Genomic DNA, 122,457 nt, shown 5'->3' on the forward strand with positions numbered 1-122,457 from the left:
TCGCATCCGCTGATCAACGATAACAAAACCACAAGAGATTGTATCGCATCCTTTGGGAAACAAAGTCTTGAGTTTTAGGGAGAGTTCCATTGCCTCCGCTAAACAAATTGAAACAAAACCGCAGGAGATTGCATCGCATCCTTCGGCAAACAAAGACTTGATGGAAACCATTCGGGCATAAACTCCCACAAACTGGCCACCTTCCTGTTTTCAACAATTGATATACACAATATACAAAGATGTATGCTATATGAATGCACAAACTGAAAATGCAAACCCTAGCTAAGGGCGGCTCCTAGGAGGACAACGATGTTTAAGGACTATCACTGAGCCCTAGTACTTTACTGCCTTTGCTTCTGAGATGCGCACCCAAACAAAGAGACATTGAGTGGGCTGGCGTGCCTAGTTGATTGAGTAGCGGCATTAGGCCTGAGTGCCCATTCTTTGGTGCTTGGGCAAACAAGCCCTATAAATATGCTTTGCTTGGCCTTGGGCTGACGTGCCCTTACCATCCACGAGATTCCACTGCTTGCGGATTACAGATACTAGAGTATTAATGTAAAAATTGCATTTTCCAATTTATTAACATGTAAACCATGCGCTAATATCTAATTTGCATTGACAAGCGAACTGAGTCAACACAGACACACATATGTACAGACTCGCCTAGCTCGAACAAAAAGGGAGAAAGAGCCCCAGGATTTAACATGGACCCTTAGACACATGGAAAATAATGAAATTTTGGGCATTAATGTGCCAAAACTCACAATATCCCTTTAGACATGTGAAACTGATACTTGCATAAGGTCAAATAATTGTACAATGACCTGTACGAACCAACAAAACTGGGAAAAGCATCCCGAAACGACAATGGATTGAAAAATTGAAAAAAATGCCACAAAGACGAATATAAGACACAAATGAAGACACATATAGGCCCGGATTGAAATCGATACCCCCGTGCAGTCACATTAGGTCTGCATGGTATGACAAAACTTGGCAAAAGCCCCTTAAATGACATTCAAAGGCAGTAGCTGACTGCTATTGATTGTTGCTCGAATTGAAGCAGCGCGCAGGTTTGAGACCAACGCGCATCATATTGAATGAGCACGCATGAGTATTGAACCAGCGCGTGTGACTGCAACGCTGTTGCAGCTACTCAAACTAGACTTCGCTAAACTTAGAATAAACTGTGAGCCATTAGACCTCGCTAACATTTCGTTCTGTTTTTTATGCTTAAAATCTTTTAAGGCTTTTGCTCAGCTTTGAAATTGAAGTAGTAGTTTGAAACAAAATTGAAAGATGAAAGGTTTTCCCCTATTTCTACATAGATGAAGCTCATCTTCTTCTCAACCACAGTGATGCACCAAAGCCTTGGATCAAATTGATAGATTGTGACCGAGTCTCGAAGAGAGACTGCCTACGTATCCCTTTTTGGGAATCAGGTCAAGACGTAGTTCAGGCTAAGGTTCACTCGTGTGTTTTACCTCTCCTTTTACGCTTTAACTTTTGCCTAGAACCGCCCATTCGGGTCTTTGGTCTAGTGAGCTTTCAAATATTGCCTATGTACTTTTGCCTAGACCGCCTTCATAGGTTCTCGGTCTAGCAGGCTTGCTCTAACTTTTGCTTGGAACTGCCCACCCTTGGGGTTTTCAGCCCAACGAGCTTCTCTCAAGGAAAAAGCTTTTGAATTGATCCATGCTGGCTAATGTATTGAATTTGTTGCTATCAAGGTCGATGATCTTTGGCCACAGCCCTAGATAAGATGGCTTTGATAGCACAAGGTCCAAAGTGCTTCAGTTGACATGTCCCGCTCAAGGCCACTTTTGAACTTTCTAACTTGTGCTTGGCGGAACGTTGTTCCTACAAACTTGAACATGGTGTGTGGCGCTGGACCTTCTGAGCTTTACTTTCTGGCTTGGCTTCCGGTTAGTAGGAGATTTGATGCTTTTTTATCTCAGGAACAACACCAAGTGTGTCTTTTGAGAGACCATGCCAAGATGTCGATGAACTCTTCGAGCCTGTCTGACCGGGTGCAATGCTCCTCTGGGGACAACATTGAACCAATTTTAACCATTCGGAGGTGTACCTCATCTCTCAAGTTTATTGAAAACTACAATTTCAATTAATAGGCTGAGCATGCCTTTCGTCTTCCCTTTCGGCGAGGGAACACATTTCCTTGGGGATGATCCCATCGAAATCTATTCATTCGTCATCAGGGTCGACACAATTTATTCAAAAGCCAGCGAAGTACTTAAAAGCAAGATAATGCGCATATCATAAGAAAGCCCATTGGGGTTGCCAAGTACAACAAAAGACTTGAATAGAAGTTATGACATGGAGGGCCAAGAGGCACAACCTCCTACTCAGAGCTAGATTTAGGCGACTTGACAGACACTGTGTCAGACTCAAACTCAAAAGTGTCAATGCAAAATAGACGCGATTTGAAAATGCAACTTTTATAGAGTTACCCTTGGCCTCCTCACAAAGAGGTGGGATCTAGAGGACATTAGGCCCAAGCAACAACACTTCGGCTTTCTCAGCTTTTTCAACCAAACATACTCGGTTCTCCTTTGAACAATGGACCTCAGCCCATCAGTCTTATCCTTTGTAAGCCCCTCATCACTGTCAATCCAGGTGTTGGCAGAGAAAGCCCCCATTGCACAAACAGCAGTCAGCAGGTTGTCCTCGGGCTGGACTAGGATGGGCACAGTTGGCTTGGATTTCGGGTTGATTTGAGTAGAGGTGGGGTTGATTTGAGTGGAGATTGTGGATGTCTGACCAAGTCGTGAGCCAGAGTTGGGTTGAGGAAAGGTTTTGGAGACAGTATCGGCTTTTGATGGAGATGGGGTTGGGATGATGCCACGATCGATTAGATCTTGAATGGCATTTCGAAGCCAGAAGCAGGCATTGGTAGAATGGCCAGGCGTTTGATGGTAGGTGCAGTAGAGGTTGTGTTTGCAATCGGGAGAGGGATTTTTGGGTAATGGAGTTGGATTGAGGGGCTTGATGGAACCAGCATTGAGGAGTTTCTCATAAACCGAGGCCAAAGGTGCAGTGAAGCATGCGAAAGTCCTTGGTGGGTTCTGGCGAGTGAATTAAGAATTTAAAATGGAACCCTTGTTTGCTTTGCAATTGCACCACATCGCCTCATCAACAGGATGCATTCTTTTGCCTTTGGGGTTGAATTCATCACTAAGCATGTCCTTCCCTTCGGCAATGGTTGTGAATAAGGACCCAGCATCCTCCTTTGGGTAGGTCCTAGCCTTATGGAATTCAGCCAGGTCTTTGAACATGTCTCTCGAGCACAACTTGATTCCGACCATTGGAGAGTGGTAGGCATGAGAAGGTTCTTTGGCTAACCCCATATCCGGTTGCGCGGCTATGGAGGTAAAGAGGCTAACCAATCCCTGGACCATAACCATTTGTTTGTCCATTTTGTGACCCAAATCCTCTACAGCTTTCTTGAGCTCAGCCAGCTTCATTTGTGCTGACATTTCGGATTGAAGAACAAGGAAGGCGATATGACTTTGGAAGCGAAGATGTAACAACCCCGGCAGACGTTCTCAAGCAGGTTTGGCTCTTCCTTTCGGTACCCTCTTGCTTGGTGCAATGGCTTTGAACTAGATTGTAAAGTAAGTGAAAGCTCAGTGGCGTTCCTGCCTGCAACAGCAGTTAATTTGCAAAAAGAGATGCAATGCACATGTCATCGTCGCCGGTGTCCTCCTAAACTTTACAACTACAGACGAGTCTGTCTCATGATGTTCGGACGCTGCAAGAATCCTCAGAAATCTTTTTGAGGGTGTATCCTTATTTGAATCGACTAACACTAAAAGATGTCAAAACAGTTTAAGCCTTTGATTACTCCGTTCTCGAAGTTTCAACTTTGGAGTAGGAACAACTCGGTGTAGATGACGTGATACCTTAATCGAAGCGGTGTAGGCGACACAGCGCCATAGCCTAAATGGTGTACGTGCTGTGCACAATAACCAAGGTGGTATAAACATCACGATATTCTCTCCGTTGTTCCTTGTTTTCTGTTTGAAACCTCGATCGGGTATTTAGACAAAGACTTAGAAAGTCTTGATTTTCCAAAGTTTTGTTGATCCAAGGACTTTGAAAATTGATAACATGCATCATCGAGATGCATGGCTCTTCATCGGACCATGGCAGCGTCCTAATAAGCATAAGACAGACTCGAAAGAGAGACAACCTAGAAGCCGCCCTAAACATGCTCCTACGCAAAACGGTATGTATGTACAGTGCATACGATAGGGAAAACAGTAACACATAGACAGTATATGGGGGTTAGATGCAAGTAGATCTTACCCTGTAGGTATCTGTCCTAGTTTGGAGAGTTCTAATGCTTTGTATATGCAAAGGCTGGTTTTGGCTTGTAACAGGTTCCTCGACTAAAGCCAAGATATACCTCCCGTTACCCGCGTAATCGCAGAGCAACAGTCAAACGGTAGAATGACTCATCATCGTCGAAGATTGTTGGTCATTCGGGGTCCCCGGGCTCCGGTAAACCATGTCGGATTGCCAAAACGATCCAACGAGGCTTATCTCACATCGATGCATATGAAGATGCTAAAGAATTTGATTAATGGAACAGAATTGCAATTCCGCAAATGCCTTTTCAAATTTGGCTCTCTTTATTAACCAATACCTAGAAAAAATTACGCGAGAGAACAATCGGAAAAGCTCCAGTCAGGATGGCCGGACACGAGGTCCTGTTAAATCACCAATCCCTTCTTTAGCAGCGCGAAACTCACTATTTTGACAGACTTTTGTGGGATTATTTTCAAGCATATTAAAATCTAAGTATAGATCAATATTGATTCGATATCCCTAGCAAAGTCGCCACTGTGAGCAGTGTGCCCGGAAAAAATAGGGCGGATCGATGAACGCGCTGTTTTGGATGACGAGCGCTCAATTCAGAGTCGCCACTTGGGTTTGAAGGTCCGACACCCAAGGAACCGAACTTGAAACGCTTGCCGCGCTTGTTTGATTTGAAAAAGGTGAAGACACCAGTCCGTCATAACCATATCTGGGTTCGGGAGCCAGGTTACAAGAGGGGAAGGGTTTTAAGGCACCCCTCTCGCCCAATCCGAAGATCGGTCTCTACTTAGGCATTTGTGAAACGTTTGCGATTTTGTTTGATTAATCAATTCTTTAGCCAATTAGAGGTGGGGGAATAGTTTAATGGGGATTAAAGCCGTAACACGTTTGCAGGATGTGATAGATAGCATGTATGAGCAGTTAGTATAGGATGAGAACAGACTGCTGTGGGAGTTTAAGCAAACTGGAAGCCCCTGTTTTAGAATGACGTGCGCAGGAAGAAATCAGCATGCACTGAACAAGTCACTGCATGATGTTCACTCCTGCGCGCGCAACTCTAAGACACGCGCGCGCTAGTGAGCTCAAACCCACAGCTTTTATTCTCAAACCCTCTAGGCTCTGGAAGGACCAGTGCACACCCAGGACAAACCAAGCAGTTTACAAGCAGCATAATATACAGTTCTAAGCAGTTTAAAGGCTGAAAAGCCCTACAAATTAACAAAACACCTTATAAATAGTGTGGGGACAAAATAATGGCCTAAGACCGAGCTACCCGTGCAAGGTCACTCACTGGTCAGAGGCAGATTGTCGCGCGATGGTTTCAGTCCGTCGCGCGATGGTGCTCTCTGGCACGCGAGGATGTGCTTCGGCGCGAGCTGGTCTGAGCCTTTTAACCAGTGTTTGGTTTACGTGTTTCTGGGTTTTGATACATGTCCAGAATGATCTCAAGGGTACTCCAAAATAACAAAAACACAATTTAACTACAAACAAACTAGCAGTTTCTAACAAAGGAAAGCAGTTTCTAACAAAGGAAAGCAGTAAATTAGTTTTTAACATGCTTAACGGTGATCTATATATAAATATGTAAATAAACACAAAAATAGCAAAACACCGATCCCCACGAGGACCGTCGCGAGCTGATTATGACAATCACGCGCGTGAGTGGCTCCATCGCGCGCTGGTTCTTGCCTCGACGGTTTTTGAAACCTTGCCAGCTTTAGGACCAAGACTGGTAGTGATTACCAGCCTTGGCCCTGCCAGCCCCCCTCACGGATCAGAACAGAGAGCAGAACAAATGTAAGCTATACCTTTGGTTTTTGAGTTTTGAAAGGTGTTTGAGCTTTGAGGTTGAAAATATGATTTGAAGTGTTTATTTAAGTGGTTGATGCAAAGAACAAGGTAGCTTGTTGCTTGGTTGAGGTGTGAGAATGGTGGTGGGATGTTGTAACCCTTTTAATATTTTTTGAACCCTTTAAATGGATGAACAAAGAGGGTATATATAGGGAAGGATGAAGGTAAATCTGGTTGGTGCAAGGAGAGGAGCTCAGCTAGTCCACGAGGCTGGTTGAAGTTTGCCTGGTGGCTAAGCTTCCCAGCTGATAAAGGTGATGGGGACATCTTGGACCATCGCGCGATGGAGTCAGTCTGGCGCGTGATGGTGCGCCTTAGCATGCGATGGTCAACGGTCAAGTTTTGACTGTTGACCACCACCTGGCAGTTTGACCATCGCGCGATGGTTTCAGTCCGTTGGGCGATGGTACGCCCTGGCGCACGATGGTTACGCCCTGGCGCACGATGGTTGTGCCCTGGCGTGCGTGTACCACCTACTCACGCGTTGGTCAACGATCAAACTTTGGCCATTGATCAACACTTGTCAAGTTGATCTACGTGTGCAGGCTCTCAACCAACGCGTGCCAATAGGGTTTTTGACTTTTTTAAAGTGGTTTAGGCTAGGTTAGGTTCAAGGGCTTTGTAAACACTCAAAGCTCAAACATGTTATCATTTCCGAGGTGTTCTTGATCCAATTCATCATTGGGGAATCAAATACCGTAAGTAAACTAATCTGGAAGCTCAGATTGGGGTGTCTACACTTTCCTGTGAGTTTGGGAGCTGTTACTTTCTATCATCGTGCAACCTCTCTTTTTTCTATCATCGCAAGGTGTGGATTACGAACTTTTAAAATATTGGGTGGAATAAGTCTCGCTCTGATATTATGTACAAACTTTATATCCATATCAAAATCAAATGTTATTAATTGATCACTCATTTTACTCTCAAGTAATGTGAGACTACATTTCCTTAACATTCCCTTCATGTGAAGCTACATTTAAGGTCTGTAATGTGTAGTTTCTTTTGGGTTTATTATCGTGTAGTCTTTTTTGTGGTCTATCATAGTGGGGTGTAGATTGTAAATTTTATAAAGTATAGGGTGGAACGGGGTCTACTCTGATACTATATGAAAACTTTGTGTTCATCTCAAAATTAATTGGCGATGAGTGAAGAAATCTCAAATGTTATTAAGTGATTACTCATTTACTCCCAAACAATATTGAATTTCATTTTCTTAACAAACATAAAGGCCTAGAAAATTCTATAGGCTTGGAAAATTGGATAATTAGAGGTCTTTGTTTGTAACATGAATAGTAGGAGAAATCATTACATCATGTATGAAGTACAAAGTACAAACCACAGGACACTACATCCATTGTATGAGAGTACACGAGATAACCAAACCCAACAGCTAAACCAACAGAATAAATAAGCCTATTAAAGAGATAACAATCACTATAAGCCCAACTAATACAAATCTCATTAAGAGAATAAATAATCCCAACAAATATAAATGAAAAAATACTCACACACAGATAAAAAGACTCGAATTCCTAACCTGCTAGTGAGAATTAACAATCCCGTTTTTTTAGTGATGAAGCAACTAATACTATTATACTATTCCCTAAGAATCTTTAAGGCAAATGATTAAGAATTAACAACCCCGTTTTTTAAATTGTACGAATCTAAGATCCGAGTCAGCCATACGTGACTTTAATCCCAAACAGAAAGTCTATTGGTACAGACCAAAAATCTGTACCAGTGGGTACAAATCCCTTTTTGGCCCATTTTGGATCTTAAAAAAAATGATCGAAGTCGCTCATTTTGTTTATAATACTTTGTTTATGGTCCCTACAAAAAATAAGTTTAATCCGGTATCGGTAAGAGTATTTACGAAACATCCAAACTTTGCTCTATAAAATAGAGCAAAGTTTGGATGTTTATAGAGCAAAGTTTGGATGTTTCGTAAATATTCTTACCGATTCTGGATTAAACTTATTTTTTGTAGGGACTATAAACAAAGTATTTTAAACAAAATGAGCGACTCCGATCATTTTTTTAGACCCAAAATGGGCCCAAAAAAGAGTTTGTACCCACTGGTACAGATTTTTAGTCTGTACCAGTAGCACCATTCAATCCCAAATCGATGAAAACAATCAAACTAGTTCCGATCAAATCTATTCCCATACCGTGGGCCCCGCCCATCAAATACAGACGACGCATACGTACATTTCTCATAGGAGAGTTGCCACTGGTACAGCAACTGTTTTACAAACAACACGTACAATCTGTTTTCAGGCTCGTCTCGGGTCAAAAAAGATAATCGGAGTCAGTCGTTCATTTTGTTCAAAATACTTTTTTTAGGTTCTTCGTTAAAAATCAGCTTCATCTGATATCATTAAGGGCGTTTACAAAATGTTCAATTTTGCTTCAGAATTCAAACTAGCAAATATGGACGTTTCGTAAATGCCCTTAACGATATTGAATGAAGCTAATTTTTTTCAGGGACCAAAATAAAATATTTTGAACAAAATGGGCGGTTCTGATTATTTTTTTTGAACACAAGGTAGGCCCAAAAGCATGTTGTACGTGTTGTTGTACAATAGTAGTTGTGCCGATAACATTTTTTTTCTCATAGTGATGAGAAACTGGGAAAATGAAATACTCCCCCACCCAAAGCTAGGGACACAACATAAACACGATACGAAGATAGAGGATTCGGATCGATCATTTTTTTGCACAAACATAAATATGACACAATCCGTCAACACGATAATTAAGGCTCCGTTCCAGAAACCTTCTTAAAAAATAAGTACTTATTTTGGAACTTCTCAAAGAAAAATAAGAAGGGTTGTTTCAGAAAACTCAAATAAACAGCTTCTTTCACATTTTCAAACTAAAAAATAACGTAAATGAAAAATAATTTTTCAATTTTTTTTGCACCGTATTAAAAATCTCAATGAGATCTATCAAATAAGATCCATATTGATAGAAAAATAATTTACGTAAACACATGATTTTTGAGCTTAAAATTGCCTTAACCAAAAAATAAGTACTTACTCCTTATTTTGTGGAACAAGCCTTATTATTGAACAAAAAATAAGAACTTATTCAAGTCTGGAACGGGGCCTAAATGGGTCGAACACAAATTTGACTCGCATAACTCTATAATACTAATATGGATAACTGTTTAATTTTTCGTATCGACACGTTAACTCGAAATGACATGACTCGAATTGGACACGACACAATCAGTTTTGATTCTTTTGAATTTTTCCTAATAATTAGTAGTAGGAGATTTGATTTTTCCGAAATCATGCGTGGTTTGTTAACGTGTATAGAAAAGGAAATGACATTGGTATTCCAAAAATTGATGTAGACACTTCAAATAACAAAAGAAAGTGGCTTTAGAATTACACTGAATTTTGAGTACCTGTATCAATTTTTAAAGTGTCAATATTATTTTCCTATAGAAAAACATCAATATAATTATTGAAAGACAAGACATGCATATTATTATAGGACTCATTATCCTTTTTCTTTTTTCTTTTTCAAAATCAAAACCAATTGAATATGTAATTTTCTAATCATTTGAGTTTCCATGCTAAAAAAATAAAAAATAATTAAATTCATTTTATGCTTATTGGAATTGTTTTTTCATTATTTAGGCCTACTCTTTTAGTTGAAAATTTATATTCAGACTTATTCTATTGTTGTTGGTGCCTTTCTATTAATTTAGTTGAAAATTATACAAAATTATTTAATTTTGAGATCTGTGTCTAATTGTATCTTTTAATGTCATGATTTGGTTGTTTTTACCATTTTTGTAGTTATGATGGTATTGAAAATAAGTAGTTCTTGCTTATAAAAGAGTCTTGTCTTAATAGTGTCATTTCGAACACAATATGATTTTAAGAATGTCAAGTTAGTATCAAAAGATATTTAAAATGCTTATGTATGTTGACAAGGGTTTTGACACGAATTTGAAAAGACACAAAATTCAAAATGACACGATTCGAGCACGACACAATACCCCCTACCCAAAGCTTATAGTTAGGTCTGCAAATCAACTGACCCTTCGAGCAATTCAATATTCATCTCCTGTATAGAGACTTATTTAGTAAATGAACCAAACTTGAAATGTTAAATGAGCCAAGTTAGGGGTACGAAACAACCCGTGCTTGAACTCAAATTTTAACCTTGTTTAGTATATGAGCCGAGCTCAAATATATATAACTCTGCTCAGCACAGTCTGACTCCTTTGCACCTGTAGCTCGATCGATTTTGGGTGGGCACGCTAGTGTCAAGTTCGAGTACTTGTACTCTATTGCTCGGGAGAAATTTTTTTATTTTATTTTATTTTTTTTAAAAGGGGGAAAAAAGTTTAGTACTATAATAATAGACGCAGCAGTATTTCTCATTTAAAAGGAAAGAAAAGGAAATACTCTACAGTGTCTACAAAGATTCTCTCTCTCCCTCTCTCTACCCATCTATGTCCACCGAAGCTCCTGAGACCCCAGTTAGGGTTCTGGTAAATCACATTGCATCGATATCTCACTTGGATCAGTGCATCTTAGCTACATTCTGAGGTAACTTTTCTGTTTCTGATCTCACTTTACTTTAATGTTGATTATTGTGCCATGTTTGAACTCGTTTCAAATCCTTTTGATTGGTGAACTCTTTCTTGTGCAAAACTTAGAATTCTGTTCTTTTCTTTCGTTTGTTATCGAATTCAGATTTTTTTTTTGGGGTGAAATACGATGCATTAAACAACTAAATAGAGTTTACAAGCCGGGGTAAACAACTCATATCAAATCCGCATAAAAAAGATTTGCAATTCAGTTAGGAAAACAAGGGTGGATATATAAATTTCCCACCGAGAGCGGTGTGTCCTTTGCCAATGCATCTGCACAATGATTTGCTTCACAGTAAACATGCGTGCTAGAAACAGCCTCAAACTCCGCCATTAGTGACCTGCAATCAAGAATAATGTTACCCATAGGATGATTTCAGTTTGCTCGTTCAGTAGTTGACTACCCCCAAAGCGTCCACCTCTATTTCCAGTTTTTTCATGTTCTCGGCCTTAGCAAGACTAAGCCCATCATGCAAGGCCCAAAGCTCCGCCATCAGACTAGAGCTGGCTGTCATGTTTCTATGAAAACCTCCTAACCAACGGCCAAGGTGATCATGTGGGAGCCCTCCCGTACAAGCTGTACCCAATTCCGGGTCCGGAGAGCCATCTGTATTGAGTTTTACGAAGTCCTTTGGAGGAAGCCAGCCCACAAGGAAATTTTATTCTTCCTTTATAGGATTAGATAAAAACATACCAATTGAAATTTTATTTTTGCTTGCAAATAAAGGGGGTATTGTGATTTATTCAATGCTTATTGTAAACCAAACCAAACCAAACCGAACCGAACCAAGCCTTGTGTCCCAATCAATTGGGGTCGGCTACATGAATCCTATTTTCCATTGAGCTCTGTCCAGGGCTACAAAAATCCTATTATACAATATCAAATATTGAAAGCTTGCTTTACGAGTTCCTACGATACACATGACTTACATGGAGTTTTGCAAGCTTTATATTCTCGCAGTTGGAGCGGCTAGTAGAATCCTCAACAATCTTCCCATATTCCAAATCCGTAGGGGCTATGATGGTGTCCTATAGATAACTGAGAGTTTAAAAAAAAGAACGGAGAAAATATGCAATACTTGATCTGAGAAGAAAACTACAAAGTAGTATTTTTCTAGGCTTGGCTCTACGCATATATAAAGTAGAGATGAGATAAGACTTCCTTATCACTTAGGTCGTTAAATCCACCTAGGGCATATGACACTATCAGGACACGAGTCATGGTTCCATATAACAAATTCCTTTGTGAGTTTTATGACAAATGCGCGACCCGAGCCCCCGTGTCCTGGGGTTGGGTGGGTGTAGGAGTAAACCTTGTCAAAATTTGACATCCACAGTTATGCTTAAGTGTGAATAAAATTAAGTAAAACTATGCTGAATTAACATGCTCATGTCCTTGACAAGTCACTCAAATCCGTGTTGCAATTTTTTCCTTAAAAATATGCTTCGTTTGGTTTGCAATAATTTTTCTTCCAATTTCTTGGGTGTTGGATTTGGAAGGGGGTGGTTCGCTCACTATATTTGTACTCATTGATATTTCAGGATTTAGATGGTGCATGTCCAGTGATTGAAGGTCTTAAAGGAGTTAAATCTATCATATAAGAAGGGGCTTCTGTCAGATCAAAGAAAATGCATTTGCTGTCATTGATGTCCTGTGCCCAGTACATCAAAAGTCATCCTTCGAAAAGAAAGTATTTAATCATTTTGTACACGCTATAAAGACCTCCATGATAACTAAATAATCTATAGTTCCTATTCTTGTAGTGATGGGTCCATTTTCTGGTATTTCTGAAATTATTGAATCAAGGGACAAGCTGAGCTCAACTCAAAAATCCAAAGGAACTCATAGGACAGCAGCACATGACAAGGGTCAAAAGTCTCTTTTGCTGAAACTGGGATCTGATAATTCTCAAAAGGAGGATATAAATAAACTTTTTGAGGCAATTAACATCAAAACTCCGGCCAAGGTTTCAAGTCCTTCTGTCCAAGTTGGCACAAGCCCATCAGGGAAAGATGCGGTAAAGAAACCAATCGGGGTTGATGTGCCAGTGTCGTTGAAACAGGCACTAAGGGGTTTATCTATTTCCCAGGCATCAGAAATGGCTTCCATGAAACGGTTATCAAAGTCATCTACTTCTCCTAGGGTCTCAGAGGCAGGTAAGATCGCAAGTTTGTACAGGTCAGTTGTGGTTGAAGCTGGTGAATCTAGTCATTCCCGAAACGAAATGTACAGGGGAGAGGTTGAAATATCTTTTGTGCCAGAAGAGTGTACAAATTCCTCTAGGAATTTACCTCCGCATCTTGGAATGCCCAAATTAAAGTCGTCCAACGAATGTTCCAATTCTACTCCTCGATATGCTTTGGCAACAACAGAAGAGAAAACAGAAGCAGCAGCTCACTATGAAAAGCATGAAGCATTTCCTTCTCCACCTTCTCAAGAGAATAGTGATGGCTTTGACATTCTAGAGCCCAAGATGAAAACATCAAACCAGAGTGGCCATTCTTCTCCTCGGTATGCTTTGGCTAGACTAGAGAGGGGTACAAGGTCTACTTTTATGAATGATTTGATAACTGGATCGACAGAAGTTCAGCGTCGAACATCATCAAAGCCGTTGCAGGAGAAAAAGCATGTGGGGCCTTCTTCTCTTTCTTGTCACAATACTGGTGGTACTTTGTCAATTAGGTTAAAAAACAAAGCATCAGCACCAAAGTTAAGGCGGAAAGGCAGGTTGCTGACGGTACCTTCTTCATCTAATGCAATCAAGAGCAATAAGGGAAGCAAAACGACAAGAAAGGCTCTACATTTGACCAAGCCAATTCTCAGGAACAAGCCGATTATTAAGAAGAAAGTAAGGCTGGATTCAACTTCTGTGGGCTCCACTTCCAATGTTAATTATGAAATTACTAGTGCCTTGAATTTTAGTGGCGGCCAATTACTTTGCCAGAGATGCCAGTGTACTTTGACAAATGTGAGGAACAACATGACTGAAGCTTCTCCAGCATCCTACTATGCAAGTGTCAGTAAACAGGGCTTTGCTTCAAATAGCTCTTCAAATAGTGGAGCTGTGGTTGAAAATGCTAATACAAACACAAAAACAAGAGAAAATGGGGATTCCTCACAAAGTTCGAAAAGTAGCCTTGGTGAATACAGTTGCACCAGTAGCATTAGTGAAGAGAGTAAACTGTGTGGGTCTAGTCATGGCAACAGGCCTCACATGTCAAAGGACTTGAGGTGGGACGCCATCCATCATGTTAGGAAACAACATGGATTCCTAGGTTTGAGACATTTCAATCTGTTAAAGAAGCTTGGTTCCGGAGATATTGGCACAGTATATCTTGCCAAATTAATTGGAACTAACTGCCTATTTGCTATAAAGGTCATGGACAATGAGTTTTTGGCTAGGAGAAAGAAATTGCCGAGGGCCCAAACTGAAAGAGAAATATTGAGTATTCTAGATCATCCTTTCCTCCCAACTCTATTTGCGCAGTTTACAGCGGATAATCTTTCATGCTTGGTGATGGAGTATTGTCCAGGTGGAGATCTGCACGTCCTCCGGCAAAAGCAGCCTGGAAGATATTTTTCTGAACAAGCAGCAAGGTATAAATAAATCAAAAGTGATTTCTCTTATTTTTTTGGGCATATTTAATGTTAAAATCCTTAAAAACATTCTGGTTAAGCCAGAAAATAGAATAACCAAATTGACTAGTAATTCATCATGAATGTAGCATTAGTTGACTTTCTCTCGGTACTGCGAACAAAGCTACTCAAGCCAAACTCGTCAAAAGGTACTTTGAGATTGGCAGCTAATGGCCAAATCCTTAGTGTTGAGCTTGTAATACTCTAGCCTCTTGAATAGTTCAAACAATGAAGCTATTCTAGCATGGCTCTGATTGGCTCAATTAAAGCTCATTTCAGATAGACGAAAACGATGAACATAGCAACCTTGAAGAGATCTTGAAGCTCATTATGTTTTTCAAGCCAACTTCGAAAATCTGCTACTTGGCTCGTTTACAACCCTAATATCTTCTTATAGCTCTTGAACTTTTGATGTACAGTACTAAAAATTGATGCACTGAAATGTTATCCACTATAATTAGTTTGTCAAATATTCTCTTAATACGGGTCAAGAGGTTGAAATTAGTATGTTGAACATGCTACTAATGGGGTTTCAAATTAAGGATTATAATTATTTCATTGTAGAAATTAGTAACTTAATCATGATTTTACTTGGGAACTGGTGGCACTAACAGATGAGGCTGCCGAAAAGCAATGTGTGCAGCATTATGCATAATTTTTGTGGGGCTCAGAAAATTTATCTGCAACATCTCTGTCACTCTCTGTGCGCTTGCATGTGTGATTGAAGTTCCTATGTTTCAGTTAATTTTGGTTGATTTCTGTTATTGGGTTTTTGATAAGTCCCAAGAAGTAATTTGAAGTGTATGCTTTTGTTGATTCAAGATATGCATTCCATTCTTAATTTATTTATTATATACATTAGGCAAGCGTTGTGTCCATGCTTTTGTTGTCTGATACGATGGCGTATGGGACGCCGAACTTGGTGACAATATTCCTCCATATGAACCTCTGAACGTCTGCTTCGGTATTGTCACAAGGGGTTCAGCTTCTACCCATTTTGAGAAGTAGTCCGTTGCCGTCATCAGAAACTTGAAGCCTCCTGGAGATGTTGGGAGCTTGCCCACGATGTCAAGCCCCCATTGTGCAAAGGGCCAGGGACTTATGATGGGGGAAAGATTCTGGGCCGGTTGCTTTGGTATAGGGGAAAAAAGTTGGCACGGTCGGCATTTGCGGAAGACTTCTTCGCAGTCTTTCTTCATGTTCTTCCGGAAGTATCCCTGACTCATTGCGTGTTGGCAGAGCGAACGGCCGCCAGAGTGGCAACCATAACTACCTGAGTGAAGCTCGGCGAGAATGTCGGGCACTTGGGTTGGGTGGACAACGAAGAGATAAGGGCCGGAGATAGATTTCCTGTAGAGTTGGCCACTTTCGGAGAGCCAATAGTAAGCGGCTTTGTTCCTGATGCGGTAAGCTTTCTTTTTGTCTGCTGGTAGAGTATCATGCTTGAGGAACGCAATGATTTCGTCCATCCAGCTTGGACCGAGTTCAACGCTGAGTACCTCTAGAGTGTTGTCAAAGCTTGGGTGGTCAATGCTGCCAAAATTGATGGTTCTGAAATCGGAGGCTTTGGAAGCTGAGGCAAGGCCAGCGAGTGCGTCTACATGCGCGTTGTGTTCGTGGTTGATCTGTTCAATTTTGAAATTCTTGAAGTGTGTGATGAGCTCGACTGATGTTGTTTGGTATTTCAACATTCGTGGGTCCCGAGCCTCATAGTCCCGGAGTACTTGATTAACTATGAGTTGGGAATCATAGTAAACAACTAGATCTACGACTTTCATCGCAACTGCGGAGCGTAAGCCAGCAAGGAGGGCTTCGTATTCAGCTTCATTATTGGTGGCGGGGAAGTCGATGCTTAGAGAACTTTCATGAAATGTGCCACAAGGGGAAACTAAGACAACCCCTACCCCGGCTCCGTTGCTGTTGGAAGCCCCGTCGACATGTAGTCGCCAGATGTCGCCTTGAAAGAGTTACGAAGGCATTGGTGCTTTTGTTGATTCTGTGATAGGTTGAGGAGTGGGAGTGTTGAGAATATCCGTATCTTCCGGTGTTAATTCTGCGATGAAGTAGGCGAGAATTTGACCCTTGATCGCCGTCCGTGGCTCGAAACGGATGTTGCTAATTCGACCGCCCATTTGGAGACCCCGTTGGATAGATCAGCTTTTCGGAACAGGCTTTTTAGTGGGTGCTCTGTTAAGACGGTGATGGTGTGGGATTGGAAGTAAGACAGGAGCTTCTTGGCTGCCGAGACGAGGGCGAGTGCCAATTTCTCAAGTGGTAGATAGCGTGTTTGCGCTGGGAGGATTGTTTTGCTTGTGAAGTAGATGGGCATGTTGTCTGTGCCAACTCGTTGCACTAGTGCTGAACTGACTGCGTGGGCGGAGACGGCAAGATACAGATACAAGGCCTCAAACTCTTTTGGTTTCACCAATAGTGGGGCCGAGCTTAAGTATTCTTTAAGTTCGGCCAAGGCGGAGTCACAATCCGGAGTCCACCCAAAACCGCGTCGACTCTCTCCCTTCAAGGCATGGAAGAATGCGTGGCACTTGTCTGAGGATTTGTTGATGAATCGGTTTCGAGCCGCTGCCATTCCAGTGAGCCTTTGTACTTCCTTGATTGTTCTCGGTGGGCGCAAGTCTTTAACGGCCTTGATCTGGTTGGGGTCGGCTTCAATACCACGTCGAGTGACCAAGTGTCCAAGGAATTTCCCTGCGCTCACGCTGAATGCACACTTTTCAGGATTTAGGCGGAGTTTGTGTAGTTTACGGATTTCGAAGATTTCGGCCAAGTCTTGGAGGTGGTTGGATTCCTTCTGACTTTTAACAACGAGGTTGTCGATGTAGGCTTCCATGGTGTGGCTAATTTGGGCTTGCAGCATCTTGAATATGGCCCGGTTGAATGTGACGCCTGAATTTTTGAGCCTAAATGGCATGACTTGGTAGCAGAAGATGCCGTATGGTGTGATGAAAGCAGTTTTTTCCATGTCGTCCGGGTCCATGGCTATTTGGTGGAAGCCATGGTAGGCGTCTGGGAAGCTTAACTGAGCTTGGCCTGCCGTTGCGTCCACAAGTTGATCAATCTTGGGGAGTGGGAACCAATCCTTTGGACAAGCATCGTTGAGATTGGTATAATCAACGCAAACTCACCATTTGCCGTTTTTCTTCTTAACGACCACTGTGTTGGACAGCCAGGTTGGTTATTGTACCTCTTGGATGGCGTTGGCTTTCAGCAAACGGTTGACTTTTTCACGACGGCGTCGGCGTGTTCAGCTGCGGAACGCCGCAACTTTTGGACGACAGGCTTGGCGTCTTTCTTGATGTTGAGAGAGTGACCGATAAAATTGGGGTCGACCCTGGCATCTCGTTGGGGGTCCAAGCAAAAACTTCTATGTTTTTCTTGAGGTATTGGGACATTTCTTCGCGTTCGGCGTCATTGATGGAGGAGCTGAGTAAGAAGAAACGGGAGCTGTCCTCGTTGATGGGCATTTGGACGAGGTCCTCTTGTGCTTTGTCCTCAGCATTTTCGCCGATGTTGTCAATAATTGCTATGTCCGGGGCCTCAACCCATTGAACTTGCTTGGCTTTGGTGGAATTGTGGACAGCTGAAACGTAACACTTTTTGGAGGCGACTTGATCGCCGCGTAGGTCTTCTTGTCTTCCATTTGTGCCAATGAATCGGACGACTTGATGGTAAGTGGAAGCAATGGCCTGCATGCCGTGGAGCCAGGTTCAGCCGAGAATTGTGTTGTATGGGCTCGGCACATTGACGACAATGAATTCGATGCACAATTGTTTCGAGCCGACAACGACCGGTAGGAAGATTCGTCCGAGTGGCCAAACGGGTGCTCCGTTGAATCTGATGAGAGGTACTTCGGCGGGTTGCAACGCCAATTCTGATCAAGTTTTTTGAACAGGTCATAGTACATGACCTCTGTCGAGCTTCCCTGCTCAACGAGGATGCGCTTGACGTCGTGGACTCTAATTTGGACAGTCACAACGAGGGCGTCAAAAGTGTGGGGTTTGCACACGCTCGAGGCACTTAGGCAGTTCTTCTGGACGTAGACGTTTGGATCCAGTTCCTACAACGAGTACCTGCTTGGAAGTGGATGCACGATCGAGATCGAGATCGACACGAAGGCTTGTTTCAGATTCCTTTGTCATTGGGCCGTGGATAACGTGTATCGTCGGCCGCGGCTCATTTGGGTTGGGATTTCCGGCAGGTTGACGGGTGGGTGTTTTGGTTCGATCAATGTACTGGTCGAGATGGCCTTGGGCCGCCAAACGCTTCAACAGTGCCTTGTACGGGGCACATGCCGTTGTGTAATGACCGAGCTTGTTATGATACGAGCACTTTTTCCTTGGGTTCTGATCTTCTTGGCCAGTGTCTGTGCCGAGCTTTCCTGTTGGCCATTCAAACAATGGTTGCCTCATAATCTCTTTTAGGAAAGACCAGATGGGCTCTTTGAAGTACGTGGTCTCAGCTACATAGTCGTGCACCTTCGGTGGGCGTTTCTTTCCTTCATTGATGTTGTTGACGTGTTTCTTTTGCTGGGACTGATGGGTTATGATTGGCGTTGGTAGCTGGGACGTGGCCGTTGGAAGTAGGCTAGTTTGGTTTGGTATTCCCTGAGCCGCTTGGTCCGCGTAAAATTCTTTAAGAGCGCAGAATCGTTCTACGATGCGCATCAACTCGCCCATGCCGTGGGGTGGGCGGAAAGCGAGTTCGTCCAGGATCTTGCTGCCAGTTTCCAAGCCGTTTTTAAAGGTTTGTGCAGCCCAGTACTCGTCGATTCCAGGGATTTCGTTGAACAATTGCCAGTATCGTTTGGCATACTGCCTAAGTGTTTCAGATGGGAGCTTCCTCATTTGAGATAATGACTCGGGCTCCTTGGCCTGTTGCTTGTGATGAAGCGAGTGTTGAAGGCACGTTCAAGGTCGGCCAGGTTCCGTATGGATCTAGCGGGCAGTTTGTTGAACCACTGAAGTCCAAGGGAGCCGAGGCTGGACGGGAATGCCTTGCATTTGATCTCGTCTTTCGTGGTGCATAGTTCAATTGTTTGACAGAAATGAATAAGGTGGGTTGGATCGAAATTCGTGAACTTCGGCAAGTGTAAGTTGGATTCGGCGGTTGTGTTGATTATGTGGGATGTGAAAGGTGATACGCCGAGATCTTTTAGCTACCGTTCAAAGCCTGGGCGCGGTGGTTTGCCGAGCCCATTGGACCGAGACCGTTTTGAGTCCCTTTCTTTGGACTCCTTTTCTGAGGATTTCTCTCAGTCTCGTTGTTGAAGTTTGTTTCTCAAATCCGTAATCGTTCGGTGGGGACCTTCGACAGACTTTTCTCGTTCACAACGATTTTTGGGGTCGTTGTTCGGCCCTTCAATGCGTATGCCTTTCCCATTTCTCCGAGACCGATTTTCATTTTTCAGGTTTTCAGGTGGGATTTCCCCGAGACGTTCGGAAACATGGCGCCTGCTCTCCATAGAATCTCGGCTATAGTGGAAAACCGTTGTGCGAGAAAACTCCGTGCGACCAGTCGAGTATGTGCTTGTGAATGACTCGGTATCTCTTGTGTTGGTTCGATCATGGTGGCTCTTTGAGTGATGTGTTCCAGATGTTGTAGGCTGCCTGTAAAGGATTATCTCCCTTGCATCGCCCGTGTCTGGAGTGAAACCAAGGCAATCTTTGACGGAGCCACGATGGCCTGTTTTGTGGGGACGTTCTGGTGGTGGGGGTGGTCGAGGTGGTGTTTGTCTTCCTTGCCTCCCGCCTTCAGCAGATCTGGATGTGGTAGGAGCGGTGTCTTGCTGCATTTGGTGTTTCATTTGGGCCACTTCCGCCCTTACAGCCGCCAGTTCGTTGTCTCTCTCATCGTCGCGACGCTGTAGCAAGCGGATGTAGGCCATCGTTACGTTGTCCACTGGCGGCTTTTGCCCTTGAGATAGCGACGTCAGTCAGATCTCCGCCCATGGTGGATGGAACTGTGGTTGTTGGGAGGAGGGGGGTGGATTGAAGGAGATTGGAGCCGTTTGAATCAGAAGTTTGGTTCACGTCAGGTTCACCAATTGTGTGGCCCGTGATCCTTAGTTCAAGTTCCTCCTCCGTTGGTTCATTGACCTCCTGACCTTCTCGCTCTAATCCTGCACAGTGAACACACGACTAAGAGCTGACCGAGGGTTGTTCGGCAAGGCCCTCCGGCGAGAGGATGAGAATGTGCAGAGAGTAAAGGAGAAGATTAGGGTTTTAGTATTTTGTGGCGTGTACCTCTTAGGGTTGTCATCCTTCAGTATTTATAGAGTTTCCTTGACTTGATCTCCAAGCACGGACATGTGCCTTGCACGAGCCGAGTGGTGTCATCGTGATGTCACCGAATAGATTTGGTAAACATTTTGTGTGAGTTGGCACACTCCATGTGCGCTTGTGATTATCCTTTGGAATAACCGCTTCTGCACGTGGAGAAGCACACATCACCGCAGTTGGCCGAGCCCGTTAAGCGACTTGTGAGGAGGATATGCCGACGGGACTTCCTTCTTGAAAGTGACCGAGCCTGAGGTACTCTGTCGCTGAACTTGGGGTGAAAATAATGTTGACGAATGAGCCTCGGCTAATAGCCGAGCCCCATCTCAGGTGCAGCCACAACAACCAGACGCGGACAATTATGTTCGGCCTGCTATAGGTAGTATTATGTAGCCTTTGGTGGGTATTAATACACCAAGTGAGACTCCAGCTCCCAACCAATGTAATACCAAAGATTTAGGGGAAGTGAGTGCTTAGTCTCACATTGGTTGAGAGCTAGAGCCTCACTTGATGTATTAATACCCACTAAAGCTACATGGTGCCTTCTTAGGTATACCTTTTAAGGCCAAGTGTTTGAACCAATGGAAGCCCTAGACAGAGCTCAATGGAAAAGTAGGATTTATGTAGCCGGCCCCAATTGATTGGGACACAAGGCTTGGTGTATTTTGATTTGGTTTGTTCGAACCAAAAGAAGGCCATGGTTAGTCGGGTCGGGTTGTTACAAATGGTATCAAAGCCCCGCCCTGGTCTAAGTGGTGGGTTGGATGCGCTTTGCCACTAGGGAGGTTGTTGGGACTATGCAACGAGGATGTTGAATCTGGAAGGAGAAAGATTGTAATACCCAAGATTTGGGGGAAGTGAGTGCTTAGTCTCACATTGGTTGGGAGCTAGATTCTCACTTGGTATATTGATTCCCACCAAAGGCTACATGGTTCCTTCTTAGGTATATCTTTTAAGGCCAAGTGTTTGGGCTGAAAGAGGGTCCATGGTTAGCCAGGTCGGGTCATTACATTTGATAGCACGGGGTTAATGGCCAGTATGGTTTCTCAAAGCATGTGATTTCAACAGGTTCTGAAAGAAATCTTCATCCATGAATATATGTTTTGGCTTCTGAAATAAGAGGTTTTGTCTCGAACCCAAGATCTTAGCTCCACTGTCAACTATAAAACTGCAATTGTTTTAAGTCCTAAGATAGCATGGGTTTACCAGAAATTTGATGTGATGCAGTTATGCCTTATTGCACCGTTGGTAGGTATTTGACGATTTGGCTTCCTGACAATTCTTCTATTTGATTGAACTACTAGTCATAGAAATTTCATAGTTTAAACTTAAAAGTGAGGGTTTGTATTTTTTAGATTTCCACATTCAATTTAGCATGACCTAAGGTTAAGTATTATACGAGAAGTTGGCTGGGCTCACGGTTTAAAATTTTGTTAACACTTACACCACAAACAGAGTTTTTTATTTATCAAATTTTAACTTACAATATTAATTCGAATCCGAATCATAAAACGTAGTGAAAAGACAATACTTTGTCTTCATAATGTTATGGGTGAAAAAATCAAAATAGAACTTAATTCTTCCTTAGAATACAAAGATTTTCTAGTACACCTTATGGTATTCAGAATTTAGCCACAAGAATATGCTATTGAAAATGAAATGTGATGGTTTGGATGAGTTGGTTATTTTTCCACATGTTGAGCTGTGTTAGGAAAATGGATATACCTCAATCATGACCATTACCGCAGTTTAAGCCCATGCTCTGTTATGAACAAGCCTTATAATACATAGCAGTTCTCAAATCTTCAATGTGTTTGCTGTAGATATTAGGATCAGGAGTTGCACTCTTCATTAGAGTTGTGTACGAGGAATTCCTATGTTTAGTAGCTGAAGGACCGGAAAATTTTAACTCTTGATTTTGGTCTTAGTTGATAAAGACCTCATCATGTGGTGTCAATCCTCTTTGCCTGCTCTTGTTGCTTGCTCTGTTAAAAATCTACCAATCCTAGCAATGGAAGTTCTGCATTTAGATGTTAAAATATGTGCTGAAATACAAAATCATAGAAAGATAAGCATTCGTGGGACTCAATCGGATATCAGGCTTTTTACTTGTCATTGTTTTGGTTACATTTAATCTTCAAGTTAATTTAACACCTTGTTTTTGCAGGTTTTACGTTGCGGAAGTCCTCCTTGCTTTGGAGTATTTGCATATGCTAGGAGTAATCTATCGAGATTTGAAACCAGAAAATATTCTGGTCCGAGAAGATGGTCACATTATGCTTACTGATTTTGACTTGTCGCTTAGGTGCACTGTAAACCCAACTCTTCTCAAATCATCATCATTGGCTATGGACCCCCCCAGGGTTTCAGGTCCATGCAAGGGGTCCAGCTGCATTGATCCTTTTTGCATTGAACCATCCTGTCAACTCGCATGCTTCAGCCCTAGGATTTTACCTTCTTCCTCAAAAGCAAGGAAACTAAAAGCAGACCATGCAACCCATCCCAGATCGTTACCACAGCTTGTGGCTGAGCCAGCAGACGCCCGGTCTAACTCCTTTGTTGGGACCCACGAGTACTTGGCTCCTGAGATCATCAGAGGAGAGGGTCATGGGAGTGCCGTTGATTGGTGGACATTCGGCGTCTTCCTTTATGAGCTTTTATATGGTAAGACACCTTTCAAAGGCGCCAGAAATGGAGAGACTCTGGATAATGTTGTGGTTCAAAGCCTCAAGTTTCCGAATAGCCCAATGGTTAGTTTCCAGGCAAGAGATCTCATCCAAGGGTTGTTAGTGAAGGAGCCTGAGAATCGGTTGGGATCAGAGAAAGGGGCTGCTGAAATCAAGCATCACCCCTTCTTTCATGGCTTGAATTGGGCACTAATACGTTGCGCAATTCCGCCTCAACTGCCCGAGTTCTTTGATGCTGGCATAAATGGGGCCTTTGTGGAGAAGGGGACAAAGTATCTGCGGTACGTGGATGCTGGCGAAGAGGACTTGGAGTTTGAGTTGTTCTAGAAAAGACTTCAAAATTATTGGTTGTTTCCTCCCTATACCCCTTGTTGTATTTATGAATTTACCCTAATAAATTTGGTACAGAGAATTGTGGAAAAAGCATTCATGTATGGTAGATGAGAAGTCCATCAGTTGCCAAAACCTCATAAGAGTGCCTCGAAAGATTAGTCCAATGTTTGACATTCTATTAAGTTGTGCAGGTTGTGCCAAGCCAAGTGCTTGACCACCTTAGAGCTAGATTCTGTCGCATCAAAATAAAGAAAAAGGAGGTAGATTCTGTGTTATACATATCCTCTGTCCTAAAAGAAGAAACTATAGGAATGGATATTCTTCTCTAATTTTGACATTCAAGAGAACCAAAACTTCTATCTTACTGATTGTTGGCTTGTGACAAACCTCACCATCTTGTTAACTGAGAAGGGAATACCAAGTTTAATTTCCTTTGCTTTTCTCTTGTACGGCTTTTGATCTAAAATGGGAAGGTAAGATTCTTTGTTTCTTTCCCGTACTCGTGCATGTGCTGATGTGCTCACACCTAGAATTCATTTTGTGGGTGAAGATGGCTAGAACTCTCAACTCCGATAACATTTTATGTCCACTGATCTTGCAGTTTGTCGTCCGCTGCACTGTCCCTGTTTGGATAATATTCATCTAGAAGTTGCTTGATCTGTCTGCCATTCTTTTTCCTTTCTGAGACATGTATCGTTTCTTGGGACTAGAAATGGAGAATAGGCGGTATATATCGTCATGAACGGAGACCAATATTTTATCTATGATTCCATGGAATTCTTTTGGGCTTAATGGACTAGGATAACTTACCGAGATGTTTTCTTCAGGATTGTTTCAAACCAAATGCTTAATTTGATGGCAATCTGTATTTAACTATGTGCTATGAATTGAAGCATTGCCTTTTTGTTTAAATTGCATCCTGTGCATAATGCATCTACTTCTGTGTTTCTAGCATCAAGATGTTTTCCATCCTGGTTTATAGAGTCTAAATTGGGTTTTTCATGCATTTGTTAATTTTTGAATGTTTACCTAAGAGCATCTCCAACATTTACCCAAATTTTGGGTTAATTTTTACTAGTTTTTTACCCAAATTTTGGGTAAAAGCTCTATTTAGGTTTGCCCCACTCCAATGGCAAAGTGACACATATCCTCCATGGGCAACATTGGTTTTCGCTTCCCCAAGGAGAAAAAAACAACACTTTTCGGTGATTCAAGAGTTAGCGGGAACAAAAAGTCCCAAGGAAACAGACCAGCGGAAACAGACCATGTGTACCGATGGCAAGCGGGATCTACTCTGGGTCCAGCACGAATGATCTGAGCCGTTTATAATAAATTTTAAAAAAAATCTGAGTGGGTTCATGATCATGAAATATTAGCTTAATCCGATACGTATGTGCTCAATTCAATCTTTCCATTTTTGAAAAATCAAAAAAAATGGGAAGATTGGATGAAAGATGGAAAGATTGGGTCGAACACCTACACATATCGGATTGAGCTGATTTTTTACAAGCCCACTCGGTTTTTTAAAAAAGAAATATTAAATGACTTAGATCATTCATGTGGGCAGGTCGATTTCCATAGCAGCGTTGTAGCAGGAAAGGACGTGGAGCGGGCATTTGGGTTTTTTCAGCAATCTTCGTTTTCCATTCTAAAAGGACGGGCACGTTTTGTGGAATCTCGTAACATATGGCATCAAAAGTAAGCCAGACAGAATGCATGTGTATGGTTGGCCAATAACAACCACTTTGCAAGATCTTGGCGGCCGTTTTCTTACCATTGAAGTGACCGCCACAGGCAATAGAGTTTGTGGAATTCACTTTGTGGGACACACCTGATGACTTGATCAGTACTTGAGAAATTTTGGATCCTCCCAAACAGTAGGATTTGACTTGTGAAATAAACCGGTCATTGTCTTGCTTGTTAAGGCTTTATGAATTTTTTCTTATTCAAAACAATTATGCGTTTGTTAGTTTTGTATATAACTTTTGTGGATTATCGATTCGTCTTGTTAAGACAAATGTCTTGTTAAGACAAATCAGAAAAACAAAAAAAATTGTATGACTTTTACTCAAATATTTTTGAGATTTTTTCTTGGATATTTTCGAAAATATTTGAGTAAAAGTCATAATTTTTCTTTTCCGATTCCTTGAGACGAATTAATAATCCACAAAAATTAGACGCAAAACTAAAAAACGCGAAAAAAATTAAATAAGGACAAAAAAAAGCCCAAAAATCTTAGCGGTAGCCTCAAACTCAAATATATACAAACCTCAGGGAAGTTCGTACATACCTCAAACAAAGCACCAACCTCATTTACACAAAGAAACAGAAAGAAAACTATAATCAAAACTAAACTAAGGTTAGAATACAAGCCAACAGGAAATGAAGCAGATACAGAAACAACAATACCCCAGATACAGAATCAACTGAATCCTAGAACAAACCTAGGTGGAGTCTAAGTTTCACACAAGGCCTTGTTCTTCTGAGAAGGTTTCACCTTTTAAAAGAGCTGTGAAACTCTCTAATGAGTGCTGCTATTGGTACATACAATATGTACATACAATGTATGAGTTTTTTTAGTTCATTAATCCTCTGATTAATAAAGTGTGTTTGTATGGTTTTCATGAAAATTTTCATTTCATAAGACAATTTGTTAATATAACTTTTTTGCTAGCCATATTTTAAGTATGTATGCTTTCCATATTCTAAGGCTATGGGTGGTTTTTGTTGGGGTAGTTTCATTTGACATCCTTTTATTTCCCCAAGTATTTGTATGGTTTCCATTCAAATGTTAGACTTTTTTTAATACAACTCGTGTTGCAGAAGCAAATGGAGGAGACACTTGACTTAAGGTGTACTTTGCTAGCTCGTGTTGGTGGTAAGCTAGTCAGAGGGGCCCACTGGGAATACAAGGATGGGATTACTACTGAAATCAAGGTAGACCTAGATTCCTACACCTTTTATGAATTCATGGATGTAATTAAGGAGATAGGATATACAGTTCAAAAAGATAACATTAGTGTGTATTATACACTTCCTCCTGACATCAACAATGGGTTAGTTGCATTGAGAAATCATGATGATATGGTTAACGTGTTTGTAGCACATTTGTTGAATGGTATCAAGTATTTCTGTATTGATATTTATGTTGACTGCCCTAACGTGGTTGATTCAGAGGATGAGGAGTTTAGAGGTGTAGACCAGGGTTGTATAACTGAGTTGAGAGGTGACCAAGAAGTAGGAGAAGGAGAAGGAGAAGGAGAAGGGCAGGGAGGTGGTCATCAATATGGAGAAGTAGGAGAAGGAGAAGGCGAGGGAGGTGGTGATCAAGATGGAGAAGTAGGAGTTGGAGTTGAAGGTGTGGATGCAAATAAAACTGGTGAAATGGATGATGATGATGATAGCTCAAACAGTGAGTGGTTGCCCAATGATGATAGCTCTACTTCCACTGCCTCTTTTAGTGGGGGTGGATGAGTCTTTTGATGAGGAACAAGAGGAGAGTATTCCCTTGGTAGGTTTAGGGAAAAGCTTACTTAGGAGTTTAGGTGAACAAGAAAATGATGGTAGTTCTGATAGTGATGATGACAACATTGCACCTGAGGTTGATGAAAATGGGAGGCCCATTTTTCTTGAGTTCAAAGAGAGTTACATGAACAAACCTCAGTTAATAGAAGGGATGAAATTTCTTAATGTGGTAGCTTTTAGGAAATTATTGTGGGAATACCACACAAAGGAGGGCTATGAGTTCAAATTTTTAAAGAATGAGTCTAGGAGGGTAACTGTAAAGTGTGCACATGATTGTGGCTTTAGACTTCTTGCCTCTTCTATGTATGAAGAGAGATCCTTCCAAATTAAAAAGATAGATCAACAACATTCATGTACCAGGACATACACTAATAATAATGCAACCTCATCTTGGCTTTCCCAGAGATACTTAGCCAAATTTAGTGATGCTTTTGAGACTAAGGTCAGTTCAATGAAGAAAACTATTAGGAGGGAATGGTTGTTGAATGTTTTAGAGAACAAAGTGTACAGGGCAAAGAGAAAGGCACTTAAACTTATAAGGGGAGATCATAGAGGCCAGTATGCCAGGTTGTGGGATTATTGTGAGATGGTTAGAATACAAAATCCAAGTAGTACTGCTAAGATTAAGGTGGATACAGAATCATTGCTAGAGGGAGAACCAGTGTTTGAAAGGATTTTCATAAGTTATGATGGACAGCTGAGGGGATTTCTATTAGGTTGCAGACCAATAATTGGGTTAGATGCCTGTTTTCTGAAAGGTCCCTTTGGAGGTCATTTGATGCATGCAGTTGCAAGAGATGCCAACAATCAGATGTTTCCTTTGGCATTTGCTGTTGTGGAGTTTGAAACAAAGGCTAGCTGGACTTGGTTCATGGGGTTGCTGGTAAATATGATAGGAGATCCAGAGGAAAGAGGATGGTGCTTTGTCTCTGACAGGCAGAAGGTACTTTGTTTGTTGTTTGTAATTACTGCATTTCCTTACCTAAATAACTGCAATCTGTTTTTTTCTTTATGTTTACTGAAAATCTATTTTTTGTATTTTTTTTTTCACTTAGGGCTTGACACAAACATTTGCAAAGTTGTACCCTAATGTTGAACATAGGAACAACATTAGCCACATGTACTCAAATTTCTCAAAAGTGTACAAGGGTAAAGAATGGAAAGACCTAATGTGGAAGGTAGCATCAGTGTACACAATTCAAGAGTTTGAGTACCATATGAATGCCATTAAAGAAATTGATGAGGGTGCATATGAGTACTTGATGAGTGAAGACCCTAAGACATGGGCTAGGTGCATGTATGGGTTAAGGTCAAAATGCAATAGAATGGACAACAACACTAGTGAGGCTTTCAATCAAGCAATCAAAGATGCAAGGGATGAACCAATTCTGACCATGTTGGAAAGTATTAGAAGGTATCTCATGACAAGGTTGCAAATTAGGAGGCAAATGTGCATGGGCTGTGAGGATACCTTATGTCCAAGGATTAGGAAAAAGGTTGAGAAAACTTGCAAGCTGATGAGGGAATGTTAGGTTATTTACAGTGGTGACAAGATTTATGAAGTAATGACTGTACTCGGGACATTTGTTGTGGACTTAAATCAGATGACTTGCACATGCAGGAAGTGGGATGTGTGTGGGATACCATGTCAACATGGAATGGCAGCAATCATCACTGACAAATCTAATCTTGAAGAGTTTGTTGATGAGTGCTTCCATATCAATATTTTTGCCAAGACATATGACTTCACCATCAAGCCAATTCCTGACCAAACAATGTGGGTTCGTAAGGACTTAGCTCCTATAGAACCTCCTCTTTTTAGGGTCAAGAGTGGAAGACCAAAAAAGAATAGGAGGAAAAGGCCTGATGAACCAAAGAATCCTACAGGAGGTCCCTCAAAAGGAGTCAAGAAGTATTACACATGCCTTAAATGTAGAATTTGCAAGCAGCCTGGCCACAATTTCAGGACATGTCCTCAAAAACCAACAAGCACAACTGTTGAACAAGTAAGAGCTGAAATCATTTATTCACCACTGGTTAAACATTTAATTTTTGTTTCATTGTGTCAGATGTGTACCATTTTTTCTGTACAGGAAATGGCAATGACAGAGGACTTGGAAATGATAATTGTTGAGGAAAGAGGACTGGTTCCATGCACAAGTATTGGAAGGGAAAAAGACAAGAACACTGGGAGTGATAGGGCAACAAGACAAGGGAAGACTGCTGCTAGTGGAGGAAGAATAAAAGGAACAAGGGGTAGAGGAGGGAGAGGAAAGTGTTACCCAAAAATTGCAACCTAGAGGGGGGTGAATCGGGTTGCTTAATAATCTCTAACAAATATATCCAAGATAATATGAGCAGGTAAAAGAGAGAGAGTTAAAGAGATAGAACCCGATTATAGTGCTTCGGTCCGGATTTGTCCATGGTCCGGCCTAGTCCACTTCTCCTCAAGCAACTACTTGAAGGTTCCTTTAATCTTTAAAAAGATTACAAGCAGTAAGTCTTGCGGGTGCTTATAACGACTTTATCCCCTAGCTTTCCCGAGGAGCTAGTGCAACTGCAAGAGTTTTCTCCGAAAACCGCTCAAAAACAATAACACCCAAATTCCAACCCGAATTTGGTCTTCTAAGCTTTCAAGTGTTTGACTCAAACACTCGCTTAGGAATAACAAGTATGTGAAGAAGGTATGAAAATTATCGCTCACGACTTGTACAAATTTTCTCTCAAGAAAAATATGAAAGTAGAAGAACAAGGAGAATTTTTGGCTTTGATCTTTTGAGAAATTGCTCTTGCAATAATTTGGAATGTTGTAGTTTGTATGGGTGCTCATTAATGAGTTCTTGATGCCTTATATAGCCCTCCATAGGCTTCCTAGCCGTTGGAAAGTGAATAGAGTTGTTGAGGAGAGAAGTGGGAGCACTATCTGTTGGAGGCCATTTTACACTGGCCGGTTGACATAGTGGTCGTCCGGGTGGTCGACCGGCCGGTCATCCGGTGGGTCATCCGATGGTCTCCGGTTGTCACAGCTCTCTGTTTAGACAGCCGGCTTGTCAGCCGGTTCGTCAACCTGTGGCTCAAAATTTCATCTAAATAAATCCGTTAAAGCATGTATTGAGCTCACTAAGTCTTTATGAATCCAAGAGACTTTATGCAATATGTCAAGGCAAAGAAAAATTTGTCCGAAAAAGGACTTTGAGATAAAAGATTTTCTTTTGCCAAATAAAAACTTCATCAAAATAATCATCAAAATAATAAACAGTAATGCATATAATTTTCAACAAATTATCATGCATATATTTTTCAACAATCTCCCCTTTTTTGATGATGACACAAAATGAAGGTTTTTATGCAAAGCAAAGATTGTGCCGATAAATCTCCCCCTTAGTACATGCTCCCCCTAAATAAGATCTTTTAAGAAATATGAGAGGCATATGCAACAATATGATCGCAAAGTGATCCGTGCAAGGTTAGTTTCATATAGGCAAAGTATAAATGAGAAATTCAAACCCTAAGCCATAGAATTCACAAACTTAAACCATAAAAACATAAAACCAAGATTTTTCTCCCCCTTTGAGACATCATCAACATGGGTGTGAGGAGGGAAGGTAGGAATGTCATTGCGGTGGCGAAGGATAATATCTTCCTTCATCTTTCTCCCCCATTCTCATCTTTGTCAAGCTTCGTTGATGTGCTCATTGGCTTTGAACCTTCCATGTACTTTTCAAGCATACCTACAATCAAGTCTTGACTTTTGGTACCCACATCATTTTGGGTCCTTGAAAGTTAGCTTTGACATGGTTCTTAGGAACCCAAGTCTTTCTTCCGTTTGGAAAGATTTTCATATGGCAATTTGGAGAAATATGACCAATCTTTCTACAAAAATGATAAGTGAGCTTAGGATGACTAGTTGGAGGAAGATCCTTGTCAAAAAGATTTTTGTGTTGGGTGGGATTATACCCAATTCCAGCTTTGTGAAAAGAAACCATTTGTTTTCCAAGAAGAATATCTAAGCCGTCTTTACCTTTGGTAAGTTTGCCAAGAGAGTTTGTCAAATCATCAACTTGCTTGACTAGAGATTCATCTTGAGGAATATTTTTCAAAACTTCCTTTTCCTTTTCCAAAGAAATCTTCAAAGACTCATTTTCTTCTTCCAAGGTATCTCTTTCCTCGACTAGATCACTCATTTCTTTTGAAAGTTCTTTGGCCATTTTCTTAAGAACTTTGTTTTTTGAAACAACCTTTTCAAAATCAACTTTCAATTCTTTATAAGCAATAAGCAATTCATCAAAAGAGTAAGATGAGTCGAGATCTACCTCATTTTCTTCGGTGGCCATGAAGCACAAGTTGGCGACTTCTTGTTGTTCATTCTCCTCATCGGAGCTACTATCATTGCTATTTTCCCAAGCGGCCATCATAGCTTTCCTTTTGTCATACTTTGAATATTTCTTTGTTTATGGACATTCGCTTTTGATGTGGCCGGGCTTCTTGCATTCATAGCAAATAATTGGATCCTTTTTGCTACTTTCTTCTTTGCCCCCATCCTTCTTTACTTTCTTCTTTGCCCCCATCCTTCTTTGGAAATCCTTTTCCTTTGCGAGATGCTCTATTTTTGAGGAGTTTCTTGAGCGATTTTGTGATGAGTTCAATTTCGTCGTCCTCGCTTTCATCACTTGAGTCATCTTGGATTTTGGACTTGCGTGAGGTGCTTTTGAGAGCAAGGTTTTTGACTTTCTCTTCTTTCTTGTCTTTGAGATTGATATGGATTTCTTCGGTCATGAGAGATCCCATGAGTTGATCCATTGTATATTTTGAGAAGTCTTTCGATTGAAGGATGATTGAAGTGGTAGTATCCCACTTTGATGGCATGGACCGGAGCACCTTCCTCATCATCTCGGATTGACTATTTGTCTTGCCAAGAGCTTTCAAACCGTTAGTAATACTAGCAAATCTAGCAAACATTTGAGAAATACTCTTTCGGTTTCATTTTAAAAAGCTCATAATTATGCACAAGAATATCAATCTTGGACTCCTTGACTTGACTATCTCCTTCATGAGCCATTTTCAATTTATCCCAAATCTCCTTAGCGGTTTCACAAGCGGATACACATTCATATTCGCTAGGAGTAATAGCACACAAAAAAAAGATTCATGGCTCTAAAGTTCTTTTCTATATTACTCTTATCTACTTTGGTCGATTCGCTCTCTTCCTTAGGAATACTGGATTTCTTAGTAGGAATAATAGGACCATTTGCAATAATTTTCCACAAATCATAATCGGTGGATTGGATAAAAATTTGCATGCGATTTTTCCAATAGCTATAATTAGCACCTGTGAACAAGGGAGGCCTATTTGAGGATTGACCCTCGATGCATGATACGCTACTAGTGGTTGCCATAGATCTTAACTCTTAGACGATTAAATCTACAAACAAGAGCTGAGGCTCTGATACCAATTGTTACCCAAAAATTACAACCTAGAGGGGGGTGAATCGGGTTGCTTAATAATCTCTAACAAATATATCCAAGATAATATGAGCAGGTAAAAGAGATAGAGTTAAAGAGATAGAACCCGATTATAGTGCTTCGGTTCGGATTTGTCCACGGTTCGGCCTAGTCCACTTCTCCTCAAGCAACTACTTGAAGGTTCCTTTAATCTTCAAAAAGATTACAAGCAGTAAGTCTTGCGGGTGCTTATAACGACCTTATCCCCTAGCTTTCCCGAGGAGCTAGTGCAACCGCAAGAGTTTTCTCCGAAAACCGCTCAAAAACAATAACACCCAAATTCCAACCCGAATTTGGTCTTCTAAGCTTTCAAGTGTTTGACTCAAACACTCGCTTAGGAATTACAAGTATGTGAAGAAGGTATGAAAATTATCGCTCACGACTTGTACAAATTTTCTCTCAAGAAAAATATGAAAGTGGAAGAACAAGGAGAATTTTTGGCTTTGATCTTTTGAGAAATTGCTCTTGTAATAATATGGAATGTTGTAGCTTGTATGGGTGCTCATTAATGAGTTCTTGATGCCTTATATAGCCCTCCATATGCTTCCTAGCTGTTGGAAAGTGAATAGAGTTGTTGAGGAGAGAAGTGGGCGCACTATCCCTTGGAGGCCATTTTACACTGGCCGGTTGACATAGTGGTCGTCCGGGTGGTCGACCGGCCGGTCATCCGATGGTCTCCGGTTGTCACAGCTCTCTGTTTAGACAGCCGACTTGTCAGCCGATTCGTCAACCTGTGGCTCAAAATTTCATCTAAATAAATCCGTTAAAGCATGTATTGAGCTCACTAAGTCTTTATGAATCCAAGAGACTTTATGCAATATGTCAAGGCAAAGAAAAATTTGTCCGAAAAAGGACTTTGAGATAAAAGATTTTCTTTTGCCAAATAAAAACTTCATCAAAATAATCATCAAAATAATAAACAGTAATGCATATAATTTTCAACAAATTATCATGCATATATTTTTCAACTGAAAGGTTGGTGGTGAAGGAGGTGGTGCTCAAACAAGTGGTAGAGCAGGCACAATGGTGGTTGGTGGGACTGGTAGAGGCGGTGACCCTGCTCCAAATAAAGGACAAATGGTGATTGGAGGTAGAGGAAGAGGAAGAGGTGGAAGCACTCCTACTCTTCTTGGAGTTATTATCAAGAGAGATGTGAACATGGTGGAAACAATGGAAAATGTAAAGAACCAACTATTGGGAAAGTTTAAGAACTAGTTATTGCAAAAGCCAAAGTACCAATTCCAAGGTTTGGAGGTGCAGAAACTGTTGCCCCAAGGGTTGGTCTACCAAACCCACAAGTATGAAACTAATCTCATAGATTTAGTTAAGTTTAAGTTTATAGTCCATACTATAAGGTGTGCATGACCCATATTTTATCAGCTTTCATTACATGGTGTGAATGTAGGGATAGAGGAGATCCAGTAGGATAGGGAATGCAGTTTTTTGGAGTTAGCCATCAAGTTCATCTACTGCATCATGTGCCAGTAGTAGTGGAAGTGGCAGTGCCACAATGCCAACTACTCCAATTCCCAGGCTGGACTCCTGAGGAGCAACTTCAACCCCAAGTTCAACACAGAAATCTGGCATTTGAATATGGTTTAGGGCATAGTTTAGGATAATGACCAATGTGTAATGGAACAAGAACTTTTATCTTTTGTTGGTTCCTACTACTGAATGTAGTACTTTAGCTTGGTTGGCAGTAATTTAGTTATGTGTAATATTGGTTGACAAACAATGTTATGTTTTGAATTATGTGACTGGAAGCTGATGGGGGAACTTTGTTTGAATGGTTTAATTTCATGGTTTGGTTTAGAGGCAATGTCAATGTAAACTTGTTTCATGGTTAGTTTTTGGGCTGTGTTACTGGAATGTGAAACTTGTTCTGTTTCATACTTGTGATTGGAATGGTTAGTTTGTTCTTTCATGATTTTGTTTTCCATGTTTACAGCACATGTTAATGAACCTGTTATGCAATGGTTTAGTCTCAATTCTGTACATTTTTTGCTTGTGTTACTAATGCAATGATTTTCCATGTGATTTGGAATTTCAGGTTTATGGATTTCTAGGTTTATGGGCAAAAGTGCTGGCATGGTTCTATTTTTCTTTGCCTTTCAAAAAGAGGAGTACTTAGGTAAAATATCATAATTCCCTTGCATGTTTTGTGCATTGCTGGATGTTTAAACTTAAACAAATCATTTCATGACAGTCAACCATTTGTTTTTCATTCATATTCAATGCAAATACAGAGGGGATTTCTTAGGGGAGTGGTTCACAGTTGACACAAGCACGCTAATCGCATAGACAATGACAAACAATAGGACTAACACTGCTATGATTTTCATAGAAAAACTTGTTCCAAACTCCGTAGTCTTTTTGGCTTGAATTTGTGCCTATAGAGCTTCATTCATAGTTGTTAGGTTGATATTCATCTCAGTTAGGTTTGCTAGTTTGACAACAAGGGTATCATTAGTTGGTGCTAGTAGAGCTGCTACTCATGTTTCTGTATGTTTCTGGGTTGGTTTTTTTTTGTTTCTGGGTTTTGATGTTTGGAGATGGGAGAGGAGAAGGAGAAGAGAATGTTTGGAGATGGGAGAGGAGAAGAAGAGCAGATGGCAGTAGCAGATGGAAGTAGAGATGAGGTTTAAAAAAATCTGGATTTTTTGAATTTCAAATTTAAGGTTTGGGAGGGGTTGGAAAGGAGAAGAAGATGGGGTTGGGAAAGAGAAGGGGTGACTGGTTTGGAGTCATTTCTTTTTTTGGGTGTTTCTGGGTGGGGAAGCAATGAGGAGATAGAGATGAAGATGGAGAGAGAGAGAAAGAGCGAATGGAATGAATGAGTTTGGGTTAGAGAGAGACCATATATAGCTCTGGTTCTTTTTCCCGCCCAATACCAAGGGCATTTTGGTCTCAAAGTTTTTCCATCCAACTTGGCCTAAAAAGTTAACGTTTTTTAACAGAATTGGACAGAAAGGGTGTAGTTAACGAGTTTTGATAGTTGGGGGGGGGGGGGGGGGTGGTTAATTTGCTGAGTTTTGAAGATGAGGGGATCATGTTGACAAAACGTGATAGTTGAGGGGTGTCCTTGCAAATAACCCTTTTTACAGAGCAAGGCTCTCCACTTTTGACCTCAACTCCTATTCAAGTGTGACATAGTTAAAGTATCATGAAAATATATTCAAAGAAATTAAAATTGAAGAAAATTTTATAGCCAAGAATACGAGTATCAAGAAAACCTAAAACATCGTCCATAAAAATTAGCACACGTAGTTCCACAAATAAATAGAAAACTAGCACTCAGTATAAAATGATGCTCTAGGGCGAGTGACCCAATTATGAGCTTTTAACCCCACCTTTCAGTTTCTTAAGGCTAAGTACAATTGTATAAACACAATAAAGGTCTTATTTAGCTTATAACTATATGCATCTGTTATACAGTCCCTCATTATTGTCATCTTGAACATATTTCTCCCTTTCTCAAATAAGAACGTTAATAATAGATACTAATATTCCAAAACCGGCCTTTAAATTGAAAACCGGTGGGTCAAAGCAGTCAAACCGATGACCCGTGCGTACCGTTCACAGGTCAGCTGAACTGGACTGCCAAAATTTTTGAACTTATCTTAAGGCAAAATTACTGGTTTCCAGCTATACATGCTATTGTGGGTCCCGTTCGAAGCCACTACAAGTGTATAAGTCTTTCATGAGCATTTATACAACTGCTAGAATTTAACCACTTCTTACTCCCAGTCGATGTGGGATGTGAAGAATAGTTCAATATTGAGGCCAACATTCAGTAGTACCATTTTACAATAGCTTAAACTCCTACCTCTTTTACTTCACATTATGCTGAATTTAAGGACATTTTCTTTAAATTGTAATGTTATATGTCTTGATGGTAATCAGTTTTTCTTTATTAATATTTTTAACATAATTATTATTAATTTTAAATATAATTATGACATTGCGGTTCGATTTTGGTTCGACCGCAGTTGAATCGGCGACCTGTCCACTTGGTCCTTTTTCCGGTTAGTTCAACGGTCTGGGTTTCAAAACTTGGTGTAGTGGATTATGTGAACTATGTGTGTTGGCTTATGTGAACCGTGTGTAAGAGGGACTATGTGAACTGTGTTTTTTTAGTGTGTGGTGAGGATATGTGAACTATGTATTTTAGAGTGTTGGAGCTATATATGTGACCTGTGTATTTTAGTGTGTATTTGGACTGTGTGAACTATGTATGTTGGGGCAATGTAAACTATGTGTAGGGGCTATGTGAATTATGTATTTTAGTGAGTGGTGAGGCTATATGCACTGCATATTTTTCAGTTTACATAGCTAGTTCTCATAACTCAGTTCACACAACCAGTTCTCATAACCCAGTTCTCATAGACAGTTTACATAGACAGTTCTTATAGCTAGTTCTCATAATCAGTTTTTATACAGATAATTCTCATAAAGACAATTCTGATAGGCAATCATAGAGACAATTCTCATAGAGACAGTTCATATAGAAACAATTCTTATAGAAACAGCTCTCATAGAGACAGTTCTTATAGCCAATGGTATTTTTGTCCAAATTAATATGGGTCAGGACTATTTTAAAAAGACTAGGTAGAAATAATATGTAGATGACTATTTTAAAACCAAAGCTAAAAAAGGGTTGGGATCTAAAAACCCCCTTTTTAAAAATAAAATAAGAGGGAAAAAAACACCTAAAGTTGGTAAGTGTAACGATCCGCCTCAGCTGACTTACTAACCATCCGCCTAACCATGCAGCTCAAAAGGTTAATCTCAAGTTAATAGTAGCTGGTTGGCATTTACTTACATACCACTTCCTTTTCCACTTTTTTTCCCGATGTGAGACTACTAGGTGGGTTCTCACAATCTCCCCACTTTGGCTGCAACGTTCCCGTTGCATCACATGGTCCATCACTTTCATCCACCAAGCGATGTAGGACAAGTCTCTGCTTAAGCACGACAGCACCTCAAGCTTGTCTTATGTGGGACCCGCCCAAGCATGACAAGAACCTCAAACTCCTCACTTGTCGGGTCCACCCAAGCACGCCTCCTCGCGTGACCCGCCCTACGCTTCTGGTTGGTGCAAGCTTTGATACCACATGTAACAACCCACCCTAGCTGACCTACTAACAATTCGCCTAATTACATGGCTCAAAAGGTTAATCTCAAGTTAATAGTAACTGGATGGCCTTTACTTATATACCACATCCTTTTCCACTTTTTTCCCCAATGTGGGACTACTAAGTGGGTTCTCACAGTAAGGCACCAACAAAAACACCCAACCAAAACCCAGCCCAAAATGGGCTAGGCCCAAACACTTGAAAACCAAAAAACCTTAACAGCCCAAACAAACACCCAAACCCAAACCCGCTGAGAAACCCTAACCTTAATAGCAACACCTCGGCACCAACAGACCCATTGTCACACATCCAATGAAACCTGCACTCCCAAAACTCCGGCCACCTCTAAAGAACCGTCGTCCATGGGCCCAACCACAAACCACCACCATTAGCAGCCACCATCGTCAAAAGATAGATGCACGCTTGTGCCCACCACCCGACGAACCGGATCACCATGAATGGAGTAGATCTACAAGGCAAACGAAGAGAAGGCAACACAATACCATAGAAGCGCGTGGAAACCACCTCGCTGTTAGGCATACATCCGATCCGCCCAGTAAAGGACCAACATGGAGACCAAAGCACTCCCAAGCAAAAATGACCACCACCTGCCGCATGACATTTAATATCACACCGATGTTGCAAAAATAAAACTAAAGATATTTATCAGTTGTAATATCTTTAATTTGATTCGGGTGTGTTATCCGTCCGATCACTTGTGTGTAACAAGTTTATTTACCAGTTGTGTTAAATGGATTCATTGTGTTGTAATATTTGTTATTATGAATTTCTTGTCCTTTCACTAAAAAAAGAAGAAGAAATTAAATAGCCATCTTATCTGAAGAACTTATTTATGCCACCATCTTAGTGGATTTGAATCATTAAGTTGGCATCCTCAAATTCAAAAAAATCCCATACTACACTTTCTCTCTCCTAATTTTTATAACCTCCTCACCTAGAGTTTCCTCATTTTCAGCAAGACAGTTGTCAACATACCCACAAATTTTGGCTCTCTCATTTACTCTTTCCAAGCCGTGAACTTCCACACCAACAAAAACACCATTTTGGTTCAAAACTCAAACCCATTTCTGTATAAGACCCATCTCCATCCAACAGAGTAGAATCTCCATTAGTCAAATCTTCTAATCTTCTACCGCCGCATTTCCTGTGTCTTTAGCATCTCCAATTACAGCATCGTCGGCTCCACCACGGCCAGTTTGTAAAGCTATTAATATTTGACGGTGGCGACGGACGCTTGGCTCCGGTGGTGGGTTGCGGAGAGAAAATTGGGTTTTATGAGTTTCTATTGCACGACGTCGATCTTCGTTGGAACGACATCCATCTCGAATGACAGCATTGCAAGCCGCTGTTCTCCACTCAAGCCCCAGTCTTGTTCCCCTTCGTTGCCGACATCGAATATTCAAGAGAGATGAAATGTCGAAAACAATGTATGATTTTAATTTTTCTAAATAGATTAGTTTAATGTATGTATGAGTTTCACAAAATTTTATTTACGAATCAATTTATTGGGTGTATTGCATGTGCGTGTATGGTTTGATTGAGAGAATCGTGGTGCCGTCAACCCACCATCAAATCAGATTTTACAAGTTGATTTATTTCGTATGTGTTTGGTTGAAATGATGGGTTGTAATGGGTATCATTGTGAGTATCATATTTTTTCAAATTTTGTCATGTTTGTGAATTGATCTTGTCAGTAATTTATCTATATCAAACTTACTAAAAGTATCATATTTTTCGAAAAGAATCATGTTAGTTATTTATCTGCATCAAACTTATTGAAAGTATCATGTTAGTAACCTAAATGCATCGAACTTACTAAAAGTATCATTATCATGTTTTTCGAAATTTGTCATGTTTGTGAATTGATCATGTTAATAATATATCTGCATTGAACTTACTAAAAGTATCACGTTTTCTGAAAAGTGTCATGTTAGTTATTTATCTACTTTGAACTTACTAAAAGTGTCATGTTAGTAATTTAAATCCATCGAACTTACTAAAAGTATCATTGTAGGTATCATGTTTTTCGCATTTTGTCATGTTCTTGAAATGATCATGCTAGCGAAAACCCGTGAAACTTTGAAGACATCATTAGTTCATATACCTATTATGGATTATTGATATCTATGTATTGAATAATAATAAATCGTTAGAATTAGTTTCTTAAAGAAAATCTATATAAAGTGCTATGGATATATGAACAAACTAAAAGCTTCATGTTTTTATCTGCATCAAACTTACTTGTATGTTGTTATTAATCTATATACACTCTTGTTCATGAATATTCATTTTCAAATTTTAAATCTTGTTTTTAGATTTAGGTGAGAAAATCAGAGAGAGAAGATTAGTCGAAAAAGATAGGAGATAAATTAGGAAAGATAAGGAGAGTGAAAGATTTCAAAGATTAGGTGAGAGAAAGGGTAATTTAGGATTTATTTGAATTTGAGGATGGAAAGATATGTTTTCAAACCCACTGGGATGAAAACTTAAGTATTTATATAGGAAAAGACTCCTATTTAAGTTCCCCAAAAAAGAAAGATATTGAAGTAAGTTTTTTTTCAAAGTTTATTTGAGATTGATTCGGTATATGTTCATTTTACGGTTTGAACTTTTGGTTTTACTTTTCTGAGAGAACGTTACTACAAAAGTTAAATAATTGGGAATAAGGCATATTAGGTTGTTTATTATTTATTCTGACCATCTCTTTGCCCTTCTTGATTGTATTTAAAACCATAGCATTATTTTCTCGAGCTCAAATTTTTCTCTCTACACCACTTATTATTATTCAATCTTTTACCCTTTTCTTTCACATCTAACATCAGTCAGAAGATACTCTAGCCTGTCGGTTGTGTTAACCTAGATTTAGTTTCTCTCAACACCAACCCCAACACCACTCATTGCTTGTATTATTTTTTTGAAAATGGAAGTGCAGATATGATACCCCATTATCTCCGCCTACCATTTATACTTGCACTTCCATTTTATATAGGTACCAAAAACATAAAAACTATGAGTGTTCGTCTCACTTATCCAGTTATGGTGATTAGACATACACAATTTGTTATTTTGATTATTAACGTTTTGCTATTATGTAATTTGTTGATCATTAACCTTTTGTTTACCTATCATTTGGGAGAGAACGGCTTTTAGGTTTTACATTCTTACAAAGATTTTAATTTAATGATTGCTTCGATAATGACGTGGACTTATGTTGAGAGAATGGAATTGAAAGAGAATTGGCCCATAAGTTATCACTATAACAAAAATAATTTTTTGTGACAAGACCTAGTGACGAAATTCGAATTTCCGCACCAAATGTTGTCTTTTGGTGAGAAAAGTGGATTTCGTCGCCAAAGAGAATCTTTTTGGTGACGGAAAATAAGTTTGGTGATATTATTTGGCGATTTTATTTCGTATCCAAATGTTAGCTTCCAGTGAGGAAAAAAAATGTCATCGCTGCAGATCACCTTTGGGTGACGAATTTTTTGTTTTGTCACCAAATCTAAGACTAATTAAGTTTTAATTTACAAAATTCATATTATGTATATATCCACATTATGCATAGATTAGTTAAAAAATTAATCATAAAATGGTACTATATATATTAAATTTAGCAAAAATATCAACAAAATGTTAAGTGGCTTAGTTGAAAGAGTGATGGCGTGGAACTAGAGGTCGTGGATTCAAATACGAGTAGCAGCAATTCTAGTGAAGTTGAATGTTATTTTTCTAGTTCGGTCGCTTTTAGTGAAGAAAATAAGTTTGTAACCAAAGTGTTGGGTGACGAAACGTGGTGACGAAATATTTGTCGATAATACTTTTGGTGACAAAATCTGATTCTTTAGTGATGAAATAGTTTCGTCACCAAAAATCAATTTTCTTGTAGTACACCTTAGAGCATCTTCAGTGGATTAATCAAAATAAAATGTTGCTAATGTTAGTGATATTTGCTAAAAAAAGTGCTCACATTGGAATAACTAAACTTGACAATCTCTTAACAACTAATCATATTTTGGCTCTTGGATAACAAAAACTAAGAGTATCTACAATGGACTAATTAATCAAAATTGAATAATAAAAAGTTGTCACATTGATTATTCATTTAAGAGATTGCTAAGGTTAGCAATGTAGCGGTCCACAATGGTATAATCAAAATTGGATAATCAAAATTTATCAATCACTTTTTCAAACTAAAATACACTAAAAACTTTTATTTTAATAGTTTTCAAACTAATAAAAAATGTTTATTAGAAATACAAAGTAATTTTACCAAAACAATTTTTTGAAAAAAAAGTTTTCAAAAAAAGAAACTAGTTTTTGAAAAAAAATAATTTTATTTGAAATTTTTTTTTTTGAAACAACAATTGTGTATTTTTTTTTGAAAAAAAAGTACTTTCTAAAATAATTTTTTGACAATATGGTTGAGAGAGAGAGAGAGAGAGAGAGAGAGAGAGAGAGAGAGAGAGAGAAAATGGGGAGAGAAATTTTTTGTGTAATGATGAGTGTACTTTCTACGGACCAAAATTTGATTAATTGTTAAGAAGTTGCTAAGTTTGTTTATTTCACTGTGAGCACTTTTTTGAATAAATATTTTTTTGGGTAATTTTTTTTGAATAAATATTGCTAACCTTTGCAACATTTTAGTTTTGATTAGTCCACTGTGGATGATCTAACACCTTTTATCAATAATCAAATTTAATGAACTCCACATCTTTTCAATCAAGTGTACTCATCAATACATAAAAACTTTAGCTCTCCTCCATTTTCACTCTCTCTATCTTTCTTTCTTTTTCAACCATATGTCAAAAAATTATTTAAAAATAGTTTTTTTAAAAAAAATTACACAAAAGTGTTTTTTCAAAAAAAAAAGTTTTTGAAAAAAAATTATTATTTTTCAAAAACTGTTTTCTTTTTTTGAAAACTTTTTTTTGGAAAATGATTTCAAAAAATTGTTTTGGAAAAATTACTTTGTATTTCTAATAAACAAATTTATTAGTTTGAAAACTAATAAAATAAGTCTTTTATATTAGTTGTAGTTTGAAAAAGTGGTGTGAGAAATTTTGGTTATCCAATTTTAATTATACCAATATTGTAGACCCTATATTGCTAACCTTAACAATCTCTTAATAAATAATCAAAAGGTGATGTGACAATTTTTGGTTATCCAATTTTGATTAGTTCACTACGGATGTTCTTATTCGGGTTTTTGATTTGGAAATATATACCTTCTTGTCATCACGGATTCCCAATATTAGCTTAGATTTTAATTTTCATAAAATTGATCTAAAAAGGTTAACTTTTAAGATTTAATTATATAGAATGGTCAAATACAAATTGTGCCCACCCCTACCAAACTATATAAAACCAATCTGAACTGTATTTGAATATTTGTTAGTCTTTTAGCTAGGTTTAATTTGCACAGAACTTGTAATTAACTAGTTTGATTGAAAATCTTCCAAAATCAATTCTCATTATTCAACTCAACTTGACTAGATCATATTCTCACAACGCAGAGCATCCACAATGTAATAATCAAAATCAAAAGATTGCTAAAGTTAGCAGTGTACTTAAAAAAGTGTTCACATTGTAATAATCAAAGTTAGCAACCTCCTAACCAATATCAAATTTGGGCATTTGAATAATCAAAACTAACAATATGGGACGTCACATTGCTAACTTTAACAACCCTCTAAATAAATAATCAAAAGTTGAAGTAACAAGTTTTGATTATTACATTGCGGATGCTCTCACAAGCATTATGCAATTCACTACAAGAAAATTGGGATCTAGTAATGGTCAAAAGCATCACTAAAGAACACAAAAAGCGTCGCTAAAGGCTATACCAACGGTTCACCAACCGTCGCTACAACGACGGTTTTGACAAGCGTTGGTACAAATATTTTTTTATTAACGATTTCTTTAGCGACGCTTATAACCGTTGCTAAAGGAAATATTTTTTTGAAAAACCACCACTGTGTGACGTAATGCCCACATGGCGTTGACGTGGCATCTATCACGCCCTCGATTTTAAACATAATTATTAATTACTTCTCATAAATAAAATCCTTGCAATATTATACATAACTCAATCAAAATATTCTCCAAACTCATTTCACCGAAACATAAATAGTTCAAGATATAACAATACAGAAGACTCCAGCCCAAAACTTTCAGATTTTAATTATAGATACACCTTCCAAAAAATGAAGAAGGTATTTTACTATGATGCTAAGGTAACTTCCCTTCAATCTAACTTTCAACGAATGTCTGACTCTGCACCAAGCACTCCTTTCTATTGCCTCTCGTCCGCGCTTGAAAATGAAAGGTTGAGCTACACTAGCCTGTAGAAAAATCTCTAACTAACTTTAGTGCTAATGGGAGGATGAGCACCAAAAAATATATTTTTGTAAGAGCAAACTATTTTAACTAAAAGTAGAACATACAACTCAATCCTTACTTTAGAAAAACATAGAACTTTTCTTCACTTACACCAACACTCTCACCCATACACACACATGCACCCACTTCCATCTTAAGTAAACTCAGGTTGTCAATACCAAACTCAAAAGATATTACTACATTTTCATTTTAATGACTTAGAGACAACTCTGTATTCCTTAATCAACCAATTTCTCTTTCTTAACCCACCCACCTTGTTAATCACAGTCGCATCTAAGTCGACACACTACACATAAGGAAGTAAAATATAATGTGCACGAGGACATTTCAAACAAAGCCTTAATGTGTCCTCAGAGAACTCACATGTCCACCTAATTTAGTCTTTTGAAACTTAAGATCAAGTTTTATTGTGTTCTCCCTCGTATCCCTTTTTATTCTGCCTTTCTGGTTTTCCTCTCATCGTCAACACGCATGAGCTATCCACCTACACGCATATGCATACCGTTCAATCAAATCTCCAATTTATCATTATAAGTTTAAACTGCAATTCCAATGTAATTCTTCCACAATAGCTAATATCACATCTATGGCATCAAACATGTCTCCATACCAATAAATTTCTACTCCAATCTTAATACATCAAGCCACTATAATTTATGAAGTCTATAAGAAAAGAAGAAAACAAGCATCGACACCTCAAATTATCCAAGACATCAACTCAAGTTAAATGAACATAGCTTCTCACATGAATGCTTCCTTCTTTCTAAATTCCACATTTTAAAGCAATGTATCCATACCCACATTCCCATTTTAATATGATACTAAACAATAACAAGATTCTTCGTTTCCATTTTGTTATGTGTTTTTGATTTCATTTTCGGGCATTAAGGACCCCGTGCGTCCCACATTCATTCCGGCATCACACCTTATGGTGGATTTGTGACTTTCTTGTGCACTTTTGGGCATTAAGAATCCCGTGCGTCCCATTTTCATTTCGGCATCACACCTTACGGTGGATCCGTGGCTTTCTTGTACACTTCCGAGTATTAGGGACCCCATGCGTTCCATTTCTGGCATCACACCTTACGGCAGATCCGTGGCTTTCTTATTACCATCCAATTATCTACCATGTCACTCATATAGTATCACATATTCTCATTAAATAAGCCATTCCACTATCCAACATTTCTCTAATTCTCTCACCTAGCAAAACACGCATACCAGACCCACCTATGGATACAACACATAATGAGGAAAAACTATTCATTTTTCTCTATGTATAAGATAACATCAACGTCAAGTCATTTTCTCTCATATCAATGCACCAACAGTACATGTCCCTTATATTTCACAAGTTCTTACGTATCCTTGTTTCAATATACGTATATACATAGCAACCGTTACACTTCTCACTTTCTATTTCATCAACAAACTAATCGTTAGAGCATCCACAATGGAATAACCAAAAGTCAATAATCAAAAGTTGCCACATCATCTTTTGGTTATGCATTTAAGGGGTTACTAAAATTAATAATGTAGAGGTTCACAATAGTACAATCAAATTTGAATAACCAAAACTTGCCACATCACATTTTCAATTTATAAAAATCTAAAAATTGTGAACATAGAAATCAATTTTTTAAAAATAGGTTTCAAACTAATAAAAATAGGTTATTAGAAAAAAATAAAATAGTTTTTTGAAAATTTCGATTTAAAAAAAAATAGTTTTCGGGAAAAGGTTAAAAAAAAACAGTTTTTGAAAAAAAAGTTTTTTTTTTTTAAAAAAGAACAGTTTTTGGAAAAAAGTTTTAATAAAAAAATTGTTTTTGCAAAAATAAAAAATAAAAAATAGTTTTTGCAAAAAAAAAAATAAAAAACAGTTTTTTCAAAAAAAATAAAATAAAAATTTAAAAGTATTTTTCTTAGAAATATGTTGAAAATGGAAGAGAGAGAATGTTTTTGTGTAATGATGGTGTACTTGATTGAAGAAAAATATGAAAGACAACTAAATTTAATTATTGGCAAAAAGTTGCTAGTTTTGATTATCCAATGGCCAAAATTTGATGAATTGCTAAGAGGTTGCTAAATCTTATTATTCCACTGTGAGCTCTTTTTTGAACAAATGTTGCTAATCTTAGCAATATTTTAGTTTTAACTATACCACTGTGGATGCTCTTAGTCAATAACGTAACCCAATGTGTCAATCAATCCAATATGAACTCAATCCCATAAAAGTAAGTCTATTCAATTGAAGTCTAAGCAGCCCATCCATTTCACTACGCGTAATTTCATTTCACTCCTAAACCCTTCTCACTTACCTACAAGTTTTATCACGCTTTCATTTCTTAATAAGTTTTCCATCTAATTAGATCATTACATCACCACGCATCAAGTAAGCACTTTAGAGTTCATTCTCATGTCACTAAGTCAAAACTATAGAAAAGAAACATTTTAAACAATACTCAATGTTACCCGGAACATCCAATTCTTTCCTCTCTTTTTTATTTTTCCAGAAAATTTTCAGCAAGGGTATTGATACCCCATTTTCAGGTATCGATACCAGAGCAGTTTTAGTTTAGTCCAAAGACAAAAAGAGGTATCGATACCATCTCCATAGGTATGAATACCCACATGATTTTTCAGCACACGAATCTCAGGTTTCGGACAAATTTCGACAAACAACGACAACGGAAGATTAAACACAATCAATTACACCCAATCGACACATAGACATATAAAAAGAGAGAAGAAATCCCTACCTCATGGTTTTTGAGTATCATCCAAAAATCCAAGCAAACACTAGATTTTCCAAGTTTGAAATCCACCAAAGTATTCCACCTCGAAGCCTAGACATGCAATCAACGGGTCAAGGTCACTAATATACACTGAGATCGAGTTGGGTTCCAAAGGATTCGAGTGAGGAAGAAGATCCGAGAGAGAGGGAGATGGCGAGAAAGAGAGAGAGTCCTTCGTAGGGAAAAAACAGAAAAGAAAAAGGGGAATGTGATTTCCCTGGTCCAGGTTTTTTTGATTGAAAAGGGAACATCACACTACATCCCTTCAACTAACTATACAGTACATCAACTCCCACATGTTACAAGTTAATCCACTAAGGCCCATAACACTACCAATTAATGACATAATCAACTTTAAAAAAAATTTTTTATCACTCGCTACAAACAAGTGGGTCCCACATGCACAGTCCGTAATCCACGTGGCCAATCCAGTCAACGAAAGGTTAAATATGAATTTATTAAATAAGCATACCAAATTTTATTTTATTTTATTTAAATACAGGTCTTTACAGCACCATTGTAGGGCCCTATGGCACTGATGTGGCACCCACGTGTCGCCCCGTATGGCGGCGAAATAATTTTTGCTCCTCATGAGAATCGAACCAGTGACCTCGCATGTACAAAGTCCATAGTTTCTGAGTGGAGATGCATATGGTTACAATCAATGAGGGCAAGATTGGCAAATTCCGTAGGATCTTTGGGGCAAGAATATTATGCTTTGAGGCAAAATTACAAAATACTCCCTATAAACTATACTTTCTCTAGGAGTATTTTAGAACTCAATGGAGTCAAGTGACCTCCCTTGCCATATGCTGGGTCCGCTCTTGATTATACCAAAATACCAAAATTGGTATTGCTATTTCCTTCCATTTTTTTATAGGTTAATTTTATTTTCTATTTCTTACAGGGTGGGGTGAGTAAACCCGTCCTCGGACTGGGGGACGGGAGCACCCAAAAAATACCCAATAGAATTCGGGGCCATGTGGGATTTTTCAGGTCGGAGTCGGGTAAGGCAAAACTCCGCCCACCCCGCACCATTGCCAACTTGCCATATGTACCTGGACAATTCTATTTGCAACCCATCATTTGCTTCATACAATCCATTTTCTTCATTTATTTTTTTATCGGCAAAAGAAAATTTTATTAATCCCCACAAGATTATAAAAATTAAAAGGACAAGGACAAGGGCAAATAGAAATGGAAATGGAAATTACTTAGGCTCCGTTCCAGAACGCGAAATAAGTACTTATTTTTTAAGAAGGCAATTTCAAACTTAAAAAATGATGGACTTATTGAAATCTAAAAATATGCATTATGGATCTTGTTTGAAAGATCTCATTGAGATCTTTAATACGGTGCAAAAAATTTTGAAAAATTATTTTTCATTTACATTATTTTTGAGTTTGAAAATGTGAAATAAGTACTTATTTTTTAAGAAGGTGTTTTGGAACGGGCTTTAATCTCCAAGACTACTCGAGACCCAAGCATTGGTCAGAGACCAACAAACCCAAACACCAAAAAAAGAAAAAGAAAAAAAAGACCAAACCGCCATCCCACCGGAGAAAACATCTCAACCACCGCCAGAACCTGGGGAACCAGCCCCTGTTGCTATCCCTACGTGACACTGATGCTTCTCAATTGCTGATCTCTATAATTAGGAATGATAGCAGTTCGGTTCGGTCAATTTTTTTCATATTTTTCACCGAACCAAACCTGTCGGTTTTCTCTTATCCCAAACCGACACTGATCAAAACTTATGCAAAATCGTTCAGTTCGGTCGGTTTAGTCGATTTTATCAACAAAAAATATAAAGGGAAAATATTCTATAGAGAAATTTCAGAAATTCCTAATCTATGTAGTAGACGAGCTTGATTTACCGTGAGGCCTTCAAACGAGTTTGATTGTTGATTTGGTTATTGAGGAAAAGAAATGGGGAAAAAGAGAGGGAGATGACGAGAGAGAGAGGAGGTGATTGAGAGAGATTCGATGAGAGAGAGATAATTGGGAGAGGGATGAAGAAAGAGGATGGGGGGGGGGGGGGGAGGTGTCGGTATGGAGGTTCCAACTTCCATAGTTGCTTGGAGGAGATATCAGAGAATGGAAGAATTGAGATGTGGCGTGGAGATTGGAGAGGAAAATATTAGGGTTAGGTATATATGACTAGATGAACGGCTAAGATTAAAGGGCTAAAAAATACCCACATAATTATGTTTGGTTCGGTGCATTTCGGTGTTAATTTTGTACAAACCGAAACCGAACCGAACTGGAAAAACTTTAAAAAATAAAAATCGAACTGAACTCATATTTAAACCGACCGAATCTACTAAAAATCGATCGGTTTGGTCGGTAGATTCGATTTTTCGGTTTAAATTATCACCCTTAGCTATAATGCCACCTTCAAAACTCGGGGAACAAGCCTTAGTTGCCGTCTCATAACTGCACAATCTCCATTCGCCACGGCCGAGAACCCATGACTTCGCTGCCTCCAAAAAATAGAGTGAGAGTGGGTTGTAGCAGAAGATGGGATGTATGAGTTGTGGGGTGGGTTGTCTTTAGTAGTAATAGTATTACGTTTTTGGTTTATGGGTTGTATGTACTTCTCGTCCCCATTTAATAGTCTCTTGTTTTATTTTAATCAAATAAAAAATTATTTAAAATTTTAAATGGTAATGAATATTATATCCAATACGGATCTTGTCTAGTAAACTTTAAACATGGTTTTTGAAATCATATCTAAAACATTATAAATTACGAGCTATAATTAATTGAAAAGTGACATGAACTCTAAAAAAGACTATTAAATGGAGATGGAGGGCGTACGTAATCTACTTACAGGGGTAATATGGTCATATTACCTGAGGGCATTAATGTCATTGTGGGTTGTATGAGGGGAAAACCGGGTTGGAAATAGAATCGTCCCTCTAGTTTCTGGAGCGGAGTGGACAAGAGCAAGAGCGACTTCGCAACATGGCGTCGAACTCAGACGGCGGCGATCAGTCTGCGGTGGTTCTGAAATGCACCGACCCTCACCAACCGGAGCCAGATTCCGACTACTCAGAAATCGAAATCTCAACCGCAGAAATCTGCAGCTGGGACTTCCCCACAATCCTCACTCACCAAATCATCGTTGTCAAAGCCAGCCGAAACAGGTAATAATCTTCGCACCCGTTTCCAAAATCTGCTGGTTTATTTTTTAACTTTCCAATTTGATATTAACTTCATTCATTCTTGTTTGGCATGGACAGGCTCATCGAACACTCCTCGTATTTTCGTGGCCTCCTCTGCGGCCGCTTTAGGTAAGCTTGACTCACTAAAAGTTTCCTCGTCACAAAAAAACTTATATGATATAGAACCTACTTTGTTTTTCTTGCAAGAGTATTCCTTGTTAAGTTGAGTTTGGACCTAAGTCACATAATGCGGGTGCGGGAGGGTGAAAGCGTCATTCATAAACCTCCCAAATACAGAAAATTCATGAGTGCGAGAATCGAGAACGCGAGGATTAAGAGTGGGAGCGAAAGTCATTTTGAAGGATTATGACATTTTAGTATTTTTTTAGCATTTTGTCATATCTCGAGGGGAATAGGAAAAATATAAAAACATGGACCAAAGTTGAAAAAAGTTCAGACGGCGCTAAAGAATTATCCAAAACATTTGACCAGAATCTCGTAAAAACTAAGAAAAAACAACTAAAAAGACCCAAAAATTTAGGTTGAAGGGGGTTACTGTTGTCTGATCAGGTTTCTAGAACTTGAATTATTTGGATGTCTGTCTATCAGTTTTGGAAATGGGTTTTGCTACTTGTGTAAATGTTGTGGCAGATGTCTTTGTTTTTTCTTGTGAAGGTGATTTTAAACTCAATGTGGAGTATATTTTAACTTAAATAGGGAATGGATGGACCGGTACTATATAGTGAATTGCGGACCCTGCTAGTTGTGTACGCTCAGCCATGTTTTCCGGAATCCAAACTTGTAAACCCTAGTTGTATGTCAGAGCGTAGGACATCTCCAATGTTAACTTTTGTATCACTTTTTGTCATTGTGGACATGCCACAACAACTTTGACATAGCATAGGTAGGTGAACCACGTGAATCTTATTTGCTTGTGTGATTGTTCTCGACCAGTTCTTTGTCGTTCAGCATTCATATGTCCTAGATCATGCTTAGGGTTCTGCATATTCCTAACAGATTGCTTTTGTATGATGGGAAGACTGAAGAGGGATTTTAGGAGATTTTGTATGATTTTTGCTTTGGCTGTGCAGGAGAGTGTGACAGTGTAAGGTGATTTAAAAATCAATGATGAGTATGGTTTCAAGTTTCAATGTTTAGAGGGATTGATCGATTGGTTTTATGTTGAGCGAATGCAGTTGATCATTGGTACCGTTAACAAATCTAATGATTACATGTGCTTTGTGGTAAATCATTTATGTTACGTACTCGTAGTTGTAGCTGTTTTAGCAGCTAAAATTTCCTGATTTACATGGCACTTGCCAACATAAAGCAATAAAAGCCTTTCCAGGAGTTTGTTGGTTCAATTTTGTTCTTTTTAAACCTGCCCCCTTTCTGTTGACACACATATACATGTAGATAAATTACGTACATGGATATTTTCGTCATGGATCTTATCCGAGCTAACAATTTATTAGTTCATTGCCGCCTTAGAAACCATGTAACCAGAAAAAAAACTAAGCAAATGAAGCCTGGTTAATGAATGGAGCCAACTTCAATCCAAAAGTATATGCAGTTAATCCTTATGCCAATCTACGCATCATTTTTTAACGCTGAATTTCTGCAAAAGCACATTTATGATATTCTGTGTCTTCTATATTTCAGGGAATCAATCCTTGACTGTGTATCAATCAAGTGGAACCTGGAAACATTCATGATTGTTTTGAAGTTTTTATTTGGCTTTCCTGTGGATGTCACATCAACCAATTTCCTGCCTCTTTTTGAGGTAAAATTTGTGCTGGCTCTTGTTTGAGTTGTTGACCATTGTGCTAAATTCTCTCCTCCCACGCACTAGTTTATAACTTATGACCAGAGGTGGCAAACGGACGGGTTTGGGCGGGTTGAAACGGGTCGCGGGTCAAATATGGACGGGTCAAATATAGGTTTAAAAAAAAGTAAACGGGTTGAAACGGGTCGGGTCGAATACGGGTCAAGCAAAACCCAAACCCGCCCACCCCGCCCCGTTTTCCTTTTCTTTTTCTTTTTTTTTAAATATTTTAAAAAATAAACTAATTCCCCTATATCGAAACTCAAACTTGCTAAACAAAAATATCACATCTACAAACCTTTCATAATCAATAAGAAAAAAAAACTCCAAGTCATGCCTTAAAAAAAAACACGAAATCGTCTCTGGTTTTACTATTAAAATCAATGATGCAAAATATGGTTAGTTTATGTATGCATAGAGAGACTTACGAAGAGCCGAAGCCACCGCTTAGGTTTGGATTAAAAAGTCAAGTGACTTTTTTTTTTGGTCTCTATTCAATTTTTTTTGTATTTGATTGTTTTATGAGAAACTTTTTACCCCTATTAGTTCGTCTCGACGAGAGAATCGAAAAAGTAATTTGGGTGAAAGTCATAATTTTTTTCTTTTCCGATTGGAGTGAATCAAAAATTGTAAAATACTTGTCGCAAAATAGCAAGCACGAAAAAAAGTTGAATAAGAACAAAACGAAAAAAAGCCCAAAAGAGAGAGAGGAGCTCAAGGGACTGGTGAGAGAGAGAGAGAGAGAGAGAGAGAGAGAGAGAGAGAGAGAGAGAATTTGTGTGGATAAATTTGACGGCCCGAATGTGCCAAGCGGGTACCGCGTGAGATATACTGACCTGGCACCAAAAACTCCTCATTCTTAGCGGAACGGGCCTTGTCAGAGTGATCGATTTTGGAGATTAAGTCTTTGAAATAGAGAGAGAGAGAGAGAGAGAGAGAGAGAGAGAGAGAGAGAGAGAGAGAGTATTTGTGTGGATGTACTTATCTCACTGGATCTTTTTTCTAGCAAAAATAGTTCATTCTTGTTTTATACATGAGGCGTATAGCTGGAGCGAGAGGATGAGCGAGAGATTAGTAGATCAATTAACTGTAGTTCACTGTTTTGCAGGGGTGGGTGTTTTGATTCTAACCCATATTGAACCCATTTCTAACCCACTTAAACCCATGTAAATGTGGGTTTATATGAGTTCAACCCATATAAACCCATTATAAAATATGGGCGGGTTGGGTTGGGTTATAAGTGGGCGGATTTGGGTGGGTTAAAAAATATGGGTTGAGATTGCCACCTCTACTTATGACTAAATACGGGTATTCTTACTTTGTCATAGACTCATATGCAAGTCATTTTTTCGTTCTAACTTCATTAGCATTTAGCAATGCACTATGGAAACCTTTTTTCTGGATGGGTACAATTTTTTTTTCTTGTTCTTTTCTCTTCTATCCGTTCTTCGTTATCAGAATCTGCTGAAGATGGGCTCTAAAGATGGACGTTATGTCCTCAACTAGAATAGCAGAACATGTGTTTTTTTTATTTTAGTACAGGGGATCGCCCAGTGGCATATCCAGAATCAAATATCATAATTTTCTAAAAATCAGAAGCCCTAATTAGCTATATTCAAACACCAGTACGATAGAAACTGTAGTATATTTTGTGTTTATGAAGAAATCAGAAGTCCTGACCGCCAAAAGAATTCCAATTCTAGCTTATAATCGTTAGATACAACACATAAACTGAGCATAAAACTTTGGGGCGCTAGCATATGCTTTTAAGCGCTTAAAGAAATATAACGTAAAATATTGTGGTCTAACAGTCATTGTAAAAAGTCCAGAGGGGCAAGGGACTCCCCTGCCCCTTGTTGGATCTGCAAGTGGTCGCCAAAGGCAAAGAAGAAATCAAAGCCATATGCATCCAAGGCTGCCTTCACCAGTTCAACCTCTGCATCCTCATTCAGGATAGGCAAAGGACCTTGAAGGGCTTTCCTAAAAACGTTGTGTTCCCCTACAGAAACGTGGGTTTCTTTGGTCAACCAATTGGTGCTAGGATTGGCTCCTATAGATAGGGAGCAAAGCTCACACCTCCAATTTCTCTTCAGAAAATTAGCACCCATAGCTCGGGTGCAAGAGGAGGTCTCTCTCACATTCCTTAGGAAACTCACGATCGATTCTCCTTTGTAATTTGTTAGTTCTAATCAAGTGTCGAGCTCACACATTGCCATGTGTCTTCTAGAGCATCAGTATTGAGCTTGTACGGTTGTACAACTGCATGGGAGGGGGAGTTGGCACTTATGAAATACTCCCTCCGTCCCAATTTAATTGTCCCTTGTTGTATTCTAACCGGATAAAAAACTCGTTATATCTTTAAATCGGTAATAAATTTATATCCAATATGAATCTTGTTTGATAGATCTCGATTAGTTATTGTTGGGATTTGTCCCACATCGGTTAATTATCTCCTCCAAAACTAGTATATGAGCCTGGGCAGCCTCTCCACTCTTTGCCAATTGGTTTGGAGTTGGATGCTTTAACATGGTATCAGAGCTAGGCTTTCGGAGGCTTTTCCCCTTTGTTTGTGCCATAGTTGCACTTTGTTCATTGTGATCCGTGTGTTCCGGATCCTTTGTTAACCTCTCTACGTGCGAATCGGGGGTCGCACGTGCGGACGAGTGTTGGGATTTGTCCCACGTCGGTTAATTATCTCCTCCAAAACTATTACATGAGCCTGGGCAACCTCTCCACTCTTTGCCAATTGGTTTGGAGTTGGATGCTTTAACAATTATATATTGCAATGTTTTCAAAATTACATAAAACATTATACATTACAAGATATAATCAATTAAAAAGTGGCACGAACTCTCAAAAAGAACTATTAAATTAGGATAGAGGGAGTAAGATGTTTTAAAGTTCAATTTGAGGCTGCTGTTTCAAACTTTTTTTGGTGTGTGATAAGTAAGGAATTCTATTAGAAACAAGACACTAAGGGAATGCCGCCTATATACAAAAGAGGCCGAAGACAAAAAGACCCTATACACCACCATGTGAATTGAAAAGTACAAACCAATCTAAAAATTGATCAATAGAGGGATTACATTTTCTTTTCTCCCAGCTATGCAAGCTATTTTTAAGTCTAACCAATGAATGTTCGATTCCTCCAAAACATCTCGAATTTCTCTCTCACCAAATAACCCACGTCAAGCAAAGAGGAACCATGGCCCAAACACGCTATTATTCTTCCCAACTCTAACACCTCTCCAAGCGATTAACAGTTCCATAACACTCCTCGGCATAGTCCATCGCAAGCCAAACCATGACAACACCAAGCACCATAGCTTCCATGCCAACGCACAATTAATGAGAAGATGGTCGACCGTCTCTGCATCCCTTTTGTACATAAAACATCAATTAACAATTATTATCCGTCTTCGAATCAAATTGTCTAAAGTAAGAATTTTGCCTTGAGCCGCGCACCCCACAAAGAAACTCACTTTTAAAGGCGCCGTAGTTTTCCAAATTGCTTTCCAAGGGAGAGATGGATTACCATTTCCACATAATGATTGGTAGTAGGATTTCAGCTGAAAGGATCCGGATTTAGACAACTTACATCACATCTCGTCCCCCTCCCCCACTCCTATCCCACTCCTATCTTACACTTTAGCAAGCAAAGACAACAAATCCTCCTCCTCCCAATTGCAAATGTCCCTTAGTAACCGAATGTCTCAAGCTGTAGCCCCATCACTAATTTGAAGATAATTAGAGACGGATGCCTCCTTGTCACAAGCCAAACGATAAATACTCGGAAAAGAATCTTGAAAGCTCACATTCCCACACCACATATGATCCCAGAACTTCACCTTTCTCCCATCGCCTACCACCATGTAAGTATTCTTTACAAAGGCATCCCACCCATTCATGATACCCCTCCAAAGTGCCACGCAATAGGGCATGCTCACAATGAGGGAAGTCCACTCTCTCCATCCACATCCATACTTTGCTACCACGACCTTCCTCCATCATCTCTACCTTTCACATGCAAATCTCCAAAGCCATTTTCCCAACAAAGCTTGATTGAATAATTTTCGCTTCCTCACTTCCAATCCTCCCTTTCTAATGGGAGTACAAACCATGTCCCAATCAACTAAATGGTACTTAAACTCTTCCCCCATACCTCCCCAAAGAAAATCTCTCTGTATTTTCTCAAATCTCTTTACAACCGAAACTGGAATGATAAAAAGAGACATGAAATAAGTGGGTATACTTGAGAGCGTATTTTTGATTAAAGTTAATTTACCTCCTTTTGGAATATGTTGGCGCTTCCACCTTGTCATTCTCTTTTGAAATCTTTCCACAACTGAATCCCAGGCTTGCTTGGATTTGAAAGATGAGCTCAACAACAGACCCAAATACGAAGCTAGTAATATAGATCAAGAAGTCCGAACTAACATGATCATAAACCTTTTCAATGTCCAGTTTACACACTATTCCCGAAATACCACTTTTCAACCTCGAATCAAACACATTCATTGGCAATCAAAATTGCATCTAGAATTTGCCTACCCTGGGCAAAAGCATTTTGTGACAACGACTTTCTCTGCCATCTCCTCCAACCAGATCGCCAACACTTTGGCCAGTGTTCAGTTTTGGGGTAATCGTAATAGAGAGAAAACCCATTAGGGTTAATTTCATTCAACGTAAAATATATATGTACAAGCTGTATAATAATTACACTGTGGTCCTAGATACTTAAACTAATTACATGATAAGACACATAATTACACTAGATACAAATAGATCCATCATCTAACACTCCCCCTCAAGTTGGTGCGAAGATATCAATCAAGCCCAACTTGAACACAATAGGATGAAAACTTTTGCTACCCAGCCCTTTTGTGAATATATCGGCTAACTGATCTCCAGATCTCACAAACGGCATACATATCAAACCCTCATACAACTTTTCCATGATGAAGTGTCGATCAATCTCTATGTGCTTCGTTCTGTCATGCTGAACGGGATTATGAGCAATGTTAATGGCAGCTTTATTGTCGCAGTAGAGTTTCATCGGAACACTGTCAGCAAACCCCAAATCAAGTAACAAAGTTTGGAGCCACAAGAGCTCGCAAACACCATGAGCCATAGCTCTATATTCAACTTCTGCGCTAGACCTAGCGACTACTGATTGCTTCTTACTTCGCCAGGTAATCAGATTACCCCCAAGGAAAGTGCAATAGCCAGAAGTAGAGCGCCTATCATCCACAGAACCAGCCCAGTCAGCATCAGTGAATGCCTCCAATCGCAAATGGCCATGATTAGAGAATAGAATTCCTTTTCCTGGAGCTGATTTCAGATACCTCAAAATACGATAAACTACATCTAGATGTGATGTACGAGGATCATGCATAAACTGACTAACAACACCCACTGCATAAGTAATATCGGGTCGAGTGTGGGCCAAGTATATTAGTCGACCCACAAGTCGCTGATACCTTTCCTTATCAGTACGCTCCCCCACATCTCCACTAAGATGATGATTCGCCTCAATAGGAGAATCTGCAGGTCTACAGCCCAAGATACCTGTTTCTTCCAAAAAATCAAGTATATACTTGCGTTGGGAAATAAAAATACCTCTATCAGACCTCGCTACTTCCAGAAAGTATCTCAATGATCCCAAGTCCTTAATCTCGAACTCCTGAGCTAGACGAGACTTAAGGTTATGAATCTCACTCACATCATTGCCTGTCATTATTATGTCATCAACATAAACAATAAGGACAACAATCTTACCATTACTTCGCCGGATGAACATCGTATGATCTGCATGGCTTTGCTTGTAACCAAAACTTAACATAGCCTTAGAAAACCTGCCAAACCAAGCTCTATGTGACTGTTTCAGCCCATAAAGTGCCTTCTTCAATCTACACACCTTTCCTTCACTTGCAGGAGAAGAGAAACCTGATGGAATATCCATATAAACTTCCTCCTCTAAATCACCATGGAGGAATGCATTTTTCACATCAAACTGTTGAAGAGGCCAATTCAAGTGGGCAGCACACGAGAGGAGAGCTCGCACAGAATTCATCTTCGCTACCGGAGCAAACGTCTCCTCATAGTCAATACCATAAGTTTGAGTAAAACCTCTGGCAACCAGCCTTGCCTTGTATCTCTCAACTGTACCATCAGCCTTTTGTTTAATAGTGAACACCCACTTGCAGCCCACTGGTTTCTTCCCTCCTGGAAGTGACACTAGATCCCAGGTGCCATTCTTTTTCAAAACTGTCATCTCTTCTACCATAGCTCCTTTCCACTTAGGTATCTTGAATGCATCTTGCCAATTCTGTGGAATAGATATAGAGGAAAGAGAAGAGACAAAGGCATGGTACGAAGGAGACAAACGGTCATAAGAAACAAACTGTGAGATAGGATGTTGAGTACAAGATCTAACACCTTTTCGAATAGCAATAGGAACATTGTCAGGATCCATAGGAGGAGGTTCAATAAGAGAAGAATCATTACCAGAAGAGTCAGCTGAGGAATCTGGAACTGGAGTGGGTGATTGTGATTGACAAGGTGGTAACGTACATGAAGACTTTCCATTTTTCCGTCTAGCATACCTCTGTAAGCCCGCTCCCTACAGTCGTCATCGTGCAGGTAATTGTTCCTCAATGTCACCACCAATATCATGTGTTTCCCTTTCAACAGATACTGGTTCCTCTCCAGTGTTTTCCTTTTCCCCCTCACTATGATTATAAAAGGTAAACATCTCTTCCTCCTGCTGATGCTCCCCCTGAATAGATGGTTTGGAGGGAGAATAAAAAACCTCTGTTTCCCAAAAGGTAACATCTATAGAGACAAACATCTATCTCGAATAAGGATCGTAACACTTATAGCCTTTTTAGGTAGGAGAGTACCCAACAAAAATACACTTATGGGCTTTATGTCCTAGCTTGCCCCCAGAAGGTTTTGGGGCATGAACAAAACACACACAACCAAACACCCTAGGTGGAAGAGTCGTAACTCGACAACTGCTTGGCAGGCACGCAATGGGTGTTTTAAAATTAATGACATTGGATGGCATACGGTTGATAAGATATGTGGCAGTTAAAATAGCTTCTCCCCATAAGTATTTGGGAACATTCATAGTGAACAAAAGGGATCGAGCCACCTTAGCAAGATGACGATTTTTACGCTCAGCGACTCCATTTTGTTGTGGAGTGTCAATGCATGTCATCTGAAAAATAATACCATTATCATCTAGATATGTCCGAAAAATCTTATCAATATACTCAGTCCCATTATCACTCCGAAGAATTTTAATATTTGTATCAAACTGAGTGCACACCATCTTATGAAAAGATTTGAAACAGGAAAATACTTCATTTTTTGAATGGAGTAAGTACACTCATGTGGCACGAAAATAACAATCAATAAAAGTAACAAACCATCGATAGCCCTTTAAAGAAGTAACAGGAGGAGAAGGACCCCAAACATCAGAGTGGATAACCATAAATGGAGAATCACTTCGTTTATTAATGGTGCATAAAAAGAGCGTTTATGTATTCCAAACTCACAGGCTTCACAAAAAAACTGATCCCTAGGACAATGTTTAACTAAAATAGGAAAGAGTTTCTCTAATATCCCAAACGAGGGATGACCCAATCTACGGTGCCACCGATGTAACAAAGAAAGAGTGGAACTCATATCTGCCCGTAGAGCTTATCCACATGATAAAGATGGCTGAGATGGATGAGGTCCATGCTCCAGATAATAGATACCACCATGTGCTTTACCACTGCCAATCACCTTCCCCGTTTCTAGTTCCTGAAAGATACAGTGAGTAGGAAAAAATGTCACGAAACAGTTTGCAGAATGGGTAAAACTACTAACTGAAAGAAGGTTAGTGGCAAAGTTTGGAATATGGAGGACTGAAGAGAGAGATAGAGGGAGAATAGCGAACGGAACCTTTCCCTGAAATAGCAGAGAACGATCCATCGGCAATTCGAACCTTATTCTTACCAGAACAAGTAGAATAGGAATAAAAAATAGAGGAACAACCTGTCATATGATCTGAAGCACCAGAATCGATAATCCAAGGAATACCGGAGGAGGCAGTAAATGCACTAGCTGGAATACCTGAATGAGCAAAATAGGATGCAGTAGGAGCTGCTGTGGAAGTAGGAGCTATAGTAGAGGAAGAATCAGCCCGAGCCATAAGACGCCTGAGAGCTTGCATCTCCCCCTGAGAGAAACCGCCAACACATTCAGAAGGTGACTGAACTCCTGTACTGAACCCAGAATCAGACAAGGTAGTAAACTTTGAAACATGTGCCTGAGCCTGAGAACGCCCGGGACCACGACCTCGACCTCCACGTCCACTGCCTCGCCCACGAGAAGGACGACCATGTAACTTCCAACAGAAATCCTTGGTATGTCCAGTGTTGTGGCAATAATCACACTGGAGTGACATACGGTCTATGGTCCCACTAGTAGTACCATACTGAGACTTTCCACTGCCAGACCCAAACTGTCCCTGCGGAATAGCAACCAATGCAGAACGATCAGAAGTGGGAGCTTGTAACATAGCACCCCTTCTGCTCTCCTCCTGTTGAACAATGGCATAGGCCTCTCCTAAAGGTGGAAACGGAACACGACCCAACACTTGCACTCTAATTGGATCATACTCCACATCAAGACCAGCAAGAAAGTCATACACACGTTCTTTCTCTATTCTTTTTAACCAAGCACTAGCATCAACGGAACAAACTGCCTGAAACTCCTGATAATAATCAAATTCTTGCCAAGCCCCACTGAGATCAGCAAAATAAACAACAACAGATCAATTGTGTTGATCCATAGTACGAAGTCGCTTTCGCAACTCAAAACATTGAGCATCATTGCCCTGCTGAGAATAAGTCTGTTTGACAATAGTCCAAATCTGATATGGAGTGTTAAGAAGCAAGAAAGGACTACGAATATCAGCCTTCATAGAATTAAACAACCAGGTCATGGCTAAAGATCGACGAGACTTAAACGTCTTGAGTTCAACATCAGTAGTAGGCTCAGTAACAGGGCCTTCAATGAACTCAGACATCCCTTTAGCTTCAATAGCTAATGTAAAAGTACGAAACCAAAGGAAATAATTTGTGCCATCCAGTTTGATGGGACAAATATCCAGTGAAGAGTTATCCAGAGTCCTTACACGACTCAACTCATCCTTGCCACTAGCGGAAGCCTGTTTTTTCTCTTCTGACATCTTGAAAGCAGAACAATAATGCCAAATAAACAATAAACAATGTTCCCAGCAACTTTAAAACGCCAAAAATAATAAATAAAAGTTCCAAAAGCCCTAGAACCTCAAAAAAATCAACTGAATACCTTCGAATTTGACTGAAACAATATTGAAACTTCGTGAGAGAAGAAAAAATAGATCCGATCGGCGAGAAAAAAACGGCGACAGTAGCAGATCTCATCGAAGCACTATTCACACGAGTACTGTTCACGCGAAGTTCTGTTCACACAGCAACAAGAAGAACGTTGTAGGTCGCCCAGGTTCTATCGCTCTGATACCATGTTCAGTTTTAGGGTAATCGTAATAGAGAGAAAACCCATTAGGGTTAATTTCATTCAACGTAAAATATATATGTACAAGCTGTATAATAATTACACTACGGTCCTAGATGCTTAAACTAATTACATGATAAGACACATAATTACACTAGATACAAATAGATCCATCATCTAACAACCAGCAATTTGTAAGCTCCCCCCAAAAGACTGATGGAGTGATGGGTTTAAAATCCTGGATGTCCTCCGCTCCTCCCTTTTTCGGAATCAAAATCACAAAAGAAGCGTTCAAGCTCCTTTCAAACTCCCCATACATCCAAAAGTGCAGGAACATTCCCGTTACTTCCCCCCTCACCACACCCCAACACTGTTGAAAAAAGGCCAACGACATAACATCAGGGCCAACCACCTTATCTCCATTCAAAGACTTTGACGCTGCCACTACTTCTACCTCATCAAATAGTCTTTCCAACCAAAATGCCTCCTCTACTGAAATAGCATCAAAATTCATATCATCAACATGAGGACGACTCGCCCCCATCTCTGTAAACAAACCCTCATTGAAATTAGCAATTCCAATTCTCACCTCTTCATCCCTTTCCAAAATACTATCTCCTATTTTGTTCTTTCCAATGAAATTGATCCTCTGATTACAATTTTTCATCTTGTGAAAGAAGTGGGTATTCCTTTCTCCCTCTTTTAGCCACAAATTCCTAGGCTTTTGTTTCCAACTAATCTCTTCGAACTTTGCAATCTTTCCAAACTCTTATTTAGCATTGTTTCTCAGAACCTTCTCCACCTCCGTTAATACCCGAACCTGTTCCTCCCCATCCCAATGTTGAATAACATCAATAACCGTGGCTTTTTGAACTCCAACCTCCCAAAGGCCTCAGAATACCATTTGCGCAAGTCCTCTTTCAACAATTCAACTTCTTTGCCAATACAAAACTCGGTGTTCGCATGATACTCCCTCCATCCCAATTTAATTGTCCCTCTTTTCATTTTGGGCTGTCCCAATTTACATGTCCCCTTTCCAACATCAGTCACCAAATTAGGAGAAAATTCCTATTCTACCCTTTTAACTTTTGAGGGACAATTATTGGAGTACTACCGGTCAAACACAAAACCAAGCAAAGTTCTTGCACCGAATTTTGTACAATTTGTGGGGCTGCAAATCACGGATTGGGGCTCCTCTGGATCTATGTAGATGAGTGGGATCCTCATTCTTTACCCTAACCTGCACAAGCAGCGCACGACTAAAAGACCTAACCAGAGGAGCTCCGGCAAGGCCCTCCGGCGAGAGAATGATTATGTGCAGAGGAAAGGCAAAGTACTCTAGGGTTTTGAGTGTGAGTGAGAATATACCTCTTAGGGTTGCCCGCCAAGTACGAGCTCGTGCCTCGCATGCGTCGGCTGGTGTCATTATGACGCTAGAGATAGGGTGTGATAACCGTTCGAAGTGATGAGCTGACACCCCCATGTGCACTCATCATTATCCTTTGGCGCAACCGTCGGGGTGAATGAAAGAGACAAAGACAGGACCAAGCTATACGGATGTTTCAACCTGTCTTGCTTGAATACGTCATATACGTCACCACGGGGTGTGTCAGCTTCCTGCACGCGGAAGCATTGACTGGCCGAGCATGGCCGAGCCTAAGAGCTCGGCACCAGTTATATGACTGTTGGAGAAGATTGATCAAGAGGACACCTTCTGTCTGAGCTTGGTCATGGCCGAACCTTACGGTTCACTCACGACGAGCGACATAAGAGTTGGAGTGAGTTGATTGAGAGGTTCCTTATCCGGGCTCGGCCGTTGACGATTAGCAGCATAGAGAAGTTGCCTTTTAATGCTGGAGCTCAACACCATGGACTTGCCCCAGGCCGAACCTAGGAGATGCGTCTGCGGTCTGATCTACCTCGGTGGTCCGAGCCGTGAAGTTCGGCCCGCTACACAATTACTTCATTAATTACACCACATTCATACGTTCATACAATACATAATTTTCAAATGTGCATCAAAATTACAAAAACATCTTTCAACTTTTTTCCCTCGCAGCCCCCATTCGTGTAACTCAAAACATGAGAAATTCATTGACCAATGCCATCAAAGAAGACCAAAAGAACTGGAGAGCATTCAAAACAGATCCACCAAAAACTTGTGAAGATTGACTTGCAAATGAAAATAATTACGGGATTGGATGTATTTTTTCAACTGAACATAGAAAGATAAAAACTTGCTCACAATGTGATCAATGAAAAAAAAAAAACACTAACCTGCTGTACTTACTACTTAGCTCATTCTTGTAGATGGGCCATAGCATTTTCAACAATGAGTTGTTCACAATGAAGTTGAGGAGGAAGATTACCATGTCTAATTATCTGGCTTTTTCCCAAGTGCGGCAACTTGTAGTTGTTTCCTCCATAATCCTTCATCACCTCAATCATGCAAGATTGCAAAGATACAAATACCCTATTTAGATTTTGTGCCGTTAATTCGTTGAATGATTTCTCTAGGGCAACAACAAGCTCATCGATGGTCTTGGGTGCGTCTTGATATTGTAGAGACTGAATAGCACTAAAAAAACCGAGATCAAGAACATTCAAATCCAGACTACTTGGAGTTTGACAAGACAAACGAATATCAAACCGATCTATCCTTGAAGCTTCTACAAATTGAACATCCGATGGTAGAATGTGCGGTCTTGCATTGTCTTGTTGAATATAGATAGTCTCCATTCCGAAAGATTGTGGCCACTTCTAATTGCTGGCAATAACTTCTCAATCATACATTTGCGAGTAATGTCTTTTGTCACTGCTGTTATTGCCTTTGTCTCGAGAGTACCAGCAGACCGATTTTTGCTACTCCATTTAGCAAGTTCTTTGTATGTGAACGGGAAAATTCCTATCGTGCCGGGAAATATTTCATTTTGGTGAGCATCAAAACGCGGTCGAGCCACTGTGGCTAGAAACATCACTTTTGTAATGAACCGCTTGCTTTTGCAAGTCCGCTATGGTTCATTTTCTTCTGGCAAAAGGTAGTACTTTTCCGATTCTTTCGTCATGAAGAACCGCTTCTCATCAATATGTATGTAGTTGTACTTCTATATTATAAAACAGAGCGGTTTTTGTCTACACATATAAACATGAGCATCTCTACAGCCGCTGATCTCCTTCAAGCTAAGATTGTAGCTGTCCGATTTAGAGAATGTTTCCTTAAGTTATACTTTGACCTCTGTTGTTGCAATAACATACACACTTTCCTTTCCAATTTATTATCTTTTGGTTTTTTCCATTTTAAGTTAATATTATTTCAAGAGGGTTGATAATTAACCGATAAATTATTGCCTCTTTTTTTTTTTTTTTTTACCTCTCTCTATCTTGGCATGAGCTTTTTAAAGTGAGGTAGAGAGTGAGTAGGTTAAATTGGATGGGTAGAGCAGACAACTTATTTAAGTTGAGACTGTATTACGTTTGGACGTGCCTTTAGGCACGGGCACCCGCTAGTAGATTTAAAAAGCGGCTCAGTTCCAATGCTACTCGGCTCAAGCATAGATAAACAAAATCGAAGCCTTGCTCTTTTGTTTCATCTGATAAAAAGGTTTTATTGCATTTGAATGTGCCCTCATCATACCTTCTTTGATTCGCCTATGCACAGTAGATTTTGCAACTTTCAACTCATTTGATAAGGAGCGAATATTTGTTCGGCGAGAAAAAGGTACTTCCGTGACTTTGTTCGGCTCGATTCGAACTCTTTTGGGACCAACTCTTGCTGCCTTTTTGGAAGATGCATCAATCGACCTTCCAATTAACCCTCCATTGATAACAGCAGCCTTCCCTTGTCGCCATATTTGGGAAATTGTTTTGACATGATCAGAGAATAAGGAAGCAACTTCCCTTATGGAGCCCTTTTTAAACTTTCCATGGGAACTTTTTGCCAAAAGATTTTGGAAAATTGCACTCCGTTGTTGATTTGTTAAGTTCCTTTTTGATAAGTGGACTGAAGAACTTTCCATAGGAACATATAACATGAAAGGAAATAGAAAAACGTGAAGAGGGAAAGCAGAGGTAAACTTGATTGGGAGGAGATGTAGAAGATAAAATAGGAAGAGATTTGCTGGAGAAGAGGATTTGTGGGAAAGAAAATCAGTGGGGGATTGATATGGATTCCTTATATAGGCTGGTAGGTGAATGATTTTCCCTCCATCTCTAGTACTTCCATTATTCCAGATGTAATTTCAAAAGTTTGAACTTTGGAGCCAAAATTTCCTATGAATTGTAGCCAACTTCTTGGGAGAAATTCCCGCCACTTTCCCACTAGGAGTGGTAAATACTCCTATGAATAAAGTAACTTAATGAATGGCAATTCTGGAAATTTAATGTCTTTTAAGTACAATCATTTTGTCTCCTTAAAAATCACCCTTCCCCATAGGGAGAACTTAATTTGCGATGAAGGGAGTAGAATAATTATACCACCACTCACCCACCCTTCCCACAAGCCCCTCTGAAACAACCACATATTTTCAAATCTGAAGGGAGTGCTTCCTTGGCGAAGTCCCCCACTGTCTAACAAAATAGGAATGTGATTTGAAATGGGTATTGGAAGAGAAAACTGAGCCACATGCTTGAAAAATGCTCCTCCCAAGAGCCAGAGGACAAAAACTGATCAAACAAGACATGCATCTATTCTCTTGAGCACCAAACCTTGCTTCCACATAACGGCGGATCTACTATCTCTAAAATCTGAGAATCTCCTCATGTCACGAGAAATAGAAACACACCCCCTCTTCTCATGTGGAAACTGAACCACATTAAAATCCCCTCCTACACACTAAGGAAACTCCCATCTGAATGCCATCGTGGAAAGCTCATCCCATAACTCCCCTCTATGACAATTAGTAACTGGGCTGTACACTCCTGTGAACACCTACCTAAAACCATCCGTCACATCCTTTAACAAGCACGAAGCTGAGAACATTCCATACTCAACTTCAACCTTTTCCAACACCCTACTGTCCCACATCACCAACACCCCTTGCTACCCCAATTGCATCCAAATTAATCCAATTCACCCAGTGACTACCCCATAACTCCTTCACAATCATTATAGACATTTCATTTAGGCTCCGTTTGTTTGCCCGTAAAATATTATTGTCAAAAACATTTTACATGATTTCTGGTGTTTGGTTGTTGAAAAGCCCGGAAAATAATTTTTTGGGAAAATCTTTTACCTCATTGGGGGTAAAATGATTTACCGTCCAAAAGCCCGTAAGTTGTTTTCCAACGCATAGCCGACTCCACTCCACGATCACCTCGGTCGGATTAGTTGGAAGAATTTCGTCTCAATCCAACGGTAACACTTCCACGTGAACACATGCAAAGGGGAGTGCGCGCGCTCTCTCTCTCTCTCATAGTAAAAGCAAGACTTTGTCTCTAACAAATCAAGGCTGGGCAAAATTTCTTTCATCTCTCCTAGAATTGCTCCTGTTTCCAAGGTTTTAAACTAAAATAGGCTATCTTAAAAATAAAAAAAAAACTAAACTAGGCCAAGTAATTCAATGAGTTAAAGATTTGGAAACACTAAAATTGGACTTCAACCAAACACAGGAAAATAATTTTGGAAAAAACATTTTCACGTAAAACATTTTACATGGAAAATATTTTACATTGTAAAACATTTTACATCGAAACAAACGGAGCCTTCATTTAGTTTAGTTTCTTGCAAGCAAACGACATCCGCCTTCCATCCTTTAAGTAAAGACTTAACTACCACCCTCTTCTCCTTCGCATTTAAGCCTCTCACATTCCAATTAAGAATTTTAATTTTCATCAAAAAGATAAAATATTAACCCCTTCCACCTCTTCACAACCACTCTCCCCGACCTCCTTCTGCCCATCATAGTTAGTAGAACAATGTAATCTCTTCAACTCCCTCACCCCCTTCCTGTTCTTTCTTCCACTTTTCTTTGAATCTGACATAGCTCCTTTCCTCCACTTTTCTTCGATATCCAAAAATAATTGCATTGTTCTTTCTTCAAAACCATCATAAGAGAGACCCCCAAGAATTTACTAAAGCCAATGATCCTTTTCAACACCCATTTAGAAACTTCTTCCTGTGACATCTCACTTACCAACTTTTCTTTATCACTCCACGTCCCCACAGAGTCTGCTGCTGTTTCAAACTTTTTGTGCTCAGATTCCAAACTTGGGATATGCATGGGCACATGGCAGTCAAAATAAGAACACCAAAACACACACACACACACACACACACACATTCACACTGCCAAATATACATAGATGTATGTTGAGGGAGGGAGGGAGGGAGGGAGTTCCCTATGTGCTTTCTGCTTTGTGTCGTCTCATGCAATGACACCTAAAAGAACAATATCTATTCTTCTCTCTTAGTTATTCTCAGTCCAGTGCATGACTGCTCGCAATTGGAAACTGAGTCACAAACCTTCCATTTTAATTTAGTTATTCCAAGGCCCCGTTCCGCAACGTAAAAAAAGCCCTTATTTTTTAAGAAGGTAATTTCAAGCTCAAAAATTATAGACTTATTGAAATCTAAAAATATGCAATATGGATTTTGTTTGAAAGATGTCATCGAGATCATTTATATGATGCAAAAAAAATTAAAAAAATTATTTTTCATTTACATTATTTTTGAGTTTGAAAATGTGAAATTAGCTGCTTATTTTTTAAGAAGGTTTCTGGAATGGGGCCCAAGTCTACCACGACATTTATTTGTATGTTCTGCAATTGACATAGTTTTTTAAAGATGAATAACAATTCAAGCTAAGATTTTCTCTCATAAATCTAACTAACTGGTGCAAGCTGACACATAATACAGCAAAAGCGTCCGTTTTTCCTGACCCAACTGATTACATTACATGTAAATTGTAATACAGCAATAGCAACCAAAATAACCGTCGTAGTAGAAACTTAGATATGACAGCCTAATGACTGTCAAAATTTTAAAAAAAATATGGAAAAACAACCTATCTAAAGTTATCCTAGCATGTTTTTTTAGAATAGTGTTCACTTCTATTCTGCTGACATGTAGGTGAAGGATCCTTTGCAAGACTTACAGAATAAATTAGCTAGAAATTCAGGGCTTAAAATCAACCACTAGACTTTCTTTATGCCTAATGTGTATACCGATGCTCTGGACTATCAATGAAGGAAGTATGGTAATGTGCACATAAATTGAATTGGATCTTTAGGCTTGCCCTCTCTGATGCCATTTGGCTTTGATTTGGGGGCATGGTTCCGCAGCAAAATAGGTATAGGGGGGCCACTGTTTGAGTGGTATTTTGAGAGTAGCCACTTTGTGCATATTGCCAAAGGTTAGGTCTGTCTCCAATCCTCCCCCGCCCATACATCCAATGATTGGGGACTACATGGGTTCTGTTGTTGTTGTTGTTGTTGACTTTCTTTATGCCATACATGTTCTATCACTCATTTTCTCTTTACTATCAGCAAGTGTTTGTTTCTATTTTACTGTTTTCATTCAACTTCAATTACTTGTTAAACTTTTCTTTGTTCTTTTCTAAAATATTTGCACAACATTTTTAGGCTGCATTATTTTTTGGAGTGGAGATGCTTCTTTTGAAATGCAAGGCTTGGTTAATTGATTTATCATCACAAGAAGGAATTTGCTCACTGCAACAGTTGGATAATTTAATCCATATATGGAGGTTTGGTGTACAGCATGGTGAGGATTCCTTAAAATTTTTGGGGCCTGCTTAGAATCAATTGAATAGGGAATTTTACACTTGTTTTGATTTCTTCTTTAATTCAACAAGCGTCAATCTGATATATTGAAGTGGATTATGTTGCAGCAAATGATTTCATTCCAGAACTTTGTACGAGCTATCTTGCAAGGAACTTTGTAAGTGCTTATCTACTGCATGCCTTTGTGTTGCCACCATATTCACCAATATTCTTCTCAATAACATGTTTGTTTGGAAAGTTGGTTCTGGAAAAGTTGGTATAGGTAGATGCATGTTTTGGAGTACTACTGGTTTACTGTTTTTGGATGTAGGAGATGCTATTGCTATCCTTTGTCTTCATACATTTTACAAATCTAGAGTAAAACAAGGAACCCAAGCATGTTACATACTTACATCCCAAGAAAGCACAGCTACTAGATCAGTCCTTCATCATTGAGGGATTTTGAATCTCATCAATCACGGAGATGTGGAATGTCCTCTACACCAAATCATCTTATGCTGCATTGCCCTGCATCAATTGTTTGTCACGCCCTAGATTTTTAACTTAAATAAATAAATCATTTCAGAAATAAAATCTTCGCTTTACATAAGTAATACCCAAAAGAGTCACCAAATTCGAATAAATACTTCTTTACAAATCCGACTTCAAAGTTTAAAGAAATTACAACGATGACACTCTGGCCCACTATTACTCAAATACAAAGTGCGATAAATTTCGAATTTACAAACGTTTCTGTCAAAGGAGATTAAGAAATTTAAGTTACAAATACATCTCTGTCTAATGAAAGTCATTACAAGTTGGCTAAGTTACTATCTAGGTTAGCTTCCAAGATATGACCCTTCAAATCCAGCACACATCACATGCAAACTATTTCCCAACGTTCGAACCTGAAAGTAATGATAGGTTGAGCTACACTAGCCCATTAGGAAAATCTTCTACCAATTCTATATCCAAACATGAAGACAAGTGCAGTGGGATGAAAGGCACGGAGAATGTAGTTCAATTGATAGAGAAGCATTCAACTCAAGACTCTTTTAACGATAGCGCGGACGGTACATTCTACGTAGTCAAGTAATGCCCAAAACGTCCAGTGAACAAGTTGTTTGATACACAAGAAGTATGTCAACATTTAGTACGTTTCATTTCATGATATTACACAGTCTCAAATAATCATATGATTCATGAGGCCACAACCAACTCCAACACCCACGACGTGACGCTCTATCACAAGCCTCCTTCAATTGTATTCCCACCCCTAGTGTTACAGTATAACCACTCCCAGGGTTACTGTATTTCCACCCCTCGCGTTACAATAAACCTTAACTACTTGGATCACTGTATTACCACCCCTTGCATTTCGAGACCTGCTTAAGTCTCCGTATTACCACCCCTTGCGTTTCGGGACTCCCTACTCCAACTCTTGACTCACACAATTACATTACTAACCAATATGCATACTAAGACTCGCCCTTGTTAACATTCGTGTATGTGTCGTCAAACGATATGCCAAATACATTATAAACATGCCACAATCATTCCCACATACAATCAATCACATAAGGCACATTTCGACATAGCTTTAATCAAGTATCCTACTAATCTTTCTTAAGAACAGACAACCAATGGAACGAGGGTAACTTAGATTATCCAAAAGAATTCAATTAAGCATGCTTGAAATAGGTTCGGAGGTGTCCAAAAGTGATTAGGAGTGATCGGGGCTCAATACGGTCGAGGATACACAAAACAGCATCAAAACTGTCGAGAGAGGGGAGGGATCGATCCCTCCTCACATGGGGATCGATCCCCAAAGGGCAAAAGTCCAGATTTGTGCATGACGATCGATCCCCAGGCGATTTTGGGCAATTTTTGCAGATTTTGACAGACTTTAAGGACATGAAAGAGGACAATCCAAACTCGATTTCTACACTCAAATCAACATATTAACACATAGAGAAGGAGAAGAAGTCCTTACCTCACAAAAAAAGCCAAGATCCACGCAATACGAACAAGCCCTAGCTCCACGAACTCCAAGATCAACCAAAAGCTTCCTTCCGAACTTCACCCAACGAAAACCAAGCTCAAAAACAAGCAAGCAAGGTGGAATGGAGGTGGATCTTGTGGGTTTTTGGGAGATTAGGTGGAGTTTCAAGAGAGAGAGAGAGAGAGAGAGAGAGAGAAAGGCGTGAGATGAGAGAGAGATATGGGAGGAGATTTTAATCTCCTACCCACACACACCCCTATATATATACCAACACATATGCAAATCGCACAAACACTCCCTCCACTAACAACTCCATCACTTTAAACCCCAAATCAAATAATTCCTCGCACTTTTCACATTATCCCCAATTTCAGCATTTATATAATCTTTAAATATTTTTCTGAAAATACGGGTTTCTACATTGTTGGTCTGGCAAACTGGTGGTTTTCGAATAGCTTCAGAAATTTAGAAAAATCGTGTTGGGAGGTATGCTTCTTCGCAGTGATATGGTCAATCTGGCTAGCCGGCAACGATCTTATTTTCAATAAGAAGACGCTTGAGAAGACAGAGGTAGTGGACCTTATAAAGACAAGGATGGCTATTTGGATCAAAGGGAAGTTCAACTTGCGTGTATACTCAGTTGAAGATTTCAAAAGGAGTCTATCAGGAATCAGGAGAAGTAAGGTTTAGTCTAGTTGATCAATTCTGTTGGGGGTTTCCTTGCCTCATCCAATGTTTTATTGGATGCTTTTTTTTGGGTGTTTGTTTATATTAGCATTTGATCTCCTTAGTCATTATTGTCAACCGGCCTTGGCAGCTTTGATCTAAGCATGATGCTTCTTTAAATGTTTCTTGATGTACCCTTTCAAGCTTCAATAAAAAAAAATTCTTTGCAGAGCAAAAAAAACAAAAACTTTTTTTTTTCCCCAATGGGTATCCCAATCAAAACTTGGTGTTGTGGAAGTACTTAACAAATACATAAATCTTAAAACCACTTCACACTGCGTTTATGTTCCAAGAATCGTATACATTGTATCGGTTACAAGTCATGTTCATGGTTTTTCTGTTTTTTGACAGACTTACTGAAGAGCCTCATATGGGTGTAAGTTCTTTGAACAAAGGCATTAGATAATTAGTCAAAGGATGCACATAGGCTAAATTCAACTGACCTGCTTGACCTTGATATACATCTCCTGATCTGAATTCGACTTTTGATTATGTGCTGGAGTCGCTCATAAACCCTTAAAACTGCAAATTTTTAAACCAATAAACTCACTATACTCGGGTCCTGCAAACATGAGTTTTTCTATGTGGCCTGCCTCTTTTGACCTAGACAGAATTCACATATCATTGGTCCGGAGATTGAGGCTGTATCATTCGTGTTCAAATTGCGGTTGTCAATTGTATTGCTTTTGATTTTTAGTTGTGTGGAGTTAAGATTGAAATATGGGTACAATCCGTGATTGCAGATGTTGTTCGTGATACTTCAGAGAACAAAAAAGCCCTACGTATTGTATTGCTAAAGATATTGATTACAAGAATAATAAAAAGAGGTTATATAGGCTAACCCTAATAACGTTAAATAAACCTAATATAACAAAAGGACTAAACTACCCTTAAAATAATAACAGATAACAAGAGACACTAAAACCCTAGATTAACACCCCCCCTCAAACTCAGGAGGTGAGCGCAGAGAGCATCAGGAGTTTGCCAAGAAGAAAACGGAAACGAGCAGCAGTGTGAGTTTTTGTGAAAAAATCAGCCAGCTGCAGCGAGGATGGAACAAACGGCAAGTCAATCGTGCCTGACTATCAATCTCGATATGCTTAGTACGCTCATGGAAGACGGAATTGTGGGCAATTTGGATGGCGCTCTTATTGTCACAATAAAGAGGTGTGGGAGATACAAGAGAGACACCCATATCAGATAGAAGCCATCGTAGCCAAACTATTTCAGCTGTAGCCGAAGCCATAGCACGATATTCAGCTTCAGCGGTAGAGCGAGCAATAACCGATTGTTTCTTGCTTTTCCAGGAGAGAAGAGAATCCCCGAGAAAAACACAAAAACCTGAGGTAGACTTCCGATCAGAAACATCACCAGCCCAATCAGCATCAGCATAGGCCCGAAGAGTCAAACTGGAAGTGAAAGAGATCAACAAACACTGAAAGGTAGTGCAACGAACGTAGCGCAAAATACGTAGGAGGGCAGCCCAATGAGTAGACCGAGGAGTAGAAACAAATTGGTTGACGAAATGAACCGCACAAGCGATGTCCGGGCGAGTCACTGTCAGATAGACCAAACAACCAACCAATTCACGATACTGGGTAGGATCATCTAAAGGAACACCATCAGAAGGATTGAACTTGATATGCAATTCAAGAGGAGTATCAATAATCTTGTCATCAGTGAGATGAGCACGATGAAGAATATCAGAGACATTTAGTTTGCGATAACAAGTAACCTTCGGGGGATGAAGCCACCTCAATACCAAGAAAATAGCGAAGCAGACCCAAATCCTTCATTTCGAACTTGCGAAACAGATGAGACTTAACCTCAGTAATAGCTACAGAATCAGAGCCCGTAATAATCATATCATCCACATACAATAAAAGAAGAACGATCCCTGCAGAAGTCTGACGAATAAAGAGAGCTGAGTCATGCTGACTAGGGCGGAACCCAATCTGCAGTGCAACAGAATGAAACCGCTCATACCAAGCACGAGGAGACTGTTTAAGGCCATAAAGAGCACGGCGGAGACGACATACAAGATCAGGAGAGTGAGAAAAGCCCGGAGGGGGCCGCAGATACACTTCTTCAGATAGATACCCATTGAGAAAAGCGTTCTTGACATCCAACTGAAAGAGAGACCATTGGTGCACCGCAGCAACAGATATCAATGTGCGGACTGTGGTCATCTTTGCAACAGGAGCAAAGGTCTCCTCATAATCAATCCCATATTCTTGAGCGAAGCCTTTTGCAACAAGCCGAGCTTTATACTGCTCTAAAGAACCATCAAAATGAGTTTTGACTTTATAAACCCACTTGCAACCAATGATATTCTTACCATCTGGTAGAGGTACCAAATCCCAAGTTTGAGTCTTAGCTAGAGCAGTGAGTTCATCATTCATGGCATTGACCCAATTGGGATCATTACAAGCTTCTTTATATGACCTGGGTTCAACATAAGTATGGATACGAGAGAGAAAAGAGCAGTAGGTAGAAGAGAAACAGGTATTAGTAAAGCCAAGTCTTACCGGTGGGCGACGTTCACGAGTAGGATACCGAGGTTCAAGACCAGGGTCCAAGGAGGCAGCGGGAGGATCAATAGAGCTGGGAGGAGGAGCCGAAGAGACTGCATGGTGTCGATTCCGAGAGTATACATGCGGAAAGGGTGGAATGAGAGTAGACTGAGAGGGAGCAGAAGACGCCACAGGAAGATCAGACACTTTAACAGTAGAAATGTACTCTTCAGAAGGGACCTCAGAAGGAAATGGGTCAATATGAACCAAGTCTGCCTTAGTGACAGGTGCAATTTTGGGAGGAAGGGAAAAATAGGGCAGACGCTCAAGAAAAGTAACATGCCTCGACACATATAGCTTCCTTGTCACAGGGTCATAACAACGATAACCTTTCTGATTGATACCATACCCCAAGAAAACACAGAGGACACATCGAGCACTAAGTTTAGTGCGGTCCTTCTTAGGAAGAAGGACAAAACAAGTAGAACCAAACACACGAAGGAGGGAGTAGTTGGGAACTTGACCATAGAGACGCTCGTAAGGGCAAGCACCAGAGAGGAGGGGTAGGCATCTGATTCAATCGATAAGCTGCAGTGAGAATAGCTTCTCCCCAGAATATAGCGGGAACAGAGGAAGATAGAAGAAGAGACCTAGCAGTGTTAAGGAGATGGCGATGTTTTCTTTCAGCACGACCATTTTGGGAAGGTGTATCAATACACGAGGATTGATGAATTGTTCCATGAGTTGCTAAAAAATCTGTAAATTCTGTAAGAGAGTACTCCCCATCCAAGTCAGAACGAAGAATTTTAATCGTGGTAGAAAATTGAGTTTGAATCATCATATGAAATGTGCGATAGACTTTATAAAAATCAGATTTATGTGTAAGCAAATAGACCCATGTATATCGACTGTAATCATCTACAAAGGAGACATAATAAACTGAACCACCCTTGGTTGCAATTGGGGAAGGCCCCCACAAATCTGTGTGAACAACTTGGAAAGGTGAAGTGGAAAAAGAAGTACTTTTATTAAACGGTAAAGCAGACATCTTTGCTACTTACAACCACTGCACTCAGAAATATCACTAATAGAAATGTTACCCAAAAAACTAGACTGAACAAGAAGTTTCAAACGCTCACTAGACAAATGACCTAATCTAGAATGCCAAAGATAAAAAGGAGAGGATTTTTCATCCAAACGAAAAGACGACAATGCAGTGGAAGTAGACTCCATAGGAACATGCAGGCTCTCCAGCACATATAGATCACCAACTCTGCGGCCGGTCCCAATCTGCTTCTTGGACACCCGGTCCTGCACAACACAACTAGAGGAAGAGAACAAGACGTCAAAACCAGAGTCGGACAACTGACTTATCGAAAAAAGGCTTAAAGACAAATGGGGCACATAGAAGACATTAGGAAGTGATAATAAAGAAGAAGCCGCAGGAAGGATAGACCCTGCAAGCACAACAGGCATATGAGATCCATTTGCAATAGCAATACTAATGGGAGGGACAGGGGAGATAGAATTACAAAGTAACGACAAATCAGGAGTCATATGATTGGAGCAACCAGAATCAAAAATCCATGTGGTGGGTAAGATATTTGTGGTATAACCACTGTGCAAACCTGGCAAGGTAGCAGTCATAGCAGAAGCCTGTGAATGATTTCCTTGGGTAGCTATAAATGCCTAACTGTTGCCACTGATCAAATAAGGGAGAAGGTGGGACTCCGTTAGCGGTAGGAGTTGCAAAGGCTGTTGGAGGTCGAGGAGCCCGGGATGGTGGCCGAGAAGATGATGGTGCAGTCGAATTACGTCCTTTTGGCTGCAAAAGCTTAGGACATGCATGCTTCCAATGTCCCTTTTGACGGCAAAAACTGCACTCATCCATGGCAACCCGAGGCTTGGGCTTGCCAGTAACCTGTATCAAATGTGAAGCTGGAGTGGGTAGAAAGGGTGCCAAGTGCTGAATAGGAGCTGCTGGAGTGACAAACACAGATTGAGTAGGAGGAGCAATGGAGGATACTTTGAACCTAGTTTCCTCTGCAATAAGTTCACGAACTGCACCATCCACTGTAGGTAAGGGAGACCGATGTAAGATAGCTCCTCGAAGGGGTTCAAATTCACCTCGAAGAACCATCAGAAACTGAACAAGACGGTTTTTCTCACGATACTGCAAATAGCTATCAAGTAATTGCAAGTCTGAGGGTTCCATAACAGCCAACTGATCCCAATAATTTGTCATCTCATTATAGAATTCCTGAATCGATTTATCCTTTTGAGTAGCACTGCGAATAGACATCTCAAGCTCATATTGTTTAGCAAAGTTTGATTCAAGATACATAGATTTCAAATAATCCCACACTTTCTTTGATGTGTCATATTTCGAGAAATTCATTCCAATACTTGGTTCAACAGAGTTGTGAATCCAAGTAAGTATCTGTGCATTTTCAATCTTCCATTTTTCAATAGCAGTGGCAGACCCTTCAGACTTACTATCTAGAACAGGACATGGTACTGAACCATCTACATGTCCCCATACTCCCTTACCCACAATAAAATTCTTCATAACATATGCCCAGTAAGAATAATTATTACCAGTTAAACGCACACTGGTAGCTTGAGTTTTATCGTCTACCATGGTGATTAATTAACTTCCTGGTAATAAGCAGGAAAGAGTCAAACAATTCCAGAAGCAAAGAAAGTAGTCACAAGTTATGAAAACAGAATTGATAAGCCCAAGCTGAACTCTGTGAGTGCTGAATAAGACTTTAACAGTGCAGAATACCAAGCTCTGAAGTCAAAATACCTTGAATATGCTAACCCAGGTTGATTTGAATGCAGACAGTGTGAAACACTATAGATTAGTTACCGAAATACCTCACTGATGTGAATCCAGACAGGTTTGAGTGCAGAAGAAAAAGACCCAGTGGATTTTGAGTGCAAACGGAAGAAACCCAAAAGATTCCAAGGACAATCGTCGTTCGCGGTGGCGAAGTTGATCTCCGGTGGTCGGCGTGAGTTGAGGATGGCTGCCGAGTAGTCGGCAGGTACTGTTGGTGGTCGGCGAGTGCTCTATGAGCAGAGAGAGAAGTCGTTTGGGAAAGAGGTGCTGTGAGAGATGCAAAGAGATGCAGAGAGGTGCGTTGGGGAGAAGATACGATAGCCTAGGAAAAGGCTCTGATACCATGATACTTCAGAGAACAAAAAAGCCCTACATATTGTATTGCTAAAGATATTGATTACAAGAATAATAAAAAGAGGTTATATAGGCTAACCCTAATAACGTTAGATAAACCTAATATAACAAAAGGACTAAACTACCCTTAAAATAATAACAGATAACAAGAGACACTAAAACCCTAGATTAACAGTTCGCTCTACATAAATCTTGAATCCCCGTAAGAATTTTTGATAACCGCTTTTCTTGCTTGCTCACTTTGCATCTTGAATGCCATATTTTACTTGGGCAACTCACCCTAGTGGTGGAAGCAAGAAATATGGACTTAGTGAAACTTCAGAGAAAGAGAACTAACGTATTGTATGACTGAAAAGATTAATGATACAAGAATAATAAAGAGGTTATATAGGCTAACCCTAATAATGTTAGACAAACCTAATATAACAAAAGGACTAAACTACCCTTAAAATAATAACAAATAACAAGAGACACAAAATCCCTAGACTAACACCCCCCCTCAAACTCAGGAGGTGAGTGCAAAGAGCATCATGAGTTTGCCAAGCAGAAAACGGAAATGAGCAACAGTGTGAGTTGTCGTGAAAAAATCAGCCAACTGCATCAAGGATGGAACAAACGGCAAGTCAATAGTGCCTGACTGTAGATGTTGGTGCACAAAATGACAATCAATCTCGATATGCTTAGTACGCTCATGAAAGATGAAATTGTGGGCAATCTGGATGGCGCTCTTATTGTCACAATAAAGAGGTGTGGGAGATGCAAGAGAGACACCCATATCAGAGAAGCCATCGTAGCCAAACTATTTCAGCGGTAGCTGAAGCCATAGCACGATATTCAGCTTCAGCAGTAGAGCGAGCAATAACTGATTGTTTCTTGCTTTTCCAGGAGAGAAGAAAATCCCCGAGAAAAACACAGAAACCTGAGGTAGACTTTCGATCAAATACATCACCAGTCCAATCAGCATCAGCATAGGCCCAAAGAGTCAAACTGGAAGGGGAAGAGATCAACAAACACTAAAAGGTAGTGCAACAAACATATCACAAAATACTTAGGAGGGCAGCCCAATGAGTAGACCGAGGAGCAGAAACAAATTGGCTGACGATATGAACTACATAAGCGATGCCCGAGCGAGTCATTGTAAGATAGACTAAACAACCAACCAATTCACGATACTGGGTAGGATCATCTAGAGGAACACCATCAAAAGGATTGAACTTGGTATGCAATTCAAGAGGAGTATCAATAATCTTGTCATCAGTGAGATGAGCACAATGAAGAATATCAGAGACATATTTAGTTTGCGATAACAAGTAACCTTTGGGGGAGGAAGCCACCTCAATACCGAGAAAATAGCGAAGCAGACCCAAATCCTTCATTTCGAACTCGCGAAACAGATGGGACTTAACCTCAGTAATAGTTACAGAATCAGAGCCCGTAATAATCATGTCATCCACATACAATAAAAGCAGAACGATCTTGCAGAAGTCTGACAAATAAAGAGAGCTGAGTCATGCTGACTAGGTCGGAACCCAATCTGCAGTGCAACAAAATTAAACCGCTCATACCAAGCACGAGGAGACTGCTTAAGGCCATAAAGAGCACGGTGGAGATGACATACAAGACTAGGAGAGTGAGAAAGGCCTGGAGGGGGCCGCATATACACTTCTTAAGATAGATACCCATTGAGAAAAGCGTTCTTGACATCCAACTGAAAGAGAGACCATTGCTGCACCGCAGCAACAGATATCAATGTGCGGACCGTGGTCATCTTTGCGACAGGAGCAAAGGTCTCCTCATAATCAATCCCATAGTCTTGAGCGAAGCCCTTTGTAGCAAGCCGAGCTTTATACCGCTCTAAAGAACCATCAGAATGAGTTTTGACTTTATAAACCCACTTGCAACCAGTGATATTCTTACATTCTGGCAGTGGTACCAAATCCCAAGTTTGAGTCTTAGCAAGAGCAGTGAGTTCATCATTCATAGCATTGACCCAATTGGGATCATTACAAGCTTCTTTATATGACCTGAGTTCAACATAAGTATGGATACGAGAGAGAAAAGAGCAGTAGGTAGAAGAGAAATAGGTATTAGTAAAGCCAAGTCTTACTGATGGGTGACGTTCACGAGTAGGATACCGAGGTTTAGATGGACCAGGGTCCAAGGAGGCAGCGGGAGGATCAATAGAGCTAGGAGGAGGAGCCAGAAAGACTGCATTGCGTCGACTACGAGAGTATGCATACGGAAAGGGTGGAATGAGAGTAGACTGAGAGCGAGCAGAAGGGACCTCAGAAGGAAATGGGTCAATATGAACCAAGTCTGCCTTAGCGACAGGAGCAATTTTGGGAGGAAGGGAAAAATAGGGCAGACACTCAAGAAAAGTAACATGCTTCGACACATACAGCTTCTTTGTCATAGGGTCATAACAGCGATAGCCTTTCTGATTGATACCATACCCCAAGAAAACACAGAGGACACATCGAGCACTAAGTTTAGGGCGATCCTTCTTAGGAAGAAGGACAAAACAAGTAGAACCAAACATATGAAGGAGGGAGTAGTTGGGAACTTGACCATAGAGACGCTCGTAAGGGCAAGCACCAGAGAGAAGAGGGGTAGGCATTTGATTCAATAGATAAGCTGCAGTGAGAATAGCTTCTCCCTAGAATATAGCGGGAACCGAAGAAGAAAGAAGAGACCTAGGAGTGTTAAGGAGATGGCGATGTTTTCTTTTAGCACGACCATTTTGGGAAGGTGTATCAGTACACAAGGATTGATAAATTGTTTCATGAGTTGCTAAAAAAATTGTAAATTCTGTAAGAGAGTATTCCCCACCCAAGTCAGAATGAAGAATTTTAATCGTGGTTGAAAACTGAGTTTGAATCATCATATGAAATGTGCGATAGACTTTATAAAAATCAGATTTATGTGTAAGCAAATAGACACATGTATATTGACTGTAATCATCTACAAAGGAGACATAATAAACAAAATCACCCTTGGTTGCAATCGGGGAAGGTCCCCCACAACCATTGCACTCAGAAATATCACTAATAGAAATGTTACCCGAAAACCAGACTGAACAAGAAGTTTCAATCGCTCACTAGACAAATGACCTAATCTAGAATGCCAAAGATAAAAAGGAGAGGATTTTTCATCCAAACGAAAAGATGACAATGCAGTGGAAGTAGACTCTGTAGGAACATGCAAGCTCTCCAGCCCATATAGATCACCAACTCTACAGCCGGTCCCAATCTGCTTCTTGGACACCCGGTCCTGCATAACACAACCAGAGGAAGAGAGCAAGATGTCAAAACCAGAGTCGGACAATTGACTTATCGAAACAAGGCTTAAAGACAAATGAGGCACATAGAAGACATTAGGGAGTGACAATAAAGAAGAAGCAGTAGGAAGGATAGACCCAGCAAGCACAACATGCATTTGAGATCCATTTGCAGGAGCAATACTAATGGGAGGGACAGGGGAGATAGAATTACAAAGTAACGACAAATCAGGAGTCATATGATTGGAGCAACCGGAATAAAAAATCCATGTGGTGGGTAAGATACCTGTGGTATAAGCACTGTGCAAACCTGGCAAGGTAGTGGTCATAGCAGAAGCCTGTGAATGATTCCCTTGGGTAGTTATAAATGCCTGAAACTGCTGCCACTGATCAAATAAGGGGGAAGGTGGGACTCCGCTAGCTATAGGAGTTGCAAAGGCGGTTGGAGGTCGAGGAGTCTGTGATGGTGGCCGAGAAGATGATGGTGCAGTTGAATTAGGAGAATTATGTCCTTTTGGCTGCAAAAGCTTACGATATGCATGCTTCCAATGTCCCTTTTGACGGCAAAAACTGCACTCATCCATGACAACCCGAGGCTTGGGCTTGCTGGTAACCTGTATCCAATGTGAAGCTGGAGTGGGTAGAAGGGGTGCCAAGTGTTGAATAGGGGGAGTTGCTGGAGTGACAAACACAGGCTGAGTAGGAGGAGCAATGGAGGATACTTTGAACCTAGTTTCCTCTGCAATAAGTTCACGAACTGCACCATCCACTGTAGGTAAGGGAGACCGATGTAAGATAGCTCCACGGAGGGGTTCAAATTCACCTCGAAGAACCATCAGAAACTGAACAAGACAGTTTTTCTCACGATACTTCAAATAGCTATCAGGTAATTGCAAGTCTGAGGGTTCCATAACAGCCAAACTGATCTCAATAATTTGTCATCTCATTATAGAATTCCTAAATCGATTTATCCTTTTGAGTAGTAGTGCGAATAGACATCTCAAGCTCATATTGTTTAGCAAAGTTTGATTCAAGATACATTGATTTCAAATAATCCCACACTTTCTTTGATGTGTCATATTTCAAGAAATTCATTCCAATACTTGGTTCTACAGAGTTGTGAATCCAAGTATCTGTGCATTTTCAATCTTCCATTTTTCAATAGCAGTGGCAGACCCTTTGGACTTACTATCTAGAATAGGACATGGTACTGAACCATCTACATGTCCCCATACTCCCTTACCCACAATAAAATTCTTCATAACATATGCCCAGTAAGAATAGTTATTACCATTTAAACGCACATAGATAGCTTGAGTTTTATCGTCAACCATGATGATAAACGGATAAGAAAATTCAGTACTGTACTGAAGAGAATTATAGAGAGATAACTGTGGTAACCCGAATCTGGTTCAAAACTGATCTAGAGAGAGAGAGAGAGAGAGAGAGAGAGTCCCCAACCAGTAAGAGAAACACCCAAAGTAAGCACTACACAACTGATCGAGGGATTTTCAAGAACAACCCAGTGTTGCCGGTGACTGGAACAAGGTCTGCGATGGTCAGAAGGTGGTTGCCGGTGATCAGAGATGTTAGTGGTGGTGCTTGTTAGATCGAGTGTGGCGTACAAGAGAGAAAGAGAGAGAGCGCCGTATTAGAGAGAGAGGGGGATGTTGCTGTCGTATGAGAGAAAAGGAGAGATGCTACTGTGCAACTCCAGCAACGGCGGCCAGTGGGTCTAAGAAGACCCGCTCTGATACCATGAAACTTCAGAGAAGAGAACTAACGTATTGTATTACTGGAAAGATTAATGATTACAAGAATAATAAAGAGGTTATATAGGCTAACCCTAATAACGTTAGACAAACCTAATATAACAAAAGGACTAAACTACCCTTAAAATAATAACAAATAACAAGAGACACTAAATCCCTAGACTAACACTTAGATCATGTGAAAATGTTTTCATGGAGATGATTTGAAGGTTTTGAAGGTAAAACAGCATTGATGCCACTAAGAAGATATAAATGAAGAATTAACATGCATGTAAACAGTATGATGGAGAGAAGAGGTATTGGTTGTAGCTTAAGTGAGTGATGTTCTGTCATTGTGGCCAATGATCAAAGAGTAAGTCAATACTAAGAGGACATTGCCTGAAGAACCAAAGCAAGATGACGTGGAAATCAGTCTGTAGTGTGTTTTCTGGCTATAGGTTACTGACAAAGTTGGTGGAAAGTTCAATAGAGTACTACCTGGGAAGCTTGAGGGACTGATTTCTTTGATGCATCCTGTTCATGATAAGGAAATTATTTCGAAGTGAGGGTTAGATGTATGAGTAAATGCCGAAAATAGAACAAAGATTGTGTTCTGGGCCATTAGAAGTGGATCAAATTGAGAAACTATGAGGCCAGTTTTTGATAATTTAACATGCTTTAGCATTAACCTAATTACTTAGGTAGAGAAGTGTTTTTTCAATACTTGGTTGGTTGCTGAGATTGTTGCGGAGAACATGATTCCTCTGGATTTTAATTGGATCATGGTTTTGCATGGCACTCCCAAGCGACAATGTATCATCTTAGGTTCTACAGTCTTTTGTAATTTTCCAGTGCTAAATGAAAGCAGTGCACATAAAAAAAACTTGCTGGTGTCTGAATCTTTTTAAGTTGTTTTATTTCCTTTATTCCCATCTATTTACAAAAACATGTAATATGACTCCGAGAAAGTTATTTCCTTCATTTTTGTTGGATAATGTCTCCTTCAAAATTTGTCTTGTTTTGCAAGTATTTTGTTCTCAGAGAGCGCCAATCTGTTTCTTCTCATGCAACCTAATAACTAACGATTTCTTCTACAGATGTGGGTGATGAACTGCAACTCTTTTCCTTGTATACCCTGGAATTTGTTAGTTTCTTGCGTTAAGCATCCTGATTTGACTGTAGACAGGTTGGTTTGAACTTTGTTCTATGACAGAATGTCTGATGCTTTCCTTCACGTTACCTGGAACTCTAATGATCTACCTCTTCCAGTGAGAGGCATCTTGCTGATTCTTTGATAGCTTGGCTTGCTTCTAACAATGAACAAGTTGAACGCTGGCACAACACCGGAGATGATTGCAGTGGAATTCTAAAAGAGGTAACGATGGGATGTTTCAACCCTTCTCACTGAGGAACCAATAGTAATTTTTTTTCTTTTCTGGAAGGATTTCTCTATCTCTTCGATACAGTACAGTTTTAAGAAATATTGACAAAATTTTCCTACAATTGCAATTGTGCTGGGTGTTAAAAAATACTTTGACAGCTCTCGAAGTAGTAAGTTTTGAAGGTTTAGAGAGCAAAAGGTGCAAGATTTGGCTGTCCGGAAATGAGTTTTGGACAGCACCTATTTGTGGTAGTTACTGCTATACAAAAGACCAAAACTAGGAAAAGAAGTTCCAGGTGGTTAGGATTTGACATGTTAGTTTGAGGCCAAAAAGACTAAATTTTAGGGGTTATGGAGTAGTATCAGTACGTCACCAATAGTGTTTGTAAGGCACTGTTATGCATTACTTAGAAGAGGTAAGACTAGCAATCTAACTCAGAATTTCCTAGGAATTAACCCAAGGCAATGCAGCGTTATGCATCACACAAAGCTTCATAGGTTTAGCGAATTCTAGTAATTTTGTCCCAAGGAATAATTTATAAGTACCTGGGCTGCTTTAATTCCCCAAAGAAATTGACTTACTACTCAAACATTGATAAATTTTGACCTACTAAAATATTGTAGGCATAACAAAAACTTCACACAAGACAGATGCCATTGTTTGAGACATGGTGCGATCCATGGTTTATCCGCGCGCTGTATCCAGCAAATTGAAAACTACGAAAGTATCCTTACTGTTTAGAAACCTAATGTAACATATCCAGCTAACGTACTACGACGCGTCCCTTTTTTTTGTAATGAGAAGACACGTGACATTAAGACGGAAAAGTAAGGATGAACCCAATTAAACAACTCCCTAAACAAGATGAAAAGAATGTTTTCTATCGTTTCACCACTTGTTTACACATGTTGCTTCACACAATGGTGGGACATTATATTGTTCCATTATTTTCTTTGTTCCCGCAAGCCTTTCATTGATGTGTGCTCGACATGAGAGGTTGGGCAGGAAATGTTGAACACCTAGCAATCTACACATCGGAACACACAGTCCAAGATATGGTACAATACTGCTCACCATTTGTGACACCAAGCGATCCCAAAATTTCCTATTATTTCTCAACGGTCTCATTCACAGACCAAAGAACAATAGTTATAAACAACTTACATTTAAGAGTAGTAAACTTTTGGCAATACAAAATACGGAGTATAAAAGAAGGATCATAATGCTCCCACAAATTAGGTTTCACAAGATTTATTACTAATAATAAAAGAGACTATATTCTAGTACACGTCTAATGATCAAAATCAAGTTTTTTTGTATAGTAATTTTAATTTTGGAATATGTAACAGTCTACCCGTATTGTATTGCATTCTAGAGCATGTGGTGCACGAGGTTCCCGTTCTAGCTTCTCGCACTGGAATGATTCACATTTCAGGTAACAAAGGGTTGGAGTTGGACAACCGAGCATATTTAATAATTTGAGTTTGAACCATAATTATAGATAAAAGTCCCACTTTACGCCTGCACCTCGTAAACACCATTTTACCCTACTCAGATATATAAAATCTTTGTTGGTCCACGTATCTTTAGACATAAAAAATTTTGTCATCTCCACATATCTTTGGATATAGGATTTGGAGGAGTACGGCACTTAGGTACGTACCCGTGCCCGACAAATCTACTTGAATCCATGTAACATAGGGTTTAAGCATTGGCTATTTGGAACTTGAAAGGCTCTATGGCTGCTGTAAAGAAAACATTGTTTTAGGTCCCTTGATGATAGATAACGCTAGGGTATCAATTGAGTAGGGAAGGAAAGTCGCTATTTAGTTAATCAAGGAAGTAGCTAAAGTATTCCATCCAAGTAATCCAAGTCATTGATTGATCAATGGTACCAAAGCCAAGCCAAGGCAGGAGAACTCTCTCAAGTCGAAGGAAGTCTCTTGAAGAGTAAGGTTAACTCCTATACCAAGCATGCTAATTCATTACGGATTGATTTGTCCATTGGTTAACTAAAGCAAAGGCTAGACCTGACTTCTAGCTTGCTTCACCAGAAGTTTTAGTGCTTCAATAGTAGATTGATATATACCAGTATGTTAGATTTTTGTTGATGCATCACAATTCTGTACAAAGCAGATGATGTCATGCATCTTGAGCCTTAACAATGACGTAATTGTAATTCACGGCTATTGTATGGTTCTGAAATATCAGTAAATGATTTTTCTTATTGGGGCAAGATTTAGTAGGGGTGAAAAATTAACTGAGGAAACCGAACTGGCCGTAACATTCGGGGTTTGGCTGGTCAAGGTTTGGTCCCGGTCAGTTTCGTTTTTTGAAGAGTAAAATTTTTCATTTTCTGTTTGGTCTTGGGTACCTGAAAATACTCCCAAACCGAACTGAACCAAAATATACATATACGACCGATAAACTGATAGGGTTTTTGATAATTTAGTGGTCTTAGATAGGGGTTTTGATAATTTAGAACCCGACCAAACCGAACCACCCAAACCGGTTTTGGTCCACCAAATATTTTGACCAGACTCGATTTTCATCATTTCTAGACCTAACTGATCGGTTCGGTCCGCCATGCCCGAAATCCCCGACCAAACCAAACTGATTTCCCCCCTAAGATTTAGGGTGGTTTGAAGCACATTTGGAATCCTGTGACTGGAAAATAGCAGAGTTCATAATACGCATAACAACTTTATACTCTTTATCCTATTCTTGAACATAGGGAGCGTATGACACATTCCCACACATGTAGGCTTTTGGATGTATATGTTTGCATTTTTACATTATGGTATACAGTTACATATACTCATTGGTGAGATCGTACAACTAATGAAACATTCCCATGTTTTTATTTTTCGTGTTTTACAGATCCGCATTAGCCTCTTGCCATTGTGGTTTGCTGCAGGTAAACAACTTTGAGAATGATTCAATTCAAGCACTTTAATGATAAATTTATAAGCATTCACTCTTAAATCATTCAACCATAGCAATAGAAACCGCTTGATGGTGCAGGGAAAAGAAGGTGCTGCTACTTTTCTAAATTAGCTGAGGAGAGCATTGATGCTACTCTTTATCTAATGACACGTCCGTCTACAAGCATGATGAATGTATCAGGAGACGTTGACTCACGCCACTTCAAGATCAGATTGACACAATATACCAAGGTTTTCCCTTTAAGACTCTTTCGCCCTTGTTACTTCAGTTCATAACTTTTTTAAGGAGATTCGGCCCTGTTTGACATTTGTTTGCCTGATCTACAAACTCATGTGGCTCTGTCTGTTGGATGGAGAAGAAATGTCTGAACTCAATTTCTTTTTTGAATTTTGTAGTAACGGCCATAGATTAGATTCTGTGTCCATATCTTCATGCGTAAATTAGTCAGTGATTGCTGACTCTATGTATATGGTTCACTGGTAAAAGTTGGGTGATGTAATTTTTCATCTTCAGTGCAGAAAGTGGACCTTTCAGGTTGCCCACAAATGAACTCAAGAATTCTGCTCATGTCAATGCTTCCTTGTTCGTATAGTACTGATCTCATGTTGACTAAGGTTGTGAAACAGTATTCCATTAGCCTTGAATGGACTGATGGAGATCATTGTCAAAATTCTTCGGCTCTATTGCCAACGTTGTCTTTTGAAGCAGTAGAGGAGGTCGATATTTCCAACTGTCCAAGGCTACCCCTTGAAGCTTCCATTGAGTGCTTCTGCAAGTCATTTCCATCCATGAAAATATTTAAGGCAGCCCACCATTTAAACTTCAAGATGACAAAGTTGGTTCAGCTGTTGCAAAAATGCCCGCTCCTCGAGGAGATTGACTTAGCAGTAGATATTAGTCCAGTTATACCATCACAAGTCTCAATTGTATCTTCAAGTCCTGCAATATCATTGCGAGCTTCAACGATATCTCATGAAATAAATAGTTATCCTTGGCCTGCATCCGAATTGTATACAACCATACCATTGCTAGCAAATGTTACAAAGCTCACATTGGAAGGCCGAGTGGATCTAAGTGGTAGGATGTGTACTCTCTCTCTCTCTCTCTCTCTCTCTCTCTCTCTCTCTCTCTCTCTCTCTCTCTTCACATTGCTCATTAGCTTGTGTAAACAACCAATCAAAACTTTCTCCAGATTGATATATGATGATAAACCGAGATAGAGAGAGAGGGCTGCCCCTTTGTTGTCTCGAATAAATGGATTTGTGTAAAGCGTTCACTGTAAGGGTGTGTCTGAATTACATATTTATCTAATTCGAATGTCTAGGGACACATGGATTCAACAAAAGTTCATGTTTTTAATCTAATTCCCAATTTATGGTCTGGAATGAAACTCACTAGGGTGCTATACTTTTGGTGGAATGGTGGGAAAGAGTTCATCTTTGATTCTTTTCTACATGCTTTTACTGCACATTGTCCCCATTCTGATTGTTACGTATCATGGCCTCTTGATTGGAAACTCTTATCCTTGAAACCTGTCTTTCTAAGATTGGAGCAAATTGTATATACAGTTTCTATTGTTGCTTCAACATACTAACATCTCTCTCTCTCTCTCTCTCTCTCTCTCTCTCATGATCTTGCAGATTATGACTTGAAAAATATCTCAGAAATATGTGCTTCCTTGTTTTACCTGAATCTTAGAGGGTGTATTACAGTGACCGATACTGGCATCTCAGTTCTCATTCTCAGATGTGTAAAGCTTCATTCACTTCTTGTCTGTGATACTTCTTTTGGACACAATTCTGCTCTGGCTCTCAGATCTGGCATTCCCAATTTGAATGATTTTCTCACTTTGCACGTTGGAAAGAACCATGCCAAATCATTGGCTTCTGAGTTTCAAGTACTGCATGTGGGTGGTTGCCGTGGTAAGTCTTTTTTCATTCACATTCCGTTTATTTTTTAAACTTTTGATTCTAGAAGATTAGGTTTCTTCTTTATTCTTGGACCTTTTAAATGTGCATTTGCTCATCTCTGTGTATTCTCTTTTGCGCTTTCCTTTACATTTTAGAGGTTTTTTTTCGTCTTCTCAAAATCGCTGTTCTGTTTGTATCTTACGTTTTGAATATTAGGATATGGCAAAAGAGAATTATATCGTAGTAGCCTTCTTCTAGGAGCAGGATTCATGTTTACAAACCTGTTACAGAATCTGTGTCTCGTTGTTCTAGTTTGGTGATTTTTTACCTCTATTTTTGTTATGCATTCTTAGATAATCAGAACAGAGGGGTAACTGACCCTTCGGATAATATTTCTCTTAGCTTTGACCATTCACTTTTTGGGCTTCATTTGGTTCTTTAGTGATCTTTACTTGGTTCAACTTGCATGAAAGAGGGCATAATAATCTCAAAAACTAGTAGTTGTTGAAAAGGATTTACATAGTTATTTCAAGATAGGACAGAGGTTGGAATGTTGGATAGTAGTTGGGATTTGGGACAAGACGTGGTGATTTTAGTGTCTTTTCTCTCTTCTTGCATTTTTGGTTTTTAGGTTTTTGGTGTCTAGTCATGATGGATTCATTACCAAACCAACCAAACCGAGTCTTATGTCCCAATCACTTGGGGTCGGCTATATGAATCCTTTTCCTCCATTGAGCTCTGCCAAGGGCCACTTGTTCACACAATCCCATTATATTCATGATGGATTCATTATCATTTTTTATATCTAACAGAGCTAACACGAGTCATTTATTGCCAGGTGTGGATGAAACATCTCTTTCAAAACTTATATCTGAAACACCCATGTTGAAGAGTCTTTGTTTGAGAGAGACTCTAATTGTTGATGACACTCTTTATAGTTTCCTTGGCTCCAGCTTGGAAATGCTTGATGTTTCTGATACTAAGGTATGGCAGCATTCTAATGGAACCTTATGTCCCTTTCCTGGAAGAGAGTTTCTATAGAAACTACAGTAATACTTTCTTTAGGTGCTAGAAATAACTGAGACACATGAAGTTTGGTCTTCAGGTCAATAATCTATGGTAACATTGACTCCTGTAAATATATAAAGTAACTGTTTCAAAAATTTGTCGAATTGGCCATGACTTTGCATAGACCTAGAACCCATATATTATGATGAAATGCCCTGAGGCACCTTCAAATTATCGTTTCCCTTGATAATAAACAAGCTATATAAGAGGAGGTGAACATTTTTGGGGTGCCCCTGTTTCATTGCGATGGAAATTAGATTGATCAGACCATTTGACACCTATTTGCACTCAGTGGCGACTCCAGGAATTTCGGAGTATGGGGTCATCCATAAACGTCAATACTTTTGCCAATTGTAAGACCAAAAAAATAGAACATAATAATGGCAATTAATAACTTCCAACAAAAATCACATATAAAACTTGACAAGCTTGACAAGCGTTTCAACTTGTACACAAAAGATATCAAAATGCATATGCTAATAATCTTTCTTATAAGTTCTCAAAAAAAAAAAAAAAAAGCTACACAAGCTTCTACAATTGCATTCGACGCGATTTCATATTTTGAAATCATTGCATGATGGTCTCTATGTCAATAGCATCAAAGTCTATATAATTATTTTTCCAAAAAATCAAACAACTCATATCCTATATAGACTTTGCCAAAAAATCAATCAACCCATATCAAGCTTGAGTATATACAAATTTCAAAGGGGAAAACTTATAAAATTATTCATCAGTGATCGATTGAATCGAAGACTCGAAGATAACAGAGGTGGTGAACATGTTTTTCTTTTCGTTTTGTACAGTATCGCCTCTGGTTTTGTTTCGACTATGAAGGGAAAATTATCCTGTGTAGTGTCGCCATAAATATCCATGGGGTCAATCTATTAATTTCTAGAAAATTTCAATATGGTGGTTGTACAAAAAGAAATTTCCATGGGGTCGCCAGACCCCGCACCCTTGGCTGTGGCGTCGCCACTGTCTGCACTCTATACCCGTACATGAGTCCATGCAACATACTTAAAAATTGTTCGCGCCAAATTTAAGTAGATTCTACAATCTAGTCATCTATTAGATTGGCCTTTAGACTTCCTATGCTGGAGCCTCCTAAAAGATCTTTGTGGTCAAATTATGCTCTTTTGGGCAGTTAAAAATATGGAGAACATCTTCCTTTGGTGTCAGAGAACCTTTTCAGGGAGTTAAAATTGATTTGTTGAGTCAAAGTTGCACTCAAAAGATCGCTAAGATGGTGGGCAATTACCAGTCAAGTGAAGCCTCATGTGCATGTATCCCTTGTAGGTCATAAGTGTCAATTGGACTGAGATTCTTTTCTTACTCCGCCATTTTGTTTATTTTCTGAGTAGAATCAATTTTTGTGTTCTGTACCGTACCGTGTGGCATATTTGAGTAACACCAAGGCTTAGAACCTGGTGTCCACGGGCCCTACAGAACTCAAAGTTTGATGCAATTGGCGGATACAGATTTTGAATTGATATTGCAACCTAGAAGGGGGGGTGAATAGGTTGAACACCTGTATTTGCCTTTTTTTTTTTTTTAAACTTTCAACAGAGACATGTTAGCAAAACAAGATCAAATTAATGAAAAAGAGACGAGGCTTTTTATAGTGGTTCAACTAATTGCTTAATCCTCTCTTCAATGATTATGTTAGAAGTTAATTTGTAATTTTCTAGAAGTCTTGTAGAATTGTCTAGAATTTGTTGTAGTTAATTTAATCCTATCTAGAAGTCAAGAGTTAGTCTTATCTAGAAGTCGGAAGGTCAATAGTCAGTCTTATCTAGTTTTACCTTCAAGTATAAATTAGAGGTCCTAATGTAATCTTTGAGGCAAGTACCCAAAAATAAAATTTCAGAAAAATACTTCTCTTTGCTGCACCTAAGTACTAGTAAATCTTGGGCAAATCCATCTATAGCTTTTGTTGCGCTAATAGATTATCCCCTGAACACTCATTGGTATCTATTATGTTCTCAGCACTCACGCCGTTGTTCATTTTCATAGAAGCAAACGCTTCTTTTCAACAATGAGCTCCACTCAAATCACACCCCTGTGGTACACGCAAACCAGACTTAAAATATCACAATATATTGGTACATGCAGACGCGATTACTCACAACTCAGAAGCAAAGAGAGACTCAAATCCTAACTCATAACACAGTGGTTATAGTTCTCTCTCTCGCAAGGTAGGATTAATGTGATGGTTTCAATCCTTGAAAGACAAAGTGTGGCTTGAATCACTACGGAGAGTATATAAGAAATACTACAGTGTAACAAACTCTCTTGATGTCAGAATGAACATTGATAGCCTTTGTGTGAATTTGAATTCTCTGGAAGACTTGGTAAGAATCTTCTGAAGAGTCTCTTCTTTAGATAGCCAAGAGTGAATCCCAGAAGTCTTCCAAATGCAGCTTCAACGTTCTTATCATGTACTGCTGTGTTTCTTTTTGGCTCAACAAGCAGTATATCTTTCTTTTGATTTTATCTGGCCACAAAATCAACTAAGGTATATAGAAAATCCCAACAATGAAATCGGACGATATATGAAGAGATGTGTATGCAACATATTTAGGGTAAGAATTAAAGCCTGGGATACTCCAAATAGCCCAACGAATATTTGCACTAATTAAATACCCTTTCCATCTTCTCTTTTTGTTCGGCGAAAGTCAACATTGTTAGTTATAGTTAGTGAGGTTTGAGCCCATGTCAAATGCATGGGAGTACATGGTGTCTACCACTCCGCTTGCAATCCACTTTTCCATCTTTTGATAGCAAAAGTACGGCTAATTCAAGATTCTCCTGCCAAATTCAAATTTATGGATACACATAATAAATAGAGGTGGTTCATAGTCAGATGCGACCTCGTCCCATGATAATTAGAGAGACAAAGTGTGAAGGAAACAGAACATGAACAAGACTCTGTTCTGGGCTCCATTCGGTTCATTGGCTGGTCAACTGCCTCTCCATCCGTAGAAACTGCTGCAAGTTACACTTTCAGATCTTGCAAGCATGTTAGGCCCATACCACTTGTATCCATCTTCCTGCAAGCCCAACAAGACTATCAACAACAGACTTTCCAAATTCAAAACTAATTCTGCAAGCCTAATACTAAAGTAGTAATCGATTAACATCATCTAAGCTAGTCATTGTCTATCAACCATTATTGTCATTCATTTTAAAAGAGTTCATCACCAAAAAACAATCAAGGAGCCAAGGAACTAACTGTTGCACGGTCTTGGGTAGAACTCAACCCCAAAAGCTAGCTATTGAAGTGAGGGTGTCCTCACGCTTATATTCTTCTTATTACTTTGGTACCCAAACGATGTGGGATTTCGCTTCACACCCTCCCTCATGCCCAGTGTGCTCACTCGGCAGCACTTGCTGCGTGCAGGCCAGGGACACGCATCCTACCCATCCTCGGCATACCCGGCTTTGATACCATGTTACACGGTCTTGGGTGGAACTCAACTCCAAAAGCTAGCTATTGAAGTGAGGGTGCCCTCACGCTTATATTCTTCTTATTACTTTGGTACCCAAACGATGTGGGACTTCGCTTCACAAATGAATGGCTTGCAACAAAATCAACCATTTCAAACCAAAAGACAAAATGTCCGTGTGATTTTCTTTCCATAGATGGCAGGTTTATCCACTGGTACCAGACAGTTATGCAGGTGCTTCTGACCCAACAATATTATGCTTGTTGAATTTCAGGTTTCTAGTACTGCTTTGGCTCACATTGTCTCTTCAAATCCTGGTCTGTATTGTTTGGAAGCCAAAGGATGCAGGAATCTCTTTCAGCAGAAAAGTAAGATGGAAGATGGGGATATTCCTTCGGTACAGTATTCATGTGAAGAATGGTGTAATGAGTTGGCAAAAACCTGCAAGTTGGAAGAAATTGCACTTGGATGGGGATTTTCTTGCTGTTCTCTAGAAGCTCTGAAACCTGCAATCGCAGCATTAAAAGTAGTAACTGTGGGTCTTGGCGCGTCATTAGGTCAAGATGCAGTGGAACTCCTACCCACTATTTGCCCTTTGCTAGAGGAAGTTATCCTTTATTTTCAGGTACCTTATTCACGAGATAGTGTAGCTGTTGTTCACCATCAATTTCCCGAACGCAAGCTCTCCGAAATATAGAAAATTGAAAAAAATCTGAATATAATGCATGATAGATTAACATTAGGCTGCAGGGCATAGTGCTAAAGAAAATTAATATAAAAGTTGGCTGCAGCACTTGTTACAGTTTTAAAACCTTTTGGGCTCACGAGATAGTGTAGCTGTTGCTCACCACCCATTTCCCGAACGCAAGCTCTCCGAAATATAGAAAATTGAAAAAAATCTGGATATAATGCATGATAGATGAATATTAGGCTGCAGGGCATAGTGCTAAAGAAAATTAATATAAAAGTTGGCTGCAGCACTTGTTAGTTGTTACAGTTTTAAAACCTTTTGGGCTACCACTCAAGTGGTCATTATGGCTCATCATGAAGATAATAACTCTAGAAATAGTAATAGCGTCTGTCTGTAATATTAAAGATATGGTTTCATTGGATGAATATTCACTGGAAAGAGCAGTAGAGCAGCGGTCTTTATACTTTTCCAGTGTAGGCAAATAGCAACTTAGATATGCTGCATACACTCATCTTCTAAACAACCATGAGGGGCAAGGACCTCTGCTTGGTGGAAACTGTATAATTTAAAATAACAGTCCCTCTATGTGATCCTTGGGATTTTATTTTATTCACACTTAAAAACTCTTCCTGGTAAGATTGCTTATAGAAGAGCATAGTCATTCAGAAGTACTTTCAATGTTTTTGCAGGTAATTTCTGACTGTGTCTTGATAAACATCATGGAATCATTAAGACACTTGCAAGTGTTGGCTCTCTGCTACTGTCTTGGTGAGATATCCCCAATAAGCTTTAAGTTCAGTATGCCAAATTTGAGGAAATTGAGGCTTGAAAGGGTAACTCCATGGATGACCAATGATCATTTGGTTATCCTGACTCAGAATTGTGCAAATTTGACAGAGCTTTTGTTGCTAGGATGCAGACTTCTCAATTCCGGTGAGTAATCATTATTGACAAGGTCTGTTTGCACTTCGCACTCGGATACAAGTATTGAACTCGATAGCTGTTTTTCATTTTCCTACTTTTTGAAATTATTTTCACCAAATGCTGAAGTTGACCTCTCTTTTTTTTATGAGAACACCACCCACCTAGGTCACACAATTCTCCACTCCCGCTCTAAATCCTTGTTCTACACCCACACTCTCGCCAATTTTTTTAGTTTGGCAAGTTTTCAAAATACTTTTTCACATTAACGCCTCCACCTTTGATCGCGCTCACACGTGCATTATGTGTCGTAGCCCCCCCCCCCCCAAGAAGAAATCAATTTTTTTTTTTTGTAAAATCTTTTATGTTATGCCTGTGCATACCTTTTTGTTCCGATCTTTAAGAAGTATGGACACTTCTAAGAAGTTACCTTGTCTGACCGTGCTCATGGAGTCAGGAGTTCACATATTTTTTATGAATTTTCTAATAAGCTTCAGACTTCAGAGACCCGTGTCTATTGTTTATTCACATGTGAAATACGTTGCAAGTTTAAAAGAAAAACTTTGAATTCAAGGATAAAGTAAGAAGAATGTCAAAGGAATATATGATCCCTTAATTCAGGGAGTTCATCACCATAAGCTTTTTAAAACAGATATGATAACTTTTGTAACTTTTCTCAATTATGTAGAATGTGGAAAAGCATTTTTAATATCTTAAAAGTAGTAGTTATTTGAAAAAGATGTTACTTACAAATATCAGATATACATCTAAGAAAATTACATCTATTAGTTGCCATGACATAACGTGGTATGATTTGATAAATTTATATCATGGTATGTTCATATAGTGATTCAGTTGTCTCCAGTAACCTATCTATGCCTTTTCACTTGTGATTTTAGGATCTTCAATTATTCTAATCTTTTTCGACTTATTGTTTTACATTCGTCGCTAGATTCACAACGGATCATTTCAACTGGTTGGCCAGGCTTGATTTCTATTCATCTAGAGGTTTGCCACTATCCTTTTTCTCTCGTTTAATGTAAATGCTTGCACGATTATGTGAACCCTTTGGAAAAGAGTTATGACAGTTTTACTTTTAATTTGATTTCTCCATGATTTTCCAACTCGGTATGAAATGGACTTTGTTTTCTTGTTCCGGTATTTTTTTCCGTCAGTCACTATTTAATATCAACATTGTATATGATGCCTGTCTGGACATGGCTATTTGCCCTTGTCAAATTAGGAAAATAAATACCTTCTTGTTAACAAGAACACACACACACATTAATATTGACACAGATAGTAAAGGAGAGAATTCAGAGCTCAATGGAGAAAAAGGATTCATGTAGTTGACTCCAATTGATTGGGATATAAGGCTCGGTTTGGTTTGGTTATGAGCAATGCAAATAAACATTAAATATCTTTCTTGCATTTGTTTCCTTTTGCATTCCATTTCGTCCCTTCGTATTATGTTCTGCTCTATCTATGAAAATTTGCATCTCTATGTGAAAGATGGAGCTGCACGTGAGGATGGGTGTTACAAAGCTTGATATACATTGTTGGGCCATTTCCTAACAGCTTAAGCTTTTGGGACTACTGGTATTTTAATAGAAAGACTATTGAATTAATTTTCCAGGGATTTTTCCAATTTGGCATCATCATATAAGTGTGTTTTTGGTAGTCGAAATCTTGTAGCTTTAGGAGTCCATGGTGCTGAATCATGCCTTGCAGGAAATGGTCCTAAGATGTCACGCCCTCGATTTTCAACATAAATAATCAACACTTTTAATAAATAAATTCCTCGTTGTAATATAAATAATACCCCAAAAGACCTTTATGTTCACTGTTCTCAAATAAAATTCAAATATTACATTTCCAACTCGAAGGCCCCAAGTCATCAAAATTCTAGTATCCTACGGAAATATTATTACAATTTATAAATAATATCTTTCCTAAAAATGCTCTTTCAGATCTTGTGCTATGAAATCCTTCTTGAATACCTTTTAAAGGTTTGGTCACAAATGCACGACAAGCACTCCATGCCAACATCCTTGAATCATACTTGAAAATGATAGGGTGAGCTACACTAGCCCAGCAGGGAAATCTATATGCACAAGCTATATGAAAATGCGATGAATCATGCACCTAGAGTGAGTGAATACGACGAGATCTACAAAGAAACATGGGTCTGCCACCACGAACGAGCATACTACAACCAGGGAATCATGATTTCATAAAGATAACCCTAATAGCTCACACGTCAAACTAGAAGCAAAAATCGACTCGAATTATTCCAATTAGACCACAACTTGTCCTCAACCGTCGTTTGTCCATCGCTACGCAATTACTCCATTCTACCTCGATCTATACGAATATGTGATGATCATGCACCAACAGTGGTACGTGAGCAACATTATATATGTACAACGAACCCCAAGATGCTAATGACAATGAGTATATCTATCAACAGAACAACACGAACATATCATTGGATTTCCTTTTTGAACATAATTGATTTGTCTTTCATTTCTCAAGTATTAGCCACCCCATGCAACAAGAACTAGTTTCCTTGATTTGTACCGAACAAGAGGCTCAATGAGGAAGGATAGTAATTCAAGATACAGTTCAAAGTCGAATGACAAGCCAAACATTAGATTAACAACTTTATCTCTCTTTTCATTTCTCAAGCAACACAGGTCATAAGTCTAGCTCAACCAATCAACAATGCGTGATATGTGACGCAAAGCAATGCACCGGGCAATGTTGGACCCCGTAACCCTCGCCAAGGTCCCACCAAGAAGGTGAACCGGGCTCCGTCCATATTGACGTGAATTCCGGGCGGTGTTGGGTCCTGTAACCCTCGCCAAGGTCCCACCAAGAAGGTGAACCGGGCTCCGTCCATATTGACGTGAATTCCGGGCGGTGTTGGGTCCCGTAACCCTCATCGACATCCCACAAAGTGAATGCGACTCCACATTCCGGCAGTGTTAGGCCCCGTAACCTTCGTCGACATCCGAAGTTGGATACGACTCCATCCATTGTCCATATGCTATGACATTCCACACCACGATACATACAAAGTTCGATATCACACGTGGCCATAACACTCGAATCATAGGTCCATAAACATCCTTCATTATGCACAATCCATCCACAATCAATCTCACACCCATTATCGAGTTAAAACGATTATACAACATCATTAAAAATTGCATACTCAATATTTTTCAATGACTCCAACGCCAAAATATCACCAACTTACCAATCTTTAAAACCCATAAGGACCCATAGCCCATAGCGTCGTTTAACCATGACAAGCGATGAAAAACGCAGCTCTGTAAGCTGCCAAGATTTCCAGATTTCAGTTCAATCTTCTAAAAATCACTATAAATTGATTTCTTAATATTTTTGAGTGATTCAAATCCCAAAAGTTGCGCGATTGAACGAAGCTAAAAAGGTATGAAGGAAGCCTTTTCAAATCTGCACTCCAAGGATGGTTAAATAGGCATTTACTTAAGCAATATGAATCTGTCACGCAGCATGACAGATTGACACACCTCTACTCAAACGATCATAACTTTCTGTGTACTAAGAGTTTTAAGACGATTCTAGTGGCAAATGAAAGCTGACTTCAAGACCTTCGAATTGATATAAAGTTTGCATGAAACGGACATCGGACGAGGAAGTTATGGCCATTCGAATACGGACATCGGACGAGGAAGTTATGGCCATTCGAATTGGGCTGAAATCCAGAACACGAGACAGATTGCAGACCAGTTTTCTAAAAATCACCATCAATTCAATTCTCAACGGTTTCGTATGATTCCAGCGGCATTAGAACGGGCTCTAAGTCTACTCTATTTCATACGAAGGAACCAAAATTCAAATCTGAGCTTAAGAAGGCGTAAAACCCCAAAAACGCAGGCCCTGTTCTGCTGATTTTCGGAAATGGAAGGAGCAAGCTTAAACAACGAAGCAAGATACGATCTAGGTACATAAACACCATATAAATGCATAACAAGAGCAAGAAATCCCTACCTCAAGGGTTTTGAGCAAAATCCGACCCTTTGACCAAGTCAACCGTAGCTCCACGAGGTCCGATCATGATTTTTCTTGGATGGATAGGAAGCCCGCGCTCTATATAACAACTTTAATTCTCGGGTTTTGTTCGAAATCACGCCCTAAGTAGATGAAATCGAGGAGAGAAGTGTAGGGGGGTGTTTTTGGAGGAGGAGCAGAGAGAAACGAGAAAGAAGAAGAAAAAAAAAAAAAAGAAAAGGGAAAGAAAAAATGATTTCCCTGTACGTTCCAACATATATATATATATATATATATATATATATATATATATATATATATATATATACATATTCACTTATTGCACTTTCACCCCTACACCAATGATTCCTTCACATCAACCCCTAATCATATAACTACGACACTATTCGTATTTCCACGTGTCACGCCTTTACTAATAATTACAGTACTTCTTAAAAAAAATACGGGCCAAATTTACGGGTCTCTACATAAGATGTACAAATGGGGTACTAAAATGCCTTAAAAGTCCTCAAAAAAGCCGTTAACGTACCCAAAACTTTTTCAATGTTGCCCGTTGAGATGGATATCATTGGAAAGGGTGGCAATGCCAATGTTCAATTTCACAAAGTACTGAAGCCTGTTCTCAACATTGCCATTCCATTTGAAAAGGTCTCGTCCTATATTGGTTAATTGTCACATCCAAAATTAACATTTGATCCTAGGTAGCCTCTCCATTCATAGCCAATTGGTTTTGAGTTAGATGTTTGAACATGGTATCAGAGCTAGGCTTTTGGAGGCTTTTTTTTTTTGGAAAAAAGACTCTTAATTGATTTCTCCTTTGTTTGTGCCTCACATGCACATTTTTCATTGCAGTCCCTATGTTATGGATCTCTTGATTTACCTCTTCATGTGTGATTTGGGGATTTGTGTCAAAGCTTGTCCTACATTAGTTAGTTATCACCTCCGAAACTAGTATGTGAGCATGAGCGGCCTCTCAATTCATAGGTAATTGGTTTTGAGTTGGATGATTTGACTGATACCATTGTCTTATTTTGCAAAGTATTGAACATGTTCTCGAAGTGTTGAAACCATAAAAGAGGGGGTTGGTTCCTTTAGTTTGGCCTGAGAAATTATGAAGGAACCCTATCTCAGTTTCTCCAATGTTAGTTGGATCAAAACAACTCAAGGCAAAGGTCATTACCGACGATAATGATTTTAAAGACCAGCAAAAAAATCTTACCCAACAAGCGTTAACCAAGTATAACCATAATAAACTCAATGATGTTACAAATAACATCATAGGCTTGAAAAGTATAGAAACCATTAACCAATAATCTGTGTGAACATTGTAGGTCATAAGAACATAAAGACATTCTTGAAACTCTTAGGGAATGGGAACATCTAATCCTTTTAACCACAGTCTCATTACAAAATGATATCCTAAAGTGTTAGATGATGGATCTATTTGTATCTAGTGTAATTATGTGTCTTATCATGTAATTAGTTTAAGTATCTAGGACCGTAGTGCAATTATTATACAGCTTGTATATATATTTTACGTTGAATGAAATTAACCCTAATGGGTTTTCTCCCTATTACAATTACCCTAAAACTGAACATGGTATCAAAACAATGGAACCTGGCGACCTAAGACGTCCTTCTCGTCAATCAACTAGACCCTGACCAGAAGAGATCTGGCTCTTCGACCTTCTCTGGCGTTTCTAACGTTCTTGTTTGCTGCTGCTTGCTGCGTGAACAATATTGCGTGAATAGTACTTCACGTGAACAATGCTTCGTGTGAACAGTGCTTCGATCAGTTAGGACTTGCCATTGCCGTCAATCACGATCACGATCGTCGATCTGTTTTTTTTTTGCTGTTGCTGTTGTTGTTTGTTGTCGTCGATCATTTTGATTGCCGGCGACGTCCCTCAGGCTTGTCACCGACGCCTTTGCCGTCATTTCTTCTCGCCGATCAAATCTATTTTTTCTTTTCTCGCGAAATTTCAGCACTGCTTCAGTCAGATCCGAAGGTATTCAGTTGGTTTTTTTGAGGTTCTAGGGCTATTGGAACCTTTATTTATTGTTTTTGGAGTTCTAAAGCTGCTGGGAACATTGTTTATTGTTTATTTGGCATTATTGTTCTGCTTTAAAGATGTCAGGAGAGAAAAAACAGGCTTCTGTTAGTGGCAAGGATGAGTTGGGTCGTGTAGGGACTTTGGATAACTCTCCACTGGATATTTGTCCCATCAAACTATGGCACAAATTATTTGCTTTAGTCTCGTTCTTTTACATTAGCTATTGAAGCTAAAGGGATGTCTGAGTTCATTGAAGGCCCTGTTACTAAGCCTACTACTGATGTTGAACTCAAGATGTTTAAGTTTCATCGATCTTTAGCCATGACCTGGTTGTTTAATTCTATGAAGGCTGATATTCGTAGTCCTTTCTTGCTTCTTGATACTTCATATCAGATTTGGACTATTGCCAAACAGACTTATTCTCAGCAGGGCAATGATGCTCAGTGTTTTGAGTTGCGAAAGAGACTTCGTACTATGGATCAACACAATCGATCTGTTGCTGTTTACTTTGCTGATCTCAGTGGGGCCTGGTAAGAATTTGATTATTATCAGGGGTTTCGGGCAGTCTGCTCCGTTGATGATGGTGCTTGGTTAAAAAGAATAGAGAAAGAGCGTGTGTATGACTTTCTTGCTGGTCTTGATGTGGAGTATGATCCAATTAGAGTGCAGGTGTTGGGTCGTGTTTCGTTTCCATCTTTGGGAGAGGCCTATGCCATTGTTCAGCAGAAGGGGTGCTATTTTACAAGCTCCTACTTCTGATCGTTTTGCCTTGGTTGCTATTCCGCAGAGACAGTTTGGGTTTGGCAGTGGAAAGGCTCTGGTACTACCACTGGGACCACAGACCGTATGTCACTCCAGTGTGATTATTGCCACAACACTGGACATACCAAGGATTTCTGTTGGAAGTTACATGGTCGTCTTTCTCGTGGGCGAGGCAGTGGACGTGGAGGTCGAGGTCGTGGTCCCGGGGGTTCTCAGGCTCAAGCACATGTTTCAGAGTTTGCTACCTTGTCTGATTCTGGGTTCAATACAGGAGTTCAGTCACCTTCTGATTCTGTTGGCGGTTTCTCTCATGGGGGAGATGCAAGCTCCCAGGCGTCTTATGGCTCGGGCTGATTCTTCCTCTACTATAGCTCCTACTTTCACAGCAGCTCCGACTGCATCCTATTTTGCTCATTCCAGCTAGTGCATTTACTGCCTCCTCCGATATTCCTTGGATTATCGATTCTGGTGCTTCAGATCACAGGTTGTTCCTTTGTTTTTGATTCATATTCTACTTGTTCTGATAAGGATAAGGTTCGAATTGCCGATGGGTCGTTCTCTGCTATTTCAGGGAAATGTTCCGTTTGCTATTCTCTCTCTATCTTTCTCTTCAGTCCTCCATATTCCATACTTTGCCACTAACCTTCTTTCAGTTAGTAGTTTTACCCGTTCTGCAAACTGTTCTGTGACATTTTTTCCTACTCATTGTGTCTTTCAAGAACTGGAAACGGGGAAGGTGATTGACAGTGGTAAAGCACGTGATGGTACCTATTATCTGGAGCATGCACTTTATCTATCTCAACCATCTTTATCATGTGGACAAGCTCTACAGGCAGGCAGATATGAGTTCCACTTTTTCTTTGTTACATCGGCGGCACCGTAAATTGGGTCATCCCTTTTTTAGGATATTAGAAAAACTTTTTCCTACTTTAATTATACATTGTCCTAGGGATCAGTTTTTTTGTGAAGCCTGAGAGTTTGAGAAACATAAATGCTCTTTTTATGCACCTATTAATAAACGAAGTGATTCTCCATTTATGGTTATCCATTCTGATGTTTGGGGTCATTCTCCTGTTACTTATTTAAAGGACTATCAATGATTTGTTACTTTTATTGATTGTTGTTCTCGTCCCACACGGGTGTACTTACTCCAGTCAAAAAATGAAGTATTTTCCTGTTTCAAATCTTTTCATAAGATGGTGTGCACTCAATTTGATACACATTCTTCAGAGTGATAATGGGACTAAGTATATTGATTAGATTTTTCAAACATATCTAGATGATAATGGTATTATTTTTCAGACGACTTGCGTTGACACTCCTTAACAAAATGGAGTCGCTGAACGTAAAAATTGTCATCTTGCTGAGGTCGCTCGATCCCTTTTGTTCACTATGAATGTTCTCAAATACTTATGGGGAGAAGCTATTTTAACTGCCACGTATCTTATCAACCGTATGCCATCCGGTGTCCTAAATTTTAAAGCACCCATTGAGTGTCTGCGTTGTCGAGTTACGACTTTTCCACCTAGGGTGTTAGGTTGTGCGTGTTTTGTTCATGCCTCCAAATCTTCTGGGGGCAAGCTGGGGCATAAAGCCCATAAGTGTATCTTTGTTGGGTACTCTCCTATCCAGAAAGGCTATAAGTATTATGATATCCTTATTCGAGGAAGATGTTTGTCTCTATGGATGTTACCTTTTGGGAAACAGAGGTTTTTTATTCTCCCTCCAAACCATCTCTTCAAGGGGAGTATCATCAAGAGGAAGATATGTTTACCTTTTATAATCATATTGAGGGGGATAAATTGTTCTATGATCATAGTGAGGGGGAGAAGGAAAACACTGGAGAGGAACCATCTGTTGAAAGGGAAACACATGATATTGGTGGTGACATTGAGGAACAACTTCCTGCACGACGACAACTGCATGGAGCTAGCTTACAGAGGTATGCTAGACGGAAAAATGGAAAGTCGTCATGTGCGTTACCAGCTTGTTAATCACAATCACCCACTCCAGTTCCAGATTCCTCAGCTGACTCTTCTGGTAATGATTCTTCTCTTATGGATCCCGACAATCTTCCTATTGCTATTCGAAAATGTGTTAGATCTTGTACTCAACACCCTATCTCACAGTTTGTTTCTTATGACCGTTTGTCTCCTTTGTAATATGCCTTTGTCTATTCTCTTTCCTCTATATCTACTCCATAGAATTGGCAGGATGCAATCATGATACTTAAGTGGAAAGGAACTCTGGTAGAAGAGATGACAGCTTTGAAAAAGAATGGCACCTGGGATCTAGTGTCACTTCCAGGAGGGGAGAAACTAATGGGCTGCAAGTGGGTGTTCACTATTAAGCAAAGGGCTGATGATACAGTTGAGAGATACAAGGCAAGGCTTGTTGCCAGAGGTTTTACTCAAACTTATGGTATTGACTATGAGAAGACATTTGCTCTGGTAGCGAAGATGAATTCTGTGCGAGCTCTCCTCTTGTGTGTGTGCTGCCCATTTGAATTGGCATTTTCAACAGTTTGATGTGAAAATGCATTCCTTTATGGTGATTTAGAGGAGGAAGTTTATATGCATATTCCACCGGGTTTCTCTTCTCCTGTAAGTGAGGGAAAGGTGTGTAGATTGAAGAAGATACTTTATGGGCTGAAGCAGTCACCTAGAGCCTGGTTTGGCAAGTTTTCTAAGGCTATGTTGAGTTTTGATTACAAACAGAGCCATGCAGATCATACGATGTTCATCTGACGAAGTAATGGGAAGTAATGGTAAGATTGATGTCCTTATTGTTTATGTTGATGACATAATAATGACAGACAATGAGGTGAATGAGATTCATAACCTTAAGTCTCGTCTAGCTCAAGAGTTCGAGATTAAGGACTTGGGATCATTGAGATACTTACTTGGAATGAAAGTAGCGAGGTCTGATAGAGGTATATTTATTTTCCAACGCAAGTATATACTTGATCTTTTGGAAGAAACATGTATGTTGGGATGTAGACCTGCAGATTCTCCTATTGAGGCGAATCTTCGTCTTAGTGGAAATGTGGGGGAGCATACTAATAAGGAGAGGTATCAACGACTTGTGGGTCGACTAATATACTTGGCCCACACTCGACCAGATATTACTTATACAGTAGGTGTTGTTAGTCAGTTTATACATGATCCTCGTACTTCACATCTAGATGCAATTTATTGTATCTGAGATTTCTGAAATCGGCTCCAGGAAAAGGAATTTTGTTCTCTAATCATGACCATTTGCGATTGGAGGCATTCACTGATACTGACTGGACTGGTTCTGTGGATGATAGGCGCTCTACTTCTGGCTATTGCACTTTCCTCGAGGGTAATCTAATTACCTGGCAAAGTAAGAAGCAATTGGTAGTCGCCAAGTCTAGCGCAGAAGTTGAATATAGAGTGATGGCTCATGGTGTTTGCAAGCTCTTGTGGCTCCAAACTTTGTTACGTGATTTGGGGTTTGCCGACAGTGTTCCGATGAAACTCTATTGCGACAATAAAGCTGCCATTAACATTACTCATAATCCCGTTCAACATGATAGAATGAAGCACATAGAGATTGATTGACACTTCATCAAGGAAAAGTTGAACGAGGGTTTGATATGTATGCCGTTTGTGAGATCTGGAGATCAGTTAGCTGATATATTCACAAAAGGGCTGCGTAGCAAGAGTTTTCATTCTATTGTGTTCAAGTTGGGCTTGATTGATATCTTCGCACCAACTTGAGGGGGAGTGTTAGATGATGGATCTATTTGTATCTAGTGTAATTATGTGTTTTATCATGTAATTAGTTTAAGTATCTAGGACCATAGTGCAATTATTATACAGCTTGTATATATATTTTACGTTGAATGAAATTAACCCTAATGGATTTTCTCCCTATTATGATTACCCTAAAACTGAACATAAAGTGCACAAAATAACATATTATGAAACTCTAAGACAGGGATAGACGCAGGATTCGAGTGTGGGTTGGGCTAATTAAAATAAAATTTAGAACATATGAAAGACAACATCAATTAAGCCAACTGAATTGCAAAAATATTATCAACAACATTATCATATAGTTTGGATCAACCTATACGATTACAAAACATAAACCCATAGCAACTTAAAAGTTTGATTTCTTATTCATGTGCAAACGTTGGATATTAAAATTGCCATATCCATGTGCTAACTAGGTAAGGGTAAAGGTTAAAAGTCTGAGTTGCTATCTACTCTATTCATTGTTTTTTTTTTAAAAAAAATCTTAGAATGATAGATATTGACAAAAAATCTTAGATGGGCGAGTAATGGATTTTTGAGAAGTACATTGGGCGGACAAACCTATATATTGATAAAATATTTGAAAAACTGTTACTATAATTATAAGAAAATTTTGAAACTTGTGTAGGGCGGTTGCCCGGGCTCATCTGCCCTTGCATCCGTCCTTGCTATGAGAAGTTAGAAAGACTGTTGACCACCAGAGGATTATATCAAAAATCTTGTACCTAGAGCTTTTGAATCAAGATCATTATAGAGCTAAAAGCAATGCTCTAAAAATGGCTAGGCGCTAGTTAGGCGTAAGAAGCGTGCCTAGCTCTTAGGCCGACTAGTCTCCAACTCGTTGGCGCCTAGAGATTAGTAGGTTTTTCCATTGTTTATTGCCTAGACCCTAAAATGTAGGCATTGGACCTGCTTAGCGAGGTGGCCGCCTTTTAGCTATTTTAGCATATAAATAATTAAGTACGTACCCCAACTGTACCCGTAACGTGTTTTTTTAGGTTGTTGTATCATTGTACCCGTAGCATTCCTTACCCATACTGGTGCTTCATACTTCATAGAACCCAACCCTGTCACAGAAATTCCTGCAAGAGGACATTGAATCACCCGTCCTTTTGACAACTGAAGGAAACTCTGACTTCTACTTAACGTAGACATGCAGATTTGGATAGCCAATAGAAGGGAACTAAGTAGGGTACTCCGTTAGAAGGGCAAACCACAGCTAGAACGAATCGAAAGAGACATGCACAGTACTCTGATTATGTGGCCTTCTCTGTAAAATTCATGCATTAGGAGTTCTGTGGCCTCAGATGATGTGCTTCCAGATATTATGTGAAGGCTGAAGAATACTGGGAACCTGTGTACGTGCATCTGGCCTGGGTTTGTTTGTGTAAAATGTCTTGACAACTCATGTAGTATTTTTGTTATGAAACATTTGTTCAAGCTGTCAGAATTACTGCAGCTGTAAAAGGACACATTTCAATTTTTTTCGAAAACTGATCAATTGTGTATGAAATTTCTTGTTTTGACTTCTCTCATATTCTTACTTTTATGCTGATTTTGTTAATTTAGGACTGTGGAGAAGTAACGAGAAACGGGGTTGCTTCTCTTTTTGACTGCAAATCTGTTGAAGACATGTTGCTGCGTCATAATGTGAGTCTTCTAACACTGACAATGTCCTTATGTCTTTGACTTTGCATAGTTGCATACATACATGAGTGATGGAAGCTGGATACTGGATCTTCCATTTCATGTTCTCAAATTGGTTATTGAAATCACGTAGGCACCCATTAGTAGCAATGGAACTCTGTGCAAAGCTTCCTCCTGTGACATGGGTTACTATTCCCTAATCACTCATACAGTCCCAAACATTTGCTTGTCTCAGGCACTTTGTAGCCTGTGAATCAAAACAATCTAGCCCCTCCACTTTTTATCTTGGTAGGAGAAAAAATAATCAGTGAGAGTTCTTATACTTGGTATAGAATGAGGTTACTGTGTGCTCTGAGACAACCAAAGGAGGCGAAACCACAATAACTGTGTCTAACTTGATTACGATACGGTTTAGAAAGTTTATGATGCTTCAAAGTACAGATGATTGCATGACATTCTTTTGTACAGTTCCTTTTTCTATCGAACGCATCCTGAACCTAGGGATAAAGCAAGATAGCCGCACACTGTTGTACATGCTTTGGTCACTTTTCAGTGCCAAAGCTGATCCTGATGATTGTGACAGATAATTCAATTAAACTCAGATACAGGTGTGAGGCCGCATTTGAGAATCCCCCAACATGTCACTATAACATATCCCATGGCCAGTGGGCATGCCTGTCGAAAGATCTGAATGGCGAAGAAAGGTTCTCGTTAACCAACCCCTTTAGTTGAGGATTTTGAGCAGAGTTGAATTGAGAAAATGTCAACCAGCAACATGGAAAAGAAGTCGTTATGCAATCGGAAGAATCGTGGTTCCTTTCTTAGCTTGATATAGAAATCAAGTGGTTCCTAATCCATCTTGATGAGGTGCATATACGGTGGATGTGTGACCGTTCACTACTTAAGAATGTGTAGCAAATTTTCGTTTTAACATCACAAACGTGAATAAGTGATTCTTTCCTGCATTTTCATCATTTTTCTTGCATGTCTTTCCCCATATCATGTCCTTAACTGCTATGTATGATCTTGCTACCTTTGACTGGTGACCTAAAGTCCAACTTTCACATTTCAGGGCCCTGGAATCCAGAAGAATTTCATTCTTGATGCTGCTTTGTTGGTAAGCAAATGGATCGGGTGCTCTTTAATTTGTTTGTTTTTTCACAAATAAAGCGAACAAAGTGCAATTTTTGCCTATATACCCTGCCCAAAATTAAGACTTGTTTCCCATCGTGCCTTTTGTTATACTCCAGATGCCAATGCTTCGGAAACTCTCACTTGACGTGTGCGATGCTGTTGAAGGTGACTTTGACCTTCCAAATGTAGGTTGAACGGCTTTCTCTCTTTATTTGTTCTGTTCACTAATTGTATTTTGTATACCTTCTTCTATCCATCATGAGTTAGTTCCGTCGTAAGGTAATTATGAAGGGATAAGGATGAAGAGAAAGAGCTGGACTCGGCTCCATATGTGGTTGCTTGACATTGACAATGAGTTTGATTAGAGTGAAAATGATAGAAAATGCCAAAAAAAAAAAAAAGGGAAAAAAAAGTACACCTTTTGGTGTTTGAGTAGCATGAAAGTGGTAAAAAGTGCTACAAAGTAAATTTTCTTGTCCAATTCAATTAAGCATGGTTACATAACTTTCACTTTCTTGCTAAAATCACAGAAATTTATTTTCTTGTGAGAGTGGTCGCCTCTTATGACACTTACCATTCTAGCATGATCGATATTGTAAGGGTAAGTTAGTAATTATAAGCATTTTCTTACAAGATTCTTACAAAACTTTTCATTTTAACCAAACACATAGAAGAAAATAAATTTTGTTCACTTTTTTTTCTTTTATTTTACTTTCTCTCATTTTCACTTTCCAGTATAAATTTCTTTCTAGTCTAATGGACTCTAAGATAGTTATTGCTTATGATTTCTTTACTATTTGTCCTGTTTTACTCCGGGTGGGTTTTTTGTTTGGTGCCTTGGGTTGGAGCTAGGCCATTATGACCCAAATTGAATGTAGTCGAAGTGCATTACTGTTTTATCTGATTAAAGGCCCGACTTTGAAAAATAGATAAGCAATATGAGAGAAAAGGGAGTTAAAGAAAAGGTGTAAAGAAGTTTTAAAAAAAAATATGTCTCTTTCTCTGGGATTAACGCAGAACCCATGAAAATATACATATAATTTTACTGTTAGTTCCTGAATACCATGCAAGGTTTCTGCATTTTACATTTATCTTGCCTCCTCCAGTTGTCAAAAAAGCTTATTCAATTACCTATTCTTGCTGCGGCGGATGTGTTTCAGTTTGCTGACAGGTACTTCTTGAGCATAGTTTCAATAGCAAGGTGCAAGCCTCAAAGATGTGCTTTGGACCTTCAAAAGTTAAGAAGAACACCAGTGCACAAGGAGACCTTAGTACTGGTATGGGACAGCAAAAATCTCACCAGAACAGTAATCAAGGAAAGGGTGTAGCATTTGAAAAGAGCTGGAGCCTTGGATTTAGATAAATTTCCGAGGTCTTCCGGGGTATAGTGGTTAAATTCGTGGCATACTTATTCTTTCAATTAAAAGGTTGGAAACTTGGATACGCATAACCATCGCTCAGCAGTCTACATGGCCTTTTGGGGATTGTGTACAATTGGTTTGTCTTTTCAGCTTCGTTTTCGTTACTTGTATATTGTACAAACGGGATTCTCCAGGAGGAGTGGGGAGGGGGTTGAAGCTGTGGTTCATTGAGTAATGTAATGTATTCACATACACCCGCCCACCCACACACACATTCATATACCTCTCTGTGTGTGTGCATGTCATGTATATATAGAAGTTGAACTAATGTAATCTTTTTTAGGAAATGGAAGAACATCATGGTGGTACTCTATACTAGTAGTACTACTTTTTAAAGGATGAAGGAGCAGGTCGTGTTTTTTTACTCTTTTATTAGTTTCCGAATTTCCCAACTGAAATTTGAATTTTCCTTCCTATATGTACATGCGCTTCCATTGATGAATCTACTTCTGCCGGAAGAAAACTCGACAATGCAATGTGCCATTTGTGAAGATAACTCCACAATTTCTTTCACTTCAGACATATCTTCGTTTGAAACTTGCGATTAGTCCAAAACACTGTCACATAAACCAGGACTTTTTATAACCTCTGATGTTTCCTTCATTCCGGATGGCTCACTTTTTTGTTCACAAATTATCCAGCAAAAATAGTGTATTGAGTTGACAAAGTTGGAATTACGATTACCCACGTATAACTGCCCCCATAGCTATCTTCTTTTTTTTAAACATCCTTGTTAAAAAATCAGCTCCGTCGGATATCGGTGAATACTTGATCAATTCTACGCCCGATATCCGATGGAGACTATATAGATGCTTTAAAAAAATATTTTGAAAAAATTGAACGGATCCGATCATTTGTGTAGAACCCCTAAATGGATTACATAAAAGGCAGTGTCCGCTAGTGTACACCAAATAGTGCCCTCTCAGTCATTCCATGGTTAATGGAATGTTTACGAAGACTCATTCTTCATTTTCTTTTAGTTTTCTCCATATCTTTGTACTTCACGACTTCCGTTGCATTCTCTTCCAATTTTTTCCCAACCTGATTCTTCAATACTGGAGTAATTGATTGTTTTACTGTTTTTTCCTCATCACTTGCACACACATTGCTTGTACCAAGATGCCAATATCAATAAGAGAGCACATTTGCGCAATTTTCCCTAATGAATATATATACTACCTCCGTCTCTAAATAATAGTCCAGTATTTTATTTTTAGTTGTTTTATGATAAGTGTCCATTTTAAAAAATTAATAGACAAAATTTTGTACAATTATCGTTTTGTCCTTTTAAAAAGTAAATGGAAATAGAGTTACTTGATAAAAGTAGATGTAAAAGTTGATGTAAATTTTGTAATGATGATGTCTCTCTAATAAATTTGAATTACAAAGCTGGACATTTAAATATCTATCCCCATACAAAAATTGACACAACTTTTGACGAAACACTAATTGGAGTTTTACGCAAATGATCAGAGACCTTGTTCAATTCATTTATTTAAGTTTCCTATTTTGATTTTTTTTTTAATTTGGAAAAAAATTAGTATATGTTTTCCATCAATATTCCATTAAACTTTATCATATCAACTTAAAATCCTAGCCCCGTACTGTAACGCCCCGCTATTTTTTATAAATAAACTCCAAAATACATTGTATTTTCAAATGCTTCTAGGCCCCTATTTTCTCCATAAATAAATTACATCATCAAAATAAACTTAAGCCGCCTTCTAAATAATCTTCTAGATGCTCCAAAATTATCAACTCTTCCAAGACATCTCCAAATTAATCATTAAATGCTTCGATTCAATTTCGACTAATCCGGCTCCACACCTGAAAAAAAAATTATCCGGAAAGTATACGATATAACAGAATAACAAAGCTCATAAGTGGAATCAAGAAACGATCGATAATCGACCAAGTCGAAGCAACAATCACAAGGAATCTTATACCATGTCCTCCTCAGTACATGACCTGTGATCCTCCCCCAACTCCTTCCTCACCGGGTCATCCTCGACCCATTCTGGCTATTGGTGCATGGGTTCACTCGATCCATGTACGGAACAATTCCATAGTACTCAATCAACAACATCATATTCAATACCAATTATTCCACTTTTCAACAATATTCCACAGAATTGAACAAAAACACGAGATAATCAAAAGGAGTACAAAGGTGAGAGTGAATAAAAGATTCCGGAAGTAGGAAGCATATCGTATACTCCCCGGATTACCTCGAGCTCAAATATGACCGGCTGTTTTGTCCATGAATCAATGCCTTAAAAATATTTTTCCATACCAATATCCACCCTTCAAAACATCACTAACTATTTATCGACTTCCAAGATTTTTTTTCCCTCTTTTCTTTTTCTCCTTCTATTCTCTCTTCCCTTTTTCTACTTACTTGGTGATGTGTGTGGTGTGTGGAATGGAGTGGAGGAGTGGAGCCTATTTATACTCATGGAAGAAAAATCTAGATCATATATAAAGAATCAAATCAAATCTGGATTATAATCTTATAGAATCTTATAATATCTAAACATAATCTTATATAATCTAATCATATCTTATATAATCTAATCATATCTAACGAAATCTATATAATATCTAATAAAATCTAATCTAGTCCAATCTTATTCATTCATATCTTAATAAAATCCAATCTAATCAAATCTAATAAAATCCAAAATCCAATCTAATCTTATGCTAATCATATCTAACACAATCCAATCTAATCTTATCCTAGATTTTTAGGATTATGAAGTAGGGTTAGAAGTAGGGCTAGGGTTTCCTAGAAAGTCTAGGTTTAGATCTATCAATTAACAAAATCAATTATAATTACAAAAAAAAAAAAATACTTCAATAAAATATTTAATTTTATTCAAAAAATATTGGCCCAAATTTCGGGTCATTACACGTACAATTAAGATTTTGCGGTCCAACTCCTTAGTGGTTGTGGTGAGCAAAACACAACCACTCAATACAAATTTGTTACTCCTTTTGAACCGGAGCTTGAAAGAACAAGAAATGGGTGGCTGTGGTGAGCAAAACAGCAAAGTTTCTCCACGTGCTTTGGAATAAGTTTCTGACACATTGACAGCACAAATACAAATAGGGTAACAAGACAATGAGAAAGGAAACAAAAACACAATAAAAATCCTCGGGAGTTGAAACTTGAAACAGTATATATCCATCCACATATGTTTGGGAGTGGGGACAAACTACAAAGATGATGTACGTTCATCAGTCCCATTTCACGGTTTTGTTTTGTTATCTCTTTTTTGCTTTTGTAGGATCTACTTTTTTAGTACTATAATATGATTTTAGTACTCATCAAGAATATTAATAATATTTGTGACAAAAAATTATCGACTGATTTAATTTCATAACAGCATTTTTCATGAACCAAGTGGAAAAGAATTGGCACGCTGGATCACAACATAGATTTCTTAAGCTAAATTGAGCAAAATTCAAACAACATAATTTTTCACAAGATCAATGTTCTTGATGAGTGCTGAAAAATAAATAATTTTAATTTGATACACAAACCAGAATAGTACAGCAAAATATGGTGGACCAAATTAACATGACTTTGAAATGTTTGATCATGTTGGCTTCATTTGTTGATATTCAATAATATTGTTGTTATAGGCAGATGCGATCCTGAATGTTGATCGCGACGTTATATTTTGTTGTTAGTAAGCATGGGCTTGGGGATTACTATTTTTTTATCCAATTTTTTTTTTCATTTTATCCCCTAAATTATGCATATTTTTCTACTTAGTCGCTAGACTACCAATTTGATGATTTCATCCTCTCAACTATCATACTATTACCTATTTAGTCTAATGGATAACGGAAAGTCAGAAATTAAGAATTTGGACGAAAACTGACACGTAAAGTCCTGTTTGGGACCCTTGTGGCGTAGATACTTGATTATGAGAGCCCTGAAGATAAAAATTAATTATAACCCTTTAAGATAAAATTATCAAAAAAAATAAGATTTTTGCACTGATTCAAACAGATTGAAAATTGGAGCAGTACTTAATTTTTTAATCATATTTTTTATATACAAACCTTCTAAAAAAACTATAAGTGCTTCAATTTTCAATCTGTTTAAACTAGTGAGAAGATTCTATTTTTCTGATCATATTATTCTAAAATGTCATAATTAATTTTTATCTTTAGGGCTCTCATAATTTAGTATCTGCTTTTTTTGGGGACCCTCTACAGCAGGTACTTAATTATGAGAGCACTAGAGACAAAAACTAATTATGACCATTTAAGATAAAATGATCATAAAAATTAGATTTTCGCACCAATTCAAACGGATTGGAAATTGGAGCGCTTAATGTCTAAATTCTATATAAGGAGCTCAGTCTTTTTGGGAAAAAAAATGTATGTGTCATCCTCTATAAAGTGCTAGATAAGGTCCTGATATATTAATTATGATTCTTTAGGATAATATGATCATAAAAATAAAATTTTCACACTAGTTCAAATGGATTAAAAATTGAAGCACTTAATTTTTTTGACTAGGTTTATATATCAAAAAACATGGTTAAAATATTAAGTGCTCCAATTTTTAATCCGTTTGAATCAGTGCGAAGATCTTTTTTTTTTATCATTTTATCCCAAAGGGTCATAATCAATTTTCATCTCTAGGGCTCTCATAATCAAGTAGACATTTTACATCCAAATTCCTAATTTTTTTTATCAATTGGACTAAGTAGTAACAGTATGGTAGTTGAGGGGATGAAATCATCAATTGGTAGTTTATGGACTAAGTAAAAAAATGTGCATAGTTTAGGGGATAAAAACAAAATACTCTTTTTTATCTCATTGTACTCGATCAATTAATATAGTGGAATTAATTTCATTCATTTTTGTTTGTAGAGTAGATATTGAGACCGAACCACATAAATCTTGTGTTTTTTGTTTTTCCTTTGTGCTTATTTAATTTTGTGGAGTGCTTCCGTTTTGGCAAGGGACGGCTAAAAATGAGAGAGAGAGAGAGAGAGAGAGAGAGAGAGAATTAATTTTGGAAGAAAAATACAACTCATGTATTTTTCTATCATAGACCATGGGTATATATAGATGAGATAACTTATCTCTATCACTTAGTTAGTTTGAATTCCCCTAAAACTCATCACCTTAGAGCATTCACAATGTAAACCGAGGTTGGGTGTGTTAAACAAATGATTTTTGAAAGATGGATTGGTATGTGAAAATGTTGACACGGTCTACGATGAGTCGTGTAGGAGAAACTCAGAAAATCTTGGACACCAACGATAGTTATATAGCGATTGCGGATGTGTTATTGATATTGTCTTTTGTAGCTGTGTATACACGTATCATGTGGAAATCGATGTTTTATTATAACCGTTGTTTGTAAGTTATGGGTTAATGGGTATGGGATTGTTCTATTGAGCGTTGTAGCTCACGGTGTTACCTTTTGGTGACCCTGACATATTATATCGGTGGCGACGCTGGTATAATGTGTCAGACCTTATAGATTATCAAGATGAACAGTACACCTTGGAGGCTTTTGGAGCTGAGGAGCTGGCTAGGATGGAGGAGCAAGTAGAGCTGTAGATATGAACCCTAGTCTACCCTCCTTTTGTTGAATAAGATTACTCTTTTGAGAATATTCTGTAATATTGAGCCAGACTCCATTTAGTTTTTCAATGAAATTGTCTATTTAACGTTCCCAAAAATTCGGGGCGTTACAGTACGTGCCATTTTTCAAATAATTATATCTTCTAATTTGTTATGTTTTACATAATTTTGAAAATATTATATTATAAAATTTATTAAGATCTATATTGGATATAAAATTCATTATCCATTTAAAGATATAACTAGTTTTTTATCCGGTTAAAATAGAATGAGTTACTATTAAATTGGGACGAATGGAGTAATAAATAACAATTGAATATTAATCCATTACGTAAAAGGATGACTTTTAGTATAAATTTCTAATAATATTGCTGAACAATTTTTGGAAGTTCGAAGGCATTTGGACACGATCTTTCGAATTTGAATTTTGGAATTTGACTAAGCCTAAGGTGCTTTCAAGAATGCTGGTAGAAATTTTACTCCTATGCAAGATAATTTGAACATGATTTCAGCATTTCAGGTTGCTGTAATTCTTAGGACCAATGGTTTTGATTATGGACAAAAATAAATAATGCGGAATTTGAACTAAATGAATAATCAAAATATGATAATGCAAGTTTTGACTATTCACGTTTGATTATTACATTGTGAATGCTCTAAGGTGATGAGTTTTAGGGGAATTCAAACTAACTAAGGGATAGAGATAAGTTATCTCATCTATATATACCCATGGTCTATGGTAGAAAAATACATGAGTTGTATTTTTCTTCCAAAATTCTCTCTCTCTCTCTCTCTCTCTCTCTCTCTCTCTCTCTCTCTCTCTCTCTCTCTCTCTCTCTCTCTCTCGTTTTTAGTCGTCCCTTGCCAAAACGGAAGCACTCCACAAAATTAAATAAGCACAAAGGAAAAACAAAGAACACAAGATTTACGTGGTTCGGTCTCAATATCTACTCTACAAACAAAAATGAATGAAATTCCACTATATTAATTGATCGAGTACAATGAGATAGAAAAGAGTATTTTGTTTTTATCACCTAAACTATGCACATTTTTTTACTTAGTCCATAAACTACCAATTGATGATTTCATCCCTTCAACTACCATACTGTTACTACTTAGTCCAATTGATAACAAAAATTAGGAATTTGGATGAAAAATGTCTACTTGATTATAAGAGCCCTAGAGATGAAAATTAATTATGACCCTTTAAGATAAAATGATAAAAAAAATAAGATCTTCGCACCGATTCAAACGGATTGAAAATTGGAAAACTTAATTTTTTAACCATATTTTTTGATATATAAACCTAGTCAAAAAAATTAAGTGCTCAATTTTTAATATATTTGAACTAGTGCAAAAATTTTATTTTTATGATCATATTATCCTAAAGAATCATAATTAATATATCAGGACCTTATCTGGCATTTTATAGAGGCTGACACATATTAAGCGCTCCAATTTTCAATCAGTTTGAACTGGTGTGAAAATCTAATTTTTCTGATCATTTTATCTTAAAGAGCCATAATTAGTTTTTGTCTCTAATGCTTTCATAATTAAGTATCTGCTCTATAGGATTCCAAAAAAAAGTAGATACTTAATTATGAGAGCCCTAGAGATAAAAATTAATTACGACATTTTAGAATAATATAATCAGAAAAATAGAATTTTCACACTGGTTTAAACAAATTGAAAATTGAAGCACTTATAATTTTTTTAGAAGGTTTATATATAAAAAATATTGTTAAAAAATTAAGTACTATTTCAATTTTCAATTCATTTGTACCAGTGCGAAAATCTTATTTTTTTTGATAATTTTATCTTAAAGAGTTATAATTAATTCGGTCCGTCTAACCAGCGCAATATAGCACCTGCTAAACCATCAGGTTTATCACAACATTTAGCCACGTGTCCTTGCAATGTCCTTTTTACTTTTCCTCTTACAAGGCATCATTTCAATCTGGCACGCCTTCTTGCAATTGACATTTTTAGCCTTTTGTCTTTTGCTTTGAGACAAATCTCTCGATCTCTATTTATATCGAAATTACAACAACAAAAGGCTCTCCTCTATCTCATGAAAAAATGACTTCGTTCTCTATCTAAAATACTATTTTCGAACAGTTTTTTTTGTAAGACCACCTCCAATTGTAAATTTTAAATACAGTAGGTTTTTTTTTTTATCAGCACATCCAAATAGGTTGAACACAGACTACCAAAAAAATTTTGAGTCCTACTATTAGTACCGATAGGGTACTGATTGGCACGTGTGACCCACTTCGGTACCCGTACGGATGATTTATGTCATTCGATAATTTTTTTTTATAAAAAAATTATAGGATTTGTGCAAAATCAACTCAATCTGTTATGTGTAAGTTCTCGATTCAATCTTTCTACTTTTCACTCAGATTACAGGATACTAAAATCTGAATGAAAAAATGAAAAAATTAGATCGAGCACCTATGCATATCAGATTGAGCTATTTATTCATAGACTCACTTATTTTTTTCTAAAAAAATTATTGAACGGCTCGAATCATCTGTGGGAGACTCAAAGTGGGCCCTGCATGCCTATCGGTACCCCATTGGTACTCATTTTGTCGGTACTCTTAGCATTTTGGAAATTTTTTTGAGTGATTTATTTATTATTATGGGTAACAAAATTAGTACCCTAAAGAACGTACCAACCCGTAGCAACTTTATGACAAACTACTCGCCAGTATCGATACTTAGGACTCGTGGAACGAGCTTTGAAGGAATTCAATAGGATCAACGAGATGAATCATGAAGATACGAGTTATTATGTTACCTTTCGGATCACTAGACCGGCTCACACCTACCAAATATACTCATCACAACACCTCGCATAGCCTACAGTACTCTTAAATAACCTTACGGTATATCATTCGTCTACAGCGATATCAAAATTACGTTTTACGAGTGTCTCGGGAATAGAAACGATCAATGAATCATTACAGGATGAGCAACCAAGCTTAGAGATGGTTTACAGGTGTTTAAAAGGTATTAGAAGTGGTCGAGGTCAAAACAATCGAAGTGAGAACAGTGCATGCAAAACAGTCCCATAAGGATTTGGTATTGATACAACAAGTTGTATCGATACGGAGACGCTCGGAAATTTTTGAAGCCATTGGAATCCGGATAAGAAAATGGTATTGATACAACAAAAGTTGTATCGATACGGAGGCGTTACGAGCAGCGATTTCTGTAGATTTTCAAGAATGAAACCCCAACAACAACCAACAATCTCAAGTACGATCAAGATGCAAAATCAACTCATAAACACATAACAAGTGCAAGAAATCCCTACCTCGAGTCAAAGATTGAAACTCACGCGATTCGAACAAGCTCTAACTCCAAAACTTTGAAATCCACCGAGATACTCCGTTCCAAGCCCAAACCAACGAAACTCAAGCTTGACACGCGATTACAAGACGGAGAGAAGGTAGATCCATGGGTATTTTGAGGTATTGGGTGAGGTTTTGTTTGTGGGAGCAAGAGAGAGGGAAAGGGAGCCGAAAGAGAGAGATAAGCGGAAGAGATGAGAGAGAGTGAGATGGGAATTATGATTCCCTACATACACACATACACATATATATATTAGGACACACACACAATCACACTTGTACTCCTTCCACTTACAATTCTATCACATTGACACCAAATCAAATAAATCCAACAAATTTCACATTTATTCAATATTCTAATATTAATGAAACCTTTAAACGATTTTCAAAAATACGGGTCTCTATATATTTTTTCCTATTTAAGGTAAAAAAAATTAAAATGATATTTTAGCTTCGTAATTTAAGTAAGACAAACTCTTAAAAAAATTATACCATTAGAAAAATATGAATCAAACCCAACAAATTACCGTCATTCATTTTCTTTTCTCTAAGGATTATTTTAAACATTCTTTTTATCAATGTTCCTTGAGTGAAAATATATTTTTTGATTTTTTAAGTCAATAGTGTTTTAGTTGTGAATTTAATATTCCAAGTTATATTTAAAATTAAAATATACAAAAAAAAAATTATTAATATGGTGCGTGAAAGATTTTCACATTGATCTTGAGTAACATCTACAATCACATAAACATAAATAATTTATAATTAAGATCCAATAAGAAAATAAGAAGGTAGGTAAAAAATAGTTTGCAAAACAAAGCTACTGAAATTCAAACAATTCCCTTTGGTTTAATTTATTCGTTTGCCAAACCACTCGACCGAGACTTGTCTTGCACTATAAGGTGGAACAACACACACACACACACACACATATATACAGAATATATCCAATGAGGGATCCCGCATGGTAAGGACGTGCGGGCCTCCCCTTTCCCGATCGAATTGCGACGATCCGAGTCGTTCAATGTGTTCAGAACACGATTTTAAGGATACCCGCGAGAAATTAGTAAAAAAAATGATCGGGAAGGGCTTAATCCGAGCAGTTTTTTATTGAACCGTTCAATAAAAAACTGTTCGGATCAAGCCCTTCCCGATCATTTTTTTTGCTGATTTCAAGCGGGTACCCTTAAAATCGTGTTCTGAACACATTGAGTGGCTCGGATCGTAGCAATTCGACCAGGAAAGGGGAGTCCCGCACGGTAAGGCCGTGCGGGATCCCTTAAGGGAACCGGACACACTCTCTCTCTCTCTCTCTCTCTCTCTCTCTCTCTCTATATATATATATATATATATATATATATATATATATCTATGTGTGTGTGTGTGTGTGTGTGTGTGCATAGAGCTGTATTATATGGACAACGGGGCATGATTTTTGCATAAAATTTAGAGGCCTAAAAGGACTGTACCTCTGGCTTTACCTTAGGGCCGGCCTTGATTTGAATCCTTAGACCTCGCCTTTAGTTACATTTCTTGAAAGTCTTTCTTAGTTTAAGTTAGGTTCTCATTCTAGTTCAACGTACAAGTCCCTCTCTAAAGATTTGCGGTCCTAGCGCTAAAATCCGTAAAATGATTCTCCCAATAACTCCATCTTTTTCCCTATAATTCGATGGACTTCTGAGTTATTATGCTTTTGATAACATAGCTCTAAGCTTCAGGTAAGGCACTTGGCAACAAAATTGACCAATATGATCCAAGTTTTCTTGGATGAAGAATTGAATGCCTTAATGCAGTGCACAGGCTCTCAAGAACTGGGACAGAGGGTGTGTGCTGTGCAGCTTCGTGCTGCACAGCGTGCTGCACGGCCTCCGGCGAGGCTTTTCCGGCATCGTTCCGACGATCGGAGACGTTCACCGCGTAGAGCTCGTCGAGTTTTACATGTGCACCAAAAATCAGCTCGATCAAATATCGTTAAGGGCCTCATCCGGACATATATAACTTGAAAAAAAATGAATCCTAATGGATATGAAACACTGGATCAAAACCACTAAATCCATTTTTTTCAAGTTATATATGTTCGGATGAGGACCTTAACGATATTTGATCGAGCTGATTTTTGGTGCACATATAAAACTCGACGAGCTCTACGCGGTGAACGTCTCCGATCGTCGGAACGATGCCGGAAAAGTCTCGCCGGAGGCTGTGCAGTACGCTGTGCAGCACGAAGCTGCACAGCACACACCCTCTGTCCCAAGAACTGAGAAGCGAGAGAATGTTGACGACATTCTTTATGGGAGTAATTCATATATACGAACTAATTAACTAGTTGCATTGCATGGTGTCAATTGTCAAACAATGCCATGTGAGGAATGTTAAAGAAGCAATGGGCTACTCCGGCCCCAAACAGGGATGGATATGTGAGGCCTTCTCGAATCAGAAATGCTACTCACACAGATAATATGTGAAAAGATTATACACAAACAGTTTTGTGGGACCTATTACGGGTCCCCACAAATGATCCAAGCCGTCTATTAGTTTTAAAATAATTTTCTAAGTGATTACATGACAAATTAGCTCAATCCAATATTGACCTTTAAGTGCTTGATTCAATCTTTTAAATGTTTCTTCAGATTTTAAAATTCTAAAGTCTAAGAATTAATTTGAAAGATTAGATTAAGCATTTAGATGCATCTGATTGAGCTGATATTTCGTGTGATGACTTAGAAAATTATTTTAAAGCTAATGGACGATTTAGATCGTTTGTAGAAACTCCGTAGTGGGCTTCACAAAGCCGTATGTGCACTATCTATGAACATACTATCTGTATGGGTAGCATTTAGATCGTTTGTAGAAACTCCGTAGTAGGCTTCACAAAGTCGTATGTGCACTATCTATGCACATACTATCTGTATGGGTAGCATTTCTGTGAGAGCTGCTACACACACAGCAGACTTGTGCACAGATTTTGTTGTGGGGCCCATCACGGGTCCCACACAAATCATCCGAGCCGTGCATTAAATGTAAAACATTTTTTCAAGGGTCTCCGTAAAAAATAAGCTCAATCCGATACCTATAGGTGCTTCATCCAACCATCTAACTTTTCATTCAAATTTTCGGATAATGAAAAGTTATATGGTTGGATCGAGCACATATAAGTATCGGATTGAGCTTATTTTTTACGGGGGCCCTTGAAAAAATGTTTTACATTTAATAAACGGTTCGGATGATTGTGTGGGACCCATGAAGAGCCCCACAACAAAATCTGTGCACAATCTGTGCACAGATTGCTGTGTGGGTAGACTTTCATTTCTGTTCTCGAAGTGGGCCAAGGGGCAGTGAGTTAATGAAGTCTGAGGCTAGCCATCAGTGTTGTTTTTTTGAAAGGCAGGCTAGCTATCAGT

The 122,457-nt window shown here is 39.0% G+C and overlaps 3 protein-coding genes, 1 long non-coding RNA gene and 1 other non-coding gene across 14 annotated transcripts; all 5 read left to right on the forward strand.

Annotated features, from left to right (window-relative positions):
* Positions 1-10,582: 10,582 nt before the first annotated feature.
* LOC131322315 (serine/threonine-protein kinase D6PKL1-like) lies at positions 10,583-24,612 on the forward strand. Of its 4 annotated transcripts, XR_009198810.1 has the most exons (5): positions 10,583-10,760; positions 12,347-14,402; positions 22,902-23,768; positions 23,946-24,014; positions 24,356-24,612. XR_009198810.1 is itself a non-coding variant. In XM_058353592.1 (4 exons), the coding sequence occupies exons 2-3, from the start codon at positions 12,571-12,573 to the stop codon at positions 23,746-23,748; spliced, it is 2,679 nt and encodes an 892-aa protein (XP_058209575.1). In that variant the 5' UTR covers positions 10,583-10,760; positions 12,347-12,570; the 3' UTR covers positions 23,749-23,768; positions 24,356-24,611. The 4 variants fall into 4 exon arrangements, 3 of the variants coding, with proteins under 3 accessions (XP_058209575.1, XP_058209574.1, XP_058209573.1); XM_058353592.1 differs by lacking the exon at positions 23,946-24,014 and having other exon boundaries at positions 24,356-24,611; XM_058353591.1 differs by lacking the exon at positions 24,356-24,612 and having other exon boundaries at positions 23,946-24,118.
* Positions 24,613-26,583: 1,971 nt separating this feature from the next.
* On the forward strand, positions 26,584-29,303 carry LOC131323870 (uncharacterized). Its single transcript, XM_058355710.1, has 3 exons — positions 26,584-27,166; positions 27,216-28,222; positions 28,335-29,303. The coding sequence occupies exons 1-3, from the start codon at positions 26,584-26,586 to the stop codon at positions 28,809-28,811; spliced, it is 2,067 nt and encodes a 688-aa protein (XP_058211693.1). The 3' UTR covers positions 28,812-29,303.
* Positions 29,304-50,020: 20,717 nt separating this feature from the next.
* On the forward strand, positions 50,021-110,421 carry LOC131322316 (BTB/POZ domain-containing protein FBL11). Of its 7 annotated transcripts, XM_058353594.1 has the most exons (20): positions 50,022-50,280; positions 50,377-50,427; positions 51,961-52,081; positions 69,254-69,392; positions 69,520-69,569; positions 83,957-84,045; positions 84,129-84,234; positions 87,122-87,158; positions 87,266-87,417; positions 87,706-88,264; positions 88,828-89,109; positions 89,936-90,081; positions 93,889-94,239; positions 94,995-95,073; positions 95,203-95,238; positions 96,179-96,234; positions 107,453-107,533; positions 108,603-108,647; positions 108,781-108,849; positions 109,825-110,421. In XM_058353594.1, exons 1-20 carry the CDS (start codon positions 50,099-50,101, stop codon positions 109,990-109,992), a joined length of 2,799 nt encoding a protein of 932 aa, XP_058209577.1. In that variant the 5' UTR covers positions 50,022-50,098; the 3' UTR covers positions 109,993-110,421. The 7 variants fall into 7 exon arrangements, 6 of the variants coding, with proteins under 6 accessions (XP_058209577.1, XP_058209578.1, XP_058209581.1 ...); XR_009198812.1 differs by lacking the exon at positions 109,825-110,421 and having other exon boundaries at positions 50,021-50,280; positions 95,184-95,238; XM_058353593.1 differs by having other exon boundaries at positions 50,023-50,280; positions 94,995-95,238.
* Positions 68,853-68,960, forward strand: LOC131324930 (small nucleolar RNA snoR100). Its single transcript, XR_009199514.1, has one exon. It is a non-coding gene; the product is annotated as a small nucleolar RNA snoR100 (small nucleolar RNA).
* LOC131322318 (uncharacterized) lies at positions 96,978-99,181 on the forward strand. Its single transcript, XR_009198813.1, has 2 exons — positions 96,978-98,155; positions 98,218-99,181. It is a non-coding gene; the product is annotated as an uncharacterized LOC131322318 (long non-coding RNA).
* Positions 110,422-122,457: the final 12,036 nt, after the last annotated feature.

This window comes from Rhododendron vialii, chromosome 4a (assembly GCF_030253575.1).
Source record: "Rhododendron vialii isolate Sample 1 chromosome 4a, ASM3025357v1".
NCBI lineage: Eukaryota > Viridiplantae > Streptophyta > Magnoliopsida > Ericales > Ericaceae > Rhododendron > Rhododendron vialii.

Coding starts and splice junctions, on each gene's coding strand:
- LOC131322316 (XM_058353593.1), top strand. CDS start 50,099: ATGGCGTCGAACTCAGACGGCGGCGATCAGTCTGCGGTGGTTCTGAAA. Junction 88,265..88,827: donor AGGCCGAGTGGATCTAAGTG/GTAGGATGTGTA, acceptor ATGATCTTGCAG/ATTATGACTTGAAAAATATC. Junction 95,239..96,178: donor ATGCAGACTTCTCAATTCCG/GTGAGTAATCAT, acceptor ATTCGTCGCTAG/ATTCACAACGGATCATTTCA.
- LOC131323870 (XM_058355710.1), top strand. CDS start 26,584: ATGGAGGAGACACTTGACTTAAGGTGTACTTTGCTAGCTCGTGTTGGT. Junction 27,167..27,215: donor TGATGATGATAGCTCAAACA/GTGAGTGGTTGC, acceptor TGCCTCTTTTAG/TGGGGGTGGATGAGTCTTTT. Junction 28,223..28,334: donor TTGTCTCTGACAGGCAGAAG/GTACTTTGTTTG, acceptor TTTTTCACTTAG/GGCTTGACACAAACATTTGC.
- LOC131322315 (XM_058353592.1), top strand. CDS start 12,571: ATGGGTCCATTTTCTGGTATTTCTGAAATTATTGAATCAAGGGACAAG. Junction 14,403..22,901: donor TTTTCTGAACAAGCAGCAAG/GTATAAATAAAT, acceptor TTGTTTTTGCAG/GTTTTACGTTGCGGAAGTCC.